The sequence below is a fragment of the Oncorhynchus mykiss genome, chromosome 3, assembly GCF_013265735.2.
Source record: "Oncorhynchus mykiss isolate Arlee chromosome 3, USDA_OmykA_1.1, whole genome shotgun sequence".
Taxonomy (NCBI): domain Eukaryota; kingdom Metazoa; phylum Chordata; class Actinopteri; order Salmoniformes; family Salmonidae; genus Oncorhynchus; species Oncorhynchus mykiss.
In genome coordinates, this window is record NC_048567.1 from 74,667,795 (window position 1) to 74,811,973 (window position 144,179).

At 43.9% G+C, this 144,179-nt stretch overlaps 2 protein-coding genes and 1 long non-coding RNA gene across 11 annotated transcripts; 2 read left to right on the plus strand and 1 right to left on the minus strand.

Annotated features, from left to right (window-relative positions):
- Positions 1 to 3,488: 3,488 nt before the first annotated feature.
- On the plus strand, positions 3,489 to 7,874 carry LOC110520586. The gene is made up of 3 exons (XR_002473007.2): positions 3,489 to 3,839; positions 7,420 to 7,521; positions 7,694 to 7,874. It is a non-coding gene; the product is annotated as an uncharacterized LOC110520586 (long non-coding RNA).
- Positions 7,875 to 9,856: 1,982 nt separating this feature from the next.
- LOC110520587 (FUN14 domain-containing protein 1) lies at positions 9,857 to 12,989 on the minus strand. Of its 2 annotated transcripts, XR_005051380.1 has the most exons (6): positions 12,917 to 12,989; positions 12,243 to 12,399; positions 11,939 to 12,014; positions 11,633 to 11,761; positions 11,151 to 11,380; positions 9,857 to 10,314 (listed from the first exon to the last, which is right to left on the minus strand). XR_005051380.1 is itself a non-coding variant. In XM_021597979.2 (5 exons), exons 1-5 carry the CDS (start codon positions 12,933 to 12,935, stop codon positions 11,303 to 11,305), a joined length of 459 nt encoding a protein of 152 aa, XP_021453654.1. In that variant the 5' UTR covers positions 12,936 to 12,989; the 3' UTR covers positions 9,857 to 11,302. The 2 variants fall into 2 exon arrangements, 1 of the variants encoding a protein (XP_021453654.1); XM_021597979.2 differs by having other exon boundaries at positions 9,857 to 11,380.
- A 2,218-nt stretch (positions 12,990 to 15,207) lies between these two features.
- Positions 15,208 to 111,141, plus strand: LOC110504760 (lysine-specific demethylase 6A). 8 transcript variants are annotated; one of them, XM_036975180.1, is made up of 31 exons: positions 15,208 to 15,697; positions 15,832 to 15,895; positions 21,380 to 21,488; positions 22,053 to 22,102; positions 25,613 to 25,671; positions 29,491 to 29,535; positions 34,109 to 34,229; positions 51,989 to 52,043; positions 53,247 to 53,281; positions 62,164 to 62,257; positions 64,159 to 64,285; positions 70,420 to 70,518; positions 71,157 to 71,376; positions 71,876 to 72,022; positions 73,297 to 73,419; positions 73,696 to 73,773; positions 75,692 to 75,799; positions 76,020 to 76,499; positions 77,271 to 78,196; positions 84,326 to 84,455; positions 85,575 to 85,680; positions 88,000 to 88,205; positions 88,465 to 88,511; positions 88,634 to 88,708; positions 89,012 to 89,160; positions 98,861 to 98,975; positions 99,909 to 100,096; positions 100,423 to 100,564; positions 100,718 to 100,844; positions 104,492 to 104,662; positions 109,670 to 111,141. In XM_036975180.1, the coding sequence occupies exons 1-31, from the start codon at positions 15,537 to 15,539 to the stop codon at positions 109,694 to 109,696; spliced, it is 4,584 nt and encodes a 1,527-aa protein (XP_036831075.1). In that variant the 5' UTR covers positions 15,208 to 15,536; the 3' UTR covers positions 109,697 to 111,141. The 8 variants fall into 8 exon arrangements, with proteins under 8 accessions (XP_036831075.1, XP_036831077.1, XP_036831076.1 ...); XM_036975185.1 differs by lacking the exons at positions 15,208 to 15,697; positions 15,832 to 15,895 and adding exons at positions 20,303 to 20,758; positions 20,983 to 21,092; XM_036975182.1 differs by lacking the exon at positions 71,876 to 72,022.
- Positions 111,142 to 144,179: the final 33,038 nt, after the last annotated feature.

A 144,179-nucleotide genomic window follows, 5' to 3' on the forward strand; every position in this document is an offset into this window, starting at 1 on the left:
TCAGGATCCAAACACACCAAGACAGCTGTGAAGAGGGCACGACAATGCCTATTCCCCCTACCCTAACCCAGACAACACTGGGACAATTGTGTGCCACCCTATGGGACTCCAGATCACGGCCGGTTATGATACAGCCCGGGATCAAACCCAGGCCTGTAGTGACACCACTAGCACTACGATGCAGTGCCTTAGAGCGCTGCGCCACCAGGGAGGCCATAATCCATGTCTTTTATTGAAAGAGGATAATATATACAGCGAGCAGTGAGGTGATTGATTTCATAGGCTGATGATCTATCTGGCGGTTTTCTTCTCCATATCTTTGTCTCCGTGTTGCCTGTGTTGGGTCGGTTAGAGTGCTGGGTCGATGTTGGTCTGGACACTGCCAAACATATCTTCCAGGAGGACAGAGTAGTTAATGTTCTTCACCTACAGTCCACGTCAAACTTTGGACAATCAATTAAGTTGATTCAATTCAACAATAGCAGAACAAAGGGCTCAAGGCAACACACAATATAGGACTGGACAAGTCCCTCATTGAGGATGACAGTTGACTTGTTTGGTTAAATAAAGGTTCCCACTGGGCACAGATGTCAATTCAACATCTATTCTACATTGGTTCAATGTAATTTCATTGAAATGGCGTGGAAACAACTTTGATTCAACTAGTGTGTGCCCAGTGGGTTAGAAGTCCTAAATTAAATAATTGTCACACTAGTAACATCCCTGAATTTAAATAGATGCAGATTAAATGCAAGCTTTTGCTTTAAAAAGTGCAATGTTAGTGGTAACAAAACTAAATCAAAACTGAAAAAATATGTTAAAACAGGAGTCCCAGGAAGACATAGGTACTGTAGATGCCAGGCATCAGCAGAAGCGGACAATCAGGAAAATAACAGAGCCTGGATGATGGGGCAAACAACCCAAAGCAAGTCCACAAGCAGAATCAAGCAACTCTTCTGATGTCATCACTGTGAGACAGAGACGTGAGGACGTGATGATGCAAAGTCACGGCAGCCATTGTTACTCTCTGGTGGGTCCGTGTAGCTGGTTTAGAAAGGCAGAGTAGCGCCAGCAGAGCGTAAAAATCGCCTGTCCTCGGTTGCAACACTCACTAGAGCGTTCCAAACTGCCTCTGGAAGCAACGTCAGCACAATAACTGTTCGTCGGGAGCTTCATGAAATGGGTTTCCATGGCCGAGCAGCCAAGCGTCGGCTGGAGTGGTGTAAAGCTCGCCGCCATTGGACTCTGGAGCAGTGAAAACGTGTTCTCTGGAGTGATGAATCACGCTTCACCATCTGGCAGTCTGACGAACAAATCTGGATTTGGCGGATGCCAGGAGAACGCTACCTGCCCCAATGCATAATGCCAATTGTAAAGTTTGGTAGAGGATGAATCATGGTCTGGGGCTGTTTTTCATGGTTCGGACTAGGCCCCTTAGTTCCAGTGAAGGGAAATCTTAACGCTACAGCATATAATGACATTCTAGACCATTCTGTGTTTCCAACTTTGTGGTAGTAGTTTGTGGAAGGCCCTTTACTGTTTCAGCATTACAGCATGTTTGTTGAGATTGTTGTGGAAGAACATGAGTGGCTTGCACACTCAACCCCATCGAACACCTTTGGAATTAATTGGAATACTGACTGCGAGCCAGGCCTAATCGCCCGACCTCACGAATGCTCTTGTGGCTGAATGAAAGCAAGGCCCCGCAGCATTATTCCAACATCTAGTGGAAAGCCTTTCCAGAGGATTTGAGGCTGTTAAAGCAGCAAAGGAGGGACCAACACCATATTAATGCCCATAATTTTGTAATGAGATGTTCGACCAGCAGGTGTCCACATACCTTTGGTCATGTAGTGTACGCGTCTCTATGGTCATACATTTGGCAAGAGGTTAGAAAGTGCAGCTTGGATTCCACCTCATTTTGTGAGTTGTGGGCACATAGCCTGAGAGTCTTGCTCATTGAGTCTGTACATAGTCAAAACTTTTCTTAAGTTTGGGTCAGTCACCGTGGTTAGGTATTCTGCCACTGTGTTCTCTCTGTTGATGCTTTCCAATGCTGCCCCGGGGCTCTACAGGCTCTGTTTGTGAACAGAGTATCTCTCTCTCCCCTTTCCCTCCCCCCTCGCCCTCCACCCCTCTCTCAGTTCCCTTCCCTATCTCTCTCCCCTCTCCATTCCCTCTTTTTCTCTCTCCATTCCCTCCCCCTATCTCTCTCCCCCCTTTCACTCGCTCTTTCTCTCCATCCCACTTTCCCTATCCACCTTTCCCTCCTCCCTCACTCTCCCCCTTTCCCTCCATCTCTCTCCCGGCCAGACGAGCGCAGAGATTAGACAAGGGAGACCAGACGAGCACAGATGAGAAATCATAATTGATGCCAAGCTTGAAAGAGGAGATGCAAGACTTGCGTGCACGTTTTTGTGTGAGGACACAGCTGTTTTCTGTGTGTTGTTGAGGAGTCTGGAGCCAGTCCTTGACATTATGACATACCATCTTCATTACAGCAGCATTGGATAAGGAGGAGGAGGAGGAGGACATTTGAGACAAATCTGAAACGAACCCAGGGTAACTACATGGCCACATAAACAAGCTGATTTACCCTGTGGCGTGGCTAGACATTTCCTACATGCTACAATCTACTGTGTGTGTGTGTGTGTGTGTGTGTGTGTGTGTGTGTGTGTGTGTGTGTGTGTGTGTGTGTGTGTGTGGCTCCTGACATGCTGGTCTGTGGGGATCTTCTGGTTCCAATGCTTCACTCACACTGCTGGAACTAATGGCTGCTACTCAAACCCCAAACCCAAACAGACAGAACCACACACACAGGCAGCGACACGGTCTGCCAACAATCAGCTGGACAAAGGCCCCAGATCCCCAGCCATTAGTTCCAGCAGTGTGAGTGAAGCATTGGAACCACAGACCAGCATGTCAGGAGCCACACACACGCACACACACACACACACACACTCACACGCACTCACACTCACTCACGCATTTCCTACCTGAATGTTTTCTTAGGGAATCAGTCCAGCATTTCCTACCTGAATGTCAGCAGGCCCTGGCAGGAGCACAGAGAGTCCTACTCAGAGACAAAACCATTGTAGGAAGGTACAGGCCAGGAGGGCTCAGGGGCAGAGGAGCCTTGTACTTTACTTGACTGAAGTCCTCTGAGAGAGGGGCAGAGAGATATAACAGAAAGAAATACAGAGAGATCGATAGGTAGAATGATAGGGAGAGAGAGAGACAAAACATTTGAAGGAAGAGAGAGGAGAAAGTAGTAGAGATGGAGAGAGAAGGCAACAGTGGGTTAGGTGATCCATCCCTAACAGACCTGAGCCTCAGACAATAACCTACACAACATTTGACCCCCTGATGTCCCCATCAGGCCTCTCCATCATTGGGGGGCCCCTGGGATAGTCTGTGACTAATAAAGGGACCCCCCCCCCCCCCCCCCCCCCCCATAGTCAGTTTAACCTTGCCAAGACACCTAGGAGGGGAAGCAGAATGGGGTGGAGTGACCAACACACACCCACAGACAAGAGTTAGATTACTGCAGACTGGTCAAACCCAACCTCTCCTAAACCCTCCCGTCTACAGAAATGTGAGCCCCATTTGGATGGTGCAATACGGCGGACATGTTACCGGAAAAAACAAGCGCATGAATCATGATGATAGCGGATTACTTTCAAAGCTTCTCGCTCACAGTGGCGAATCATCAGGTGGAGGTGGGGTATCTACTGTCAGTCAGGGACAGGAGACTGACAGGCCTGGAGCTGCTGCTTTGGTGTTGGAAAATGTTGTAAATGACATCTGGAATTCCACAGCCTCCAGGACTCCAACTACGGGTAAGACTATGTTCACACAGTGGGCTTGAACTGCTGATATCACCATGAGAGTCAAAGCTTTGTTTACTATGATGTCAGTGCTGGAAACGCTGCACTATCACCCAAGGTTCCAGGCCTGGTTACTGTAACGCTAATCTATCACCCAAGGTTCCAGGCCTGGTTACTGTAAACTCCGCTCTATCACCCAAGGTTCCAGGCCTAGTTACTGTAAACGCTGCTCTATCACCCAAGGTTCCAGGCCTGGTTACTGTAAACGTCACTCTATCACCCAAGGTTCCAGGCCTGGTTACTGTAAACGTCTCTCTATCACCCAAGGTTCCAGGCCTGGTTACTGTAAACGTCGCTCTATCACCTAAGGTTCCAGGCCTGGTTACTGTAACGCTAATCTATCACCCAAGGTTCCAGGCCTGGTTACTGTAAATGCCGCTCTATCACCCAAGGTTCCAGGCCTGGTTACTGTAAACGCTGCTCTATCACCCAAGGTTCCAGGCCTGGTTACTGTAAACGCTGCTCTATCACCCAAGGTTCCAGGCCTGGTTACTGTAAACGCTGCTCTATCACCCAAGGTTCCAGGCCTAGTTACTGTAAACGCTGCTCTATCACCCAAGGTTCCAGGCCTGGTTACTGTAAACGTCACTCTATCACCCAAGGTTCCAGGCCTGGTTACTGTAAACGTCTCTCTATCACCCAAGGTTCCAGGCCTGGTTACTGTAAACGTCGCTCTATCACCTAAGGTTCCAGGCCTGGTTACTGTAACGCTAATCTATCACCCAAGGTTCCAGGCCTGGTTACTGTAAATGCCGCTCTATCACCCAAGGTTCCAGGCCTGGTTACTGTAAACGCTGCTCTATCACCCAAGGTTCCAGACCTGGTTACTGTAAACACCGCTCTATCACCCAAGGTTCCAGGCCTGGTTACTGTAAACACTGCTCTATCACACAAGGTTCCAGGCCTGGTTACTGTAAACGCCGCTCTATCACCCAAGGTTCCAGACCTGGTTACTGTAAATGCTGCTCTATCACCCAAGGATCCAGGCTTGGTTACTGTAAACACCGCTCTATCATCCAAGGTTCCAGACCTGGTTACTGTAAACTCTGCTCTATCACCCAAGGTTCCAGGCCTGGTTACTGTAAACGCTGCTCTATCACCCAAGGTTCCAGGCCTGGTTACTGTAAAAGGTCGCTCTATCACCTAAGGTTCCAGGCCTGGTTACTGTAACGCTAATCTATCATCCAAGGTTCCAGGCCTGGTTACTGTAAATGCCGCTCTATCACCCAAGGTTCCAGGCCTGGTTACTGTAAACGCTGCTCTATCACCCAAGGTTCCAGGCCTTATTACTGCAAACGCCGCTCTATCACCCAAGGTTCCAGGCCTGGTTACTGTAAACGCTGCTCAATCACCCAAGGTTCCAGACCTGGTTACTGTAAACGCTGCTCTATCACCCAAGGTTCCAGGCTTGGTTACTGTAAAACATTTTGTGACATATGGTGTTGTTATATACAGTATATAAACACATTTTGATTTATTGACAGTGCTTATTCTAAGAGTTGCATGGTTTTGATGCAATGGAGAGATTTCCATAAAAAATTATTATCACATTGATGGTAAAAATTATTATAATTATGTTATTCTAATCTCCAGCCGGTCCCAAATCGAACCTTCACTAAATATGAATGACAAAATCTAAATTCAGATGTGGAGAGCATCTTGGGGTCAATCTAAGATTATGGAAATACTTGACATTGAAAACAACAAACATGGGTGCACTTGAGTTTGCCAGAGCCATGCAGTGAAGTTTTTATTATACTTATGCTGACATCAAGTGGTGATACACCAGAACTGCAGGCGATGGGCTGAGGTATGGGATAAAACAGATTAACAAAGTTGGCGTGTGTGTGTGTGTGTGTATTGTGTGTGTGTGTATTGTGTGACTCACCAACGCCGTATTTGGAGCAGTAGAATGCTTTGCTGAAGTTGTCACAGTCACAGATGACCACCCTGCACCCCCACACATTGACCACACCTCCCAGTGTCCCCCTTCTTATAGAACTTCTCATGGACCTCACCCATCTGACAGAGGAGAGGAGAGGAGAGGAGAGGAGAGGAGAGGAGAGGAGAGGAGAGGAGAGGAGAGGAGAGGAGAGAAAGCTAGCGAGAGAGCAGCGAGGGGGAGCTAGAGAAAGAGAGAGAGAAAGTGAAAGAGATACAGAGAGACAGAGGAATACAACAGTAAAATATGATGGATCAAACTGACCCTGTACACTCTAAAGAACAGTGTGTTTCTACAACATCCCTTACAGGTCACCAAATTATAGGCTTCTTTTCTATTTCACATTCAAAATGTTACTGTGTAAAATCTCCCTAGCAACACCTAACTTTGAGGGGGTCCAGGATGTAGCACCCTGCCTGGCCCATAGGACCAAACATGTTGAGCACCCTTCGGTCTGTGATCTCTCCGGGCTGACGCTTGGGAATGGGAGCATGCTGCAGGAGAGAACAGAGAAGAAAACCCACAGATGGAGAAGAGTCAGAATTAAAAACACACACACACACACACACACGTGCCAAGCTAAAAAACCCACACACAAACCACACCACCTCCACACCACAAGTGGCTGGTTCTTGCCCCCTAGTCCTTGGGAATGGAAGCAACATAACAGGGAGAAAGAAGACAAACAGACCAAATCATTATCATTTGTCTTGAGGGACAGGCTTACTTTTCTATCTGGGGAAAATCCTTTTGTGCCACTGGCTAGGAGGTTCAGATGCAACCTTTCAGGATGACATTTAGAGAGAGGCAACCGAAACAAACAGCATGACAATCTCTGGAGAAAAAATATGGAAAACAAACAGCAGTGGCCATTTTGTATGTTGAGTTAGTGTCTGAAGAGTGACAGCTAAATGTTGTTGTTTTTTTACCTTTATTTAACTAGGCAAGTCAGTTAATAACAAATTCTTATTGACAATGACAGCCTATGAACAGTGAGTTAATTGCCAGGGGTAGAAAGACAGATTTGTACCTTGTCAGTTCGGGGAATTGATCTTGCAACCTTTCAGGTACTAATCCAACACTCTAAACACTAGGCTACCTGCCACCCCCATTACTGCACACCTGTCAGGTTGGATGAGAGCTATGTGAGGGAAGGGAGGGCGGTAAGGAGAGATTGAGGGAGGGAGAGAGAAAGAGAGAGAGAGTGATAGAGAGAGAGAGACCTGTCAGAGTGGATGAGAGACCTGTCAGGGAAGGAGTGAGGGAGAAGACATCCAAGCAAAGAGAAAGAGGCACTTTTCCTCTTGACTACACTTCTGTCATGATATGACGAAATCAAATGAAAATGTTGTGCATTCTACCAGGAAATGGCTTGCTCTTACTCTTTTTTTACATGTGTATTGTATGATTTCACTAAGTGGATTCACTGGAGCATTGCCTATATTCACTGGAGATTAACAACGGGAGGAAAGCAGAGGAACTCATGGACCTGTTGGCACACCAATCCCCTTGCGAGAATGCAGATACAATCATTCAGATGTATTCCCATTGGTTCACTGCATATTGTAGCCTGTATTTAAACCCTTGCAGAAGCAGCATGGAGGCAAAACGTCTCAGGGCGCCGATGAGGAAGGATCACAAATGAACAGGAGAAACTGGAAAGGGGGTGGAGCTCTGGCGGCATCATTGATGGTAAACACGGACTGGGGAGTCCACTGTTTTTTTTATTTCCACTGGACAGGAATCACGTTATTTTAAAGAACGGATTTTGGTTTTTAAGGAATAGACTGTGGTTTATTGTAAATATATATACTCAAAGACAATTGTGTGGCATTGTGCTGCTCAACATTTCTTTGTTCCTCAGGTCTAACCCAGAGGAGGTGGAGAGGACAGAGCAGAAGGAAAACCATGATCCCCACCCCTTATACCCCTTATACTGGACGAAGATCTTTTCTATTTTTGTGGAACGAAATTCCACTTTAGCCCTTTAGTAGGTGGCTTACATTTTTACCTATTTATTTGTGTTCAAAATAAATGCCCATACTTTTTGCTGAAATCACGCCTCCTTGTGTTTTATGATTAGTGTGGTTCCCAACTGCTCACGACAACCTTATACGCCCCAGGGACGCACCAACTGTCTCAGTCAGAAAGAAGAACGGAGACGGAGAACTTTGAATTTGTGTTGATTATCAGAAAATGAAAAATGTCAACTCATAAAAGATGCCCATCCGTTGCCCAGAATTGAGGAAGCACCGAACACACTCACAAAAGCCAGTTACTAATCCACCCTAGATTTGGCCAGGTGGAAGTGACAGACCAATACCGTGAGAAAATGTCTTCATGAACCCCGCTTGGCCTTTAGGAGTTTGAACGCATGCCCTTTTGGGTCGTGCAATGCCCCCGCATCTTCCAAAGACTAATGCAAAGCTGTTTGGGTAACTCCGTAGCAGAGTCCCCTTTGGTCTACCATGACAGCTTCATTGTGTATTTAGCAGACTTTGAAACACTTGACCTGGATATAGTGTTTGAAAGGCTGAAGAAATTTGGCTTGAAACTGCACCCTGACAAATGCACTTTGTTTCACAAACAGGTCAAGATCCTGGGATACATTTTCAGTGGAGATTGGGTTGCCCCCGATCCAGAGAAGATTGCCACCGTCCAGAGCTGGCTGAGCCGTCTCTCAGACAGTAAAACAAGTGCAGTCTTTCCTCTGATTTGCTGGTTATTACAGTAGGCCCATACCTGGTTTTGCAAGCTTGGTCCGGACATTCAATTGTCTCCTAGTCCCACTGTTCTTGAATTCTGGATCTACCACCTGGATGGCATTGTCCTCCAGATAGAAACAGATCTTACACTCAGTCGGTAGAGCATGAGACTCTTAATCTCAGGGTCGTGGGTTCGCGCCCCACATTGGGTCCTCTTGTTTTTTGGGGGGGCGGCAGGTAACTTAGTGCTTAGAGCGTTGGGCCAGTAACTGAAATGTTGCTGGATCGAATCCCGAGCTGACAAGGTAAAAATATGTCTTTCTGCCCCATGAACAAGGCAGTTAACCCACTGTTCCCCGGTAGGCCGTCAACAATTAACCACAATGTGTATGCACTTTCCAAGATTCTTTGGAAAGCCCATAACAGACCTGTCAAAAGCCACCCATGACAGAGTGTCACTGCCCTCTCCTTTGGGGAAGACAAGAGTAGTTTGGTTGTGCCTTCTGGCCCAGCAGCAACTCCCCTTCAATGCCTGGCTTCCCTGAACCCACCATCATAGGGACCCCCTTTGGAACAGTCAAAATACTAGGACTTGTGGAATTTGTCTTTCCCCAACTGTAGGATAAGGAAGTCACAAATGAGTCAAGAAAAGACAACAGAGCCAATTGCAGGGGAATATTATGGTTTGTGGTAAGAGGATAAAGTCAGACAAGCAGGAATTCATAACATGCAAATTGCTGCCCTAATTTCCTCGCAGCAAACAGGAATGCACTATATAAGGCAAAGTACTTGCACAATCTGTGGACGCAGCTAGTCGATATATAACTTTAGCGTGAGCTGTTTTTTTTCCGTTCGCTTCAATTCGCCAAGCATAGAGTATATATATGGTCATTCAATAAACAAAATAAAGTCAAATATATCCACTAGAAAACCTTACGTTTTTGATAAGAGAATTGCCAGGCAGCATCGGCTGCGCAATAGAGGCAGTATTTGGAATATAAATGTACTTTATACTTCGTCCACCTCGTGAGAACGTCTTCCGTTCTTCACCAGTTTTAGGTTGCCATGGAGCGTGCCGGTTATCGTCCGTTGCCCGGCAACGGTAAAGCGACAGAGTCTAGGGTTTCAGTTGGATTTTTTTTTTGCAACATTCTTCTCTGAAAATGGTAACACCGCACAGGAACATTTTGCAATATTGCAACAACATTTGGAAATAATATACAATTTCAATGACATAGTAACGATGAATTGAAAGATAAATGCTTGCTCATTCAAGTAATTTAAGTCAAATTGGAGGGCAGGAAATGATCTGCGCCCTAAACTCAAAGTACTGAAGGAAGTTTAGTTTATTGGGATCCCTATTAGCTACTGCACTCTTCCTGTAGTCCACATAAAACATTAAAATACATGACAAAGTACAGAACAGTAATAGACAAGAACAATATAAGATTTTAAATTAAATACAATACACTAAATAAAAAATAAGTTATATATAGGAGACACCAAGAGACAACAAAAATAGAATTTACACACTATACATACATATTCATATTATTATATACAGTACAGGTAAATGAGATCTTTAGAAATAGTAGAGGCACTGTGATACAATGTTTTTTTAATCTGTTTTTTAAAGCTAAACTTGACACAGACATAGGCCTATTCTTTCATTTGAAATAAAGAAAGCCATGATTGTTGGTTGCATTTGGTCTTTTATATTAAGAATATATACACAAACTACAACAGCATTGTAATTCAATAACAAAGGTAAATTGCTTTCCTGTGAAGGAGAAAACACAAAAGAGGCTAAATTACCTCCAAGCAAATATTGCACCGCTCGTAAAGGCAAAAGAAAGATAGTCATGGTAATCCTAAATCAATAAATATAAAATGATTGAAGTATTAACTCATTTGAATGAATGAAAAGGGCATATATTGTGCAAACATGGTGCACTGCATGACTTGGGTATACTTGCGGAGTAGGACTATATTGACCAGAAAACACTCGAAAGAACTAGACCCAAATGTAATCAATAAGTTCCCGCATTGCAGCCCAATTAGGTGTGTATGTGTAACAAGTGCAACAGTACACTGTACATATACTGTACACATGCATGAAGTTCTGCTGAAGACCACACAGTCGATCTGAATAAATACAGCATCAATCGCAGTGTTTTGCATCTTCCTATTCTTTTTTTTTTTTTTTACATATGTACATACGTCCATCTCCAGCAGCAGCTCAAAGCCATTGGAAGTGAGTATGTTTCTATCGTTCATATGATGAATATATGAATCAGAGTGAGCCAGGAACACTGGATCCCATTTACAGGGTCGCACCACCTGTGTGCTCTTATCGCATTTTAATTAATAACTGTTTTGTAGACCAGCGTTTCCCACAGGACCCACTGGCTTTTGGGTTGTACCCAATAGCCTTGAGTTGGGGGCTAAAGCCTAGCTAGAAACACAGTTTTGTTTATATGGTGGAGCAGCAGGATATCTTGATTCCAGTTTCTATCAGGTGGTGCTAAAACCATGCAATTACATGGTAGATAGACAGGTAGGTATTGTGAAACAGCATAGTAAGTACACATTACAGAGTATTTACAACTACATTACCTTTTTTGCGGGTTGTGTAATTGGCTCAATTTGATATATTGTGCTGTGCATCTGTTCTTGTTGTTCCCACCACGTTTTTAAAAGGGCATTTCACTTCACAGCCAGACCTCTCAAGTGATTCTTATATAAAACTGCAGGCCCCTGTTGTGTTCTTAGGATGCCAGCCCAAGCAAGAAGCCTCCAAAGAATCCACTGGTGACGATAATGTTTGTCTTCACAAACTCTGTGGACTGGGAGGGATTGAGATAAATAACAGTATTAAAATGTAAGAAAAGTGCAATATCCTTTTAAGACAAATAACAAATCTGAATGCATATGGATAATTGATCCCTTGACTTAGCAGCATAGTCTGTACAAGTAGGCAGCATTTGTATTATGTCAGTATGAATGTAGTTCAATTCACACTGCTTTTGTCATGCACAAATCAAATCAAATCAAATGCTATTTGTCACATGTGCCGAATACAACAGGTGTAGGGCTACCTGGTCGATAAAAGAGTTGAGCTCTGGTACAGCCCTGTCGGCTTTCTTCTTCAGGTGCCTCTTGGCTTTGTTGACATCCTTCTCCACTCTCTTCCAGTCCACCTGCACATAGCCACTGTGGTTGGCTATCTGGAGAATAGAATAGACATTTTTTATTTTAGGGACTATTAAAAAAACTAAGCAAAAATGCTATGTAAAATAAGTATAGCTAAAGAGCAAGCTTCTCTTCGCAGTGGGTGACCAGCATGTGAAATAACTAATTTAGACTTTTATACTGTACATTAAAAACTTGTGTTGAGTTCCCACCTGTAACAACAGGAATCCTCCACCCACAGCGGTGGCTGCGATCTTCCCCACCTTCTGGAAAAGATATCCCGCACACCTGGCAGCGAGAGACAATGCAAAACTCAAATTAAACCCTATCCTGCATGTAGTACACTAAACAGGGCAATAGACTCCTCTACAGAGGAAGCCTGTATTTTGATCATACCATGCATTAAAGTACAGTAGCATTGACCACCATGAGAGAGACACATCAAATGATAAAGAACAGTCCTGAGGATGCTCCGTTGTATAATCAACATAGGCTACCTTGGCCTGCAGGACTTACCAGCCACTCACACCACCCAGTGCTATTTGTGTGGCTACCGAATACTTCTCAGCCATAGGACCCGAATTGTTCCCACCAAATAGGCAGCCCCACCATTGTTGACGCCTAGCATATTGTGTCAGGTCGACCACCTCATATGTGTCCTCATTCTCTGGGTCTTGGGGCGGGAGACACAAAGTAGAGCACTTTATGTACAAGAGGCGAACAATTGGCAGTTTCACAAGTATTAATATCCCCGTCAGACGTGTTGGATGATTGTGCCATATTCCATTGGCAACAGTACAAATGAAGTAACGTCAAACCATGTTGGAAGGAGAGGATTATGAGTCTAATTTCTTACAGGCACATCTTGGCATAATAATCCATTCGCGTATGTGGGGAAATAGCAGTCTAAAACGTCAAATTGCATGGTGTTATAACGTGGTAACAATGTTGCAACTGTAGCCATTCCTATTTATCTTGATATAATCTATGACGTTGATACATTGAAACATACCGAGTGAGTGCGATCAGAGACCGAAAGAGTAGACCTAATCGTTTTTTTAGCGAGTAGGTTGCCACATATTTGACATATATGGATATGATTTAATGCTCTATAGCGTACATCTAAGATGGAAATATGGTACCAAATATGGAAACATAAAGGTCGTTTTTGGTTTGAGAGCGACACTTACCCTCTTCACGATCCGCCATTTTGGAGTGTCTTGATTTGAATGTTGTTGACAAATGCTGTCACAGGCGTGATGGGATACATGGTTTGCATAGTTTGTCAGACAGTCAAACAGAATTTCATGCATTTAAAAAAAAATATCACTCGAATTATTTATCTTATTAGAATGTCTCAATACAGTTTATAATTGAATGCAGCTTTCATAAATGTAGGTTGCCTCACAAATAAACAAAACTGACTAAATGTTTTACCCCCCCCAAAAAATGTATAGCTTGCAAAATATATAACTGTACACAGTAAATGTAACAGCACAGAATAGGCTACTTCAGTCTGTTATTTTGGAGCAGGATTATAGCTATAAGAGAGTCGAGTCTGTAGCCTTTGCAATAAATGACTGATTCATGTTTTTTGTGTATTTCATATTAACATTCATCAGAGTGATTTATGGATAATATACCCTGTGGTACTATTGTATGGTATGTGATATGACAACTGTACAGTATGACAAGTGACCTGGTATTCTGGGGGATGTTTTAGGATTACACATAACCTAACTCAATGTCTCCAATATCTAAGCGCTCTTGAGCTTTATGTAACTAAGCCTATTCTATGACTTCATGGTCGGTTATTATTTCCTTTATATTGAAAAGACACAATCTGGAGTCTGTGTTTCATCCCTTTGGCAGCCCACACATTTCATGGACAGATTTTATTAGATAAACTCCAGCAAAAGTTGTGTTTCTACATGATGTAGAATGTTATGTGTTTCTACAATGATGTTCTGTTGAATCTTGGGTAAAATAATTAGCAGATTTGGTGGGCCTATGCATATTGGGCTTGCTGCCTATGTGTTTGATAACCATTATGCTTCATTGATTTAATTGAAACCAGGAGATTAATTTGATCCCTTTCTTTTCCCCTCAAACTACACTGCTTCCTGTTACAAGACGGCGACAGGTGGCCATCTATCTCTGTCACCATGACAGTGATGGCAGATTTACAGCCCAGCATATATTTTGGCCGGGTGGGGGGGCATTCCAATCGAACTGGAAAGCGACCTCTGCTCTGAGTTATCAAGTCTGATGGACGAAGCCACACCGTCTGCAGGAGACGACAACAACAACAGCCAGTAGGATCAAGGCTCCCATATACTTCATCCAATATCCAAATCTTCACCTTGTGTCATTATGAGTTGAACATTGGTAACAACCCCAACTCCCCAAAGCCTGTTGTGTTGTGATGGACATGTTTAGTCAGCTCCAATATGAGTACTCCAGCATCAGACCATTTAGAGAAGCTTCAAGTTTCAAGTTTCACTGTTACGTGCACAAGTACAGTGAAATGCCTTTCTGGCAAGATCTAGTTTGGCATATGTCTGAAGATACAGCATCTTGTCTACAATGTCATTGGCATCTTGCAAAAATAAACACATTTGTCTATGCTAACACTAGTAACACTTAGCACTTATATACAGTACAAGTCAAACGTTTTGACTCACCTACTCATTCAAGGGTTTTTCTTTATTTGTATTATTTTCTATATTATAGAATAATAGTGAAGACATCAAACTATGAAATAATACATATGGAATCATGTAGCAACCAAAAAAGTGTTAAACAAATCAAAATATATTTTAGATTCTTCAAAGTAGCCACCCTTTGCCTTGATGACAGCTTTGCAAACTCTTGGCATTCTCTGAAGTATTATACACTATAATTTTGTAAATCACACACTACATTGTTATAGCAAACAGTGATAAAAAAGCAATCACATCAGATAAAATAGTAATAGCAACACTGCAGCATTCATGTATAATCCTTGGCAACCAACTGACCTGTACCCCCTCCCATCCGTGCTCTCCAGAATCCTTGGGACGTCCATACCCCCATGTAGTTTAGGTTTCAAATGGTCAAGGTAAGGGTTAACATTAGGGTTAGGTAACTATACTTTCCTAGTTAAAAAAAAATAAAAAATAAGGGTTATGTTAAAAGTTTATAGTAAAGGTTAGGATTAGGGTTTAGTGTATGGACGCCCCAAGGATCCCAAATTATCACTAACCATACTGGCAACCCTTGAAAAGGACAGTGACCTTAACCAATAAGATACCTCAAAGTAGACCGAGAAAAACGTAATTGCTTATCACAATACAACATGGGAAACCAATCGAAAGAAGCTGTGGAACTGCGTAAAGTTGAGCGGTTGTTATTCGTGTGTGTGTGGAACGACACCCAAGAAAAATGAAGTCACATGATTACACACAGATAACATTCGTTGGTCACAGTGAGGAGAGGGCGTTCCTACTGTGGCGGCGTGCATTCGCCTATGTGACACAATTACAACAACTTTGAGCTGATGTGGGGGGAAGTTTACTATATTACCAAATAACGCCCTATCGTAAAAACCGGCATCAACTCTACTCCTTGCATTATTTGGCAAATACATACATGTAGTATTTTGTGTACAATCATGCGATAAGGCTGTTTTTGGACGGGTCTTGTTTTCCTTCAGGATTTGGCAATCATTCGGCTGAGCTAGCAACGTTTTCAGTCCTCCATACGGTGGTGTACTTTCGTTCTTATTATATTTTGGTGGAGTTTTGTCGCCCGTTTCCCTGTTCCTTTTCTATGAAATCGTGCGGAGTGTCGCTCGACGCGGCTGCTGCTCGAAGTCTCGGCGCTGCTGGTGATGAGGAAAAGAAAATGGCGGCGGGAAAAGCGAATGAAATCGAATTGGACTTTCTGAAGCTAACAGCGCAGGAGAGAGACAGCTTGGTCGAAATGAACAGGTTAGCGAATGAGCAATGCATTTGCTTTATTTGTCTACCTTTTTGTGTATTGAGTTTTCGTACATTAAAGTATTTTAAAACGACCTATATGCCCCAAGTAATACGGAACCGCCTGTGTTGTCCTCTGCTTGCAGTTCACTATTTGGATTTCAGAGGCTTCATGAAGATGGCGCCAGAACGAAGGCCTTGCTGTTAAAGGTATGTCACAGATAGGACCAGAGTCGCCCCTCCGCTGTCACTCCTGATTCGTGCATATCTGGAATAAGTGTCAGGGACCTGCTGGACGTTTAACCACAAACCCCTTCCATTAGCTAGAAGCCAGGCGCACAAGTGGGTGGATATTACGTTAATGAATTCCCTTTCCAGTCAGTGTGAATTATAGTTGTATCTTGACAAAATGTGGAAAAGTGACACCGGCAGCATTTTAATTTAACTAATGTTACAGGACATTTGAGAAATGCATTGGGTGCGTAACCTGATTATGGCGTCCACCCACGGTGCTCATAATGACACAAGTCACATTTCGATGATCGTAATTCATTTTAACAGAACATGCAACTGTAGGATGCAACTGCGTGCGTTCATTACCAAATTTCCGATGCGCTGTTAGAGTAACTGACACATTTACTTCTCCTCAGCCAACAAGACCAGTAATGCACAGCAAAATCACTAGCCTATGTCAATCTACTATCCCCGTAAGTAGACAAGTTTACACTCTATTGGTCAGTTTTTCGTTATGTGCGAGAAAGAAATATGCTATTCCAAACCGACTCAGGGACAGTTGTGGGAAGATGGATCCTAAATTCATATGACCAGTAAGCCTAGGCTACATCTGGCAAAAATGTGACAGCAATGATGCTGATGCAACAGAACAGAACGTTTAGCTTAAAATGTTGATAAAACTATTATTTCATCTCATTATAAGCGCAGCAATGTGTACAAGTCAGTAGGCTACATACTAATGTTCGTTCCTTAAAGTGGAACTGACGGCGTTTGAACTACTTTGCAGATATGAAACAGACAATCATATCAGTCAAACATATAAATTTCCCAGTTTATGCTACAAAACCAACTTTATAAGAGGTTTTAATAATAGGTTATGTTTTCCTCAACATTCCATGACATACACTAAGGTATTGTTGGCAGAATAGATGGATGTATTTCAATGTTTGATTAATATAATTCACCTATACATTTAATTCACCAACACTCTATCACTCCAGTGTTTAATTGCTAAATTGTAATTACTTCGCCACCATGGCCTATTTATTGCCTTACCTCTCTAATCTTACCTCATTTGCACACACTGTATGTAGACTTTTTCTATTGTGTTATTGACTGTACGTTTGTTTATTCCATGTGTAACTCTGTGTTGTTGTTTGTGTCGCACTGCTTTGCTTTATCTTGGCCAGGTCGCAGTTGTAAATGAGAACTTGTTCTCAACTAGCCTACCTGGTTAAATAAAGGTGAATTAAAAAAATTAAATAAAATTTCTTGGTGGTCCAAAATATTGCTATCAGGTTGTAAATCACAGATGGCCTGATACATTGTTTGCTGCCTCCATTGGGATGCACTGTTTGAGTTTTAATAATGGCTCAATAATAAAAAATAAAAAATGGAATAATGTACAGTGGGGCAAAAAAGTATTTAGTCAGCCACCAACTGTGCAAGTTCTCCCACTTAAAAAGATGAGGCCTGTAATTTTAATCATAGGTACTCTTCAACTATGACAGACAAAATGAGAAAAGAAAATCCAGAAAATCACATTGTAGGATTTTTTATTAATTTATTTGCAAATTATGGTGGAAAATAAGTATTTGGTCACCTACAAACGAGCAAGATTTCGGGCTCTCACAGACCTGTAACTTCTTTAAGATGCTCCTCTGTCCTCCACTCGTTACCTGTATTAACGGCACCTGTTTGAACTTGTTATCAGTATAAAAGACACCTGTCCACAACCTCAAACAGTCACACTCCAAACTCCACTATGGCCAAGACCAAAGAGCTGTCAAATAATGACCATCATTATGTTTGGAGGCATGCAAGCTGAAGAACACCATTGCAGCATCAATTTGTAGGGGTGCTTTTCTGCAGGAGGGACAGGTGCACTTCACAAAATAGATGGCATCAAGAGGGAGGACAATTATATGGATATATTGAATATTGATATATTGAAGACCTCAGTCAGTATATACTGTACTCTATACCATCTACTGCATCTTGCCATCTTGATGTAATGTATCACTAGCCACTTTAACAATGCCGCTTTATGTGTTTTCATACCCTACATTACTCATCTCATATGTATATACTGTACTCTACACCATCTACTGCATCTTGCCTATGCCGTTCAGCCATTGCTCATATATTTGTATGTACATATTCGTATTCATTCCTTTACACTTGTGTGTATAAGGTAGTTAGTTGTTGTGAAATTGTTAGGTTATATTACTTGTTCGATATTACCGCATGGTCGGAACTAGAGGCACAAGCATTTCGCTACACTTGCATTAACACCTGCTAACCATGTGTATGTGACAAACACATTTGATTTGATTTAGGAAGTTAAGGCTTGGTTGCAAATCGGTCTTCCAAATGGACAATGACCCCAAGCATACTTCCACTTCTTGTGGCAAAATGGCTTAAGGACAACAAAGTCAAGGTATTGGAGTGACCATCACAAAGTCCTGACCTCAATCCCATAGAAAATGTGTAGGCAGAACTGAAAAGCGTGTGCGAGCAAGGAGGCCTACAAACCTGACTCGGTTACACCAGCTCTGTCAGGAGGAATGGGCCAAAATTGACCCAACTTATTGTGGGAAGCTTGTGTAAGGTTACCCAAAACGTTTGACCCAAGTTAAACAATTTTAAGGCAATGATACCAAATACTAATTGAGTTTATGTAAACTTCTGACCCACTAGGAATGTGATAAAAGAAATAAAAGCTGAAATAAATCATTCTCTCTACTTATATTCTGAAATGTCACATTCTTAAAATATTGCCGGGATGCTGGCCTTCTAGGCAGAGTTCCTCTGTCCCGTGTCTGTGTTCTTTTGTCCCTCTTAATCTTTTATTTTTATTGACTGGTCTGAGAGATGGCTTTTTCTCTGCAACTCTGCCTAGAAGGCAAGCATCCTGTAGTCACCTTTTCTCGGTTGACATTGAGACTGTGTTTTTGCGGGCAAGAATCAGAATGTCCACAAATGGGCTTAACTACAGACAGAACTACTTCTCAGCTCAGTGGCCTTCTATTGTGCCTCCCCCCACTTTAGTGGCCTTCTATTGTGCCTCCCCCCACTTTAGTGGCCTTCTATTGTGCCCCCCCATTTTAGTGGCCTTCTATTGCGCCTCCCCATTTTAGTGGCCTTTAAGAAGCTTTTTGTGCATATGAAACATTTCTGGGATCTTTTATTTCAGCCCATGAGACATGGGACCAACACTTTACATGTTATGTTTATATTTTTGTTACCTGAGTTTGTGCCTGTGAGATTGAGTCCGACTAGTGGAAGCGTCGTCTTCTCTTCCCTTGCAGTTGAAACTCAAACAGAAAATCTACGGAAGTTGTGATCAAAACATTGTAAATAGCCAAGAAACACAAGGACAAAGTTTCACTTCAGTAGACTTTCGTTTCAAGTCAATTAGACTAACTTTTATGCCTGTTCACAGGGCTTATATAAAGGAATCGTTCACTCAGCTCTTTACGTATGCACAGATCCCCAGGCAGTTGCAGCGCCAGGGGGAATAGGCTATATAGGATTCGTAGTTTGACTTTCATTTACCAGCTATAAAATTAAACGGCTACTGCAGCATTTATTTGACTATAAATGTGATCATACTTGACTTTGTTTTTTATTCAAGAAATGATCCCACTGTGGAGCCCTGAACACCCTCCAACGTGGCTGGTGAATAGATATCTTACCATGCCAATGCCAAAACCAACCCGCATGCTGTTAATTTTATACCCTGCCAATGCACATCGACTACTGGTTCCCAAGTTATCTCACACTGTATTTTATGCGTTTTTATTATTACTGTACGTGTTTCACTGTTCTATTAAATAAATGTTTTTTTATATATCATTTTCTCTTTTCTTTCTCTCTGCATTGTTGGGAAGGGCCTGTGAGTAAGCGTTTCGCTGTTAGTCCACACCTGTTTTATGAAGTATGTAAAATTGGTTTTGATATACCTTTGCCTGAAAGTATATATATATATATATAATTTTTAAAAATTTTTTGTATTTTTTTTTACCCTGCAATAGAATTGAATCATGTCGAGGAAATTTGAAAATTTATGTGGGACCGTACTTCATGCCGTCCTATTGTTTCCAAATCCCTGTTCTTCATTAGGCTGGCTTCTCATGCTATGGAGCCTAGGTGCAGTGCCTGATTGGACAGCTGGCTCTCTTCATCTGGCAACTTGGGACAGAGCACTGTACCCAGGGGTAGTTGGGAAATATAGCCCACATAGGGTGGTCAAATAGTGCTCTGGAGTGGTGTGTTATTTGGGGGGGGTGACCTGCAATGGCATGTTATTTGGGGGGGGAAGGGGTGACTACAATGGTGTGTTGTTTGGGGGGAGGGGTGACCTGGAATGGTGTGTTATTTGGGGGCGTGACCTGAAATGGTTTGGGGGGGAAGGGGTGACCTGGTGTGATGTTTGGATGGGGAATGGGGTGACTGGAATGGCGTGGTGTTTGGGGGGTGACATTTGTCTGGTTCATATCAGCCACTGTCTGCTCCAGTCAGGTCTTGAGTGATCCTGTAGCACAGTGTCTGGGATGTCTGTCTGGCTGGCTAGATCTGAATGGATGAGACAGGGCTGTGGTGTGACGATTGAGACTACGCTGTCTGTGTGTCTCTGTCTCCCCTCAGGACTGCACTGACCTCTCTCCTCTCTTTCTCCTTTATTTTTCTCACTCACTCACTCACTCTGTCTGACACCTTTGGTTGCCGGACTGACTCTGAGATCCCCCTCCTAGTCAATACAGCTCTAAAGTGTCACCTGCTCTACATTGTGCGTCAAATGAGGAACACATGACTACCGCTTCACCCTGGTTCCTGGTATGCCATTGCTCCTGCACTGTAATAACATTCCTAACAAATGCAAATGTCGTTTTGATATCAAGTTGGCGGATTTGAAATGGCTCGACCGAACTGCTCCCTTTTCTCTCTCTGAGTGGCTAGGCTATATCCCGGCCACTGGTCCTAGTGATATACATCTGGGGTGCACATACTTTTTATTCAGCCAGTGACTCTCCATCCTCCAGCTCACTGCCTGTTTCTAGGTGCTGCTCTCTCATTTGGCCCTCAGCCAAATGAGCCCACTGAAAGGTGGGAGGGGACACCTGTGTGTCTGGGGCGACCTGCCAGAAACCTGTATCTATTTTTATGAGAGGTACAGCAATTATGGTTCAGTGATGATCAAGTTATTTTAGGGACTTGTAGTTGCTGTTTTGTAACACGTTAGATGGCTGTTATTGTTTTCATATGTTGCTCATCAGGATTTTTTGCTATTAGACAGACCGTAACCAACGTGTTTAGTGTTTAGGAAACTTAGGCATATAAGCTCAAACTGATTTAGTGTGGACTTCTAAAAGTTGGGGCATTCTTTAGGCCACCATTTTTAATACAGGGTGTTGAAATGATTTCCCCCTCCCTCTTCCCTCCTCCCTCTCCCCATAGGCTGTAAGCTGCTATGACTCTGCCATCCTGAAGTCAGAAGGGAAAGTAGAGCCAGAGATGTTCTGCCAGCTGGGCCACTTCAATCTTCTCCTGGAGGACTATCCAAAAGGTGATCAAACGTACACACACACACACACAGTCTACACCAGATCACATCCTTAATTTAGTAATAACAATGCTTTTGAAATGGTATGTTTGGCAGAATGTAGGATTTCGGTGTTGGAATTTGTCCTTTAAAAGTAGCAGCAGCTGCCAGACAGACTACACGCCCTCCCTCTTATTCTTCCCAAACCCTGTAAAAGGTGTCTGGAAATGACAAATAATAGTAGGCAGTTGTGTTGGTGTGTGGCATGCTCTGCTGTCCCACACAGAGTCCTTCACTTCTCTGCCGTTATGTAATTCCACTGCCGTTGTTTGCGGATGTCTCTGGGCTTTATATGACTACAAGTCTGGGGCAGTTTCTTGAGGAAATGTAGGTCGTGTGCGTTTTCATGCTTGAGTGTTTTAAGTTTGAAGAGCTGTTTATTGTTAAGCTTTGGGTTTTATTTGGCCTGTATTGCTGATGAGGTAGTGGCACCACAAGATTGTGTGTTGAGTGGATGAAGATGATGTAATGTTGGCTAATTGTTACAGTATTGTTTTGATCTGTTCACTAACTGGTCTCTCCTCTCAGCATTATCTGCATATCAGAGGTACTACAGTTTACAGTCGGACTACTGGAAGGTGAGTGGCTACTTTGTATCCAAGTAGATCTAGCTGTAGACTGCTACTTTCTGAAACACCATGTATCCAAGTAGATATATCTGTAGACTGCTACTTTCTGAAACACCATGTACCCAAGTATATCTAGCTGTAGACTGCTACTTTCTGAAACACCATGTATCCAAGTATATCTAGCTGTAGACTGCTACTTTCTGAAACACCATGTATCCAAGTAGGTCTAAATGTTGACTGCTACTTTCTGAAACACCATGTATCCAAGTAGGTCTAAATGTTGACTGCTACTTTCTGAAACACCATGTATCCAAGTAGGTCTAAATGTTGACTGCTACTTTCTGAAACACCATGTATCCAAGTAGGTCTAAATGTTGACTGCTGACCCCTTGTTTTCTTGGCATTCAACTGCATACCTTGACGATGACAGTCTGTTCATAAAGGAATGGTGTTAGACTAGGTGTAACAGTATAATTTTAAACCGTCCCCTCGCCCATACCCGGGCGCGAACTAGGGACCTTCTGCACACATCAACAGTCACCCTCGAAGCATCGTTACCCATCGCGCCACAAAAGCCGCGGCCCTTGCAGAGCAAGGGGAACTACTACTTCAAGGTCTCAGAGCAAGTGACGTCACTGATTGAAACGCTATTTAGCGCCCACGCTAACTAAGCTAGCCGTTTCACATCTGTTACATAGGGAAGCTGTTCTCCAGTGTCTAGGTCATATTCAGTTGAGCGTTTGACCCGGCCAGGCCAGCCACCAGCTCTTATGTTGCGGTGTGTCCTCTCCCTGCCCAGTGTGGGTGGATAAGGGAGGATGGATGTTAGTTCCAGTCTGCCGTGGTGCCCATTGGCGTGTGAGTGGAGATGAGGTGTTTGGGACGTGACCGTGTTTGGGACGTGACCGTGATGGGGACAGACAGCGTTGTGTTTCTGACCCTGTTCACCTGGTTCTGGGACTGTGACTGGGCCTGCCTGGGAGAAAGGGCTATGGCTTTAGACTGGAGTAAGGAAAGGCTACCTGGGACTGGGCAGAGGGCTGAAGCTGGGGTGTAGGGTTGGAGCTTGATCGAGGCTTTCTGGACTGAGCATCAGGTTGGGCTTTGGACTAGGGGCTGGGTGTAGGGTTGGAGCTTGATCGAGGCTTTCTGGACTGAGCATCAGGTTGGGTGTAGGGTTGGAGCTTGATCGAGGCTTTCTGGACTGAGCATCAGGTTGGGTGTAGGGTTGGAGCTTGATCGAGGCTTTCTGGACTGAGCATCAGGTTGGGTGTAGGGTTGGAGCTTGATCGAGGCTTTCTGGATTGAGCATCAGGTTGGGCTTTGGACTAGGGGCTGGGTGTAGGGTTGGAGCTTGAGTCTCACGACTGTTGGCTAGGAGCCAGGTCTCGGGTAGAGGACTTGACTGAGCTATGCTGAGACTGGGAGGAGCAGGGAGGTAGGCTATACTCCCTGAGTCTGTGGAAGAAATGGTCAAAACATTGACTGAACTTGACTGAGTCGGTCTGTCTCATGGGAGGTGAATGTGAAGGGTAGGCTGCCAGGCTGTCAGAAACATTCTTACTCAGACTCTCGCATCCTCTCTCACTTTCTCAACTCTCACATCGTCTTACTCTGGGGACCGATGCATATCGATTAATTATTACTGGTGTTGCATGGTATACTGAAACTTCTGTACTTTTTCCGATATTAGAACCTGAAAAACGGTTTGATACTAAAATGTTTGTTGCTTTCGGTACTTCTGTCAAATGTGTCTCACGTCGTCTACTGATTTGAGAGAGGATCAAGTCTGTCAGTGCATTCGATGTCCCCTTATCGTCTGCTCCACTTACTCATTGCTAGTTCTAGCAGCTAGAGTCTGTCTGTTCTGAGGAACCACGGCACTCACTGGGAGTCTGGGCTGCATCAGTTATGCTGCACACAAGTTCAACTCTAATAATGCATGTAGAAAATGTTGAAAATATTTAATTACTGTTCGCAAAACAATGTCCATTATATAACTTTATTCATTCACTTCATCTCCCCCGCCTCACCTCTTTCCCAGTCAAGATCATCTTAGTTTGAGCCTCACTGTCTGTCTGTCTGAGATGTCATGGGTCTTAAAGAGACAGTGCAGACTTTTATAAAATAACAGATTGCTTCTTCTATGCAGATGTTGTTGATCAATAAAATAAGTCCCAAATGGAAAGGAAACACTTTTTCAAATTGACTGTGTGATTTATATAATTGATTCATTAATGCATACATTCAAATCTAAAAAGTCAAATGTAATGATATTGACCTCGTGTGGAAACCCTCAGGTATGCTGTCTGTCTGATCCTCTCTCCTCCTAACTCCTCAGCCATGCTGTCTGTCTGATCCTCTCTCCTCCTAACTCCTCAGCCATGCTGTCTGTCTGATCCTCTCTCCTCCTAACTCCTCAGCCATACTGTCTGTCTGATCCTCTCTCCTCCTAACTCCTCAGCCATGCTGTCTGTCTGATCCTCTCCTCTCTCCTAAACTCCTCAGCCATACTGTCTGTCTGATCCTCTCTCCTCCTAACTCCTCAGCCATACTGTCTGTCTGATCCTCTCTCCTAACTCCTCAGTCATGCTGTCTGTCTGATCTTCTCTGTTTGTCTGATCCTCCTAACTCCTCAGCCATACTGTCTGTCTGATCCTCTCCTCCTAACTCCTCAGCCATGCTGTCTGTCTGATCCTCTCTCCTCCTAACTCCTCAGCCATGCTGTCTGTCTGTTCCTCTCTGTCTGTCGGATCCTCTCTCCTCCTAACTCCTCAGCCATGCTGTTGGTCTGATCTGCTCTCTTGTTTTCTGGTTGATTGGTATGTCTGTATGAGTAGGAGGTTCTGTGCTTAGAGGCTTTCGGTTGTGACTGATACCGGTACTACAGTGTCATGTGAAACTATGGCACAATGGTAACCTCAAAGGTGAATTACTGAGACACAATGGTAACCTCTGAAAGGTGAATTACTGGGACACAATGGTAACCTCTGAATTTAGGCCTCTACTCTGCCATTGACCTTATGGGCATAGAATGCACTTTAATCCTGAGAGGGATGAGGACTAGGCCAACTGAACACTTTCCATTTAGATGAGTCAGTCAGGACTGTATGTTAGTGATATCAATCCCTCCAGGATTGCGTTATCATTTTTTGTGGGAAAAATCAACAATTCCCTTCATATTAGGCTATGCGAGGGCCTGCAAACTTGACTAGTCACGGCACTATTTCCTCATAAAACAGTAAAACCATAATTTTTATTGCAATGCAGAAAATGTCAATTTGCACTGCAAAATTAAGTGTCCCCTTCTCTGCAAAAATCACAACAAAATCCCAGCTAAATCCTATAGGGACTGTGAAGTGTCCTTTATTTTTTTGTTGAAACTTGACTGAGCAATCAGTGTTGTTCAGACAGTATCTTTAAAAAAAAAAAAAATTACAATTTTATTTTTTTACCAATGCCGTTTGAGAAATAGACTAAATGTTCCTGCCACTAATGTTTTTTTCTCCCTCTCTCAAGAATGCGGGCTTTTTATATGGCCTTGGTTTGGTCTACTTCCATTACAACACATTTCACTGGTAAGTACGCATCCACACTATTTTCCTTTGGACTGTAGTGTGTTTTTATTAGCTTGGCCTCGTGGATCTGTGTAGTGATACACAGGCTATATAGTACATTACATTTGTGTAGCCATTGTATGTTCCTTACTGTGTGTATGTTTTCATTGAACCCTGGTGGGATTGACTGTTGAACAGTCAATTATGCTTCTTTCATTCTATAAACTCATAGTTTAAAGTCCAATAACATTTTATTGGTCACATACACATGGTTAGCAGATGTTTAGCAAAATGCTTGTGCTTCTAGTTCTGACAGTGCAGTAATATCTAACAAGTAATATAACAATTCCCCAACAACTACCTAATACACACAAATCTAAATGGGTGAATGAGAATATGTACATGTAAGTATATGGATGAGCAATGGCTGTGCCGCATAGACAAGGTGCAGTAGATGGTATAAAATACAGTATATAGATGTGATATGAGTAATGTAAACATTATTACAGTGGTATTATTTAAATTGGCATTGTTTAAAGTGACTAGTGATCCATTTATTAAGTGTCCAGTGATTGGGTCTCAAAGTAGGCAACAGCCTCTCTGTGTTAGTGATGGCTGTTTAGCAGTCTGATGGCCTTAGCCTGTTTTTCATTCTCTCTGTAAATTCTGTTTATCAGTGCTGCCATTCCTTTGTACGACACTTGTTTTTCTAAGAATGTTGCTATTTACTGCCTCTGTCAATTGTAGGTCAGACATAGCCCAGAATACTACTTACAGTAGATATAGAAGATTTGATATGCAGTGAGACTAGAGCCTGTTTGAGAGGGGGGGGGGGGGGGGGGGGGGGGGGGGGGGAGAATGAGGAAGTTAGGTAGCTGACAGTTCAGGGAAAGGAAATCCTTTTACGTTCATACACTCAAGAGCTTAAGTTACAATCATGAAAAGGTTAAAGCGTGGGGAGAGGGTGTAGTGTGAAATGGGGGTGCGACCAGTCTCAACGTCAACAGTGAAGAGGCGATTCCGGGATGCAGGCCTTCTAGGCAGAGTTCCTCTGTCTAGTGTCTTATTTTGGCCATCTTAATATTTTCTTTTTATTGGCCAGTCTGAGATATAGCTTTTCTTTGCAACTCTGCCTAAGAGGCCAGCATCCTGGAGTCGCCTCTTCACTGTTGACGTCGAGACTGGTGTTTTACGGGTACTATTTAATAAAGCCACCAGTTGAAGACTTGTGAGGCATCTGTTTCTCAAACTAGACACTCTAATGTACTTGTCCTCTTGCTCAGTTGTACACCGGGGCCTCTTCTCTTTCTATTCTGGTTAGAGCCAGTTTGTGCTATTGTGAAGTTAGTAGTACACAGCATTGTACAAGAGCTTCAGTTTCTTGCCAATTTCTCACATGAAATAGTCTTCATCTCCCAGAACAAGAATAGACTGACAGGTTTCAGAAGAAACTAGCTTTTCTTTCATGAACAAGGCTATTTCTGAGTGACCACAAACTTTTGAACGGTAGTGTATATAAGACTCATGAGAAGTGGGAGAAGAATAGAATATGACGTTCATCTAAACTGGGAGGGGGAAATTATTGTCTAAACACCCAGCAATGATGGTGAATATGCACAGTGCTCACTCACCGGGAATATGGTCGATGCTTTCCACTGGTGCCAATAAGATGGGCTATAGGCCTACTGTTGTTCGATCAATTAAGTTGATGTGTTTTTTTAAATTGTGTTCTCTTTACAGCAAGAGCCATTTGCTTTCCAAACGTATGTTTTTTCACGATTACATTTTTTAAATATTGCAATATGCCTGGCTGGGCCTCTACTTTTCGCTGACAGTTGCAACTCAACAATCGTCTATTTGGTATAACTCACGCACGTTGCCCAAATTACATGCGCTGCCTGCCTTCCAACTGTAGGCAATGCGGTTTAAAACAAGCTAATGATCCTCTGTGTTCAAATCATGCTTTAGTAGTCTATGTTGAATGATTGTATTTATGTATAGACAGAAGTAGGCTATATAATTACTTGGGGAAAGCTTCCCCTAACTTTATGGACGCGGCGCCTATGATCCTATGTCAAGCTACTATTCCCCCATAGTAGAAAAGTTGACCTATTCAATTGGTCAACTTGTCGAGAAAGAAATAACCCAAACAGACTCTAAGACAGTTGTGGGACGATAGATCCCAAATTCATACAACCAGTAGGTCTAGACTACATTAAAAAAAAAAATACTTAAAAAGCAATGAATCTGATCAGAACATTTAGCTTAAAATGTTGATAAACTATCATTTATTAAAATGATTAGCGCACAAGGAAGTAGGCTACGCTCAAGTGTGCATTTGGCTACTGGACAATGAAAGCAAGTTGAAAACCAATAGAAACTGGCTACTGGACAATGAAAGCTAGTTGAAAACCAATAGAAACTGGCTACTGGACAATGAAAGCAAGTTGAAAACCAATAGAAACTGGCTACTGGACAATGAAAGCTAGTTGAAAACCAATAGAAACTGGCTACTGGACAATGAAAGCAAGTTGAAAACCAATAGAAACTGGCTACTGGACAATGAAAGCTAGTTGAAAACCAATAGAAACTGGCTACTGGACAATGAAAGCTAGTTGAAAACCAATAGAAACTGGCTACTGGACAATGAAAGCAAGTTGAAAACCAATAGAAACTGGCTACTGGACAATGAAAGCTAGTTGAAAACCAATAGAAACTGGCTACTGGACAATGAAAGCTAGTTGAAAACCAATAGAAACTGGCTACTGGACAATGAAAGCTAGTTGAAAACCAATAGAAACTGGCTACTGGACAATGAAAGCTAGTTGAAAACCAATAGAAACTGGCTACTGGACAATGAAAGCTAGTTGAAAACCAATAGAAATAGCCTACTGGTTTCAAAGGCTTTTGGAAGTCTTTATAAAACTATTGCCTCCCACGGATATGGTCGCGTTTTGCCTAGGCTACTTTGAAACGAGGTTAAACATGCCTCATATGTAGTGAATCGTTCAAGTAAAAAAATGAAGTAGCTATATGTTTTAAAAATGCCTGCAGCCTCCAGCTCGTTGCCTACGCATTTGAATGGCGAATGAGAAGCACACTTTGTAATCATGGCCCCCAAAAACTTTTTTTTAACACACGATTGCATCTAGAAATGTTGTGCTATGATTGGGCTTATAAAAGTGTTGTCTGATGGGCTTTTGCCTTCTGTCTGTCTGTATGCTGTGTGCATGTGATACATAACGAAGATGCATCATGAATACACACCAATTTAGTTCCTTTAAATTATGCAAATTAACTCGTAGACAGATTTACATCAACTGGTATTTCCATCGATGAATAGGCTAAAAAGCATTATTTTGCAATGGGATGTTATTTTTCTCCTGGGCAATTTAATTTGTCTGCTCACACTTTGCTTCTGCAGTGTGGTGCTCTGTGTGTGGAATCCAGTGTCCAGTCTTCGTTATCTGTCTCAGCCAGGTAACCAGTTACCAGACCCTGCTGTGTTGTTAACAGTACTGTGTCTCGCTCTCTTCACATGCTTACCTCACTGTTTTCTACCCCTTTCCAAGCCTGTAAAGTGTATGGGACGAGCGACTACCACAGATGCCACTATAACCGAAATAAGCCTAACTAAATCACAAAATAAAAAATACCCCAGATGCTTTTTACCAAAATACTCTCCCTCCCCATATACCTATTATAGGGAATATATTACTATACTTTAGAGTTGAAGTTGGGATCTTGTTGAGTAAGTACTTTGCTGTGTAGTGGTGTTAGGCATCTGTGGCATTGCCTGATATTTATTGACTACTGTAGGTGCCCTTTCTCCCTGTCTAGGTCAGTGCAGCCCTCCTCCTCAGAGGCCCAGGCAGGACAGAGAAGGTAGGCCCGCTATGTTGGTTTCCATTTGGAGAAATTCTGCTAGAATGTGTCTTTGACGCAACTTGATGCCATCTTGAATCTACATGTTGTCTAGGTAGTCATTATGCATCTACATTTGAGTAATTCCATAGAGAATAATGCAGCTAGGAAGGTCATATTGCCCTGACTAGGAGCCGTCTTGAATCTACATGCTGTAAAGCCAAGTCGGACCATCACGGTAGAGAACTCCAGTGTCGCCCTCCCAGAGTGCAAAGAAACTTGCCGTGTCCCTGGAGAAACACCCTGTCGTTCTCTGCAAACATCGAAGCAGTGACCTGCTCCTGCAGTTTTATGCTCTACAACATCCGTAGAGTAAGACCCTACCTCACACAGGAAGTAGCACAGGTCCTAATCCAGTCTGGACTACTGCAACTCACTGTTGGCTGGGCCATCAAACCCATGCAACTTATCCAGAACACTGGAGTTCGCCTGGTCTTTAACCTTCCTAAGTTCTCTGATGTCACCCTGCTCCTCCGTACACTCCACTGGCTTCCAGTCGAAGGTCGCATCCACTACAAGACCATGGTACTTACTTACGGAAGAGGAACTGCCCCCCCCCACCTTCAGGCTATGCTCAAACCCTACACCCCAATCCGAACACTGTTCTGCCACCTCAGGTCTCTTGGTCCTCCCACCCCTACGGGAGGGCAGCTCCCGCTCAGCTAGGACAGCAGAGCCCTGGCCATCATCCGAAAACATCTGACACCCTAACCTTCAAACAATATCTTAAATAATTCTCACCTCGACCTGGATTATATATCTATTGTTCTATTGCTAGGTCTTACTGCCCTGATGGGGCTAGAAACACAAACATTTCTGCAAATCTGTGTACGCAAACAAACTTTGATTAGGGGGCTACAGGGAAGCATGTAATCTGGGTTCCCTCTATGTACTACAACTTACTTTAAACAGCTAGAGGCTACAGAGGAATGCAGCACTATCAAATGTAATGTTAACAGATGTCTCCAACCAACCCTGGTCCGAGAGAGTTACAGGGCTAGAGCTGTGGTCTCCAACCAACCCTGGTCTGAGAGAGTTACAGGACTAGAGCTATGGTCTCCAACCAACCCTGGTCCTAGAGAGCTACAGGGCTAGAGCTGTGGTCTCCAACCAACCCTGGTCCTAGAGAGCTACAGGGCTAGAGCTGTGGTCTCCAACCAACCCTGGTCCTAGAGAGCTACAGGGCTAGAGCTGTGGTCTTCAACCAACACTGGTCTGAGAGAGTTACAGGGCTAGAGCTGTGGTCTCCAACCAACCCTGGTCCTAGAGAGCTACAGGGCTAGAGCTGTGGTCTCCAACCAACCCTGGTCCTAGAGAGCTACAGGGCTAGAGCTGTGGTCTCCAACCAACCCTGGTCCGAGAGAGCTACAGGGCTGGACTAGTAGAGCAGTAGTCTGGTTCTAGAGAGCTACAGGGCTGGACTAGTAGAGCAGTAGTCTGGTTCTAGAGAGCTACAGGGCTGGACTAGTAGAGCAGTAGTCTGGATCTAGAGAGCTACAGGGCTGGACTAGTAGAGCAGTAGTCTGGTCCTAGAGAGCTACAGGGCTGGACTAGTAGAGCAGTAGTCTGGTTCTAGAGAGCTACAGGGCTGGACTAGTAGAGCAGTAGTCTGGTCCTAGAGAGCTACAGGGCTGGACTAGTAGAGCAGTAGTCTGGTTCTAGAGAGCTACAGGGCTGGACTAGTAGAGCAGTAGTCTGGTCCTAGAGAGCTACAGGGCTGGACTAGTAGAGCAGTAGTCTGGTTCTAGAGAGCTACAGGGCTGGACTAGTAGAGCAGTAGTCTGGTCCTAGAGAGCTACAGGGCTGGACTAGTAGAGCAGTAGTCTGGTTCTAGAGAGCTACAGGGCTGGACTAGTAGAGCAGTAGTGTGGTCCTAGAGAGCTACAGGGCTGGACTAGTAGAGCAGTAGTCTGGTTCTAGAGAGCTACAGGGCTGGACTAGTAGAGCAGTAGTCTGGTCCTAGAGAGCTACAGGGCTGGACTAGTAGAGCAGTAGTCTGGTTCTAGAGAGCTACAGGGCTGGACTAGTAGAGCAGTAGTCTGGTCCTAGAGAGCTACAGGGCTGGACTAGTAGAGCAGTAGTCTGGTTCTAGAGAGCTACAGGGCTGGACTAGTAGAGCAGTAGTCTGGTCCTAGAGAGCTACAGGGCTAGACTAGTAGAGTGGTGGGACATATTCCCTACATTAGATAATACAACAGGATTTTGTCAGTAATAGCATAATTCTAGTATTATTGGGGTTCAGTCAGAGAACACTTTGCATTGTTTAATGTTCTCCCTCTATCTCTACCTGTCTGTCTGGCCTGGGGACTGTTTAATGTTATGCCTCTGTCTCTACCAGTCTGTCTGGCCTGGGGACTGTTTAATGTTCTCCCTCTGTCTCTACCAGTCTGTCTGGTCTGGGGACTGTTTAATGTTATGCCTCTGTCTCTACCAGTCTGTCTGGCCTGGGGACTGTTTAATGTTCTCCCTCTGTCTCTACCAGTCTGTCTGGCCTGGGGACTGTTTAATGTTATGCCTCCTGTCTCTACCAGTCTGTCTGGCCTGGGGACTGTTTAATGTTATGCCCCTGTCTCTACCAGTCTGTCTGGCCTGGGGACTGCTTAATGTTCTCCCTCTATCTCTACCAGTCTGTCTGGCCTGGGGACTGTTTAATGTTATGCCTCTGTCTCTACCAGTCTGTCTGGCCTGGGGACTGTTTAATGTTATGCCTCTGTCTCTACCAGTCTGTCTGGCCTGGGGACTGTTTAATGTTCTCCCTCTGTCTCTACCAGTCTGTCTGGCCTGGGGACTGTTTAATGTTATGCCTCCTGTCTCTACCAGTCTGTCTGACCTGGGGACTGTTTAATGTTATGCCTCCTGTCTCTACCAGTCTGTCTGGCCTGGGGACTGTTTAATGTTATGCCTCCTGTCTCTATCAGTCTGTCTGGCCTGGGGACTGTTTAATGTTATGCCTCTTGTCTCTACCAGTCTGTCTGGCCTGGGGACTGTTTAATGTTATGCCCCTGTCTCTATCAGTCTGTCTGGCCTGGGGACTGTTTAATGTTATGCCTCTGTCTCTACCAGTCTGTCTGGCCTGGGGACTGTTTAATGTTATGCCTCCTGTCTCTACCAGTCTGTCTGGCCTGGGGACTGTTTAATGTTATGCCTCCTGTCTCTATCAGTCTGTCTGGCCTGGGGACTGTTTAATGTTATGCCTCCTGTCTCTACCAGTCTGTCTGGCCTGGGGACTGTTTAATGTTATGCCTCCTGTCTCTACCAGTCTGTCTGGCCTGGGGACTGTTTAATGTTATGCCCCTGTCTCTATCAGTCTGTCTGGCCTGGGGACTGTTTAATGTTATGCCCCTGTCTCTATCAGTCTGTCTGGCCTGGGGACTGTTTAATGTTATGCCTCCTGTCTCTACCAGTCTGTCTGGCCTGGGGACTGTTTAATGTTATGCCTCCTGTCTCTACCAGTCTGTCTGGCCTGGGGACTGTTTAATGTTCTCCCTCTGTCTCTACCAGTCTGTCTGGCCTGGGGACTGTTTAATGTTATGCCTCCTGTCTCTACCAGTCTGTCTGGCCTGGGGACTGTTTAATGTTATGCCTCCTGTCTCTACCAGTCTGTCTGGCCTGGGGACTGTTTAATGTTATGCCTCCTGTCTCTATCAGTCTGTCTGGCCTGGGGACTGTTTAATGTTATGCCCCTGTCTCTACCAGTCTGTCTGGCCTGGGGACTGATTAATGTTATGCCTCTGTCTCTACCAGTCTGGTTTTCTGTTAGCTTGTCTGCTGTGCACTCATTTTCACTGCCAATCTGTTCCAGCCTAGAGAAGCTAATGTGCCTACCACTCTGGAAGGAAGGAATGAATAAGAGAGAGGGAGGGAGGGATGAAGGATTGGAACAGGGAAAGGAGGGGGAGGGGGAGTGAGGCCAATGGGTTCAGAATGCTTATCCTGTGAGTTTGTGTGTAGTGAGATCAGTGTTTCTACTGTCGTCTCTCGTGCTGTGGCCCTGACATGCGATAGCCTTTGTTTTCACAACTGCACTGTGAGCGGATTGTTTTTGTTTGTGTAGGTTCTTGTAATTGTTTGTTTATGTGTTGAATATGGGTGTTTGTATATCAGAGGGGTGAAGCAGTAGAGTGGGTCAGGTTTATTTTGCAGCCTATATAGTTTGTTTATGTTGTTTACATCAGTGTTGTTATGGATGGGGGTTATGTTGCCAAGGTAACAGCTCTGCTTGCTCTCTTGCTTCTGTTCATTCTCTCTCATTCTCTGTGGCTCAATCCAGAGATGCTCTAGCAAGGCAAAGAGCTGCAGGACTCTTCTACGCCTCTGAATGTAAAATACAAATGTATTGTACAATAGTAGGAGCATGTCAAGGTTTTTGTTCCTCGATTTTTATCCCAGAAAAAAAGCAGCCTCATTTAACATATCGTTATTTCTACACATTTTTGCTTTTGTGAATTCGTTTTTTTTTTTTTGTGTGTGTGTGTGTGTGTGTTTTGTTCCATCCTATGTTTAATGCTCTCGTCCTGTTTCTCTCTGTATGCAGGGCGATAAAAGCATTTCAGGATGGGCTCTATATTGACCCCAGTTTCTCCCGAGCCACAGAGATCCACATGAGACTGGGCCTCATGTTTAAAGGCAACACCAATTACGAGTCCAGTCTGAAGGTATGTACTATTAAAGGGCTGATCCCAGTTAGTCGACTGCATTTGATTTTTAGTCTCTATCACTTCCCCATTACATGTAACCAGTAGTACGTTTACCGTAATTCCTATCATTTCTAATCTACGTTTGTTTAGATTATGGTAATTTATGTTAATGCGTTCAATTTATTATTATTTTAATTATTCCAGTCTTACCGTTCACATTGTTGGAGTGGACACAGTGTTTTCAGAGTGCACAACCCATGCTACGCTTGCAAGAAACACGTTTTTGTTTATTTTCATGCCATTTACAAGTTTTGTCAATTCAATTTAGTCACTATGTTTAGTTTGGAGCGATTCTGTCAATGTTGAGTAAGGACGCGTACCTGATTATGCATAGAAGTATATAGGCTACCTGGGCTGCGAGCAAATGTATATGGGGATGTGATGGTGTTTCTGATTTGCTTCACCTACCACCACTAATGACCTGTGGAGCTTCTCAGAGTAATGTTTTCTTCACCTCAAACATCAAGCAAACAAAGTCTGTTTTTACATCCATTGAGAATGACAACCAATTCCTCAATGTATTTGAAAAGTCTTTCCAGCGCTCTCCTTTTCAAAAACCTCTCAGCGTGAAAGAGAAAAATGTCATGTTCTGATCCAGTGGAAACATCATAGAACAGGCCTACCTGATTACTTCTTATCAGTGCTTGACTTGGACTGAAATAGGTTCCGGTACTCATTTTGGGTAGTGATGCACCGATATGACATTTTTAGCCGATACCGATATCTGATATTTTCCTTGCCAACAAAAAGATACCGATAACTTATATTTAAAATTTTAGCTGCCTTTGAAGCATTCTAGTACAGTTAAATAGTTAACACACACACATGGACACAGCGGTCTAAGGCACTGCATCTCAGTGCTAGAGGCGTCACTACAGTCCCTGGTTTGAATCCAGGCTTTATCACATCCGGCTGTGATTGGGAGTCCCATAGGGTGCCGCACAATTGGCCCACCATCGTCCGGGTTTGGCTGGGGTAGGTTGTCATTGTAAACAAGAATTTATTCTTAATTGTCTTGCCTAGTTAAATAAAGGTTACACACACACACTGACCAAAAAGTTATTTTGTTGCCATTTACGTATGTCCCCATTACCAGTAATACATCATCAAAACCTATTTCTTTCACTTTACTTCCTGTGCTGTTTCGTTGTTCATTTGTTCAGTTGTTTCATTCTCAACCAGGATTTCTATGGGAACGCTGTTTGGGTCTTTGCGTGTCAAAAAATATACATGTTAAATAACACTATTTGACGTGTCAGATAAGCTTGTTGACCAATCAGGACCTGAATATGGCTGCACGTCACATAACAATTTAACGCATTCATACATTTCTTACGTAGTTATTACACATTGATTACACTATCACTCGTATTTCACGTCACAATGATTCATTGATACATATGCCTTGATGATGGTAAAGTTGTCTCGCGCACGTACAGTGCTGGTCATAAAAAAAAGAAGCTAGCTCATTGACGCAAACAATGTTCTTCCCCAGAAACAGCAAAACGGCAATCTAGGTGTCATCATCTAAAAAAAAAACGAATTTAGAAGACAGTTCTTATTTGATTAATGGTGGTTGGACCCATCTATGTGAAGCTAGACACAATACGGATTAGTCACAATAGTGGAGTTTGCAGTTAGCCATCAAAATAAAAGTATGACATAATTCTACCTTTTGTATTAATTTGTATCACTGTCTATGTCATACTTTTATTTTGAAGGCAAACCACAAATTCCTCTATTGTGCCTAATCCTTATTGTGAGCAAATCAAGTGCACTATAAATCTACCGCTGGCATAAAAGAAAGCCACAGCAAAGTTGATCACTTTCAACACTTATTATTTTTTTTTACAAGACATGAAATGTTCTTCCTATTTCCACTCAGTGCTACATCACTCACTGCAGCAGTAATGAATGATCGGAGAAGTGTATCATTAGGCATGTGTTATTATTATTATTGGCTTGGGTCTTTTTTTTTAGAATATCAACAATATCGCGAATGTCAACATATCTAGATCTCTGCCTCTCTCTTGAGTCATTTTGTCTTATTTCATCAAACCGTAAGCTTAAAGAATCAGACCAGCTTAATGCATATCGTTGATTCTATTAAAAACACATAGGGTGTGTCTATATATGTAAAAATACACTTTTAAAAATGTAAACCAATCGATTGGTTGAAAGAACAGACAACTTTTGGTCGACCAAGATTTTCTTTAGTCAGGGACAGCCTGCTGCTGTATAAGCCTAGGTATGTATCAGTGCTCTCCTTTATGACAGTCAATGTCTCCTATTTCACAGAACGATCTTCCCTACAGGAGTATGTGTAGAAAAGAATAGCCTGTTTGGTGGGTGTGTAGGCCTGTCTGGTGCCATTGACATTGACACTATAAGCTAGGGTGGATCTCTGTGTCTTTTCTCCTCTGTGACAGTGATACGTCTGAATGTATACTTTGTTCTGCTTTGTTTTGTCCAGACCAGACACACGCACCTGAGGGCTTCTGAACCAGACAGGGTTAGAGCTGCCATGCATTGGATAGGGCTAGGGGTTGAATGGTGCTATTATTACCAGCAGAGCTCAGAGAGGAGGAGCATGTAGTAGACTGTATGAGTCTAACATGGAATATGGAACGGTGGGTTTTCATGGAATGTGGAACAATGGGTTTACATGGAGTGTGGAACAATGGATTTACATGGAATGTGGGACGGTGGGTTTACATGGAATGTGGGACGGTGGGTTTACATGGAATGTGGGATGGTGGGTTTACATGGAGTGTGGAACAATGGGTTTACATGGAATGTGGAACAATGGGTTTACATGGAATGTGGAACGGTGGGTTTACATGGAGTGTGGGACGGTGGGTTTACATGGAATGTGGAACGGTGGGTTTACATGGAATGTGGAACAATGGGTTTACATGGAATGTGGAACAATGGGTTTACATGGAATGTGGAACGGTGGGTTTACATGGAGTGTGGGACGATGGGTTTACATGGAATGTGGAACAATGGGTTTACATGGAATGTGGAACAATGGGTTTACATGGAATGTGGAACAATGGGTTTACATGGAATGTGGAACAATGGGTTTACATGGAATGTGGAACAATGGGTTTACATGGAATGTGGAACAATGGGTTTACATGGAATGTGGAGCGGTGGGTTTACATGGAATGTGGAACGGTGGGTTTACATGGAGTGTGGGACGGTGGGTTTACATGGAATGTGGAACGGTGGGTTTACGTGGAATGTGGGACGGTGGGTTTACGTGGGACGGTGGGTTTACATGGGACGGTGAGTTTACATGGAATGTGGAACGGTGGGTTTACATGGATTGTGGAACGGTGTGTTTACGTGGAGTGTGGAACGGTGGGTTTACATGGAATGTGCAGCGGTGGGTTTACATGGAATGTGGAACGGTGGGTTTACGTGGGACGGTGGGTTTACATGGAATGGGGGACGGTGGGTTTACATGGAATGTGGAACGGTGGGTTTACGTGGGACGGTTGGTTTACATGGAATGTGGGACGGTGGGTTTACGTGGGACGGTGGGTTTACATGGAATGGGGGACGGTGGGTTTACATGGAATGTGGAACGGTGGGTTTACGTGGGACGGTTGGTTTACATGGAATGTGGGACGGTGGGTTTACATGGGACGGTGAGTTTACATGGAATGTGGAACGGTGGGTTTACATGGAATGTGGAACGGTGGGTTTACGTGGAGTGTGGAACGGTGGGTTTACATGGAGTGTGGGACAGTGGGTTTACATGGAATGTGCAGCGGTGGGTTTACATGGAATGTGGAACGGTGGGTTTACGTGGGACGGTGGGTTTACATGGAATGGGGGACGGTGGGTTTACATGGAATGTGGAACGGTGGGTTTACGTGGGACGGTTGGTTTACATGGAATGTGGGACGGTGGGTTTACGTGGGACGGTGGGTTTACATGGAATTTGGGACGGGGGGTTTACAAGGAATTTGGGACGGTGGGTTTACATGGAATGTGTAACGGTGGGTTTACATGGAATGTGGAACGGTGGGTTTACGTGGGACGGTGGGTTTACATGGAATGTGGGACTGTGGGTTTACATGGAATGTGGGACGGTGGGTTTACATGGAATGTGGAACGGTGGGTTTACATGGAATGTGGAACGGTGGGCTTACATGGAATGTGGGACGGTGGGTTTACGTGGGACGGTTGGTTTACATGGAATGTGGGACGGTGGGTTTACGTGGGACGGTGGGTTTACATGGAATTTGGGACGGGGGGTTTACAAGGAATTTGGGACAGTGGGTTTACATGGAATGTGGAACGGTGGGTTTACATGGAATGTGGAACGGTGGGTTTACGTGGGACGGTGGGTTTACATGGAATGTGGGACGGTGGGTTTACATGGAATGTGGGACGGTGGGTTTACATGGAATGTGGGACGGTGGGTTTACATGGAATGTGGAACGGTGGGTTTACATGGAATGTGGGACGGTGGTTTTACATGGGACGGTGGGTGTACATGGAGTGTGGAACGGGGGGTTTTGCATGCTATGTGGAACTAAGTATAAACTCTGACAGTCTATTAGCTAGAAAGGTATCATGGCGGTGGAGAGAACATCTTGCTGTTGTAAAGCACATTTTCTGCAATTCTATAAATGTTCCCATTGAGCTAAGAGAAAATGAGGCGTTTTTAAGCACATTTTTGGAAATTCTACCCATTTTGGCATGGAGACGAGGGACCATTTTGCAGTTAAAGCTAATTTCCCCCAATTCAATGCATTTTGCCATGGCTAATGTTGTTCCTCTGAACTAAATCAATGTGCATGTTCCCTGAATGTTCTATTCTCCCTGACTGTCCAGATTGTATTTGATTGTTAGTTCTCAAAAATGGTATTATAAAAATATATATATGTAGTTCAGTGTACTTTTTATCTGGTTTTGGTTGTTTAAGTTGACAAACTGTTTGTACATTCTGAAAATTACCAGTAAGTCGGCCCACCTAAGAATTATCTATACAGAAAAAACCCTGTAATTAACTCCATATTAAAGGGATAGTTTGAGATTTTGTCAATGAATCCCTTTATCTGCTTCCCCAGAGTTGGATGAACAGGAATAGCTAGCATGATAACTTCCTTCATTCTGGACGCAGAGACATATAAGTGGTATCCACGATGGTATTCTGTTGCAGCTAGCGGTATTTATAAAATAATGGTTTTTACATGGACAAATCCCTACAAATATTTTTTCAATAGTGGACACAGTTTGAAAACCCCTGCGCTAGGCTACTTACCATGTAACTATGGATTTGCATGCTATATGGAACTATGGATTGGCATGCAGTATATTGGATTAGGGGAATAGTCCTCAGGGATCTGTCCAATAGAGGTAGACCGATTTTATGATTTTTCAGCGCCGATAACGATTATTGGAGGACCAAAAAAGCCGATACCAATTAATAGGATGATTTTTTAAATGTTTTATTTATTTGTAATAATGACAATTACAACAATACTGAATGAACACTTATTTTAACTTAATATAATACATCAATAAAATCAATTTAGCCTCAAATAAACAATTAAACATGTTCAATTTGATTTAAATAATGCAAATCAAAGTGTTGGAGAAGAAAGTGAAAGCGCAATATGTAAGAAAGATGACGTTTCAGTTCCTTGCTCAGAACATGAGAACATATGAAAGCTGGTGGTTCCTTTTAACATGAGTCTTCAATATTCCCAGGTAAGAAGTTTTCGGTTGTAGTTATTATAGGAATTATAGGACTATTTCCCTCTATACCATTTGTATTTCATTAACCTTTGACTATTGGATGTTCTTATAGGCACTTTAGTATTACCAGTGTAACAGTATAGCATCCGTCCCTCTCCTCGCTCCTCCCTGGGCTCGAACCAGCAACACAACGGCAACAGCCACCATCGAAGCAGCGTTACCCATGCAGAGCAAGGGGATCAACTACTAGAAGGCTCAGAGCGAGTAGCTCCGCTAACTAGCCAGCCATTTCACTTCGGTTACACCAGCCTCATCTAGGGAGTTGATAGGCTTGAAGTCATAAACAGCGCAATGCTTGACGCACAATGAAGAGCTGCTGGCAAAACGCACGAAAGTGCTGTTCGAATGAATGTTTACACGCCTGCTTCTGCCTACCACCGCTCAGTCAGATACTTCTATGCTCAGTCTGATTATATGCAACGCAGGACACGCTAGATAATATCTAGTAATATCATCAACCATGTGTAGTTAACTAGTGATTATGATTGATTGATTGTTTTTATAAGATAAGTTTGATGTTAGCTAGCAACTTACCTTGGCTTACTGCATTCGCGTAACAGGCAGTCTCTTTGTGGAGGGCACAAGGACTAGTTAACTGTAAGGTTGCAAGATTATATCCCCCGAGCTGACAAGGTGAAAATCTGTCATTCTGCCCCTGAACGAGGCAGTTAACCCACCGTTCCTAGACCGTCATTGAAAATAACAATGTGTTCTTAACTGACTTGCCTAGTTGATTAAATAAAGGTGTCATTTTTTTAAACTTGAAATCGGCCTTAATTAATCGGCCATTCCGATTAATCGGTCGACCTCGACTGTCCAAATAAGGCTGCTTCAGCTACCACTCTCCCTCTCAGCATGTTGTATTCCATCACTCTAGGCCTAGACAGTGACCTAATCTAAATTACTGGCTGTGTTAGCTGTGGATGGATACACATGTTGTTATGGAGACTCTGGGTTTTCTCAGGACTGGGGAGATGGCCAGCGAGGGACATCCTACCCTGGGAGAGGAGAGGAACAGGCCAGTTGTCTGTCTCTGGTTCTGCACTGGCTTCCCGTTGATTGGCTGCTGATGGCCTATCAGCTCTGTGGAACACTTGTGTGTGTTTGTGCAGCACTGGATTCATGAGGCTACCGTGTGTGTGTGCAAACAGTATTATTGAGCTGCTACACACATGCTGCACGTCCTCTCTCTTCCTCAGTCACACACACACTGGCCCAGTTATCTACACAGAGAGAGCAGGAGGAGGTGTGAGCATATAGAAAATAGTAGGAGGGGAGGAGAGATGGAGAGGGTACGAGCAGACAATGGAAGGGAGGCTGAGTGGTGAGAGGGTACGAGCAGACAATGGAAGGGAGGCTGAGTGGTGAGGGGGTACGAGCAGACAATGGAAGGGAGGCTGAGTGGTGAGAGGGTAAAGGAGGGGAGAGGGTAAAGGAGGGGTGGTGCATACGGCCTAGTGGAAGTGGTTTCCCTCCCTCCTGAAAGAGGGAGGGGGGAGAGGCAAGTTGGCTGGATAGAGAAAAGGCATAGAGACGGTTTGTATTTTCATGTAAATGAAATCAATGAGCCAACCTATGGAAATATCCAGTCATTTAGCATAAATGGATGTGCTTTTGACACCACATGCTACTGTATCTACAACAAACACACCCACTCAGTCACTCTCTCAGCAGGTGCTAATGTAGGCAGTGAGGGAGACCGAAGGAGAGGGTTAGGGATCACTAGAGGAATTGATTAGTACATATTAGTCAGCTGATGAGGATCCATCTTCCTGGGGAGTGAGGGAAAGGGAGATCCTCTACTGCAGCCATCTGCTGAATAGTAATCAGTGACACCGAGAGGGGGAGATCCTCTACTGCAGCAGTCTGGAGAGCTGTAGAGAGGGAGGGAGAGAAGGGGAAAGGAAGTGCTGTAGAGGGAGAGAAGGGGCAAGGATGAGCTCTAGTGAGCTGTAGAGGGAGAGAAGGGGCAAGGAGGAGCTGTAGAAGGAGAGAAGGGGCAAGGAGGAGCTGTAGAGAGCTGCTGGAAGATATTATGATGTTTCAGGGAGGTCCTGCATCGTACAGAAGGTTTGGCATGCATGGTAAGAGTATTGTTTTGGTCTAGTGATACATTTTCCATGTTGAGTGTGTGTGACTTTGAAGATGTGTTTGTTTGTTCCAGGTATATCTCCTCAGTGTGTGTGAGATTAGCTGAACTGTGACTTACACTCTGCCAGCTCTGACTGAGGTGTGGGGGAAGGAGGTTGGCTGAGGGAGCCTGATTTTTATCTGCCTAACATTGACAAGTGACTCTGTGTGAGACACCGTTAAGTATGTTTATTTTAGACAGGTGCCTCTGTTGTTATTTTTGATGAGGTGTTATGCCTTATCTCTTTGATTTGGGTGACAGTCCTTTGTTTCCAGTGTTGCATTACCAGTACAGTGTGTGCATATGTTACAGTATGTATTTTATTATAAACTGGGTGGTTTGAGCCCTGAATGCTGATTGGCTGACAGCCATGGTATATCAGACTGTATACCACGGGTATGACAAACATGCATTTTTACTGCTCTAATTATGTTGGTAGCCAGTTTATAACAGCAATAAGGCACCTCGGGAGTTTGTGTCGCGCCTAACAGCCCTTAGCCGTGATATATTGGCCATATACCACACCCCCTCGTGCCTTACTGCTTAATTATACAATGTTCTGTTGGTGTGTCACAGGCTGGTGATGGCAATAAGATGTTGTCTAAGACAGAGTAATAAGGCGTGCTGCAGAACCTGTGATATGTTTTTTTTTCATCTTGGAGCTTAAGCATTATTGTCATGGTGTATTTGTGTAGGGGTCAGAGTATCTGAGCTGAGCGGTCGGAAATCAAACTCCAAGCTCATGGAGTGGTGCTTGCGCACAACCTTTCCAACCGCTCTGCTAAAAACCGCTCCTCCGAAGGGGAAAAAAAAAAACTGACGCTCCGAATTTGCTCCATTCATTAAAATCACTAATTTCAAATAGAGACTACCCTCTCAGCGCTCGGAGAGCAGGCCCGCCAGCAGTAGAGACCACCCTCTCAGCGCTCGGAGAGCAGGCCCGCCAGCAGTAGAGACTACCCTCTCAGCGCTCGGAGAGCAGGCCCGCCAGCAGTAGAGACTACCCTCTCAGCGCTCAGAGAGCAGGCCCGCCAGCAGTAGAGACTACCCTCTCAGCGCTCGGAGAGCAGGCCGGCCAGCAGTAGAGACTACCCTCTCAGCGCTCGGAGAGCAGGCCCGCCAGCAGGAGAGACTACCCTCTCAGCGCTCGGAGAGCAGGCCCGCCAGCAGTAGAGACTACCCTCTCAGCGCTCGGAGAGCAGGCCGGCCAGCAGTAGAGACTGCCCTCTCAGCGCTCGGAGAGCAGGCCGGCCAGCAGTAGAGACTGCCCTCTCAGCGCTCGGAGAGCAGGCCGGCCAGCAGTAGAGACTACCCTCTCAGCGCTCGGAGAGCAGGCCCGCCAGCAGTAGAGACTACCCTCTCAGCGCTCGGAGAGCAGGCCGGCCAGCAGTAGAGACTGCCCTCTCAGCGCTCGGAGAGCAGGCCAGCAGTAGAGACTACCCTCTCAGCGCTCGGAGAGCAGGCCAGCAGTAGAGACTACCCTCTCAGCGCTCGGAGAGCCACTGGGGATGCTAAACAACCTTCGGGCCACTCTTACCAAGCTGGGCAGGGATGTGTTTTCTTATTATTTTTCTCTCTTGGTAGACCTAAGGGTTATTTTACCTAATGTCCTTATCAAAACAGAAAATCTCCTTGAAAGAGGTAATATGCCAGGCACATTTGGCCGAAATCAATGGTGGCCTATTGTATAGATAATAGAACAAATGAACAAAACTTTTAGGAGATCTGATTTTTAGTTTAGAAATTCTTTGCTACAATGACACACTAGCTACCCACCTGGTTACTTTATGTTATAGCATGTGCACGTACTAAGTACACCATCATGCTTTTGGGATACTTATCTTTTCAGATTTCACAATGATTCTTTAGTTGTGGACACTACATTTCCTCCTCATCTTTGACTACCAACGCATGCTGGGCCATGCATGCCCTGAGCTCGTGAAGTGAAAGTTACTGGAGCGTAATTGGACCGGGCAAGAAGGCCAACACTCAAGCCTTTGGGGAAATTGGCGCCACGCTCCAGTCAAAATTGGGCACGCTCCATTGCTCGCTCCACTCCAGCTTCGCTCTGCTAGTAATACTCTGATAGGGGTGTAGCATGTGCAGGCTTTCGCTCCAGCCCAACACTAACACTTGGTGCCTAAATGTAGGTTGTGGTATCAGGTGTGGTATAGCTCGGCTGGAACAAAAGCTTGTAGCTCTCCAGGATTACTGGGTCATGACCAGAACATGACACTGAAACCAGTAGAGGCCTGAACTACATGTTGAGACTGGGGCCTGTCGCCTACCTCGGGTACACTCACTTCACGAGCTCAGGGCATACCCAGCCCAGCATGCATTTGTGGTCTACTTGTGTTCCGCTAAAGATTAGGAGGACCAAGAGCAAGAGAGGGAGTGTGGTGATGTAGTGTCCACAATTAAAGAATCATTGTGAAATCTGAAAAGACAAGTATCCCAAAAGCATGATGGTGTACTTAGTACGTGCACATGCTATAACATAAAGTAACGAGGTGGGTAGCTAGCGAAGTGTGTCATTGTAGCAAAACAAAAAAATCAGATCTCTTAAAAGTTTCATTCATTTTCGTTATATTATCTATACAATAGGCCGCCATTGATTTTGGCCCAATAGGCCTGGCAAGTTACCTCTGAAGAAGCTTTCTGTTTTGATAGGGTTATTTTACCTATAATACTTAATGCCTACCTACAGGGAAAAAAAAACAACTATACATCCCTGCCCAGCCTGGAAAGAGTGGCCAGAATGGTGTTTAGCATTCCCAGTGGCTCTGCAAGCTCTGATATTCTCCCCTGTTGGTCTGTCGCATGAGCCTGAAGCCTCAGACTCTGGCCACACGTTTTTTTTTTTTTAATTATTCAAAGGCACTGTAGATGGAGCCTAATAAGGCATTATTAATTTCATTCTAAGTCACAGTTTAGACTCTAATGATTTAATACAACAAAATGTTGAAATAGTGTAGCCTTGAGAATGTTGATCTTCCCATCTGGAAGGTTCTCCCATCTCCACAGAGCAACTCTGGAGGTCTGTCAGTGACCATCTTGGTCACCTCCCTGACCAAGGCCCTTCTCCCGTGATTGCTCAGTTTGGCCGGGCGACCAGCTCAAGGAAGAGTCTTGGTGGTTCAAAACTTCTTCCATTTAAGAATGATGGAGGCCACTGTGTTCTTGGGGACCTTCCTTCAATGCTGTCTGTTTCTCGACACAATCCTGTCTCTGAGCTCCATAGACAATTCCTTCGACCACATGGCTTGGTTTTTGCTCTGACATGCACTGTCAGCTGTGGGAACTTATATAGACAGGTGTGCCTTTCCAAATCATGTCCAATCAATTGCATATACCACAGGTGGACTCCAATCAAGTTGTAGGAACATCTCTCGAATGATCAATGGAAACAGGATGCACCTGAGCTCAAGTTCGAGTCTCATTGCAAAGGGTCTGAATACTTATGTAAATACGCTATTTGTTTCTGATTTTAAATACATTTACAAAAGTCTAAACCCTGTTTTTGCTTTGTCACGATGGTGTATTGTGTGTAAATTAATGAGGAAAACAGTTAATTTAATACATTTTAGAACAAGGCTGGAACTTAACAAAAGGGGGGAAAAAGTCAAGTGGTCTGAATACTTTCGAATGCGTTCTATGTAGGGCAGACAATTGACTCATATTCCACATCAATCTGACCATGCAATATTGGGTTACATTACTTTATGTTAAAATATCTATAGATTTAACCGCTTTTGCAGTAAAATAGTTTAACACAAGCATCATTTTGATATATGGGAGACCTTGGTGGAGTTTTGTTATACCTCGGGTAGAGGTATCACATTTTTTGTTGGGTGAGGGGGGGGGGACTTATAGATCGAGCCATCTCCATATCTCCATATCAAATCATATTTTGCACATGTTATTGTGGTTGTAGGGAAAATGCTTGAGCTCCTAGCTCCAACAGTGCAGTAATATATATAACAATACACATCTAAAAGTGAAAGAATGGAACAAAGAAATATATAAATATTAGGACGAGCAATGTCGGAGTGGCTTTGGCTAAAATACAGTAGAATAGAATACAGTATATACACATGAGATGAGTAAAGCAGCATGTAAACATTATTAAAGTGACCAGTGTTCCATTATTAAAGTGACCAGTGATTCCATGTCTATGTAAATAGGGCAGCAGCCTCTAAGGTGCAGGGTTGAATAACCGGGTGGATGCCGGCTAGTGATGGCTATTTAACAGTCTGCTGGCCTTGAGAAAGAAGCTGTTTTTCAGTCCCTCGGTCCCAGCTTTGATGCACCTGTGCTGACCTCATTTTCTGGATGATAGTGGGGTGAACAGGCTGTGGCTTGGGTGGTTGATGATCTTTTTAGCATTCCTGTGACATCGGGTGCTGTAGGTGTCCCGGAGGGCAGGCAGTGTGCCCCCAGTGATGCGTTGTGCAGACCTTACCAGCCTCTGGAGAGCCCTGCGGTTATGGGTGGTGCAGACCGTACCAACCTCTGGAGAGCCCTGCGGTTATGGGTGGTGCAGAACGTACCAGCCTCTGGAGAGCCCTGCGGTTATGGGTGGTGCAGAACGTACCAACCTCTGGAGAGCCCTGCGGTTATGGGTGGTGCAGAACGTACCAACCTCTGGAGAGCCCTGCGGTTATGGGTGGTGCAGACCGTACCAGCCTCTGGAGAGCCGTGCGGTTATGGGTGGTGCAGACCGTACCAACCTCTGGAGAGCCCTGCGGTTATGGGTGGTGCAGAACGTACCAGCCTCTGGAGAGCCCTGTGGTTATGGGTGGTGCAGACCGTACCAACCTCTGGAGAGCCCTGCGGTTATGGGTGGTGCACACCGTACCAACCTCTGGAGAGCCCTGCGGTTATGGGTGGTGCAGAACGTACCAACCTCTGGAGAGCCCTGCGGTTATGGGTGGTGCACACCGTACCAACCTCTGGAGAGCCCTGCGGTTATGGGTGGTGCAGACCGTACCAGCCTCTGGAGAGCCCTGCGGTTATGGGTGGTGCAGAACGTACCAGCCTCTGGAGAGCCCTGCGGTTATGGGTGGTGCAGAACGTACCAGCCTCTGGAGAGCCCTGCGGTTATGGGTGGTGCACACCGTACCAACCTCTGGAGAGCCCTGCGGTTATGGGTGGTGCAGAACGTACCAGCCTCTGGAGAGCCCTGCGGTTATGGGTGGTGCAGAACGTACCAGCCTCTGGAGAGCCCTGCGGTTATGGGTGGTGCAGACCGTACCAACCTCTGGAGAGCCCTGCGGTTATGGGTGGTGCAGACCGTACCAGCCTCTGGAGAGCCGTGCGGTTATGGGTGGTGCAGACCGTACCAACCTCTGGAGAGCCCTGCGGTTATGGGTGGTGCACACCGTACCAACCTCTGGAGAGCCCTGCGGTTATGGGTGGTGCACACCGTACCAACCTCTGGAGAGCCCTGCGGTTATGGGTGGTGCAGAACGTACCAGCCTCTGGAGAGCCCTGCGGTTATGGGTGGTGCAGAACGTACCAGCCTCTGGAGAGCCCTGCGGTTATGGGTGGTGCAGACCGTACCAACCTCTGGAGAGCCCTGCGGTTATGGGTGGTGCAGAACGTACCAACCTCTGGAGAGCCCTGTGGTTATGGGTGGTGCAGAACGTACCAGCCTCTGGAGAGCCCTGCGGTTATGGGTGGTGCAGAACGTACCAGCCTCTGGAGAGCCCTGCGGTTATGGGTGGTGCAGAACGTACCAGCCTCTGGAGAGCCCTGCGGTTATGGGTGGTGCACACCGTACCAACCTCTGGAGAGCCCTGTGGTTATGGGTGGTGCAGAACGTACCAACCTCTGGAGAGCCCTGCGGTTATGGGTGGTGCACACCGTACCAACCTCTGGAGAGCCCTGCGGTTATGGGTGGTGCACACCGTACCAGCCTCTGGAGAGCCCTGTGGTTATGGGTGGTGCAGACCGTACCAGCCTCTGGAGAGCCCTGTGGTTATGGGTGGTGCAGAACGTACCAGCCTCTGGAGAGCCCTGCGGTTATGGGTGGTGCACACCGTACCAACCTCTGGAGAGCCCTGTGGTTATGGGTGGTGCAGAACGTACCAACCTCTGGAGAGCCCTGCGGTTATGGGTGGTGCACACCGTACCAACCTCTGGAGAGCCCTGCGGTTATGGGTGGTGCACACCGTACCAGCCTCTGGAGAGCCCTGTGGTTATGGGTGGTGCAGACCGTACCAGCCTCTGGAGAGCCCTGTGGTTATGGGTGGTGCAGAACGTACCAACCTCTGGAGAGCCCTGCGGTTATGGGTGGTGCACACCGTACCAACCTCTGGAGAGCCCTGCGGTTATGGGTGGTGCAGAACGTACCAGCCTCTGGAGAGCCCTGCGGTTATGGGTGGTGCACACCGTACCAACCTCTGGAGAGCCCTGCGGTTATGGGTGGTGCAGACTGTACCAGCCTCTGGAGAGCCCTGTGGTTATGGGTGGTGCAGACTGTACCAGCCTCTGGAGAGCCCTGCGGTTATGGGTGGTGCACACCGTACCAGCCTCTGGAGAGCCCTGCGGTTATGGGTGGTGCACACCGTACCAACCTCTGGAGAGCCCTGTGGTTATGGGTGGTGCACACCGTACCAGCCTCTGGAGAGCCCTGTGGTTATGGGTGGTGCAGACTGTACCAGCCTCTGGAGAGCCCTGCGGTTATGGGTGGTGCAGACTGTACCAGCCTCTGGAGAGCCCTGTGGTTATGGGTGGTGCAGACTGTACCTGCCTCTGGAGAGCCCTGCGGTTATGGGTGGTGCACACCGTACCAACCTCTGGAGAGCCCTGTGGTTATGGGTGGTGCAGAACGTACCAACCTCTGGAGAGCCCTGTGGTTATGGGTGGTGCAGACCGTACCAGCCTCTGGAGAGCCCTGCGGTTATGGGTGGTGCAGAACGTACCAACCTCTGGAGAGCCCTGCGGTTATGGGTGGTGCAGACCGTACCAACCTCTGGAGAGCCCTGTGGTTATGGGTGGTGCAGACCGTACCAGCCTCTGGAGAGCCCTGCGGTTATGGGTGATGCAGACCGTACCAACCTCTGGAGAGCCCTGCGGTTATGGGTGGTGCACACCGTACCAACCTCTGGAGAGCCCTGCGGTTATGGGTGGTGCAGACTGTACCAGCCTCTGGAGAGCCCTGCGGTTATGGGTGGTGCAGACTGTACCAGCCTCTGGAGAGCCCTGCGGTTATGGGTGGTGCAGAACGTACCAGGCGGTGATAGAATGCTCTCAATTGTGCATCTGTAAAGTTTCTGAGGGTCTTAGGGGCAAAGCAGAATTGCTTTGGTCCCCTGAAGTTGAAGAGGCGCTGTCACGCCTTCTTCACCACACTGTCTCTGTAGGTGGACCATTTCAGATCGTCAGTGATGTGTACGCCGAGGAACTTGAAGCTTTCCACCTTCTTCGCTGCTGTCCCGTCAATATGGATAGAGGCATGCTCCCTCTGCTGTTTCCTGAAGTCCACAATCAGCTCCTTTGTTTTGTTGACGTCTAGAGAGGTTCTTTTCCTGGCCCCACTCTGTCAAGGCCCTCACCACCTCCTTGTAGGCTGTCTTGTCATTGTTGGTAATCAGGCCTACTAATGTTGTCTCATTTGCAAATTTGATGGTTGAGTTGGAGCAGTGCGCGGCCACACAGTCATGGGTGAACAGGGAGTACAGGAGGGGGCTGAGCACGTAACATTGTGGGTCCCCAGTGTTGAGGATCAGCCAAGTGGAGGTGTTGTTTCCTACCTTCACCACCTGGGGGCGGCCCGTCAGGAAGTCCAGGACTCCGTTGCACATGGCGGAGTTCAGACCCATGGGCCTCGAGCTTAATGATGAGCTTGGATGGTACTATGGTGTTGAAGGCTGAGCTGTAGTCAATGAACAGCATTCTGACATAGGTATTCCTCTGGTCCATGCGGGATCGGACAGTCAGCAGTGCGATGGCATCGTCTGTAGATCTATTGGGACGTTAAGCAAGTTGAAGTGGGTCTATTGTGTCAGGTAAGGTAGACGTGATATGATCCTTAACCAGCCTCTCAAATCAAAACACTGCATGATGACAGAAGTGAGTGCTACAGGGTGATAGTTCAGTTACCTTTGATTTCTTGGGTAGGAACAATGGTGGACATCTTGAAGCAAGTGGGGGACAGCAGACTGGGACAGGGAGAGATTGAGTATGTCCGTAAACACTCCAGCCAGCTGGTCTGCGCATGCTCTGAGGATTCTAGGTTTTGTGTAGGTTTTAATGGTCACCATGGGAACAACATACCCTATACACATATCCAGTCCCAATCAGGTCTACACACACAGGACTAGGGGAGTTGGGAAAATGATATGTTCTAAGGCCGGGCTTTCCAACCCTTTCCCTGGAGAGCTACCCTCCTGTATATTTTCACTCTAACCCTGTCCCCTACCCTCCTGTATATTATCACTCTAACCCTGTCCCCTACCCTCCTGTATATTTTCACTTCAACCCTGTCCCCTACCCTCCTGTATATTTTCACTCTAACCCTGTCCCCTACCCTCCTGTATATTTTCACTCTAACCCTGTCCCCTACCCTCCTGTATATTTTCGCTCCAACCCTGTCCCCTACCCTCCTGTATATTTTCACTCCAACCCTGTCCTCTACCCTCCTGTATATTTTCACTCTAACCCTGTCCTCTACCCTCCTGTATATTTTCACTCCAACCCTCTTCTCTACCCTCCTGTATATTTTCACTACAACCCTCTTCTCTACCCTCCTGTATATTTTCACTCCAACCCTGTCCCCTACCCTCCTGTATATTTTCACTCTAACCCTGTCCTCTACCCTCCTGTATATTTTCACTTCAACCCTGTCCCCTACCCTCCTGTATATTTTCACTCTAACCCTGTCCTCTACCCTCCTGTATATTTTCACTCCAACCCTGTCCCCTACCCTCCTGTATATTTTCACTCCAACCCTGTCCTCTACCCTCCTGTATATTTTCACTCTAACCCTGTCCTCTACCCTCCTGTATATTTTCACTTCAACCCTGTCCCCTAACCTCCTGTATATTTTCACTCTAACCCTGTCCTCTACCCTCCTGTATATTTTCACTCCAACCCTGTGCCCTACCCTCCTGTATATTTTCACTACAACCCTGTCCTCTACCCTCCTGTATATTTGCACTCCAACCCTGTCCTCTACCCTCCTGTATATTTTCACTACAACCCTGTCCTCTACCCTGCTGTATATTTTCACTACAACCCTGTCCTCTACCCTGCTGTATATTTTCACTCCAACCCTGTCCCCTACCCTCCTGAATATTTTCACTACAACCCTCTTCTCTACCCTCCTGTATATTTTCACTTCAACCATGTCCTCTACCCTCCTGTATATTTTCACTCCAACCCTGTCCTCTACCCTCCTGTATATTTTCACTCTAACCCTGTCCTCTACCCTCCTGTATATTTTCACTCCAACCCAGGTGTAACTAACCTGATTCAGCTTATCAACCAGCTAATTATTAGATTTGGATGTTGGAAAAACCCCCCACAGGACTGTAGCTCTCCAGGAACAGGTTTGGAGAGGCTGGTTGTCAGGCCGCGTGCGTCCGCGGAGAGTTGGGTCTGCTGTTGAGGAGACACTGCAGCAGGGTTGTGCAGGCTAGTCACATGGTCAACCCGGTCTTTGAACGTCCTCTCTGTCCGTTGCGCTGTCATACTTTAGCTGTTGGCATGTTTTGTCTACTTCATGTGAAATGCTAACCTTTTGTCATAATGGACCAACGCTGCATAGAATCCCTCCTTAATGACATGCATTCTCTCTCTGCAGCATTTTCAGCTGGCTTTGATTGACTCCAACCCCTGCACTTTGTCCAAAGCTGAAAGTAAGAACCATTACATCCCCATTTCTCTCTTCTACACTCACACTCAAGCACACCATTCCTCTCGTGTTTGGTACCGTCACTGAAACCCCAATGAATTCCCCTTCCTGTTTTTTTCCCCAGTATGTGGAGTTATGTACTCACTGTTTATGTGAGATGATGCATTATCCATAATGACAGTGTCAGGTTGACTTGGTCATTTGTCAGTGTTAACCCACGTAAAGGAAAGGGCACAGAACGCTGTCTGGGTATTTTTATAATTTCATTATATACTCCCGGTTGCCGTGCCATTTCCCCATGGTCTGTATGCCTGACCCTGGGGTTTTCAAGGCGACACACACACACGCTCATTCCGACCACCTGCCTGAGATTGAGTTACCTAGGAGACCACATTAGAAGGGATCGGCTGCTCGCTAGAGCTCAGACTCTGCCACACGTACATGTGAGCAATTTTATATACACACACACATTGGGGACCTAACACCTCTCCCATCTGTAGTCACACACCATGCAGACTCCTTACGTCTGCACCCAGGGACTCAGAAGCAGTACCACGGGGGGGAGTCAGAAGCAGTACCACAGGGAGAGTCAGAAGCAGTACCACAGGGGGAGTCAGAAGCAGTACCACAGGTGGGAGTCAGAAGCAGTACCACAGGTGGGAGTCAGAAGCAGTACCACAGGTGGGAGTCAGAAGCAGTACCACAGGGGGAGTCAGAAGCAGTACCACAGGTGGGAGTCAGAAGCAGTACCACAGGTGGGAGTCAGAAGCAGTACCACAGGTGGGAGTCAGAAGCAGTACCACAGGTGGGAGTCAGAAGCAGTACCACAGGGGGAGTCAGAAGCAGTACCACAGGGAGAGTCAGAAGCAGTACCACAGGGGGGAGTCAGAAGCAGTACCACAGGGGGAGTCAGAAGCAGTACCACAGGGGGGAGTCAGAAGCAGTACCACAGGGGGGAGTCAGAAGCAGTACCACAGGGGGGAGTCAGAAGCAGTACCACAGTGGGGAGTCAGAAGCAGTACCACAGGGGGAGTCCGATTTGGATTTATTTGCCATAGCTCTCTCTGTAAAAAAAAAAACGTTTTTCTCCATTTCATGAATTTCTACCAGCTAGAGCTTCTGTTTGGTTTCATCACTAAGGGGAAATGTGAGAGAGCACAGTCCTCCAGTCCTTTGTATCAGTTTAACTCTCTCTTTCTATTTACAGTTCAGTTCCACATCGCTCATTTATATGAGATTCAGGTAAGAAATCCTTCCTTATTTCCCCTTTTTCTCTGGTGCTGGTAGTGAAGGCTGCTGAGAAGTCTGCTGTACATTTTGGTGGTGGATAGGTTGAGTTGACCTCGAGTGACCTAGTATCACTATAGGCCATATTATAAAGGTATATCTTCTAATCCCTTATCAGTTGTTGTCATTACTCCTAAAAGGGAAGGTAGCTGTGGTCTGTTTACCTTGTGGTCTGTTTACCTTGTGGTCTGTTTACCTTGTGGTCTGCACAAACCATATTTCTTTGTCCACTGTGACAGCAGGAAGTAGGCATATGCAAACTGAAACAAGGCAACAGTCAACATGTCGTCCGCCTCGAATGGGCCTGTTAGTGACAACTAGAAACATTAACAACATTTATTGTCAGCTGTATCTGGATGGAATTAAAGTACCAACACATAGTCTACACACACTTATAAAATGTTAACTTTTTGTGAATGCGCTTATCGAGTCAGTCAAAAGTTTGGACCTACTCAGTCAAGGGTTTTTCTTTATTTTTTATATTTTCTATAATGTGGAATAATAGTGAAGACATCTATGAAATAACACATATGGAGTCATGTACTAACAAAAAAAGTGTTAAACAAATCTAAGTAGATTTTTGATTCTTCAAAGTAGCCACCCTTTGCCGTGATGACAGCTTTGCACACTCCTGGCATTCTCTCAACCAGCTTTACTGGGAATGCTTTTCCAACAGTATTGAAGGAGTTCCTATATATGCTGGCTTGTTGGCTGCTTTTCCTTCACGCAAGTCTCTTCTTATTTGTGTCCTTTAGAAGTGGTTTCTTTGCAGCAATTTGACCTATAAAAGGCCTGATTCACACAGTCTCCTCTGAATAGTTGTTGAGATGTCTGTTACTTGAACTCTGATTTCTGGATTGACTGACCTTCATGTCTTAAAGTAATGATGGACTGTCGTTTCTCTTTGCTTATTAGAGCTGTTCTTGCCATAATATAGATTTGGTATTTTACCAAATAGGGCTATCGTCTGTATACCACCCCTACCTTGTCACAGCACAACTGATTAGCTCATGCATTAAGAAGGAAAGATATTCCATAAATTAACTGAAATGCATTCCAGGTGACTACCTCATGAAGCTGGTTGAGAGAATGCCCCCCCCCCCAAGTAAGGAGCAAAAACCCGCAGACACTTGGCTCTCCAAGGAATGACTTTGACGTGTTCGATTTTGGTGAAAAACAAAACTGACCTTAGATCAGTGTCCAGTGACAACGTGAACTAGGAGAACTCTACAGCTCCAGTCGCAGTGCTCTTCTAACCTGCTATAGTCTGCCTCAACCCCCCCCCCCCCCCCACTCACTCCTCATCCAATCAGCTCTTCTCTGCCATGCCTAGAGCTGTGGTGATGCCAGGGAAACAACAAATAGTTTCAAATGTCCATGGATAATGAGGTGTTTTAGGGGCGAACATGGTTATTTGCTGGATAGTAGACATGTTCAGTTGGTAAGACAGCTACTGCTTGGTAACACCTTGCTGTTGGTCCCTGAAACACACTGTGGCGACATCAAGCCAGAGGACGGCTACCTGCCCTGCTGCTTTTAGGCGTTCGCGGTGTGTCCAAACAAAAGAATTAGCGTAGCCGGCGCTACACAAAACACAGAAATAAAATATAAAACATTCATTACCTTTGACGAGCTTCTTTGTTGGCACTCCTATATGTCCCATAAACATCACTATTGGGTCTTTTTCCCGATTAAATCCGTCAAAGTATACCCAAAATGTCCATTTATGAAGCCCGTCTGATCCAGGAAAAAGCACCTTTACAAAACGCAACGTCATTGTTTAAAATTACAAAAAGTTGCCTATAAACTTTTACAAAACACTTCAAACTACTTTTGTAAACCAACTTTAAGTATTAATAATCGATAAAATTGATCACGGGGCGATCTGTATTCGATAGCAGCAAGTCTTGAAATCATCATCCATATTTTCCCTTTCATAACTTCCTTCGGTGGACCCCAAGACAGGAAGTGCCTATTCGTCATCACACCAAGGATAAACTGTACTGACTGTACCAATAAAATGCCAGTACTGGCGACATCGTTTGGAAGCTGTAGGCATTGTAAACGGGTCTCTATCTATTTTCCCTTGCCATAGACAATACATAGACTGGTGGATGGATATTTTTTTTGTGTTTTTTGTGAACAGTTTTCCTCTGGATTTTTACTCCTAAACACGTTCTGTTAGACATGATTTAACCAGTTTTAGAGACTTCAGAGTGTTTTCTATCCACACATACTAATCATATGCATATACTATATTCCTGCCATGAGTAGCAGGATGTTGAAATTTTGCGCGATTTTTAACAAAAAGCTGCAAAAATTCGCAGCATCCTAAACAGGTTTTTTAATGAACATGTACCCGTGGAACGGTCGTTAAGACAAGAACAGCTTATAGACAGACGGTAGGCAATTAAGGTCACAGTTATGAAAACTTAGGACACTAAAGAGGCCTTTCTACTGACGCTGGAAAAACACCACAAGAAAAATGCCCAGGGTCCTTGCTCATCTGTGTGAACGTGCCTTAGGCATGCTGCAAGGAGGCATGAGTACTGCTGATGTGGCCAGGACAATAAATTGCAATGCTCGTACTGTGAGATGCCTAAGACAGCGCTACAGGGAGACAGGGCGGACAGCACTGAAGGTGGGATAATACACACACTTTTTCCCACAATCACATGGAGTAGCTAGCCAAATAGAAAAAGTAGCCAGCCAGGTCCCCCGACCAAGCTGTATTTTGGTGGCCTCTGGTGCATTCTAATGCACCAGAGGCCACTATCAGGAAATAACACTGAATTTTAAATAATGTCACACTTTTACAGTGTTAGTTTCATTAACTGTTGTACATTATGATATAAAACCCCAGACAAACATTATTTCTACTGCTGACTTCCACAGGCTTCACGCTTCCTTTTTAAGAGGCACTTTCTCAGCTTTCTGCAATACAGGTATGAAGCAGGTGTTCACTTTAAAAACAATTCAATCTATATCATATTTCAAATCAAAATCAATAACATTTTTTGTCACATGCTTTGTAAACAACGGTGAAATGCTTACGAGCACTTCCCAACAAAGAAACATACATTATAGAAACATTTTAACACAAGAAATAAATAGAAAAATTATAACAAGAATTAAATGAGTAATGATAACTTGGCTATATACACGGGGTACCAAGTCGATGTGCAGGTGTACAAGGTAATTGAGGTACATAGACAGTGCCTTCAGAAAGTATTCTCTCCCCTTGACTCTGTCTGTTACAACAAAAGTGTCCTTGGGTTTTCGCTCCTCCCTTGTTCTTGATTGATGAAATGAGGTCACTAATTAGTAAGGAACTCCTCTCACCTGGTTGTCTGTCTTAATTGAAAGGAAAAAAACAAAAACCCGCAGACACTAGACCCTCCATGGAATGAGTTTAACATCTCTTGTGTTTTACAGCCTGAATTTAAAATATATTCAATTGATGTTGCGGTAGAGGTTGTTGTCCTGGCACCACACTGCCAGGTCTCTGACTTCCCTGTATGCTCTCTCATCGTCTTCAGACCTACTACCGTTGTGTCGTCTCCAAACTTAATGATGGTGTTGGAGTCGTGCGTGCCCATGCAGTTGTGGGTGTACAGGAGGGGACTAAGCACGCACCCCTGAGGGGCCCCCTTGTTAAGGGTCAGCGTGGCGGATGTGTTGTTGCCTACCGTCACCAACCTGGGGGGAGGGGGCTTTAGGAAGTTCAGGATTCAGTTGCAGAGAGGTGTTTTTTCCTCCCCCAGGGTCCTTAGCTTAGTAATGAGCTTGGAGGGCACAATGGAGTTGAACACTGAGCTGCAGCCAATGAACAGCATTCTCACATAGGTGTTCCTTTCGTCCAGTTGAGAAAGGGTATAGAAAGGGTATTGTTGGGGCAGTAAGCAAGTTGTTGTGTGTCTGGGATGATGGTGTAGTAGATGTGAGCCATTATCAGCCTTTCAAAGCATGTCATGGCTACAGATGTTACAGTGCTACAGGGCGATAGTCATTTCGACAGGTTACCTTGGCATTCTTGAAGACAGGGACTATGGTGGTGTGCTTTAAAGTATGTAGATATATCAGACTGGGTCAAGGAGAGGTTGAAAATGTCATTGTAGATACTTGCCAGCTGGTCAGCGAATGCTCCGAGTACGAGTCCTGGTAACCCCTGCGGCCTTGTGAATGTTAAACTGTTTAAAGGTCTTCGGCTACAGAGCGTTTGATCACACAGTCATCCGGAACAGCTGGTGCTGTCATGCATGTTTCAGTGTTATTTGCCTCGAAGCGAGCATAGAAGGTATTTAGCTCGTCTTGTAGGCTCGCATCACCGGACAACTTGTGGCTGTGTTTCCCTTTGTAATCCATGATAGTTTGCAAGCCCTGCCACATCAGTGTCCCGCTTATTGAAAGCAGCAGCTCTAGCCTTTAGGACTTCCGAGTGGCACAGCGGTTTAAGGCACTGCATCTCAATGCAAGAGGTGTCACTACAGTCCCTGGTTTGAATCTAGGCTGTATCACATCCGGCCGTGATTGGGAGTCCCATAGGGCGGCACACAATTGGCCCAGCGTCGTCCGGGGTAGGCCGTCATTTTAAATAAGAATTTGTTCTTAACTGACTTGCCTAGTTAAATAAAGGTTACTTATATATATATATATATATATATATATATATAAGTAACCTTTATTTAACTAGGCAAGTCAGTTAAGAACAAATTCTTATTTAAAATGACGGCCTACCCCGGACGACGCTGGGCCAATTGTGTGATATATATATATATATATGTCAAAAATTATGTTTAGCTCAGTGTGGATGTTGCCTGTAATCACTGTGGGGACAACGTCATTAATGCACTTATTAATGAAGCCGGTGACTGATGTGATAAACTCCTCAATGTCATCGAATCAATCCCAGAACATATTTCAGTCTGCTTCTTCCTGTTTGAGTTTTTGCTTGTAAGCAGGAATCAGGAGGATAGAGTTATGGTCAGATTTGCCAAATGGAGGGTGAGGGAGAGCTTTGAATGCGTCTGATTGATTGTGCCAGTAAAGGTGATCTAGAGTTTTTTTCGCATCTAGTTGGACAGGTGACATGTTGGTAGAAATTGGGATTTCAGTTTTCCTGCATTAAAATCACCGGCCACTAGGGGCGCCTCCTCTGGGTGAGCATTTTCTTGTTTTCTTATGGCCCTATACATCTCATTGAGTGTCGCCTTAGTGCCAGCATCAGTTTTTGGTGGTAAACCAGCTACAAACAATATAGATAAACTCTCTTTCTAGATAGTGAGGTCTACAGCTTATCATGAGGTATTCTACCTCAGGCGAGCAGAACCTCGATACTTCCTCAATATTATAGATGGTGCACCAGCTGTTGTTAACAAAGAGACACACCCCCTCTGAGCTTCCCCGATGCAGCCGTTCTGTTCTGCTGATGTATAGAAAACCAGCTAGATTTTTATTTAACTTGTCCTTGTTCAGCCACGACCCAGCGAAACCTAGGATATTACAGCTCTTCAGATCACGTTGATAGGATGGACTCGAATGGAGCTGATCCAGTTTACTCTCCAGTGATTGCATGTTCGCCAATAGAACTGTATAGGCGTTTTATCCACGCTCCGACATTGTCTCGTTAGTTATCCCGCTCAGGGTCTCTGTAGCGACGTCTTCTCCTTTGAGTGTCAGTGTTTTGGGCCTGGTCTGCGATAATCAATGTCCTTCTCCTCCAACTCATTGAAGTAAAAGTTATTGTCCAAATGGAGGTTAGTGATAACTGTTCTGATGTCCAGGAGCCAAATGAACAGCTCTCTTACCGAGACAATTCGGTAGGCTACTGACAAGTCACTCACTTCAATGTCACTTTCTTGCAAGTCTGGATGGACTTCATATCGAAAAATGCAAACAAGATCTTTAGAGTACTTGTCTGGATGCGATTCCATGGACATATAACTAGGTTGTATGATTTATGGTATGAGAGAGACTTTATTCAGTCAGTCCGACAACTTTTAGAAACAAGTCAAGCTTGCTGTTTGTCAATCAGAGTACAGTAAATAGTATGGGTTTGCCCACATGGCCTTACTCGTATCCATAAATTGACAGTTGATAATGGGATGGAATAATACTTGTGAATGAAAACAACAAAAGTGTTTTAATATGCTTAAGTAGATGTTGGCAAAATAACTACGTGCCCATTTTAACAGCTGCAGATTTTAGGCAGGGTGCGGGTGCGTGTGTCCTCCAACTTGCAGCCGGCAGCCAAGTTTGCTGTCACTCAGTCAGAATCCGCATCACCTTTTCATATGTTTCCCTACTCATGCCTCGCTTGTTATATGTTATGCAAAATGATAGCTTGATAGCAAATGTTCTTCGGGCATGTGATCTACCATAGTAACAGGCAGCGACAATCTAAATGATCAGACTGAAAACATGCAAGGGAATGCAAGGGAATAGTGATTGGGTGAAATTATGAAGCGAGCGGATGGAGAAATACAACTTCACACTATGCAATCAGAGCAGCAGGATCAACATACAGCCCGTCCTTCTCTTTACAATCAAAGCAGCAGGATCAACATACAGCCCGTCCTTCTCTTTACAATCAGAGCAGCAGGATCAACATACAGCCCGTCCTTCTCTTTACAATCAGAGCAGCAGGATCAACATACAGCCCGTCCTTCTCTTTACAATCAGAGCAGCAGGATCAACATACAGCCCGTCCTTCTCTTTACAATCAGAGCAGCAGGATCAACACACAGCCCGTCCTTCTCTTTACAATCAGAGCAGCAGGATCAACACACAGCCCGTCCTTCTCTTTACAATCAGAGCAGCAGGATCAACACACAGCCCGTCCTTCTCTTTACAATCAGAGCAGCAGGATCAACATACAGCCCGTCCTTCTCTTTACAATCAGAGCAGCAGGATCAACACACAGCCCGTCCTTCTCTTTACAATCAGAGCAGCAGGATCAACACACAGCCCGTCCTTCTCTTTACAATCAGAGCAGCAGGATCAACACACAGCCCGTCCTTCTCTTTACAATCAGAGCAGCAGGATCAACATACAGCCTGTCCTTCTCTTTACAATCAGAGCAGCAGGATCAACACACAGCCCGTCCTTCTCTTTACAATCAGAGCAGCAGGATCAACACACAGCCCGTCCTTCTCTTTACAATCAGAGCAGCAGGATCAACATACAGCCCGTCCTTCTCTTTACAATCAGAGCAGCAGGATCAACACACAGCCCGTCCTTCTCTTTACAATCAGAGCAGCAGGATCAACATACAGCCTGTCCTTCTCTTTACAATCAGAGCAGCAGGATCAACACACTTCTCTTTACAGACGGCCACATGACTGATTGACATGAGAAAGATGTGTGCTGGCACCCGAAGATGTATTAGTTTCAGATGATTCTTACAAAAAAAAACGAATAACATCATAGTCGTACACAGTAAATTGCCAGTTTTGTCCGACTATTTGGCATACCATTAGTAAATAACCTTTACACCACCGCGTGGCATTCGGAAAGTATTCAGATCCCTCAACTTTTTTGTTTACAGCCTTATTCTAAAATGGATGAAATAGTTTGATTTCCCTCCTCAATCTGCACAAAATAACTCATGGCAAAGCAAAAACAGGTTTTTAGACATTCTTGATGTCTATTCTTTTTTTATTTTTTATTTTTTAAACTAAATCACATTTACATAAGTATTCAGACCCTTTACTCAGTACTTTGTTGAAGCACCTTTGGCATCGATTACAGCCTGGAGTCTTCTTGGGTATGACGCTACAAGCTTGGCACACCTGAATTTGAGGAGTTTCTCCCATTCCTCTCTGCAGATCCTGTCAAGCTGTCAGGTTGGATGGGTAGAATCGCTACACAGTTATTTTCAGGTCTCCAGAGATGTTAGATCGGGTTCAAGTCCGGCCTATGGCTATTATGTACCCTACTCAGGGGGTGTGGTCAAGTTAAACCCTGCCTCACTGTGTATCAATGCTACAGTAGGTATCTTTCTAGTGTTCTTTTTACAGACTTATCAACCGTAGCATATCTTATGTTCACTATTAAAGGTTTACTTTTGTAAATTACTTTTTCTAAAATAAGCTCAGCAAGTAGATTGATGGGGACTTGATTTTGCTCTGAACAGCTGACGTGTGCTGTGTGAAGGGTTATAAACTCATGTACTGCTCCAGAAGTTGTGACTAGCGACAGCGTGGTGGCGCTTGGATGAACGGCCAGTCATATTTCTCAAATTCAAATGGCATGACATTTACACGTGTAGTCTTCGATGTTTCTTCAATGTTTTTAATGATTAGACTGTGACAGAGCAGGTAAATGTTCAACTGGAATGCAAAAACACTTCTGTACTCGGCGGTCCCGTTCTGTGGGCTTGTATGGCCTACCAGTTAGTGGCTGAGCCGTTGTTGCTCCTAGACGTTCCCACTTCACAATAACAGTACTTACAGTTGACCGGGGCAGCTCTAGCAGGGCAGAAATTTGACGAACTGACTTGTTGGAAAGGTGGTATCCTATGTTGCTCCATTGAAAGTCACTGAGCTCTTGGGTAAGGCTATTCTACTGCCACTGTTTGTCTATGGAGATGGCATGGCCGTGTGCTCGATTTCATAAACCTGTCAGCAACGGGTGTGGCTGAAATAGCCGAATCCACTCATTTGAAGGGGTGTCCACATACTTTTAGCCTGTAGTGTATCTGGGGGTGGTCTGAGGTGTCCAAACTTCTGTGTCTGACCAGTGAGACCATACAACACACTGACTCTTTGATCTGGCTTAAACAGTCCTTCCTCTCTCTCTTTTCCTCCCCCTCTCTCTCCCCCACTGTCATTCTGCAGAAGAAATTCAGAGCAGCAAAAGAAGCGTATGAGAATTTACTCCAGACAGAGAATCTTCCTGCACAGGTGAAGGCTGCTACACTGCAGCAACTAGGTAAGTCCTCTTTCCTCTCTCCTATGTACTACGGCATCGAAGACGATGCATTTGGGCCCACTTGTTACAAGCAATATGTCACTTGTCCTTTTGATAACATGAACCTATATTTTTCTTTTGAGTCTTGTTGAATATGTATCCTAGTTTGTTCTTGAAGGTTCTATTTAAAAAGTGCAGTCTTTTACATGTTATGTACAAAGTGTTTAACTTTCTAGAGCAGTGTCTGTAGGACGAGTGTGTGGTGTTTTTAGTCGTCAAGTTACTTTACCACATTTATGCCTCTCTAGTACTTTGTATTTTATTTTTTATAAACAATACAAAACATACAAACATTACTGCATCACACCTGCCCATCTCCACTAGCCCCATCTCCACTAGCCCCATCTCCACTAGCCCCATCTCCACTAGCCCCATCTCCACTAGCCCCTTCTCCAGCACCCTAATACATTTCTTCCACATGTCCTCAAACCGCACCATTTGTTGCTGAAGGTACTACTATGTACCAGGTGTATAAGGCTGATGACACAGGATTGCATTGTGGGAGAAGTTGTGCTCCTTGTTGTTTACCATATTCCCAACTGGACAGTATTCTCAGATCCCCACCTCTTCCCTGCTCCCATCACACGTTTCCCAAGTCTCTCCCAAACCTCCAGTCTCTCTCTGCCCTGGCCGGACTCATGCAACTGCTCATTATGGCGGTGTTAGTGTCTGTACCCCAACCCCCACGCTATACACACATACCTTCCCCGACGTAGTCCTCTCTGAACACAGACAGCTCTTGTCTTGTTTCTTGCCGTCTTCCCCCAGTTTGGGATGTTCCCTCGGGTCTGAAAAACAGTCTCTTTTTCTGCCCTGCCAGCCACCTTACTAGGGAACACAAGCGTTTCGCTACACCAGCAATAACATCTGATAAATATGTGTGTGACCGATAAAATGTTATTTGGTGGTGGCCTTCCAGCAAGGCTCGCCACAGCTGTTGTGTGGAGCGATGGGGAGATGTGTTTGTGTCTGTGTGTGTGCCCATCCTCCGGGAGGTGTGTGTAGAGAGAGAGAGCGAGAGAGGTGGGAGCGACCCCAGGGGTGAGTTGTTTAGACCTTTGAAGACACGGCTGATGTGTGTATGGACGACGAATCCCCCGCTCTCCTTCCCTCCCTCCCTCTTTCTCCTCCCTCTTCTTCAGAAAGCTCTAGATAGATGAGCCTTTTGGTCCTTTTTATGAGACTGGTGCTTTTACACACCAGGCAGACAGCAGTGTTCCCCTCTGTGACTGACAGTCTAGTGTAGTTTTAATATGTTGTGTATATTAGTGTAGTACTAGACCTGGTAATGGACTAGCAGAAGTACCTGCAGGATCAGTTGTGTTGACTTACTATTAGAGACAGTAAAGTGTAGTGGTTCTGTTGACCAGCTAGCAGAAGGCTAGCCCTGGACCCAGACTAGCAGTGGTTCTGTTGACCAGCTAGCAGAAGGCTAGCCCTGGACCCAGACTAGCAGTGGTTCTGTTGACCAGCTAGCAGAAGGCTAGCCCTGGACCCAGACTAGCAGTGGTTCTGTTGACCAGCTAGCAGAAGGCTAGCCCTGGACCCAGACTAGCAGTGGTTCTGTTGACCAGCTAGCAGAAGGCTAGCCCTGGACCCAGACTGGCAGTGGTTCTGTTGACCAGCTAGCAGAAGGCTAGCCCTGGACCCAGACTAGCAGTGGTTCTGTTGACCAGCTAGCAGAAGGCTAGCCCTGGACCCAGACTAGCAGTGGTTCTGTTGACCAGCTAGCAGAAGGCTAGCCCGGGACCCAGACGAGCAGTGGTTCTGTTGACCAGCTAGCAGAGGGCTAGCCCTGGACCCAGACGAGCAGTGGTGGTTGTTGGATCCTTCACCCTGCTAACTCCCCTGGTCTCCTCCAGGCTGGATGCATCACACAGTGGAGCTGTTAGGGGACCCAGGCTCCAAGGACAGCTATGCCATCCAGTGTCTGCAGAAGTCACTAGAAGCAGACCCCAACTCTGGACAGTCCTGGTACTTCCTCGGCAGGTAAAAGCATTTTATTTCATAGTGAATTCCTGCGGGCTCTTGTTTTCCTTTTAGCACGTGTGTAAAAAACGTTAAACCTCTGTGTGTTGAATAAGACTCTGCCCTGAAGGTCTTTTCTCTCTGCAGCTCCTGTCTCAGCTGTTTCTCTACATTCTATAGGCCTAGAAACTGGAGCTGTTTCAGAGCTGCTCCTCCGATCACGCTGATTATTATTGATCCAAGTCTGTACTCTCTGGGAAGACGGCGTGTTACACAGAGACCTATTGATTACTAGCTCTGTAAATCTGAGCTATTAATTAGATGGAATTGTTCCTTTCTGTTATTCCATACGCTTTTATATAGTGCTTACTTATTGAAACCACTTGTTTTAGTATAGATCATTAGACCACAGTTGACCTGGTTTGGGAGACAGTGTTGCAGTGGATAGATGGCCTCCTGTCTGTGAATCCTGTAGTACAACTAAGGGCTGCAGCAGTATGTCGTTGTGTTAACGGCTCTGAGAGAAGTTAATGGCTAGCAAGTATGGTTTGGTGGGTTACTTTATCAATGTAATAAGTTAGTTACTAGTTACCTGTCCAAAATTGTAATCGGTAACTAACTTTTGGATTACCCAAACGCAGTAATGTAATCTGATTACATTCAGTTACTTTTAGATTACATTCCCCTTAAGAGGCATTAGAAGAAGACAAAAATGTATGTTTACCAATTGAATGACATCTATTGCAGGATAAATCAGGGTTAAAGTTCACATGGCTGGCCATATATGGATGTTATATTTTCATTTATGGGTTGGTTATGTAGGCCTCTTCTAACCCATCGCTGTCTACTACATATAATAATACAATTAAATTATATCTTCACATTAAAAACCAAAGTCTATCAGAATGCCAGTCATTCCAATAAATGTTATACCCCTAGATCTTCAAGAATAGGACTTGGAAATATGGAAGTATAGATTAGTTAAATTGTTTTACCTGAGAATAACCCCAAAACTAAGGATTTATTAGCCAGCCCTACTCTGTTGTTTATGATTTTGTTGTCATGGAGGACTGATTGGGCTCATTGGTTCGAGTTGATAAATAAATGCTGCGCTCATGGAATGGCATGCTTTGAGCACTACTGAAAAGTGCTATTTACATGTGAAAAAATGTATGCCATATGCTGCATTTGCTATAGGCCTGTTTACCTTTTTGTTGGGGACGCTGATATCTTGATAATATACAGCTGTTTAAAGGGCAAGTCAACAAATCTGTTTTGGTAAAACGCTGAGGGATGGGCCTGGAGAAATGTGACCACTCGGATTAATAGACAGAGCTATTAATGCAAGGACTGACCATCCATGATATGAAGATTATTGTTTTAACCATGTTATGAGGCTATACAGCATTTATTTACACTACCGGTCCAAAGTTTTAGAACACCTACTCATTCAAGGGTTTTTCTTGATTTTATACTATTTTCTACATTGTAGAATAATAGTTAAGACATCAAAACTATGAAATAACTCATGGAATCGTGTGTTAAATAGGGGTAAGTGTTAAACAAATCAAAATATATTTTATATTTGAGATTCTTCAAATAGCCAAATTTGCCTTCACGACAGCTTTGCACACTCTTGGCATTCTCTCAACCAGCTTCTCCTGGAATGCTTTTCCAACAGTCTTGAAGGAGTTCCCACATATGCTGAGCACTTGTTGGCTGCTTTTCCTACACTCTGCGGTCCAACTCACCCCAAACCATGTTATATTTGTGGTTCTGATGGAGTTTGACAGTTGAAGTAAGCTTATGAAGCGCTTGTAGGTTATATTATTCAAGAATCAGTGGGTATATATCCAGTGCCTTCAGCAGGGTTGCACATTTTGGGGAGTATTTAGGGGTGGAAACTTTCCATGGGAATTAACGGGAATATATGGGAATTAACGGAAATAGATGCAAATTAATATTAATACCATTTAAATGTAGATGTTTTTTGCATTGGATATATTTACCATATCATATGGAGACAAAGACATAAACCTTTTACCTTATCATAAGTAGACATACTTGCAAATGATTCAATCCTTCCTGTAGCAATAAATAAAAAAACAGTTTAGTTACGATTTTAACTTTAATTAAATGAGTTGACTCTTCACATGGGATGATTTCACTGAACAACAAAAGGGAATATTGAATGATCCCCAATGATCCAGGAGTTTCAGGCTGCTTACCACTCTCTCCCAAAATACATAATCCAGGAGGATCCTCTCGATGGGGCTGTCCATATCGGCAGACTGTGATATGGCCATTTCTCGGAGAGACTCCTTCCCCTCCAGGAGACTGTCAAACATGATGACAACACCACCCCCAACGGGTGTTGCTGGGCAGCTTCAATGTGGTGCTCTTATTCTTCTCACTTTGCTTGGTGAGGTAGATTGCTGCTATAACTTGATTATCCTTCACATACCTAACCAACTCCTTGGCTGTTTTGTAGAGTGTATCCATTGTTTTCAGTGCCATGATGTCCTTGAGGAGCAGATTCAATGCATGAGCAGCACAGCCAATGGGTGTGATGTGAGGGTAGGACTCCTCCACTTTAGACCAAGCAGCCTTCATGTTCGCAGCATTGTCTGTCACCAGTGCAAATACCTTCTGCGGTCCAAGGTCATTGATGACTGCTTTCAGCTCATCTGCAATGTAGAGACGGGTGTGTCTGTCTCTTGTGTCTGTGCTCTTGTAGAATACTGGTTGAGGGGTGGATATGATGTAGTTCATTCTTCCTTGCCCACGAACATTCAACGACCCATCAGAGATGATTGCAATAGTCTGCTTTCTCTATGATTTGCTTGACCTTCACTTGAACTATGTTGAACTGCATCCAGCAAATAAGTAGATAAAGCATGTCTGGTTGGAGGGGTGTATGCTGGGCAAAGAACATTCAGAAATCTCTTCCAATACACATTGCCTGTGAGCATCAGAGGTGAACGAGTTGCATACACAGCTCGAGCAAGATATTCATCAGCATTTCTCTGTTTCTCCATTGTGTCAAAAACCTTCTGATTCCAGGAGGACCATGAGCTGTTGCTATCGATAAGGTGTCTGATTCATCATTTTCACCTCGAATAGAAGTAGAGGGACTTTTGTCAGAGGTTGCTTGTTGTGAGCGCCGAGGGAACTTCATGCACTTGGCCAGATGATTCTGCATCTTTGTTGCATTCTTCACAAATGATTTGGAATAGTATTTGCAAATGTACACAGCTTTTCCTTCTATATTAGCTGCAGTGAAACGTCTCCACACATCAGATAGTGCCCGTGGCATTTTCCTGTAAAAATGAGAAAAACCCCAAATACAATTCCATGTACAGATAAATAGTTAAGCAGTTAGATTAAACAACTCCTTTGTAAGATCATGTTTTAAAATGAATCATGTTTTGAAACAGGCTCAAGCAATCTAAAACTAACTAGCAGAAATTGTTTTGATTTTTTAATTATTTAGAAATTATTTAAACACACTTTGCTGTATGCTACTATTTACTAATTAACAAAAAAAATCATGTATGTCATATAAAATATATATATATATATATATATATATATATATATATATACAATTATCTGTAAGGTCCCTCAGTCGAGCAGTGAATTTCAAGCACAGATTAAACTACAAAGAACAGGAAGGTTTTCCAATGCCTCACAAAGATGGGCACCTATTGGTAGATTGGTAAAAATAAGAAAAGCAGACATTGAATATCCCTTTGAGCATAGTGAAGTTATTAATTACACTTTGGATGGTGTAATAATATACCCAGTCACTACAACGATAAAGGCGTCCTTCCTAACTCAGTTGCCGGAGAGGAAGAAAACCGCTCAGGGATTTACCATGAGGCCAATGGTGTCTTGAAAACAGTTACGCAGTTGAATGGCTGTGATAGGAGAAAACTGAAGAGGGATCAACAACATTGTAGTTACTACACAATACTAACCTAATAGACAGTGAAAGGAAGGCAGCCTGTACAGAATAAAAATATTCCAACACATGCATCCCTGTATCAACAAGGCACTAAAGTAATACTGCAAAAAATGTGACAAAGCAATTCACTTTTTGTCCTGACTGCAAAGTGTTATGTTTGGGGCAAATCCAATACAACACTGAGTACCACCCTCATCATGTCATGGGTATATTTGTAATTGTTAAGGACTAAGTCGTTTTTTCAGGATAAAAAGGAATAGAATGAAGCAAAGCACAGGCAAAATCTTAGAGGAAAACCTGGTCGTCTGCTTTCCACCAGACACTGGGAGATGAATTCACACTTCAGCAGAACAATAACCTAAAGCACAGGCAAAATCTACACTGGAGTTCCTTACCAAGATTACTGTGAATGTTTCTGAGTGGCTGAGTTACAGTTTTGACTTAAATCAACTTGAAAATCTATTGCAAGACCTGAAAATGGTTGTCTAGCAACAATCAACAACCAATTTGACAGAGCTTGAAGAATGTTGAAAAGACCAATGGGCACATGTTGCACAATCCAGGTGTGGAAAGCTCTTAGAGACTTACCCAGAAACACTCACAGCTGTAATCGCTGCCAAAGTTGCTATTACAAAGTTTTGACTCGGGGGTGTGAATACAGATATTTCTGTATTTCATTTTCAATAAATCTGCAAAAATTTCTAAAATCATGGTTTCACTTTATCATTATGGGGTATTTCATATAGATGGGTTCAGGTTGTACCAACAAAATCCCCTTTTTCTTGTTTTTATTTTATTTAACATTTAACTAGGCAAGTCAGTTAAGAACAAATTCTTATTTACAATGACGGCCTACCCCGGACAAACCCTAACCCGGACTACGTCGGGCCAATTCTGCGCCGCCCTATGGGACTCCCAATCACTGCTGGATGTGATTTAGCCTGGATTCCAACCAGGGTCTGTATTGACTCCTCTTGCACAGAGATGCAGTTCCTTAGACCGCTGCGCCACTCGGGAGCCTGAGCTAGGTGAGATCGCGAGGTGAGACGACCACATCACAGTCGTAGCAAGTACATTTTCTCTCAATATAGTAGTTATCATCATCAAGTTGGTGCAAGTAGGAAAAGTCAAGTGCAGGCCATGGGATTTTTGCTATTGGTTTTTGTAGTGGTAGAGCCACTGAATGCAACGGCTAATGGTTCTGCATGAGCTGTAGTCACCCTTTTGAGCTTGTAGATGTGCAGTTGCACAACTGTGTGTAGAGTGTTAGCTTTAGGGCTGACCCCATTTAGTCAACCGGTCAATTGTTTTGTTGATAGGCTGTTGGTCGACCAAGATTTCTTTAATGGAGCGCTAGCAACAACAACAAAAATATGGTATACAAGACACCTGTCTGATTGGCTCCTGTTTGAGTGGACTGATCCATTGTAAATTAGCTTTTTTGACATGGAATATGTTCACATTGCTAAAGCAAGTGGAATAGATGATAAACAAAAGTGAAGAGAAAATTTTACAAAAGTTCCAAAGGAATAGAGACATTTAAAATGTCATGTCAATACACAGTGTTGTAACAATGTGCAAATAGTTAAAGTTAAAAAGGGAACATAAGTAAATATGAATGTGGTTTGTATTTACAATGCTGTTTGTTCTTCACTGGTGGCCCTTGTTGCAACAGGTCACACATCTTGCTGCTGTATTTCACCCAGTGGCTATGGGAGTTTATCAAAATTGGATTTGTTTTGTAATTCTTTGAGGGTCTGTGAGGGAAGTATGTCTCTAAAATATGGTCATAGATTTGGCAGGAGGTTAGGAAATGCAGTTCAGTTTCCACCTCATTTTGTGGGCAGTGTGCACATAGCCCGTCTTCTCTTGAGAGGCAGGTCTGCCTACCTATGCTCACTGAGTCTGTACATAGTCAAAGCTGTCTTTCATTTTGAGTCATTCACATTCACATCTCGCTCCCTCTCGGTCTCTCACCTCTCGCTCCCTCTCGGTCTCTCACCTCTCGCTCCCTCTCGGTCTCTCACCTCTCGCTCCCTCTCGGTCTCTCACCTCTCGCTCCCTCTCGGTCTCTCACCTCTCGCTCCCTCTCGGTCTCTCACCTCTCGCTCCCTCTCGGTCTCTCACCTCTCGCTCCCTCTCGGTCTCTCATATTGATAGTACTAAGCATAATGTGTGTTCTCTCCAGGTGCTACTCCAGTATTGGGAAAGTCCAGGATGCCTTCATCTCCTACAGACAGTCCATTGACAAGTCTGAGGCCAGCGCTGACACCTGGTGCTCCATAGGGTAAGACCTGACACACTGCAGCCAGCGTGTAGTCACCTATCATCTGTCTGTAGGATCCTTGGAGAAGTCTTAAAGGATTACTCAATCTGAAGGCTTGTAGGTGTTGGCCATGGCAACAGGAGGGAGGTAGTGGTCCCTAGAGTTAATTATGGATAGACTTGGCGTGTGGCCACTCGAGGGAGAGAGGACACTAAAAACTCCATGCACTCTCTCCTCTCCCACCCCCTCTCTCTCCCACCCCCTCCCTCTCCCACCCCCTCTCTCTCCCACCCCCTCTCTCTCCCACCCCCTCTCTTTCCCACCCCCTCTTTCCCACCCTTCCTTCCTTCCCCTCTCTCTCCCCCCCTCTCTCTCTTCCCTTCCTTCCCCTCTCCCTCTCCCTCCCTCCCCCCTCTCCCTCCCTCCCCCCTCCCCCCTCTCCCTCCCTCCCCCCTCTCCCTCCCTCTCCCTCCCTCCCCCCTCTCCCTCCCTCCCCTCTCTCCCTCCCTCCCCTCTCTCCCTCCCTCCTCTCTCTCCCACCCCCTCTCTCTCCCACCCCCTCTCTCTCCCACCCCCTCTCTTTCCCACCCTTCCTTCCTCCCCCCCCCCCCCTCTCCCTCCCTCCCCTCTCTCCCGCCTTCCCCCCCCCCCTCCCCCAGTGTTCTGTACCAGCAGCAGAACCAGCCTATGGATGCTCTGCAGGCGTACATCTGTGCAGTGCAGCTGGACCACAGTCATGCGGCTGCCTGGATGGACCTGGGCACGCTCTACGAGTCCTGCGGGCAGCCGCACGACGCAATCAAGTGTTACATCAACGCCACGCGCAGCAAGGCCTGCACCAACACCGCTGCCCTCACACACCGCATTAAGCTGCTCCAGGTAGGCAGAGAGGGAGGGATACATACACACACACATGCAGAGATATGTAAACACACACATACCAAGCAGAAACAAATGATTTGACTGGCTGTTTTCTGTATGTATGTGTTTTAAAGCCAATGACATGATTCACTCTTTGAAAGAGTATTTTATACATGTGTGTGTCCCTGTTTATTGTACAGGCTGTGATTTATTCTGTTTTTTTATTAGAATCATTGAGATATGATCACTGATTCATATTGATGCCATACTACACATTCTCACCAGTAATCGTAAGACATAATGTCATGGCATTGACCATTCTTTGAGTGATTATTTTTCATTTGACCTCATCTCATCTCTGGAGAGGCTGTTTTTAATGTGCAATTACCTAATAGTGTAACAAGGTGCTCGGTCAGCAGTGTCAGTGGGTTGTCCTACCATAACGTAGAGCAGTACTGAAATACTGAAATGTGTCTTTATGCCCCCCCCCCCCATCCTCCTATATGCTCACCCTCAGACAGGTAGTGTTGCGGGGGGGAAGGGTGGTAAAATGCTTCCTAGTATTGAGGAGGCGTGGAGCCTGCCCATCCCCGCTGAGCTCACCTCCAGACAGGGGGGCCTGAACACTGCAGCAGGCAGCCCAGGGCCACAGGCACAGCAGCAGGTGAGACCTCTAGAACCCCCCCCCCCCCCCCCCCCCAGATAACAAACCCCTGCTACTACTACGACCTAAACTAACCTGTCCTGGTGCATCTTAATAACCTTCATCTTTCCTCGTCTTCCTCCCCTCATTGGCACTGATCTGCAAATTCAGGACAGTTGAGTAGAGTGGATGCCCTGTAGCCTTATCTGCATTCACCTGACCATCTAGAAACGTTTTGTATCAGTGCAGACAAACCAAAGGAGTTGAGAGAATCCCCCTCACAAACACTAAGCTCACATACGGTACATTTACTAGGTGTAATTCTCTGTGTGGTTCATAATACAGTAGATTTACTAGGTGTAATTCTCTGTGTGGTTCATAATACAGTAGATTTACTAGGTGTAATTCATTATACAGCAGTACAGGTCATAAGTCAAGTCACTTTTCTCACCCCATCTCCTCACCCTGACGAGCTGTTGGACATGACATGTACAGAATGAATGTGAACTACTGATATGCTGTTTATCTGTTAGTGACTATGAATATTTAATTCATTGTCAACTTGAATGTCTTGTCTTTTTTTTTCCTTGGATGACTGTTTGAAATTAAAACTACCTTGGCACCAACGGTTTGATGGTAAACGGTGGTAACCCAGATATTTTTGTTCCTTATGTTCCATCGCATTCCTCTTGTCAAGACAAAAAGATTTCACACAGTTTGTTGGCTCTGAGATTCCTGATTAGAAGTATCACTTAGGTTGTTGTCAGGATTGTGGCATCTGCTCTGACCCCCCTCCTCTCTTCCCACCCCCCATAACCATCCCACTCCTCTCCTGCCTCCCCCTATACCCTCCTCTCCTTCCTGCCACCCTATCCCCCCCATTCCTCGCCTGCCTCCCCCCTATACCCTCCTCTCCTTCCTGCCACCCTATCGCCCCCCACTCCTCGCCTGCCTCCCCCCTATAACCCACCCACTCCTCGCCGGTCTCTCCTGCCCCCATACCCCTCATCTCCTGCCCCCTCTATAACCCTCCACTCCTGCCTTCCCCCTCCTCTCCTGCCTCCCCCCTATAACCTGCCTCTCCTGCCTTCCCCCTCCTCTCCTGCCTCCCCCCTATAACCTGCCTCTCCTGCCTTCCCCCTCCACTCCTGCCTCCCCCCTATAACCTTCCTCTCCTCTCCTGCTTTCCCCCTCCACTCCTGCCTCCCCACTCCTCTCCTGCCTCCCCACTCCTCTCCTGCCTCCCCCCTATAACCTGCCTCCCCCCTCCTCTCCTGACCCCTCCCCCCCTCCAGGCATGTAAGCCCCACCAGGGAGGTGAGGGAGGCCAGGTACAGACACAGGTCTCTCCCCATCCCAGCCACACTGACAGTCAGGCCAGCCCTGCCAAGAGGAAACGCACCACCAGCCCAGCTAAGGTAGGGCTCAGTCTTTTACCCACCCAACTGACCCTATTCATTAAGGCATTCATTCAAATGTGTTTCAACGGATAACTAAAGTGAGTGTTTCTTATTGGACATGTCCAGGTAGTCCTGCCCCTTTTTCAGTAAGTTTTCATCCATGTGGTGCCTTTACAATCCAGCTCTGGTACTAAAGCCTGGGAACTGTCCACTCCGTCACACAACTGGTGAACGACGCTGAATGAAACATATACACGGTATATTGACGAGCATCTCTCTTTTCTCTGAGCACAGAGTGGTGTCGACTTGTGGACAAACGACCCGGTACAACAGCAGATCCCCAGCTGGTACCTAACGCCACAGAGACTACAGGTGGGTATTTGTTAACCCCTATAGGTCTACGCCCATAAATTGCAATATCTACTAAGTTAACATATGGAATTGTTTTAAGATGATGATGAAGCCATTTGATTGTGACCCTGTAGGTATATATATATAATTTTTAATTTTTAATTTGTAATAATGACAATTACAACAATACTGAATGAACACTTATTTTAACTTAATATAATACATCAATAAAATCAATTTAGCCTCAAGTAAATAATGAAACATGTTCAATTTGCTTTAAATAATGCAAAAACAAAGTGTTGGAGAAGAAAGTATTTAGTCAGCCACCAATTGTGCAAGTTCTCCCACTTAAAAAGATGAGGCCTATAATTTTCAGCATAGGTACACTTCAACTATGACAGGCAAAATGAGAAGAAAAAATCCAGAAAATCACATTGTAGGATTTTTAATGAATTTATTTGCAAATGATGGTGGAAAATAAGTATTTGGTCAATAACAAAAGTTTATCTGTTATATACCCTTTGTTGGCAATGACAGAGGTCAAACGTTTTCTGTAAGTCTTCACAAGGTTTTCACACACTTGCTGGTATTTTGGCCCATTCCTCCATGTAGATCTCCTCTACACACACAGAGGGAGCTGCAGCTCAACGGCTTGTCTCTAGTATAAACACACAGGGGGAGCTGCAGCTCAACGGCATGTCTCTAGTATAAACACACAGGGGGAGCTGCAGCTCTACGGTAGGTCTCTAGTATAAACACACAGGGGGAGCTGCAGCTCTACGGTAGGTCTCTAGTATAAACACACAGGGGGAGCTGCAGCTCAACGGTAGGTCTCTAATATAAACACACAGGGGGAGCTCCAGCTCTACGGTAGGTCTCTAGTATAAACACACAGGGGGAGCTGCAGCTCAACGGTAGGTCTCTAGTATAAACACACAGGGGGAGCTGCAGCTCAACGGTAGGTCTCTAGTATAAACACACAGGGGGAGCTGCAGCTCAACAGTAGGTCTCTAATATAAACACACAGGGGGAGCTGCAGCTCAACGGCATGTCTCTAGTATAAACACACAGGGGGAGCTGCAGCTCTACGGTAGGTCTCTAGTATAAACACACAGGGGGAGCTGCAGCTCAACGGTAGGTCTCTAGTATAAACACACAGGGGGAGCTGCAGCTCAACGGTAGGTCTCTAATATAAACACACAGGGGGAGCTCCAGCTCTACGGTAGGTCTCTAGTATAAACACACAGGGGGAGCTGCAGCTCAACGGTAGGTCTCTAGTATAAACACACAGGGGGAGCTGCAGCTCAACAGTAGGTCTCTAGTATAAACACACAGGGGGAGCTGCAGCTCAACGGTAGGTCTCTAGTATAAACACACAGGGGGAGCTGCAGCTCAACGGTAGGTCTCTAATATAAACACACAGGGGGAGCTGCAGCTCTACGGTATGTCTCTAGTATAAACACACAGGGGGAGCTGCAGCTCAACGGTAGGTCTCTAGTATAAACACACAGGGGGAGCTGCAGCTCAACGGTAGGTCTCTAGTATAAACACACAGGGGGAGCTGCAGCTCAACGGTAGGTCTCTAGTATAAACACACAGGGGGAGCTGCAGCTCAACAGTATGTCTCTAGTGTAAACACACAGGGGGAGCTGCGGCTCAACGGTAGGCCTCTAATATAAACACACAGGGGGAGCTGCAGCTCAACAGTATGTCTCTAGTGTATACACACGGGGAGATTCAGGATTCAAAATGACGTCAGTGTTTGACGCTGTGGAGCATCAATCAGCTTTGCTGGGTTTTAATGCGAGTAATTTCAGATTCTATGGCACTTTTCCAAAGCAACTTGAGGACTGAATAATAAGAATAAAAGTCTTAAGCGAAACAGTTCAGAATGTAAATAGTTAAGGATGGTTCTAAATATCTTTCCCTCCACCTCTAGCTCCTGGATCAGCTCCGGACCAACCGGACCAGTCTCAAACCACCACAGGTACAGATGCTGGATCAGCTGGAAAACCAGTTCTCCCTCATGCAGCAGCATCAACAGCAGGTACATACACACACTCAAACAAACCTGTGGCTTTATGTATGAATAACTTAAGCCGTCGTTCCATTTCACTGTTTAAAGACATTTGGAGTGCTATATATAAGAAAAAGACGTGCTAGTATAGTTTAGTCTAGTACAGTTTAAAAAAAAAAAATAATAATTAAACATTTATTTCCAGTAACTATGCTTTTCTGTCTCCCATCTCTCCATTTTTATTTTCTAGGTGAAACAGCAGGCAGCAGGCCAGTTGTGGCCCACACTACCCAACGGCCCCTCGCTATCCCCAAACTCCCTCCCCTCACCTCACCCCCTCTCTCGGACTTCACCTGTCAGTCACATCACAGCCCACCCTCCCTGCACTCCTCAGCCAATGGCCAACGGACATTTATCTTTAAGTCACCTGGGACAGCTAGGTAATCAGGAGGCGGGGACCATGGGCAATAATCACACTCCCGGTTTACCGGGTGCAGGGACTTTACCGGGGGGTCTAACGGGAAGTGGCAGGAGTAACAGAAACGTGCCTTACCTGCAGCAGAACTGTCTACCTCACAACTGCACAGCCGCTAGTGATACCAGTACCCCTACCAGCAACAACACTAGTAGTACCAATACCCCCACCAGCAACACCACCAGTCACCGCAGTAACAGTACCAGTAATGCAGAGGAGGCCTGGAAGAGCCAGCAACAGACCAACTCCCCTGAGGTACATATTGATGGTACTGTCTCAGTTGAGCTGCTCATATTGTCTGTCTAATCTCCTTCGTTCTAGCTCTCTTTTGCTCAGACTTGGTCTCACTCACTCTTTCTTGTTTTGTCTCACTCTCTAATGTTCGTTGCTGTTTTGTCTCACTCTCTAATGTTCGTTGCTGTTTTGTCTCACTCTCTAATGTTTGTTGCTGTTTTGTCTCACTCTCTAATGTTTGTTGCTGTTTTGTCTCACTCTCTGTTTGTTGCTGTTTTGTCTCACTCTCTAATGTTTGTTGCTGTTATGTCTCACTCTCTAATGTTTGTTGCTGTTATGTCTCACTCTCTAATGTTTGTTGCTGTTATGTCTCACTCTCTAATGTTTGTTGCTGTTTTGTCTCACTCTCTAATGTTTGTTGCTGTTATGTCTCACTCTCTGTTTGTTGCTGTTATGTCTCACTCTCTAATGTTTGTTGCTGTTATGTCTCACTCTCTAATGTTTGTTGCTGTTATGTCTCACTCTCTAATGTTTGTTGCTGTTATGTCTCACTCTCTAATGTTTGTTGCTGTTATGTCTCACTCTCTAATGTTTGTTGCTGTTATGTCTCACTCTCTAATGTTTGTTGCTGTTATGTCTCACTCTCTAATGTTTGTTGCTGTTTTGTCTCACTCTCTAATGTTTGTTGCTGTTATGTCTCACTCTCTGTTTGTTGCTGTTATGTCTCACTCTCTAATGTTTGTTGCTGTTTTGTCTCACCCTCTGTTCGTTGCTGTTTTGTTTCTCCGTCAGGGGCTTCACAAAGGTCCAGGTTCATATTCGGCAGGTCCCAATGGAGAACACCCTTCCTCCCCCTCCCATCCCACCCAGGCAGCTGGCCCTGGTGCTCAAAGTCTAAATCAGGTTGGACATTCCACCGGGCCCTGCCCTGCCTCCTCTTCCTCCTCCTGTTCCTCCCTCTCCTCCTTCTCCTCTTCGCCACAGAGGGGCGGTGCCCCCAACTATCTCCCCTCCTCTCCCCTCCCCTCCACCACCACTACCTCAGAGGCCCAAACCAAAGAGACCACGCCTTTAGGAATCAGCAGCGGATTGGCTACCCCTGCAGGGACACTGCTCAGTCCCAGTCCCAGTCTCACCGCCCTTACACATGGATTGGCTAATCACATCCAGCAGGGGGCGGTGACCACCACGTACAGCTCGGGGAGCCAATCCCAGCCCGGCTCTCCTCCTCCGGGCGCGTTCAGTTCAGACGACCCTCAGCTCTCAGCCTTGCTCAGAGGAAAGGACAATAATAAGGATGATGATAACCACGATAGTAATAATAATCATCATCGTGGTGTTAATCAAGGAGCCACCACGGACGATAACATCAAGGTCAACAACATCCACCCGGGTGTCCACCATGGAGGTCCCAAACCCCTGTCGGAACACTCTGTGGCTTCCTCGGCCCTCTCAGCCATGTCCGTCACCACCCCCTCCCCCCACCGCTCCACTAACCCCCCCACAGCCACCAACCTCGCCAGCCTTAACAGCAGCACGTCCCACAGCGGAACCACCGGTACCACCACTACCCCACAGGTCAATGGTAAGGGGCTAGAGGACTCTCGCAGCCCAGTCAAGGTGGATCCCACTGAGCTGTCTCACAGAAGGCCAGCCCTGGCCTCATGGTCCTCAGTATCCATCTACCCAAGTTCAAACCAGGTGCTCAAAGCATGCAGGTAGGACATCATATCCTTCTGTCACATCACACTTCAATTGTAGCCAATTTGCGTTTTGATCGGAGTGTATGTATGGATGTGGTAAAGTCTGTGTGTTATGCAGTGTTTCATTGTAAATGTCATACTAACTAGAGTTCACTGTCTGAGTCACATGGAGCTGACTGGTGTGGCTGGCTGACTGGTGTGGCTGGCTGACTGGTGTGGCTGGCTGACTGGTGTGGCTGGCTGACTGGTGTGGCTGGCTGACTGGTGTGGCTGGCTGACTGGTGTGGCTGACTGACTGGTGTGGCTGACTGACTGACTAACTGACTGGTGTGGCTGGCTGACTGACTGACTGGTGTGGCTGGCTGACTGACTGACTGATGTGGCTGGCTGACTGGTGTGGCTGGCTGACTGGTGTGGCTGGCTGACTGGTGTAACTGGCTGACTGGTGTAACTGGCTGACTGGTGTGGCTGGCTGACTGACTGGTGTGGCTGGCTGACTGACTGGTGTGGCTGGCTGACTGACTGGTGTGGCTGGCTGACTGACTGGTGTGGCTGGCTGACTGACTGGTGTGGCTGGCTGACTGACTGGTGTGGCTGGCTGACTGACTGACTGGTGTGGCTGGCTGACTGACTGACTGGTGTGGCTGGCTGACTGACTGACTGGTGTGGCTGACTGATTGACTGGTGTGGCTGGCTGACTGACTGACTGACTGACTGGTGTGGCTGGCTGACTGACTGGTGTGGCTGGCTGGCTGACTGACTGGTGTGGCTGACTGACTGACTGGTGTGGCAGGCTGGCTGGCTGGCTGACTGACTGACTGACTGACTGACTGACTGACTGGTGTGGCTGGCTGGCTGACTGACTGGTGTGGCTGGCTGACTGACTGGTGTGGCTGGCTGACTGACTGGTGTGGCTGGCTGACTGACTGGTGTGGCTGACTGACTGACTGGTGTGGCTGACTGACTGACTGGTGGTTGGCTGAGTTGCTGATGACTTATTTATTTTGGTGAGAAAGACGACTGTCGTTTGAGTTGCCTCTTGAAGGTCTTTGTGCTGTAGCCAGCCAGCCTGTGCTTAAGGGCCTGTGACCCTTAGTTAGCCTTTAGTTGGTGGCAGGTAGCCTAGTGGTTAGAGCGTTGGACTTGTAACCCGAAAGGTTGCTGGATTGAATCCCCGAGCTGACAAGGTAAAAATCTGTCCTTCTGCCCCTGAACAAAGATTCAGAGGGGTTGGGTTGAATGCATTCAGTTGTACAACTGACTAGGTATCCCCCTTTCATTAGTTAGCCTTCTAGTTAACCCTTAGTTAGCCTTCTAGTTAACCCTTAGTTAGCCTTCTAGTTAACCCTTAGGTAGCCTTTTAGTTAACCCTTAGTTAGCCTTTTAGTTAACCCTTAGTTAGCCTTTTAGTTAAGCCTTTTAGTTAACCCTTAGTTAGCCTTTTAGTTAACCCTTAGTTAGCCTTTTAGTTAACCCTTAGTTAGCCTTTTAGTTAGCCCTTAGTTAGCCTTTTCGTTAACCCTTAGTTAGCCTTTTAGTTAACCCTTAGTTAGCCTTTTAGTTAAGCCTTTTAGTTAACCCTTAGTTAGCCTTTTAGTTAGCCCTTAGTTAGCCTTTTAGTTAACCCTTAGTTAGCCTTTTAGTTAACCCTTAGTTAGCCTTTTAGTTAACCCTTAGTTAGCCTTTTAGTTAACCCTTAGTTAGCCTTTTAGTTAGCCTTTTAGTTAAGCCTTTTAGTTAACCCTTAGTTAGCCTTTTAGTTAAGCCTTAACCCTTTAGTTAGCATTTTAGTTAGCCCTTAGTTAGCCTTTTAGTTAACCCTTAGTTAGCCTTTTAGTTAACCCTTTAGTTAACCCTTAGTTAGCCTTTTAGTTAACCCTTAGTTAGCCTTTTAGTTAGCCCTTAGTTTGTCTTTTAGTTAACCCTTTAGTTAGCCTTTTAGTTAACCCTTAGTTAGCCTTTTAGTTAACCCTTAGTTAGCCTTTTAGTTAGCATTTTAGTTAAGCCTTTTAGTTAACCCTTAGTTAGCCTTTTAGTTAACCCTTAGTTCGCCTTTTAGTTAACCCTTAGTTCGCCTTTTAGTTAACCCTTTAGTTAGCCTTCTAGTTAACCCTTAGTTAGCCTTTTAGTTAACCCTTAGTTAGCCTTTTAGTTAAGCCTTTTAGTTAACCCTTAGTTAGCCTTCTAGTTAACCCTTAGTTAGCCTTTTAGTTAACCCTTAGTTAGCCTTTTAGTTAAGCCTTTTAGTTAACCCTTAGTTAGCCTTCTAGTTAACCCTTAGTTAGCCTTTTAGTTAGCCCTTAGTTCGCCTTTTAGTTAACCCTTTAGTTAACCCTTTAGTTAGCCTTTTAGTTAACCCTTAGTTAGCCTTTTAGATAGCCCTTAGTTAGCCTTTTATTTAACCCTTAGTTAGCATTTTAGATAGCCCTTAGTTAGCCCTTTAGTTAACCCTTTAGTTAGCATTTTAGTTAACCCTTAGTTACCCTTTTAGTTAGCCTTTTAGTTAAGCCTTTTAGTTAACCCTTAGTTAGCTTTTTAGTTAACCCTTAGTTCGCCTTTTAGTTAACCCTTTAGTTAGCCTTCTAGTTAACCCTTAGTTAGCCTTTTAGTTAACCCTTAGTTAGCCTTTTAGTTAACCCTTAGTTAGCCTTTTAGTTAACCCTTTTAGTTAACCCTTAGTTAGCCTTTTAGTTAACCCTTAGTTAGCCTTCTAGTTAACCCTTAGTTAGCCTTTTAGTTAACCCTTAGTTAGCCTTTTAGTTAAGCCTTAACCCTTTAGTTAGCCTTTTAGTTAGCCCTTAGTTCGCCTTTTAGTTAACCCTTTAGTTAACCCTTTAGTTAGCCTTTTAGTTAACCCTTTAGTTAGCCTTTTAGTTAAGCCTTTTAGTTAACCCTTTAGTTAACCTTTTAGTTAAGCCTTAACCCTTTAGTTAGCCTTTTAGTTAAGCCTGTTAGTTAACCCTTTAGTTAACCTTTTAGTTAAGCCTTAACCCTTTAGTTAGCCTTTTAGTTAAGCCTTAACCCTTTAGTTAGCATTTTAGTTAAGCCTTAACCCTTTAGTTAGCCCTTAGTTCGCCTTTTAGTTAACCCTTTAGTTAGCCTTTTAGTTTACCCTTTAGTTAGCCTTTTAGATAGCCCTTAGTTCGCCTTTTAGTTAACCCTTTAGTTAGCCTTTTAGTTAACCCTTAGTTAGCCTTTTAGTTAACCCTTAGTTAGCCTTTTAGTTAGCCTTTTAGTTAGCCTTTTAGTTAAGCCTTAGTTAGCATTTTAGTTAACCCTTAGTTCGCCTTTTAGTTAACCCTTTAGTTAGCCTTCTAGTTAACCCTTAGTTAGCCTTTTAGTTAACCCTTAGTTAGCCTTTTAGTTAACCCTTAGTTAGCCTTTTAGTTAACCCTTAGTTAGCCTTTCAGTTAAGCCTTTTAGTTAACCCTTAGTTAACCTTTTAGTTAACCCTTAGTTAACCTTTTAGTTAACCCTTAGTTAACCTTTTAGTTAACCCTTAGTTAGCATTCTAGTTAACCCTTAGTTAGCCTTTTAGTTAGCCCTTAGTTCGCCTTTTAGTTAACCCTTTAGTTAACCCTTTAGTTAGCCTTTTAGTTAACCCTTTAGTTAGCCTTTTAGTTAACCCTTTAGTTAACCTTTCAGTTAAGCCTTTTAGTTAACCCTTTAGTTAACATTTTAGTTAAGCTTTAACCCTTTAGTTAGCCTTTTAGTTAAGCCTTAACCCTTTAGTTAGCATTTTAGTTAAGCCTTAACCCTTTAGTTAGCCTTTTAGTTAGCCCTTAGTTCGCCTTTTAGTTAACCCTTTAGTTAGCCTTTTAGTTAACCCTTAGTTAGCCTTTTAGTTAACCCTTAGTTAGCCTTTTAGTTAACCCTTAGTTAGCCTTTTAGTTAACCCTTAGTTAGCCTTTTAGTTAACCCTTAGTTAGCCTTTTAGTTAAGCCTTAACCCTTTAGTTAGCCTTTTAGTTAGCCCTTAGTTAGCCTTTTAGTTAACCCTTAGTTAGCCTTTTAGTTAACCCTTAGTTAGCCTTTTAGTTAACCCTTAGTTAGCCTTTTAGTTAACCCGTTAGTTAGCCTTTTAGTTAAGCCTTAACCCTTTAGTTAGCCTTTTAGTTAGCCTTTTAGTTAAGCCTTTTAGTTAACCCTTAGTTAGCCTTTTAGTTAACCCTTAGTTAGCCTTTTAGTTAAGCCTTTTAGTTAACCCTTAGTTAGCCTTTTAGTTAACCCTTAGTTAGCCTTCTAGTTAACCCTTAGTTAGCCTTTTAGTTAACCCTTAGTTAGCCGTTTAGTTAAGCCTTAACCGTTTAGTTAGCCTTTTAGTTAAGCCTTAACCGTTTAGTTAGCCTTTTAGTTAAGCCTTAACCCTTTAGTTAGCCTTTTAGTTAACCCTTTAGTTAACCTTTTAGTTAAGCCTTAACCCTTTAGTTAGCCTTTTAGTTAAGCCTTAACCCTTTAGTTAGCCTTTTAGTTAGCCCTTAGTTCGCCTTTTAGTTAACCCTTTAGTTAGCCTTTTAGTTAACCCTTAGTTAGCCTTTTAGTTAACCCTTTAGTTAGCCTTTTAGTTAACCCTTAGTTAGCATTTTAGTTAACCCTTAGTTAGCCTTTTAGTTAAGCCTTAACCCTTTAGTTAGCCTTTTAGTTAGCCCTTAGTTAGCCTTTTAGTTAACCCTTAGTTAACCCTTTAGTTAACCCTTTAGTTAGCCTTTTAGTTAACCCTTAGTTAGCCTTTTAGTTAACCCTTTAGTTAGCCTTTTAGTTAACCCTTAACCCTTTAGTTAGCCTTTTAGTTAGCCTTTTAGTTAGCCTTTTAGTTAGCCTTTTAGTTAAGCCTTTTAGTTAACCCTTAGTTAGCCTTTTAGTTAAGCCTTAACCCTTTAGTTAGCCTTTTAGTGAGCCTTTTAGTTAGCCTTTTAGTTAACCCTTAGTTAGCCTTTTAGTTAACCTTTAGTTAGCCTTTTAGTTAACCCTTTTAGTTAGCCTTTTAATTAGCCCTTAGTTAACCCTTAGTTAACCTTTTAGTTAAGCCTTTTAGTTAGCCTTTTAGTTAGCCTTTTAGTTAGCCTTTTAGTTAGCCTTTTAGTTAGCCTTTTAGTTAGCCTTTTAGTTAAGCCTTTTAGTTAAGCCATTTAGGTAACCTTACCTGTTGCGTTCCGCTCTGGGTTACCAAATAGTTGTATCAGTTTTGTGCTCATTAGGGGACGGCAGGTAGCCTAGTGGTTAGAGTGTTGGACTAGTAACTGAAAGGTTGCTAGATCGAATCCCTGAGCTGACAAGGCAGTTAACCCACTGTCATTGTAAATAAGAATTTGTTCTTAACTGACTTGCCTAGTTAAATACAATCAATAAAAAGTGTAGATCTGAAGGACCTGGACATGATGAACATGGCAGATCTCCACTAGCTTTCCTCTCTGATAGGCTAGGGGGATGTCCTCGGGTGGACACCAGTGACTAGGCTGGGCCCTAGGGGATGTTTCTGGATGGATTTGTTTTTAGCACATCTGTTTAGTGTCTACAGGAAGTGGCCAGGAACTGACAGGGCTGTAGAGTTCCTGAGCAGTAAGCCCTGTGTGTACACAACCTAAGCCATAGCTGTTATTCTACTGTACATCTACAGCTCTGTATATGACTGGAGCTTTGGTTAACTGCTTCTCTAGGCTTCTTTCTCTTACTGAAGCACTTCAATAGGCTGTTTACACAAGATTATAATCTTTTTTTTCCCCCCACTATTTGGTCTTTAGACCAAATTTTCACATCAGATTTATTTTTTCCCCAAAGCACAGGGGGAGCTTTTTCCCCAAAGCTGATCTGATTTGTCAAAAGTCAAATAAAAACTGTTTATCTGAATTGGACTGCCTGTGTAAACATAGCCATAGTACCAGTTCATCTGGAATCTGTTTTAACGGTGATCTGTTTTAAGTGTTTTCCGCTCCACAATGCATGTCTAGACTCCAGATTCATCGTGTTGGTTTGTGCTGCTGCTCTTAGCTGAAAAGTGATCTGTGCTGTCTCACCTAGCCAATTAAAGAGGAGAGATACAACAAAAAGCATTGTTATTGGAACAGTTTAAAAATACTGTTTCTGAGACCTGGTGTTTTCTCTATATCACCCCCCCCCCCCCCTCCCCCCCCCCCCGTGTCTTTAGGAACCTGGGGAAGAATGGCCTGTCCAGCAGCAGTATCCTCCTTGATCAGTGTCCTCCGCCCAGGCCCCCCCTGCCCCCCTCACCCTCGCTGCCGAAGGACAAACTCAACCCCTCCACACCCAGTATCTACGTGAGTATATAGCTGTGAGGGATTTTTACTCATGTCTGTATGTTGGGACTAGGGTTTCCGTTAGCCTGTAACAGTCGGCTTTTGGACTATTTTTATTTTTAGAAAAGCAGATGAATGAAATCGGCGCTGGCCAATTGTCCGGGAGTAGAAGAAAAGATCCCACTGTGAAATGAGGCTTTTTAGCCTCTTGAATTTACATAATTTAGTGGAATTAAATTGGCGTGTGTAGGCTACAGTATATTCATTATATATCTTATTTATCACACGCATACAACATACAGATACAGAGGAGCAGTAAATCTGTCAGACAGCGTGAGAGCTGCTGCTGCAGCATCTCAAACAACCATCAGAAGGCAGGTTTCATCAGCGTCAGAGCTGCTGCTGCAGCATCTCAAACAACCATCAGAAGGCAGGTTTCATCAGCGTGTCACCCGCCACTTTGCAATGAGCTGACGGCAGCAGGCTGTGCCTACTTAAGTGTTTGAAACCTGAACATTTTAAAAGATATGAGGCGTGTCTTCAAAGTAGCCTATTAGATCTCCTCTCTTCCTACATTTCTAACCGTTTGTGTGACAGGCGCCCTTTTGACACTGTGGTTTCCTGCCATTTGCATTCTGGAACAAACATTCACCTGTAGCCTACTACTGTCTTGTGCGCATTGCTGCGCTTGTAATGTGAATAAATAATAGCTTATTAATATTTTAAGATAAACGTTCTGATCTGTTGCGTCAGACTCATTACTTTTTGAAGTTGCATCCTCGACCTGCATGTTCTGTTAATATGAATTACCATATTCTAAGTGTGATGTCACTCTGAGCGCTGTGGGTGGACGCCCTAATAATGGGGGGGCTGGTGGTTAGAGGTAAGAGCGTTTGGCCAGTAACTGAACGGTTGCTGGTTCGAATGCCCGGGCTGACGAGGCTCTGTCGACGTGCCCTTGAGCAATGCACTTAACCCTAATTGCTCCTGTATGTTGCTCTGGATAAGAGCATCTGCTAAATGACTTAAATGTAAATAATTTGGTAGTCAGTTGGTTACAGTTTGGTAGTGTGGTTTGGCTATACTCGACATTAGAGTGTGTGTGGTCTCTGATCTGTCTGTTTCTCCCATGGTGTGTAGCTGGAGAATAAGAGAGATGCCTTCTTCCCTCCGCTTCATCAGTTCTGCACCAACCCCTGCAACCCTGTCACTGTCATCAGAGGGCTGGCCGGGGCGCTCAAACTGGGTGAGTTACACACACGGCTGGCAGTCATATACCGCCATTACACACAGTACTGCTGCTGGTGGCATTCCAGTCCAGCAGAATAAATACAAGTCAACTGTCTAGTCCTTCTGTCTCATTTTTGTTTAACGTAGTGTGTGTGTGTGTGTGTGTGTGTGTGTGTGTGTGTGTGTGTGTGTGTGTGTGTGTGTGTGTGTGTGTTTGCATTCATTCACTAGCTTGGGGGGTGTGTGTATGTGTGTCTGTTGAACAACTTTACATGTTTGAGAACAGCACCACCTGCCGGCAGAGAGTGTCATTACATTCAATGTAGCATGTGGAGTAAAGTATTTGCTGCATAAAAAATATATTGGCTCCCTCACTCCATCAGTTCTCTACTGTTGCCTGCCACATCAACACACACTGGATAGGTGCAGTGTAATGTGTTGTTTTACAGGGTCAGTCATAGTAGTATGATAGGTGTTGTTTTACAGGGTCAGTCATAGTAGTATGATAGGTGTTGTTTTACAGGGTCAGTCATAGTAGTATGATAGGTGTTGTTTTACAGGGTCAGTCATAGTAGTATGATAGGTGTTGTTTTACAGGGTCAGTCATAGTAGTATGATAGGTGTTGTTTTACAGGGTCAGTCATAGTAGTATGATAGGTGTTGTTTTATAGGGTCAGTCATAGTAGTATGATAGGTGTTGTTTTATAGGGTCAGTCATAGTAGTATGATAGGTGTTGTTTTACAGGGTCAGACATAGTAGTATGATAGGTGTTGTTTTACAGGGTCAGACATAGTAGTATGATAGGTGTTGTTTTACAGGGTCAGTCATAGTAGTATGATAGGTGTTGTTTTACAGGGTCAGTCATAGTAGTATGATAGGTGTTGTTTTATAGGGTCAGTCATAGTAGTATGATAGGTGTTGTTTTATAGGGTCAGTCATAGTAGTATGATAGGTGTTGTTTTACAGGGTCAGACATAGTAGTATGATAGGTGTTGTTTTACAGGGTCAGACATAGTAGTATGATAGGTGTTGTTTTACAGGGTCAGTCATAGTAGTATGATAGGTGTTGTTTTACAGGGTCAGTCATAGTAGTATGATAGGTGTTGTTTTATAGGGTCAGTCATAGTAGTATGATAGGTGTTGTTTTATAGGGTCAGTCATAGTAGTATGATAGGTGTTGTTTTACAGGGTCAGTCATAGTAGTATGATAGGTGTTGTTTTACAGGGTCAGTCATAGTAGTATGATAGGTGTTGTTTTATAGGGTCAGTCATAGTAGTATGATAGGTGTTGTTTTATAGGGTCAGTCATAGTAGTATGATAGGTGTTGTTTTACAGGGTCAGACATAGTAGTATGATAGGTGTTGTTGTACAGGGTCAGACATAGTAGTATGATAGGTGTTGTTTTACAGGGTCAGTCATAGTAGTATGATAGGTGTTGTTTTATAGGGTCAGTCATAGTAGTATGATAGGTGTTGTTTTATAGGGTCAGTCATAGTAGTATGATAGGTGTTGTTTTACAGGGTCAGTCATAGTAGTATGATATGTGTTGTTTTACAGGGTCAGTCATAGTAGTATGATAGGTGTTGTTTTACAGGGTCAGTCATAGTATGATAGGTGTTGTTTTACAGGGTCAGTCATAGTAGTATGATAGGTGTTGTTTTACAGGGTCAGTCATAGTAGTATGATAGGTGTTGTTTTACAGGGTCAGTCATAGTAGTACGGTGCCCCTAGTGCACCTGCTTGAAACTCACTCAAAATATCTGGATGGATAAATAGTTTGTATTTCATTAAGCTAGAGTGCTTCTGAACTCTTTGTTTTACTGCACTGGGAAATACTTTTCAGCCAGAGAAGGGTGGAGGGAGAGAGATGCAAGTTGTGAGTTTACTAAACATCACCTTTCTCTAATATCTCTCCACTTTTCCTCATTTCCCATCCCTTTCTCTGTCTCCCACTTCTTTCCTCTCCCTCGCTGTTTTCCATCCCTCCACCCTTCTCTCTCTGTCTCTCTCTCCCTCCACACGTCTCTCTCTCCCTCCACCCTTCTCTCGCTCTCTGTCTCTCTCTGTCTCCACCCTTCTCTCGCTCTCTGTCTCTCTCTCCCTCCACCCTTCTCTCGCTCTCTGTCTCTCTCTCCTTCCACCCTTCTCTCGCTCTGTCTCTCTCTCCCTCCACCCTTCTCTCTCTGTCTCTCTCTCCCTCCACCCGTCTCTCTCGCTCTGTCTCTCTCTCCCTCCACCCGTCTCTCTCTGTCTCTCTCTCCCTCCACCCGTCTCTCTCTCCCTCTTTCTCTCTCTCCCTCCACCCTTCTCCCCCACCCTGTCCACTCTGTCAGACCTGGGTCTGTTCTCTACTAAGACCCTGGTGGAGGCTAACCCAGACCACCTGGTGGAGGTGCGGACTCAGCTGTCTCAGCCCACCGATGAGAACTGGGACCTGAGCGGCACCAGGAAGATGTGGCGCTGCCAGAGCAGCCAGTCACACACCACCATCGCCAAGTACGCCCAATACCAGGCGTCGTCCTTCCAGGATTCACTACGGGTTAGTAGAGGGAGCGGCTGAAGGATACAGGCACACAGACAGACCGACACAGAGAACCATCACTATTGCAAATGCTCTCAATACAAGGCCTTGTTGATTAGAGACTCAAGGAGTTTTGATCTGGGTCCTGTTCTCTGAAAGGCCGTGTGCTCACTGTGCTGAGAACCAACCCCTGTCAGACACTGAATATTCACATGTTCTCTCCTCACTCTGTCACTTAAACTAGACAACGTAAATCTATATTGAATGTATTTCCCAGGAGGAGAAGAAGATGGAGCTGGAAGCAGAGGCAGCCAGCGCAGAGAGGTAAGATGCCCTCTGTCTGTCTCTGTCCCTCCCTCCCTCCCTGGCCGTCTGTCTCTCTCTCTCTCGGTCTGTGTGTCATATCGCTCTGCTCTGTCTAAACTACATCTCCCATGATCCTGCAGTGTGGCGTGCCGGAAGAAAGGGCCCTTCAAACACATCAAGTTTGGCACCAACATCGACCTGTCTGACGATAGGAAGTAAGTGTTCCACACAACTCTCACTGACAACATTATGTAGTTCTGTTAACGAGAGACTTTAGTTTGACCTTTTCATGTAAACCAGATTATATCATATGGTCCAAAAACAGACTGGTTAGGGTCTACAGGTGGAGCTGTCTCCAGACCGTTTGGTTGTAGAAAAAGACACGAGGTATGGCTTAGGGAGAAGGGCTGGTTTTGGATTAGGCATTGTTATCATGATGAGGATCTCTGAGGTTGGGTGCGGTGTGTGTCTGTGCAGTAGAGTTTAGTGCTGACCCTTGCCCTCTGACCTCATCCAAGGTGGAAACTGCATCTGCAGGAGCTCAGTAAGCTGCCAGCCTTTGCCAGGGTGGTGTCTGCTGGAAACCTGCTCAGCCACGTAGGACACACCATCCTGGGCATGAACACTGTCCAGCTTTACATGAAGGTCCCTGGGAGCAGGACGCCAGGTACACACAGACACAGATGCACTCATACACACTGTACACACACACTGTACACACACACACACACACCTAAATGCAACACAAACACCAGACCTGGGTTCAGATACTATTTCAAATATCTACGTTACTTTCACATTTCCAAGTAAATATTGAAATGTTTTTTGTTTTTTTAAGACGAGGAGTTGAATATTGGAATGTATTTAGAAATACTCAAATCCACTGACTCAAATTAAGTCCCATGATACCCCAGGTATTTGAGCATTGGGCCAGTAACCGAAAGGTCGCTGGTTTGAATACCTGAGCCGAAAAGGTGAAAAACCTGTCAACGTGCACTTGAGCAAGGCACTTAACCCTAATTTGCTCTAGGGACGCCATACTACTATGGCTGACCCTGTAAAACAACACCTATCATACTACTATGGCTGACCCTGTAAAACAACACCTATCATACTACTATGACTGACCCTGTAAAACAGCACATTACACTGTACCTATCATACTACTATGACTGACCCTGTAAAACAACACCTATCATACTACTATGACTGACCCTGTAAAACAACACCTATCATACTAGTATGACTGACCCTGTAAAACAACACCTATCATACTACTATGGCTGACCCTGTAAAACAACACCTATCATACTACTATGGCTGACCCTGTAAAACAACACCTATCATACTACTATGACTGACCCTGTAAAACAGCACATTACACTGTACCTATCATACTACTATGACTGACCCTGTAAAACAACACCTATCATACTACTATGACTGACCCTGTAAAACAACACCTATCATACTACTATGGCTGACCCTGTAAAACAACACCTATCATACTACTATGACTGACCCTATAAAACAACACCTATCACACTACTATGTCTGACCCTGTAAAACAACACCTATCATACTACTATGGCTGACCCTGTAAAACAACACCTATCATACTACTATGACTGACCCTGTAAAACAACACATTACACTGTACCTATCATACTACTATGGCTGACCCTGTAAAACAACACCTATCATACTACTATGACTGACCCTGTAAAACAACACCTATCATACTACTATGACTGACCCTGTAAAACAACACATTACACTGCACCTATCATACTACTATGACTGACCCTGTAAAACAGCACATTACACTGTACCTATCATACTACTATGACTGACCCTGTAAAACAACACCTATCATACTACTATGACTGACCCAGTAAAACAACACCTATCATACTACTATGGCTGACCCTGTAAAACAACACCTATCATACTACTATGACTGACCCTGTAAAACAACACATTACACTGCACCTATCATACTACTATGACTGACCCTGTAAAACAACACATTACACTGCACCTATCATACTACTATGACTGACCCTGTAAAACAGCACATTACACTGTACCTATCATACTACTATGACTGACCCTGTAAAACAACACCTATCACACTACTATGTCTGACCCTGTAAAACAACACATTACACTGCACCTATCATACTACTATGACTGACCCTGTAAAACAGCACATTACACTGTACCTATCATACTACTATGACTGACCCTGTAAAACAACACATTACACTGCATCTATCATACTACTATGACTGACCCTGTAAAACAACACCTATCACACTACTATGTCTGACCCTGTAAAACAACACATTACACTGTACCTATCATACTACTATGGCTGACCCTGTAAAACAACACCTATCATACTACTATGACTGACCCTGTAAAACAACACCTATCACACTACTATGACTGACCCTGTAAAACACATATGTCAGAGTCAAGGCCCGCGGGCCACATCCGGCCCGCAAGAAGGTTTTTTACGGCCCCTGGGATGATCTTGATTTATTATTAGAACCGGCCCGCAGCAAGCCGGCAGCCCGCAGATCTTTTACACGCACCAATACTACATTTCCCACAATGCAAAGGTGACGCACCGAGCAGTAGGCTGCTTCATTTCAATATTTATTGGCACAGCAGTCGTCAGCATCACAGTAAAATTAACTTTCAGATACCCATCAAAAATGGCAAAACGGAAGGTGGATACTGAGAACCGGGGGTTTCAAACAAGGTGGGAGTCGGAGTATATGTTCACGAAGGTAGCTGGAAAACCTGTGTGTCTTCTGTGTGGAGAAAGTGTGGCGGTACTGAAAGAGTATAATCTGAGACGACATTATGAAACGAAACACGCGGACAAAAACAAGAATATGGACATGGAACAAAGGCTACAAAAGGCAGAGGAATTAAAACGAGGCCTCAAAGGCCAGGCTGCTGTCAAGGCCAGTTTTATTTTGGCAGAAGAGATCGCTAAATCAGCCCGGCCATTTACGGAGGGGGATTTCATCAAAAACTGCATGATTAAAGTTTGTGACGAAGTTTGCCCAGAAAAAAGGCAACTCTTTTTAAATGTGAGTCTGAGCAGAAACACCATTGCCGAGAGAGTAGACCAGTTGTCCATCAATCTAAAAGAGCAGCTTGTGAAAAAGGGAAAAGATTTTATTGCATATTCCTTGGCTGTGGATGAGAGCACCGACATTTCTGACATTGCCCAGTTGTCAATTTTCATCCGCGGAGTGGACTCCAACCTAAGCGTGACAGAGGAGTTTTTGGCTTTACGTCCTATGCATGGCACAACTACGGGGCATGATTTGTATGAAGAGGTGTCAAGATGTGTAAATGAGATGGAGCTGCCTTGGGAAAAACTCGTGGGTTTGACAACCGACGGAGCACCTGCGATGTGTGGACACAGGAGCGGACTGGTGGCGAAGATACGGGAAAAGATGCAAGAGGAAAACGCGACAGGTGAGCTGACAGCTTATCATTGTATCATACACCAGGAAGCGTTGTGCGGTAAAGCCTTGAAAATGGAGCATGTAATGAGCATCATCACGCGCACAGTTAACTTTATCAGAGCCAAAGGTTTGAATCACCGCCAGTTCAAGGCATTTCTGACGGAGTTAGAAACGGAGCATGGTGATTTGCCTTATCACACAGAGGTGCGATGGCTAAGCCAGGGAAAGGTGCTTCAAAGATGTTTCGAGCTTCGTGAGGAGATTTGTCTGTTCTTGGACAGCAAAGGGAAAGACACAACACAACTCCGAGACGAAATGTTTCTGTGTGAAATGGCTTTTCTGTGTGACATTACGAGTCATCTGAATGCAATAAACTTGCAGCTGCAGGGTCGGGATCGTGTCATCTCTGATATGTACAGTACAGTGAAGGCATTTAAAACCAAACTGACTCTGTGGGAGACGCAGATGCGGAAAGAAAATTTGAGCCACTTTCCCAGCTGCCAGACCATGAAAGAGAAGCTCTCTACCAGTGCGTTCCCGAGCACACAGTTGGCTGATAAAATAGGTATGCTTGCCGCTGACTTTCGACGCCGATTTGCTGACTTTGAAGCACAAAAAAGCAGGTTGGAACTGCTCGGTAACCCATTTGCTGTTGACGTGGAAAGCTCACCACCAAACCTCCAAATGGAGTTGATTGACCTCCAATGCAATGATGCACTGAGGGCAAAATATGCGGCAGTGGGTGCTGCGGAGTTCGCCCGTTTCCTCCCCGGCACAATGCCCCAGCTGCGCATCCAGGCTGCTCAAACGTTGTCTATGTTTGGCAGCACATACCTGTGTGAACAACTGTTTTCTTTGATGAACCTGAACAAAACATCACACAGAAGTCGACTTACTGCTGAACACCTCCACTCAATTCTGAGGATTTCTTCAGCTCAGAGCCTTACCCCGAACATTGATGAACTTGTGGAAAAGATGGGACACCACCAAGTATCACCCTCAACCTCAAACAAGTGAACATTACTGTGCAATCACATATTTAGAGTTTTTACTCAGTTCAAGTTTAAAAGTTAAAATTTAATATTTGTTTTCACTGCATGTTACTTCTCCTTAAACAAAGTGTTGTTTTTGATTAATAGATTTTTGCACTTTATTTTTTTGTATTTCAATCCAATTATATTTTTAAAATATTTCAGTTGAGTGGATGATAGAAAATTGCTATTATTGTTTTTTCTTTGAAGTAAATTTAGCCCACTTTTGCTAAAATAGAAAATATAGTCTACTGATGGTGCCTTGAATACCGGTTTCTTTCATTTAATGTTCATGTTATGGGGATATTTATATAAAGGAAATTTGTCTTTTGTGTCTGTTGAAAATTAAAGATTACTGACAGAGCCATAAGAAAATATTGCTTTATTTATCTGATCATATTGTAATATATTTGTTAGGTTTTCAGTAGGTTCAATTAGGTTCACTAGACTATATGCGTCATTTAAAAATTTTTCAATGAACATTCGAACAGTCCGGCCCTCGTCTTGTAGCTGATTTTTTTATTTGGCCCTCCGTCCATTTGACTTTGACACCCCTGCTGTAAAACAACACCTATCGCACTACTATGACTGACCCTGTAAAACAACACCTATCATACTACTATGTCTGACCCTGTAAAACAACACCTATCATACTACTATGTCTGACCCTGTAAAACAGCACATTACACTGTACCAATCATACTACTATGACTGACCCTGTAAAACAACACCTATCACACTACTATGTCTGACCCTATAAAACAACACCTATCATACTACTATGACTGACCCTGTAAAACAACACCTATCATACTACTATGACTGACCCTGTAAAACAACACCTATCATACTACTATGACTGACCCTGTAAAACAACACCTATCATACTACTATGACTGACCCTGTAAAACAACACCTATCATACTACTATGACTGACCCTATAAAACAACACCTATCATACTACTATGTCTGACCCTGTAAAACAACACATTACACTGTACCTATCATACTACTATGGCTGACCCTGTAAAACAACACCTATCATACTACTATGTCTGACCCTGTAAAACAACACCTATCATACTACTATGGCTGACCCTGTAAAACAACACCTATCATACTACTATGACTGACCCTGTAAAACAACACATTACACGGCACCTATCATACTACTATGGCTGACCCTGTAAAACAACACCTATCATACTACTATGACTGACCCTGTAAAACAACACCTATCATACTACTATGACTGACCCTGTAAAACAACACCTATCATACTACTATGACTGACCCTGTAAAACAACACCTATCATACTACTATGACTGACCCTATAAAACAACACCTATCATACTACTATGTCTGACCCTGTAAAACAACACATTACACTGTACCTATCATACTACTATGGCTGACCCTGTAAAACAACACCTATCATACTACTATGTCTGACCCTGTAAAACAACACCTATCATACTACTATGGCTGACCCTGTAAAACAACACCTATCATACTACTATGACTGACCCTGTAAAACAACACATTACACGGCACCTATCATACTACTATGGCTGACCCTGTAAAACAACACCTATCATACTACTATGTCTGACCCTGTAAAACAACACCTATCATACTACTATGTCTGACCCTGTAAAACAACACCTATCATACTACTATGGCTGACCCTGTAAAACAACACCTATCATACTACTATGGCTGACCCTGTAAAACAACACCTATCATACTACTATGTCTGACCCTGTAAAACAACACCTAGCATTCTACTATGTCTGACCCTGTAAAACAACACCTATCATACTACTATGTCTGACCCTGTAAAACAACACCTATCATACTACTATGGCTGACCCTGTAAAACAACACCTATCATACTACTATGGCTGACCCTGTAAAACAACACCTATCATACTACTATGACTGACCCTGTAAAACAACACCTATCATACTACTATGACTGACCCTGTAAAACAACACCTATCATACTACTATGGCTGACCCTGTAAAACAACACCTATCATACTACTATGGCTGACCCTGTAAAACAACACCTATCACACTACTATGGCTGACCCTGTAAAACAACACCTATCATACTACTATGTCTGACCCTGTAAAACAACACATTACACTGTACCTATCATGCTACTATGACTGACCCTGTAAAACAACACCTATCATACTACTATGGCTGACCCTGTAAAACAACACCTATCATACTACTATGGCTGACCCTGTAAAACAACACCTATCACACTACTATGGCTGACCCTGTAAAACAACACCTATCATACTACTATGTCTGACCCTGTAAAACAACACATTACACTGCATCTATCATGCTACTATGACTGACCCTGTAAAACAACACCTATCATACTACTATGACTGACCCTGTAAAACAACACCTATCATACTACTATGTCTGACCCTGTAAAACAACACATTACACTGTACCTATCATACTACTATGACTGACCCTGTAAAACAACACCTATCATACTACTATGACTGACCCTGTAAAACAACACCTATCATACTACTATGTCTGACCCTGTAAAACATCACATTACACTGTACCTATCATACTACTATGACTGACCCTGTAAAACAACACCTATCACACTACTATGGCTGACCCTGTAAAACAACACCTATCACACTACTATGACTGACCCTGTAAAACAACACATTACACTGTACCTATCATACTACTATGACTGACCCTGTAAAACAACACCTATCATACTACTATGACTGACCCTTTAAAACAACACCTATCACACTACTATGACTGACCCTGTAAAACAACACCTATCATACTACTATGACTGACCCTGTAAAACAACACCTATCATACTACTATGTCTGACCCTGTAAAACAACACCTATCATACTACTATGGCTGACCCTGTAAAACAACACCTATCATACTACTATGACTGACCCTGTAAAACAACACATTACACGGCACCTATCATACTACTATGGCTGACCCTGTAAAACAACACCTATCATACTACTATGACTGACCCTGTAAAACAACACCTATCATACTACTATGACTGACCCTGTAAAACAACACCTATCATACTACTATGACTGACCCTGTAAAACAACACCTATCATACTACTATGACTGACCCTATAAAACAACACCTATCATACTACTATGTCTGACCCTGTAAAACAACACATTACACTGTACCTATCATACTACTATGGCTGACCCTGTAAAACAACACCTATCATACTACTATGTCTGACCCTGTAAAACAACACCTATCATACTACTATGGCTGACCCTGTAAAACAACACCTATCATACTACTATGACTGACCCTGTAAAACAACACATTACACGGCACCTATCATACTACTATGGCTGACCCTGTAAAACAACACCTATCATACTACTATGTCTGACCCTGTAAAACAACACCTATCATACTACTATGTCTGACCCTGTAAAACAACACCTATCATACTACTATGGCTGACCCTGTAAAACAACACCTATCATACTACTATGGCTGACCCTGTAAAACAACACCTATCATACTACTATGTCTGACCCTGTAAAACAACACCTAGCATTCTACTATGTCTGACCCTGTAAAACAACACCTATCATACTACTATGTCTGACCCTGTAAAACAACACCTATCATACTACTATGGCTGACCCTGTAAAACAACACCTATCATACTACTATGGCTGACCCTGTAAAACAACACCTATCATACTACTATGACTGACCCTGTAAAACAACACCTATCATACTACTATGACTGACCCTGTAAAACAACACCTATCATACTACTATGGCTGACCCTGTAAAACAACACCTATCATACTACTATGGCTGACCCTGTAAAACAACACCTATCACACTACTATGGCTGACCCTGTAAAACAACACCTATCATACTACTATGTCTGACCCTGTAAAACAACACATTACACTGTACCTATCATGCTACTATGACTGACCCTGTAAAACAACACCTATCATACTACTATGGCTGACCCTGTAAAACAACACCTATCATACTACTATGGCTGACCCTGTAAAACAACACCTATCACACTACTATGGCTGACCCTGTAAAACAACACCTATCATACTACTATGTCTGACCCTGTAAAACAACACATTACACTGCATCTATCATGCTACTATGACTGACCCTGTAAAACAACACCTATCATACTACTATGACTGACCCTGTAAAACAACACCTATCATACTACTATGTCTGACCCTGTAAAACAACACATTACACTGTACCTATCATACTACTATGACTGACCCTGTAAAACAACACCTATCATACTACTATGACTGACCCTGTAAAACAACACCTATCATACTACTATGTCTGACCCTGTAAAACATCACATTACACTGTACCTATCATACTACTATGACTGACCCTGTAAAACAACACCTATCACACTACTATGGCTGACCCTGTAAAACAACACCTATCACACTACTATGACTGACCCTGTAAAACAACACATTACACTGTACCTATCATACTACTATGACTGACCCTGTAAAACAACACCTATCATACTACTATGACTGACCCTTTAAAACAACACCTATCACACTACTATGACTGACCCTGTAAAACATCACCTATCATACTACTATGACTGACCCTGTAAAACAACACCTATCATACTACTATGTCTGACCCTGTAAAACAACACATTACACTGTACCTATCATACTACTATGACTGACCCTGTAAAACAACACCTATCACACTACTATGGCTGACCCTGTAAAACAACACCTATCACACCACTATGACTGACCCTGTAAAACAACACATTACACTGTACCTATCATACTACTATGACTGACCCTGTAAAACAACACCTATCATACTACTATGACTGACCCTGTAAAACAACACCTATCACACTACTATGACTGACCCTGTAAAACAACACCTATCATACTACTATGACTGACCCTGTAAAACAACACATTACACTGTACCTATCATACTACTATGACTGACCCTGTAAAACAACACCTATCATACTACTATGACTGACCCTGTAAAACAACACCTATCATACTACTATGTCTGACCCTGTAAAACAACACATTACACTGTACCTATCATACTACTATGACTGACCCTGTAAAACAACACCTATCACACTACTATGGCTGACCCTGTAAAACAACACCTATCACACTACTATGACTGACCCTGTAAAACAACACATTACACTGTACCTATCATACTACTATGACTGACCCTGTAAAACAACACCTATCATACTACTATGACTGACCCTGTAAAACAACACCTATCACACTACTATGACTGACCCTGTAAAACAACACCTATCATACTACTATGACTGACCCTGTAAAACAACACATTACACTGCATCTATCATACTACTATGACTGACCCTGTAAAACAACACCTATCACACTACTATGGCTGACCCTGTAAAACAACACATTACACTGCACCTATCATACTACTATGACTGACCCTGTAAAACAACACCTATCATACTACTATGACTGACCCTGTAAAACAACACCTATCACACTACTATGGCTGACCCTGTAAAACAACACATTACACTGCACCCATCTGTTGTATGTGACAATAAAACATAATATAATACTTAGTGGTTGATTCACATTATTTGAAAGTCCTCAAATACACAGAAAATATGCATTTAAATAACAAATAATCATATATTTATTTCCAGGTCTGACACACAATTTGTTTTTTGTAGTCATTTTGTTTTATGAGGTATTTGTCTTGTCTTTTAGGTCACCAAGAGAACAACAACTTCTGTTCAGTGAACATCAACATCGGCCCGGGGGACTGTGAGTGGTTCTCTGTGCCCCAGCCTTACTGGGGAATCATTAACGACTTCTGTGAAAAGTACGTCAACAAAAATCTCCTGCTTCTAACTCAACACAAAGTGCATCTCCTACCTCTGTCTGTTTACAGCCAATACAATCTGAAGTCACAGACACGTCTAACTCTGCTTTGACTGTAGTGGACCTAATGCTAATAAAAGTATAATCATTTTTTCATATTTTCATTCATTGATGATGTACCAATCATTCATTGATGATGTAACAATCATTCATTGATGATGTAACAATCATTCATTGATGATGTAACAATCATTCATTGATGATGTAACAAGCATTCATTGATGATGTAACAAGCATTCATTGATGATGTAACAAGCATTCATTGATGATGTAACAATCATTCATTGATGTAACAATCGTTCATTGATGACGTAACAATCGTTCATTGATGACGTAACAATCGTTCATTGATGATGTAACAATCGTTCATTGATGATGTAACAATCGTTCATTGATGATGTAACAATCGTTCATTGATGATGTAACAATCGTTCATTGATGATGTAACAATCGTTCATTGATGTAACAATCGTTCAGTGATGACGTAACAATCGTTCAGTGATGACGTAACAATCGTTCATTGATGACGTAACAATCGTTCATTGATGACGTAACAATCGTTCATTGATGACGTAACAATCGTTCATTGATGACGTAACAATCGTTCATTGATGACGTAACAATCGTTCATTGATGACGTAACAATCGTTCATTGATGACGTAACAATCGTTCATTGATGATGTAACAATCATTCATTGAGGACGTAACAATCATTCATTGATGACGTAACAATCATTCATTGAGGACGTAACAATCATTCATTGATGATGTAACAATCATTCATTGATGATGTAACAATCTATTTGATTTGATGAACTGCAAGGAATCGGCAGTAATTGTATTTCTAACATCCTGTGTGTCTCTCTCCTCCAGGAACAACATCAACTTCCTGATGGGTTCATGGTGGCCCAACCTGGAGGACCTGTACGAGGCAGATGTGCCTGTCTACCGCTTCATCCAGCGCCCCGGAGACCTGGTGTGGCTCAACACGGGCACCGTCCACTGGGTCCAGGCCATCGGCTGGTGCAACAACATCGCCTGGAACGTAGGACCCCTCACTGGTAAGACGGGGAGAACAAGGGGGTATACTTAATATGAACATGCACTGCTGTTTTATGGGTTTTAATGCTGAATTCGTTGGAGCATCATTTAAATATGATAGATGGATTCTGACAAGTCTTGACATTGTGAAATTGAAATGATATTGTCATTAATACCCCCCTTCTACCTTCTTCCTCTCCCCCTCTGTCTCCCTCACTTTCACTTTATCTTCCTCCCCCTCTCTCTTGCGCTCTCTTTCTGTCTCCCCCGCTCTCTCTTTCTCTCTTCCTCCCCCTCTCTCCCCCGCTCTCTCTCTCTCTCTCTCTCTCCCTCCCTCCCTCCTCAGCGTACCAGTATAAGCTGGCAGCAGAGCGATATGAATGGAATAAGCTGCAGAGCGTCAAGTCCATTGTCCCCATGATACACCTCTCCTGGAACATGGCCAGGAATATCAAAGTCTCCGACAGCAAGCTCTTCCAGATGATCAAGTGAGTCTCACACACACACACACACACACAATTCCCTTTCGCTCGACCTCTCACACACACACAATTTTCTTTCGCTCGGCCTCTCACTCATACACACCTGCGCTCGTGCACGCACACACACACTTAACCCCTGTGTGTCTCGGTCTCTGCTAGGTACTGTCTGCTGCGGACATTGAAGCAGTGTCAGATGCTGCGAGAGCTACTGCAGGCGTCAGGCAAGGAGCTGGTGTGGCACGGCAGGACCAGGGACGAACCCGCACATTACTGCAGCATCTGTGAGGTACACACACACACTGTCCTTGTGGGGCCCAAACAATTGATTCCAATTCAAAAATCCTATTTTCCCTAAGTGGGGTTTCCGTTAGCCGGTGATGATTTTAAAAAAGGAGGTATAGCCGATTATGTAAAACTGTTGCCGACCAAAACGACCGGGAGAAACAATTATCCCTTTGCAAAATAATGCTTTTTATGAATTGATGGTAATACCACTTCATAGAAATACAGTTGACCGTCATGCTTATCAGTCTATTGGTTCATTTGCCTAATTTACTAGAAATAAATTGGCCAGTTTTTTTTTTTTCTTCGTTAGTCACCATCTTATTTGTCCAACACAACTATCACATGCACACCGCATACAGAGTCTATTCTGAGTGGGATTTCTCCTGCTGCTCCTCAGCTGGTTGCTGCTTGAGTAAAATGTGGTTCTCCTGCTGCTCCTCAGCTGGTTGCTGCTGGAGTAAAACATGTGGTTCTCCTGCTGCTCCTCAGCTGGTTGCTGCTGGAGTAAAACATGTGGTTCTCCTGCTGCTCCTCAGCTGGTTGTTGCTGGAGTAAAACATGTGGTTCTCCTGCTGCTCCTCAGCTGGTTGCTGCTGGAGTAAAACATGTGGTTCTCCTGCTGCTCCTCAGCTGGTTGCTGCTGGAGTAAAACATGTGGTTCTCCTGCTGCTCCTCAGCTGGTTGCTGCTGGAGTAAAACATGTGGTTCTCCTGCTGCTCCTCAGCTGGTTGTTGCTGGAGTAAAACATGTGGTTCTCCTGCTGCTCCTCAGCTGGTTGTTGCTGGAGTAAAACATGTGGTTCTCCTGCTGCTCCTCAGCTGGTTGCTGCTGGAGTAAAACATGTGGTTCTCCTGCTGCTCCTCAGCTGGTTGTTGCTGGAGTAAAACATGTGGTTCTCCTGCTGCTCCTCAGCTGGTTGCTGCTGGAGTAAAACATGTGGTTCTCCTGCTGCTCCTCAGCTGGTTGTTGCTGGAGTAAAACATGTGGTTCTCCTGCTGCTCCTCAGCTGGTTGTTGCTGGAGTAAAACATGTGGTTCTCCTGCTGCTCCTTGTTGCTGGAGTAAAACATGTGGTTCTCCTGCTGCTCCTCAGCTGGTTGCTGCTGGAGTAAAACATGTGGTTCTCCTGCTGCTCCTCAGCTGGTTGCTGCTGGAGTAAAACATGTGGTTCTCCTGCTGCTCCTCAGCTGGTTGCTGCTGGAGTAAAACATGTGGTTCTCCTGCTGCTCCTCAGCTGGTTGCTGCTGGAGTAAAACATGTGGTTCTCCTGCTGCTCCTCAGCTGGTTGCTGCTGGAGTAAAACATGTGGTTCTCCTGCTGCTCCTCAGCTGGTTGCTGCTGGAGTAAAACATGTGGTTCTCCTGCTGCTCCTCAGCTGGTTGCTGCTGGAGTAAAACATGTGGTTCTCCTGCTGCTCCTCAGCTGGTTGCTGCTGGAGTAAAACATGTGGTTCTCCTGCTGCTCCTCAGCTGGTTGTTGCTGGAGTAAAACATGTGGTTCTCCTGCTGCTCCTCAGCTGGTTGCTGCTGGAGTAAAACATGTGGTTCTCCTGCTGCTCCTCAGCTGGTTGCTGCTGGAGTAAAACATGTGGTTCTCCTGCTGCTCCTCAGCTGGTTGCTGCTGGAGTAAAACATGTGGTTCTCCTGCTGCTCCTCAGCTGGTTGTTGCTGGAGTAAAACATGTGGTTCTCCTGCTGCTCCTCAGCTGGTTGCTGCTGGAGTAAAACATGTGGTTCTCCTGCTGCTCCTCAGCTGGTTGCTGCTGGAGTAAAACATGTGGTTCTCCTGCTGCTCCTCAGCTGGTTGCTGCTGGAGTAAAACATGTGGTTCTCCTGCTGCTCCTCAGCTGGTTGTTGCTGGAGTAAAACATGGTTCTCCTGCTGCTCCTCAGCTGGTTGCTGCTGGAGTAAAACATGTGGTTCTCCTGCTGCTCCTCAGCTGGTTGCTGCTGGAGTAAAACATGTGGTTCTCCTGCTGCTCCTCAGCTGGTTGTTGCTGGAGTAAAACATGTGGTTCTCCTGCTGCTCCTCAGCTGGTTGTTGCTGGAGTAAAACATGTGGTTCTCCTGCTGCTCCTCAGCTGGTTGCTGCTGGAGTAAAACATGTGGTTCTCCTGCTGCTCCTCAGCTGGTTGTTGCTGGAGTAAAACATGTGGTTCTCCTGCTGCTCCTCAGCTGGTTGTTGCTGGAGTAAAACATGTGGTTCTCCTGCTGCTCCTCAGCTGGTTGTTGCTGGAGTAAAACATGTGGTTCTCCTGCTGCTCCTCAGCTGGTTGTTGCTGGAGTAAAACATGTGGTTCTCCTGCTGCTCCTCAGCTGGTTGTTGCTGGAGTAAAACACGTGGTTCTCCTGCTGCTCCTCAGCTGGTTGTTGCTGGAGTAAAACATGTGGTTCTCCTGCTGCTCCTCAGCTGGTTGTTGCTGGAGTAAAACATGTGGTTCTCCTGCTGCTCCTCAGCTGGTTGCTGCTGGAGTAAAACATGTGGTTCTCCTGCTGCTCCTTGTTGCTGGAGTAAAACATGTGGTTCTCCTGCTGCTCCTCAGCTGGTTGTTGCTGGAGTAAAACATGTAGTGCACAATTTAACCAGATCTGTTTTTATTTCTCAACTGGTAGTTGAAGCACGCCTCCCATTCACCATTCAGGTGCAGGCAACAGGATATCAGCGTTTCACCCACCATTTAACAATGTGAGCTGGAGGCAGTATGCATTTTAAAACATACTTTATTGTTGGTATCCTGACTGTTTTACTTAATGTTATGAGGCATGTCTTACCTTGCTTCAAATCCGACCATGGAAACGAGGCATTTCTTTTATAAAGAGTTATAGGAGGTGCGTGACTTTCAAGTTTGGGGACGCTTACCATTGGTTTTCATGTAAACTTTATTTCGTTGTCCAGAAGCCAAAGGCACAATCCTGTTCGTATCAGCAACCCATCCTAGTTGTTACATCATCAGATTACCACTCTTTCTAAGTTTCTATCTGTTCAGATATGGAACCACTATCAGCTGTTCAGAAGAGTGTTTTTTTTTTCTTTTTTTCCGCAAATTACATTTTGGCAAATGTTTTAACGTTTTCTTGGCTGCTTCATTACACATGGTGCATGTTCTGTTAAGATGCATTATCATATTGTAAATGTGATTTCTGTCATTCCGAGCACTATGGGTGGACACCGTAATGGGCTTATGCACCCAATGCATATGGTTCAGTAGAATTTCTCAAATGGACAGTAAAATTAAAATCTTCCCGGTCGCATTGTCTGGCGTCACCTTTCCCAAATGGGAACTCTGTCCCTAATTAGCGTTAGCGTAATGAATGGAAGCCTGTGGGTATCTGCTAGAATGCTTGTCAATGCTAGCAGATACCATAGACTTTCAGTTATTCCGCTAACACTAGACAGAGAGGCATGCAAATTGTGGGGATGACTCTGGGGAAGTAACTAAAGGGCCTCGTTGCCACAATCCCGAAGTATCCATTTAACCCCTAAACCTAAAATAGCCTTTTTCCTTGTGGGGGCTGGCGAAATGTCCCCTCTTGTCTGAATTCCTTCCTTGTTTTACTCTCCTTGTGAGGATTTCTGGTCCCCACAAGGATAGTAAAAGCAAAACATACACATGTACCTCTCCTCACACACTCACTCTCGCCCTATTTCCAGGTGGAGGTGTTTGCCCTACTGTTTGTAACCAGTGAGAGTAACAGCAGGAAGACATACGTGGTGCACTGTCAGGACTGTGCCCGTAGGGGGAGCTCTAACCTGGACAACTTTGTGGTGCTGGAGCAGTACAAGATGGACGACCTCACACAGGTCTACGACCAGTTCACACTCGTAAGTCAACAAGGACACGAGTGACTATATGATGACCAGTAGGTTAACACTAGACCAGCTAAAGCAACCATTTTGACTGCTCGTGAATTTAAAACCATTTATTACTCTGCCATGACCCCCGTCTTTGACTTTTCCTATAATCCACACTGTCATTGTTAGAATCTTAATGTCACAAACAGAACTGGAGTTCTAACCAGCATGCCATTTTATGAATGGTTTTCCTCCTCCTTCCTGACAGTAGGGCATGCTCTGCTCCTTCTCACAACAGTGGAAGGTACGGTGCCCAGTTGATACCCTGGGCTCCTGAGTGGCGCAGTGGTCTAAGGCACTGCATCTCCGTGCTACAGCCGTCACTACAGACCCTGATTCGATTCCAGGCTCTATCACAACCTGCCGTGATTGGCAGTCCCAAAGGGCGAACCTAAATTGTACCGAAACTAATTTCACACATATAACAGATTAAATAAATGAAGAAACAAGTATGATGGATGAGAACGGGGGAGAATGGATGAGCGAGGAGACACAAACAATGCATTATTGTGTAATCACCAATTGTGACCAACCGTCTCGATTCGTTCGGTCTTATGTAGCAAAATTTTAAATTGTGTTTTTTACAATCGATAAAAGTAGAGACTCGGAGCTCTAAAATTGTATTTCATACACTACAGTTGAGGAACGATGGGAAAGTAATTCTGCTTTGAAAGTTGATACATTTGTAAAATCACTTTTGAGAAAATGGCCTTTGAATGTTTTGGTACTACTACTGGAGAGCTCTTCTTTGTCTACAACCATTCAGTACCGTTCACACCATCTTAAGCTTTAACCCCACCCATCTCTTTAAGAATTCACATGTGAGGCTGTGTACTAAACAACCAAAGATTAAAAGACTAAAGGTTGATTTATACTACGGGTGTGTTCGTAAATTTCATCTGGTATGCCAGAGTGTTTTCTGGGAGTTTGTAAAACTGAGTGTTCTAACAGAGCTGGGTAGGCTGTTTTTATGTTATCCAGAGCTTTGGTGACTGCAACTGTGCTGTTGGCAACAATTTAATTATGCTTTTTTGCCAACGTTCACTGACACAGGCCATATTCAACGGGTGTTGAGCGTTCGTAAATGTGTCAGTTATTCTGTGCTCTAACTAGCTAGCTAGGTAAACAATGAACCATAATCCCAACTCAAAACATTACTAACCTGAATGAATCTGCAGGTAGCTAACCAACCAGGTTCAATGTTAGCTAGCTATAATTAGCAATGCAAATGGCTTTGAATATGTAATCCGGAGACGGCTGTGTGTTCACTTTTCGTCTGCATATTTGCAATCAAACAGGCAGATTTTTTTGCATTTCCTTAGCTGTCATACTTTAATTCCACTGATTTCAAAACTTGATTCACCAGACAGTGGAGCGCAACACTTATGTAGTTCTACTTTGTGATATATTTTTTTTAAGCCCCATTAGAAAGGATAACCTACACATACTGACCAGCTAATATTATAGACAGAAGCGCGCTACATGGCAGACCAATCCGAACTCATCTCTCGGCATGTCCAGCCCACTCATTATCTCAGCCAATCATGGCTAGCGGGAAGGTTGCCGACTTTTTACATGGCTAAACCAACAATTTTATTTGTATTTACAGATGGCATACAAGTTTGTTGTATGCCATCTAGCGCGCAGAACCCCTCGACAACATTCCGCTGAAAAGCGCGAAATTCAAAAATATTTTTTTGAAATATGTAACTTTCACACATTAACAAGTCCAATACAGCAAATGAAAGATAAACATCTTGTTAATCTACCCATCGTGTCCGATTTCAAAAATGCTTTACAGCTAAAGTACAACATATGATTATGTTAGATCACCGCCAAGTCAAAAAAACACAGCCATTTTTCCAGCCAAAGATAGGAGTCACAAAAAGCTGAAATATAGATAAAATGTATCACTAACCTTTGATGATCTTCATCAGATGACACTCATAGGACATCATGTTACACAATACATGTATGTTTTGTTCGATAATGTGCATATTTATATCCAAAAATCTGTTTACATTGGTGCCTTACATGCAGTAATGTTTTGATTCCAAAACATCTGTTGATTTTGCAGAAATACTCATAATAAGCATTGATAAAAGATACTAGTGTTATTCTCAGAATTAAAGATAGACTTCTCCTTAATGCAACCTCTGTGTCAGATTTCAAAAAAACTTTACGGAAAAAGCATAATCTGAGAACGGCGCTCAGAACCCAAAACAGCCAGAGGAATATCCGCCATTTTGGAATCAACAAAGTTAGAAACAACACCATAAATATTCACTTACCTTTGATGATCTTCATCAGAAGGCACTCCCAGGAATCCCAGTTCGACAATAAATGACTGATTTGTTCCATAAAGTTCCATCATTTATGTCCAAATAGCCACTTGTTGTTAGCGTGTTCAGCCCAGTAATCCATCTTCATGAGGCACAGGCACTTCATCCAGACAAAAACAGTCCTTCAGAAACATGTCAAACGATGTATGGAATCAATCGTTAGGATGTTTTTAACATAAAACATCAATAATGTTCCAACCGGAGAATTCCTTTGTCTTCAGACGCGCCCTGGAACGAGAGGTAACTCTGTCAGGAGCGCGCGTCATGAGACCAAGGCTCTCTGCTCAGAGGTCTCATGAGCCCCTCCTTTATAGTAGAATCCTCATTCAAGTTTCTTAAGACGGTTGACATCTAGTGGATGCCCTAGGAAGTGCAACCTCATCCATATCTCAATGTGTATTCGGTAGGCCAAGCTTTGAAAAACTACAAACCTCAGATGTGCCACTTCTTGGTTGGATTTTTCTCAGGTTTTCGCCTGCCATATGAGTTCTGTTATACTCAGACATCGTTCAAACAGTTTTAGAAAATTTAGAAACTTTTTAGAAACTGTTTTCTATCCAATACTAATAATAACATGCATATATTAGCTTCTGGGACAGAGTAGGAGGCAGTTCACTCTGGGCACGCTATTCATCCAAAAGTGAAAATGCTGCCCCCTATCCCCAAAAGGTTATCTTCTTGCGGATCATTGGGACGCTACCGTCCCACTTGGCCAACATCCAGTGAAATTGCAGAATGCCAAATTCAAATGACAGAAATCGGAACATTAAACATTCATGAAAATACAAGTATCATACATAATTTAAAAGCATAACTTCTTGTTAATCCAGCCGCTTTGTCAGATTTTTAAAAGGCTTTACGGCGAAAGCACACCATGCGATTATCTGAGGACAGCGCCCCACACACAAAAGCCTTATTTATTTATTTTACCTTTATTTACCTAGGCAAGTCAGTTAAGAAGAAATTCTTATTTTCAATGACGTCCTAGGAACAGTGGGTTAACTGTACATACATTTCCCAACCAAGCAGTCACAAATAGCGATAAAATAAATTGCTTACCTTTTGAAGATCTTCATCTGGTTGCAATCACAAGTGTCCCAGCTACATAACGGTGGTAATGGTAATTTTGTTTGATAAAGTCCTTTATATCCCAAAAACGTAAGTTTCAATGGCGCGCTTGACTCCGTAATCCACCGGTTTCCCTCGTTCAAAATGCATACAAAATTAATCCTGTAAACTTCTTCTAAACAAGTCAAACAACGTTCCTAATCAATCCTCAGGTACCCTATTATGTAAATAAATGATCAAATTTAAGACGGAGAATACCGGAGACCATTACCGGAGATAAATAATGAAGTACGCGCACTCACCGGAATGCGCTACAAACACTACAACTAAAATGGGAGCCACAAAATTCTAGATAATTTTTCAAAAAACAAGCCTGAAACTCTTTCTAAAGACTGTTGACATCTAGTGGAAGCCCTAGGAACTGCAATCTGGGAGGACTTCCTTTTATATTCCCATTCCAACCATTGTATTTAAAAAATTCTGGATGGATTGTCCTCCGGGTTTTCGCCAGTTCTGTTATACTCACAGATATTATTTTAACAGTTTTGGAAACTTTAGAGTTTTCAATCCAATACTACCAGTTATATGCATATCCTAGCTTCTGGGCCTGAGTAACAGGCAGTTTACTTTGGGCACCTCATTAATCCAAACTTCCGAATACTGCCCCCTAGCACTAAGAAGTTAATGCTGCTGGTGGCCAGATACTGACTGTTACTTTTGATTTTGCCCCCCCCCCCCCCTTTGTTCAGGGACACATTATTAAATTTCTGTGGAACTTGTTCAATTTATGTTGAATCTTGTTATGTTCATACAAATATTTACACATGTTAAGTTTGCTGAAAATAAACGCAGTTGACAGTGAGAGAATGTTTCTTTTTTAGTTACTGTCCCAAGGATGGAAGTTTAAACAAGTGGAAAAATGGACACTGAAGCAGGATATTGACAAGCCAGATGCAGAAGGAAATGTGCATTATGCAAGGAGCCAACTTTCACTAAGCAATCATTCTTCCTTGCATAATTACTGCAGTCACTTCCACATGGTGTCAATAAGTGGGCACCCCTTAAAAAGCATTACCCTACACATGGTTTCAATAAGTGGGCACCCCTTAAAAAGCATTACCCTACATATGGTTTCAATACGTGGGCACCCCTTAAAAAGCATTACCCTACACATGGTGTCAATACTTGGGCACCCCTTAAATTAAAGCATTACCCTACATATGTCAATACGTGGACACCCCTTAAAAAGCATTACCCTACACATGGTGTCAATACTTAGGCACCCCATAAAAAGCATTACCCTACATATGATGTCAGTACGTGGGCACCCCATAAAAAGCATTACCCTACATATGTCAGTACGTGGACACCCCTTAAAAAGCATTACCCTACACATGGTGGCATTCACAGTAGTAAGTCTACACACTAGTGAGGCAAAATTCATATTAGTTATTTTTTCGAAAAAAGGTACTAGCTTGTTCATTAGTAAGTCTTCAACCAGTTTACATGAATCTCATCTCTCTCTCTCATCCCTCTCTCTCATCCCTATCTCGTTCTCCCTCCACAGGCTCCTTCTTTGCCATCATCCTCTTGACGGTAACATTCTGTTGTTCTGAGGACAATAAGAATCCATGCTGTACTCCCAGAACCCACCGGAAGCCCCTTTTCTGATATTCAGGAAGTGAGCCAGCAGTCCTCTTCTGCTTTCTGTAGCTATTCCACAGGGCAGCTGGGTGAAAAGCTGTGTGTCTATGCAACCTGCCCAGAGTGGAGGTGAGGTGTCTCCTCCTAGAGGACTGGAGGGGGAGGGCATTGCTCCTGCCTTCTCCACCAGCCGTGGTGGAAAAAGTACCCCATTGTCATACTTGAGTAGAGGTAAAGATACCTTGATAGAAAATGACTCAAGTAAAAGTGAAAGTCAGCAGTAAAATACTACTTGAGTAAAAGTCTACTATATGGTTTTAAACTATATGGTTTTAAATATACTTCAGTATCAAAAGTAAATGTAATTGCTAAAATATACTTAATCAAAAGTAAAAGTATAAATAATTACACATTTCTTATATTAGGCAAAGCAGATGGACATATTATTATTTTTTTTTTAATTTACAGATAGCAAGGGGCACACTCCAACACTCAGATATCATTAACAAATGAGTCTAGTGATTAGTGAGTCTGCCAGATCAGAGGCAGTAGGGATGTTCTCTTGATAAGTGTGTGAATTAGACCATTTTCCTGTCCTGCTAAGCATTTCAAGTGTAACGAGTACTTTTGGGTGTCAGGGAAAATGTATGGAGTAAAAATTTCTTTTTTTTTAGAAATGTAGCGAAATAAAAGTTGTTAAAAATATAAATAGTAAAGTACAGATACCCTCCAAAAAACTACTTAATTGCTGTTTGGCACAATAGCTGACAAAAATGATGACTGCATTTCTTTTGTATATATTTTGTTAAAACTGGCAACAACATCACACAAAGACTACTGACTTGATACACATTTCCCTTTTTTAATTATGTTTGTGGGCTGATACAAACGTGCTCTGAGTTGGTGTCCCCCGCTTGAGCCTACGTCCTAGAATCGCTGGTCTTTTGTATGTTAGTAAATAGAAGTCGTCTTTGGGCAAGAAAATAAATTTTAAAACATTTTGTAAAGTAATATATATATTTTTTACTGTTTTAGTTATTTTGGAACCATATGGTTTGGTTCTGTAGGTAAAATACTATTCAAATGAGAGAGAAATTAACAGCCAAGTCACCAAGAGACTTTTATGGAATAAACTTTTTTTTCCTAACCTTTGTTGTAAATTTACACTATTTATAAAATGTATATTTATTGCTTGAAAATATTTGCTGATCGAATGCTGTAATTCCCACAGATGACCTGCCATTTAAAGGAGTTTTATACACAACCCTTCCTACGTTTTCTATACGAATAAAACTGCTTTAGCAAAGCATTTTTCCAGAGACTCCTTGAAATGGTTTTATTGTTTGAAGGATGTTTGAGTCATTAAACAGAAGTTGTATTCATTTACATCTGGAACTTCGCTCGTGTTTCTTCTCTAGTTTCATCTCTCCTCTGATGCACAGATGCTGACCGCTTCACTATACTAGCTAGCCAAGGTCAGCTGCTGACCGCTTCACTACCTGATACTGACTAGCCAAGGTCAGCTGCTGACCGCTTCACTATACTAGCTAGCCAAGGTCAGCTGCTGACCGCTTCACTATACTAGCTAGCCAAGGTCAGCTGCTGACCGCTTCACTACCTGATACTGACTAGCCAAGGTCAGCTGCTGACCGCTTCACTACCTGATACTGACTAGCCAAGGTCAGCTGCTGACCGCTTCACTACCTGATACTGGCTAGCCACGGTCAGCTGCTGACTGCTTCACTACCTGATACTGGCTAGCCAAAGTCAGCTGCTGACCGCTTCACTACCTGATACTGGCTAGCCAAGGTCAGCTGCTGACCGCTTCACTGCCTGATACTGGCTAGCCAAGGTCAGCTGCTGACTGCTTCACTACCTGATACTGGCTAGCCACAGTCAGCTGCTGACCGCTTCACTACCTGATACTGGCTAGCCAAGGTCAGCTGCTGACTGCTTCACTACCGGATAGTAGCTAGCCAAGGTCAGCTGCTGACTGCTTCACTACCTGATAGTAGCTAGCCAATGTCCAGTTGTGTAGTGGTGGGTATACCCACTTCGTTTTGTTGGCATTGAGTATACTCCTTAATCCCCACGATGTCAAAGTAGTGTAGTGGAGGTATATGCCATGTAAATGAAGGCTGATGGAACAGATCAGAACGTTTAGCTTATAGTGTTGATAAACTACTTCACATTTTAAGCACAGCAATGTGCACACGGTGGTAGGCCTACTCACAAATGTTTCAAAATGCAATTTGCGGGAAGACACTTCTAAAATGCACACCACACATGTGAGCAGTTTCATGGACAGAGATGGAAATATCCCATTAGAAATTTAGAAAGAGGGGAGATCCAAAGATGCAAAAACTACATTTGGGTTGATAATATAACTAGGATAATGCATTTGGCTATGAAAGAAAGTTGATTATGAAAACCGAAAGAACAGGAGAGCGCATATGAGGAAGTATTTTATTAAATAATTGCCTCTATGTTTCTATGGTGGGATTTTGGCTATAGGCTGCTTTGAAACAAGGTAAGACATAGCGATGCTAATGAATATAGCGATGCTAATGAATATAGCGATGCTAATGATAGGCCTTAACACTCTTCTGGTAGATGGAATGGCTTTCCCGAAATCCTCCATTCAACATTAACTTCTGTATCTCCCAAAGTAGCATATACTTACCTGGCACACTGATATGGTGATTGTTTGCGTCAGTAATCCATCTCGTGTGCACTACAGAAACCAAACAACAGTGCTAGGTGCCTGCACAGTTGAAATAAAGGGTAACTACACTCAAATCTACATTTCTAACATTTTCCCGATGTGGTTTAAGGATTGTTGTGGATTTAAAACATCTTATGTTGTTTTTCTCGAAAAAGAAGTGGAACTTTGAGAGAGAGAGAACCTGAAGAAACTGAAACCTCTGAAGCCTGTGAATTTCTGACTCAGTTAACAGCCTCATGTTTCAATAGTAGGTCTACTATTAGCCTACTTGTACAGTTTGGGATGGCCTGACTGTGAAAAACCAATTATGGGATTGATAATTTTAGGTCATTCAGCGTGTATGTCACGTTTTGTGAGATTTTGGGGGAAATGAAAAGTATACCCACTTCTCCGATACACCACTGCTGAGGTCTGAAGAAGGCAAGCATTACTACTAGGGCTATCAAATGGTTAAAAAAATGTCATCGAGTTAATCGCTGGATTCACATACTGACACCACACCATACTTTCCCACTCATAAACGCTGCTGCTACTGTTCCTTTTGTTACTCATAGCCATACTCTGCCTACAGTGCCATTTTAGAAAGTATTTACACCCCTCGACATTTGTTGGTGGTTTTCCAATGCCTCGCAAAGAAGGGCGTCTATTGGTAGACGGGTATAGAAAAAAAAGCAGACGTTGAATATACATTTGAGCATGGTGAAGTTATTATTTACACTTTGGATGGTGTATCAATATACCCAGTCAATACAAAGATACAGGAGTCCTTCCTAATTGTTTCTGTAGAGGAAGGAAAACCTCTCAGGGATTTCATTTTAGTATTGCGGAGTAACTACCATGTTGTTGATCCATCCTCTGACTCCTATCACAGCCATTAAACTCTGTAACGGTTTTTAAGTCACCATTGGCCTCGTAAACGACATAGTGAACAGAAGGAAGCCTTTCCATTCCAAAACAACAAGGCACTAAAGTAAAACTGCAAAAAAATGTGGCAAAGAAATAAACTTTGTCCTGAATACAAAGCATTTTGTTGGGAGCAAATCCAACACATCACCACACTTCATACACTGAACAAAAATATAAATGCAACATGTAAAGTGTTGGTCCCATGTTTCATGAGCTGAAATAAAAGATCCCAGAAATGTTCCATATGTACAAAAAGCGTATTTCTCTCAAAAGAAACTTACATCCCTGTTAGTGAGCATTTCTCCTTTGCCAAGATAATCCATCCACCTGACAGGTGTGGCATATCAAGAAGTTGATTAAACAGCATGATCAGTACACAGGTGCACCTTGTGCTGGGAACAATAAAAGGCTACTCTAAAATGTCACATATCTCAAGTTTTGAGAAAGTGTGCCAATGATATGCTGACTGCAGGAATGTCCGCCAGAGCTTTTGCCAGATAATGTATTGTTCATTTCTCTACCATAAGCTGCCTCCAAATGTCGTTTTAGAGAATTTGGCAATACGTTCAACCAGCCACAGACCACGTGTAACCACACCAGCCCAGAACTCCACGTTTCTTCACCTGTGGGATCGTCTGAAACCAGCCCCCCCCCGGACAGCTGATGAAACTGTGGGTTTGCACAACCAAATAATTTCTGTACAAACTGTCTGAAACAGTCTCGGGGAAGCTCGTCGTCCTCACCAGGGTCTTGACCTGACTGCAGTTTGGCGTCGTAACCAACTTCAGAGACGTGTGCTCTTCATGGGCAGATGGCAAACAGTGTGTATGGCGTTGCGTGGGAGAGCGGTTTGCTGTTGTCAATGTTTTGAACATAGTGCCCCATGGTGGAATAATGGTATGGGCAGGCATAAGCTACGGACAACAAACACATACTTTTTTTGATGGCAATTTCAATGCACAGAGATACAGTGACGAGATCTTGAGGCCCATTGTCGTGCCATTCATCTGCTGCCATCACCTCATGTTTCAGCATGATAATGCACGGCCCCATGTCAAAAGGTCTGTACACAATTCTTCAAAGCTGAACATTTCCCAGTTTTTCCATTGCTTGCATACTCATCAGACATGTCACCCATTGAGCCTGTTTGGGATGCTCTGGATCGACGTGTATGACAGCGTGTTCCAGTTCCCGCCAATATCCAGCATCTTCACACAGCCATTAAAGAGGAGTTGGACAACATTCCACAGGCCACAGTCAACAAATTGAAAATCTCTGGCAAGACTTAAAAATGACTTTCTACCAATGATCAACAACCAACTTGACAGAGCTTGAAGAATTTTAAAAGAATAATGTGCAAATATTGTACAATACAGGTGTGCAACGCTATTAGAGACTAACCCAGAAAGGTAATTCTAACATGTATTGACTCAGGGGTGTGGATACTTATGTAAATGAGATATTTCTGTATCTCATTTTCAATAAATTTGCAAACATTTATTAACATGTTTTCACTTTGTCATTGTGGAGGGCAGCCTGCCTGCAGAGGGCTCTAAATTACCATAATATTACATCTTAATCCTATAAGGTGCCACGTTACAGCTGCTTCTTTTTAGACATATAGCCAGTAGTAGGGTGGATTGGCCATCTGGCAATATGCATCCAACACATTTGTAGAGTCACCAAGCTTGATGTAGTCATTGCGTGCTATGAATATATGAGACCAAATACTTTAATGCATATATGTGAATTTGTATACTTTTTGTCCCCTAAAAATGAGTTGGGCTATGTATAAGAAGTGTGTTCATTTCTAAACAGTTCACCTGATATGAATGAAAATAACCTCAAATTAAAGCTGCCAGTCTGCACTTTAACCTTAAAGTCATTGTATCATTTCAAATCCAAAGTGCTGGAGCACAGAGCCAAAACAAACAAAATATATCACTGTTCCAATACTCCTGGACCTCACTGTAGTTAATGTGTTGAGTTTCCACTTCCTTAAGTGTTAAACCCAAAATTCCTGTGATATTACTTAGTGCACATAAATATGTATGTAATTAATCTCTATTGAACAAAAATAAATCTGGAAAGGAGTTCTATTTTGACAGTAAAATAAGAGTAACTATAGTCTAATTGTCAACCCCAAATTCTTGACAATCACTGGATTAGGTTGCAGAAAATATCTTGAGTCATGCGTTCCTGCTTGGACGCGTTAGACACTATTTCTTGAATAGCTCAGTATATTTATAAAGTTCTTAATGAAGCACTATGAACTACTTTGTAAGATGACGACTCATGATTTGGTCAGGGGCCAGGGGAAAATGTTAGTTTGGAGCCCTGTAATAATAATAATTAACACATAGGGTAGGTGTTGATTCACGGGAACACATATGACAGGCACTCATTTGCAACATAACGTATAAGGCTTAAGCAGGCAGACAGACGGAGAACAAGAAGAAGTACAGATTGACAGCAGAGAAGATGCTGAGACAGCACAACAGGGAGGCAAACCAAATGGCTAAAGGACAGGAACAGTTCTAGTGGTGAGTTGTATCTCCAGACAGAGGAACAGTTATAGTGGTGAGTTGTATCTGCTGTGTCTCCAGGGCGCTGGGAGGTATGCACCAGATCTCCAGTGCTCACCCACAGCCCGTTTCAACCTGTGCCTGCACTCTGGAGGGTCTGGGCTAAGGTGGTCACCCAGCTTGGAGGAGTGGTGCCAAGGCTGCGCTCCAGTGCTCCCCCACAGCCCGGTCCACCCGGTGCCTCCTCCACACACCCCAGGCCTCCTGTAGGTCTCCCCAGCCTGGTGGGTCCTGTGGCTGCTCCACGCACCAGGCTGTCTCTCCGTCTCCTCCCTCCAGGTTCTCCCGTCTGTCAGGAGCTGCCAGAGCCGCCCGTCTGTCAGGAGCTGCCAGAGCCGCACGTCTGTCAGGAGCTTCCCGCGCCCGGCATATTTCTGTTTGGACCCCAGGAAGAGTAGCCGATGCCTTGGCAGCATCTAATTGGGGATCCTAATAAAATACTAAATTCAAAAATACTGTCAGAAATCAGCTTCTCTCCCCTAGTCTGTGTGTGGGTTTATTTCCCCCGCAATTCCAACCCAATCTTCCATATGATGCCACTATACACAAAGACAGCAGACATCATTACATATCCCCACTGAGCTTCTGTAGATCTGATAGAACAGTGGAACATATAGTTTTTTTGTTTCATAAGGAAAATTAACTTTGCAGTTACTTCAGACAACTACTGTTTGACCTTAGGACTCTTATTAGAACTATTTATCTGATTGTTTTTAGATGTTCTGTTTGTACACTCACAGCTCGCAGGGTAGCATTTTCATCTCTTTGTAGACAATTACATCATCTCAGTAAATTGTCCCTCTAATACGGAGTTACAGTCACGCTTAAAGGAACACAATAGCCTCTGAATTACGAGCAAAAGAAACCTGGGTTGTGTTCAATAGGGAAATAAGCACTGAACAAAAATAGAAACGCAACATGTAAAGTGTTAGTCCCATGTTTAATGAGCTAAAATAAATATTCCCAGAAATTATTATTTATATTTTTGTTCAGTGTAATTTCAGGTTGCACCTCCCTGTTTCAAAATGCTATTTCCCTTTCGTACCCAACCCAGGTCTATTTTGTGTGCTCGTAGTTCAGAGGCTATTGTGTTCCTTTAATGCACATTAAAAATGTTGTGCACAAATTTGTTTACAACCCTGTTAGTGAGCCTCCTTTGCCAAGATAATCCATCCACCTGACAGGTGTGTCATATCAAGAAGCTGATTAAACAGCAGTGCTGTGGACAATAAAAGGCCACTTTAATGAAGGATACAGGACACGCACACTTAGTTTGCTTACACACACTCACACCTTACCATCTACATGCTTTTATTTTGGTTTCTATGCAAAGTATATTATTTAATGGTTCTTTAAGCCTGCTACTAATTACTTGAAATGAGACATACACTCCCTGGCCAGTTTATTAGGTACACCACCTAATAAAGCGTGTAACCTAAGCGACTTTGAGCATGGTATGATCGTCGGTGCCAGGCGCGCCGATTCCAGTATCTCAGAAACGGCTGGCATCCTGGGCTTCTCACGCATGACGGTGTCTAGGTTTTATAGAGAATGGTGCGACAAACAAAAAACATTGAGTCAGTGGCAGTCCTGTGGGTGAAAACAGCTTGTTGGTGAGAGAATGGGAAGAATCTTGCAAGCGAACAGGCAGGCCTCAAGCGGACCAATAACGGCGCAGCACAACAGTGTTGTGCATTCCGAGACGCTATTCTGCACAACTCATCGGTCTGTGTCACGGATGGGCTACTGCAGCACACGACCACAGCGGGTTCCACTCCTATCAGCCAAGAACAAGAAGAAGCGACTCCAGCGGAAGCGACTCCAACGATCACCAACACTGGACAATTGAGGAGTGGAAAAACATTGCCTGGTCAGGATTTGGCGATAGCAGCATGAGTCCATGGCCCCATCCTGCCTGGTGTCAACGGTACAGGCTGGTGGCGGTGGTGTAATGATGTTTTTCCAGGCACACGTTAGGTCCCTTGATACCAATTGAGCAATGTTTCCATACCCCAAAGAAGTCTGGCTGTTCTGGAGGGAAAGGGGGGGACTGGCTCTACTAGATGGGTGTGCCTAATAAACTGGCCACTGAGTGTATAATCATGCCAAAACATGATTCAAAAATTGAATTCACTGACAGAGAGGTAATGAAACACAAATAGACATTTACAGTAGCTGGCTAGGCTAGTCAAATTATCAGTAGCTTTCAATGAACTGGTTAAACTGGTTAAATTAACAGTAGCTTTCAGACTAGCTTTCAATAAATTGGTTAAATGGTCAATGAAAACAGATATTTAAATCCACTCAAACAGATATTTATCTTATTTCAGTCTTTGGGAGCTAGCTACACCACATGACCAAAAGTATGTGAACACCTGTTCGTCGAACATCTCATTCCAAAATCATGGGCATTAAAATGGAGTTGGTCCCCTCTTTTCTGCCTCAACTCTTCTGGGAATGCTTTCCACTAATGGCAGTTAGTGCAGTTAACCCACTGTTCCTAGGCCGTCATTGAAAATAAGAATTTGTTCTTAACTGACTTGCCTAGTTAAATAAAGGTAAAAAAAATGAATAGAAATTGTTGGAACATTGCTGCGAGAAATTGCTTCCATTCAGCCATAAGAACATCAGTGAGGTCGGGCACTGCCTTTGGGCGATTAGGTCTGGCTTGCAGTTGGCGTTTGAAACCATCCCAAAGGTTTTCGATGGAATTGAGGTCAGGGCTCTGTGCAGGCCAGTCAAGTTCTTCCACACCGATCCCGACAAAACATTTCTGTATGGACCTCGCTTTGTGCACAGGGGAATTGTCATGCTCAAACAGGAAAGGGCCTTCCCCAGACTGTTGCCACAAAGGTGGAAGCACAGAATCGTCTAGAATGTCATTGTATGCTGTAGCGTTAAGATTTCCCTTCACTGGAACTAAGGGGCCTGGCACGGATAATGTAAAACACCCCCAGACTATTATTCCTCCTACACCAAACTTTACAGTTGGCACTATGTATTGGGGCAGGTAGCGTTCTCCTGGAATCTGCCAAACCCAGATTTGTCTGTTGGACTGCCAGATGATGTAGTGTGATTCATCACTCCAGAGAATGCGTTTCCACTGCATAAGAGTCCAATGGCAGCGAGCTTTACACCACTCCAGCTGACGCTTGGCATTGTGCTCGGCCATGAAAACCTATTTTATGAAGCTCCCGACTAACAATTCTTGTGCTTACTTGCTTCCAGAGGCAGTTTGGAACTCGGTAGTAAGTGTTGCATCTGAGTACAGATGATTTTTACTTACTACGCTCTTCAGCACTCAGCGGTCCTGTTCTGTGAGCTTGTGTGGCCTACCTAGATGTTTCCACGTCACAATAACAGCACTTACAGTTGACCAGGGCAGCTGTAGCAGGGCAGAAAATGTATGTAGTGAATTGTTGGAAAGGTGGCATCTTATGGCAGTGCCATGTTGAAAGTCACTGAGCTCTCCAGTAATGCCATTTTACTGCCAATGTTCGTCTATGGAGATTTCATGGCTGTGTGCTCGATTTTATACATACTTTTGTATATATAGTGAATGAGCCATATGTGTTTGCCTGTTTATGAGCATGTTGGAGAAAGTGTGTGTGTGTGTGTGTGTGTATGTGTGTGTGTGTGTGTGTGTTCCTCTTCATTAGACAGCAGCTCACGTTTCCACGAGGCTTTGCTTACATCATAGATAGAAGCAGGCCATAGGCTGCCTTCATTACGAAGGGAATGTACAGGAGTTCTGATTGGTTCTACATTTAGCAGTTCAGCAAATTTGCCCGAGCAGACATTGTTGAAATATTCTTTATGAGAAAATGGCCAAGAATTGAAGGTGTCAACTAATTTTATAGTCATCATAAGAATGTTTTAATGATTTAAAACAACAATTCTGCTCCTTCCTCGAAGGGGATGGATCAACTTCACATTTTTTGGCTTCGGCCCACCACATGTAATATAGCTTTGAGTACTTTGGGAAAGTGCAACCCCTTATCATCATCATCATCATCGGTCTCCCCATACTCCGGTAACATCAGCGCTGGTAGCCATTCATTCCACTCACCCTGCTCCAGGTCGATGACTCCTATGCTGCTGGCATCTGTGATGAACATTCTGGTTATCTAGCAAGCTGAACATGTCCTCCCCTATCCGGGTATAGTAGAGCAGGAAGCCCAGGCTGTTGTGGCGCAGGTCCTGGGTGATCTGGAGCAGCTGGTAGGCCTAATCATTCCTCTAGAGGAACTCCCTGGAGGAACTAGAAAAGGCCCCACAGAGGTCTGGAGCTCGCCCACACCATCAGCCTGCCACACGAGCCCTGGTGGCGGTGGAACGGCCAGCCCTCTGTGCCCGGGAACATCTGGGAATGGGGAGTGGAGGAGGTGAGAGAAGACAAGAGGAGAAGAACATTTTTAAAAAGAGAGAAGGAAACAGGATACAGAGAAGAGCAGCGGAGGAGAGGAGGAGGGTAAGATGGTGAACAAACATCAGAGGGCTTGCCACTGGGTTGTTCCAGGACTCTGTCTCCACAGTAGGAACCCCTTTAAACTACGTACAGGGGGGATGAAGGCAGCAGCTGCATCAAAGGGGTTCCTTCTGTTCTGGACAGAAAGTCACCTGATTTCTCTGCTGCTTTTATTGTGATCTCCATGGTCAGTGTATTTATTTCCTAAAATATTGAATTTGGCCTTTAATACTATAGCCCATAGAAACTAAATGAATAACACATTCATGAAAGGACGAAAAGACAGTCAAAAAATAAATCACAAGGATTAAAGTTTTGAAGTGTCTGTCCTCTATCTAGGAGATTTAATATACATTTGAAGTCGAAAGTTTACTTACACCTAAGCCAAATACATTTAAACTCAGTTTTTCACAATTCCTGACATTTAATCCTAGTAAAAATTCCCTGTCTTGCCTAGTTAAATATAAAATATCTCTATATGTAGCCATAGCAGATAATGTTAACATTTTTGGTGACTTTAATATTCACATGGAAAAGTCCACAAACCCACTCCAAAAGTGGACTCAGTGGGTTTTGTCCAACATGTCTCTGGACCTACTCACTGCCACAGTCATACTCTGGACCTAGTTTTGTCCCATGGAATAAATGTTGTAGATTGTAATGTTTTTCCTCATAATCCTGGACTATCGGACCACCATTTTATTATGGTTGCAATCACAACAAATAATCTGCTCAGACCCCAACCAAGGAGCATCAAAAGTTGTGCTATGACAACCCAAAGATACCTTGATGCCCTTCCAGACTGCCTCTGCCTACCCAAGGACGTCAGAGGACAAAAATCAGTTAACCACCTAACTGAGGAACTCAATTTAACCTTGCGCAATACCCTAGATGCAGTAGCACCCCTAAAAAATAAAAACATTTGTCCTAAGAAACTAGCTCCCTGGTATACAGAAAATACCCGAGCTCTGAGACAAGCTTCCTGAAAATTGGAACGGAAATGGTGCCACACCAAACTGGAAGTCTTCCGACTAGCTTGGAAAGACAGTACCGTGCAGTATCGAAGAGCCCTCACTGCTGCTCGATCCTCCTATTTTTCCAACTTAATTAAGGAAAATAAGAACAATCTGAAATTTATTTTTGATACTGTCGCAAAGCTAACTAAAAAGCAGCCTTCCCCAAGTGAGGATGGCTTTCACTTCAGCAGTAATAAATTCATGAACTTCTTTGAGGAAAAGATCATGATCATTAGAAAGCAAATTACGGACTCCTTCTTTAAATCTGTGTATTCCTCCAAAGCTCAGTTGTCCTGAGTCTGCACAACTCTGTTACGACTTCTAGGAGTAGTGGGTGCGGAGTCACCGTATTTATTCAAACCCAAACAAGAAACAGGTGTAACCAATAAGACAAAACCAACAGAAAAGGAATAGGGGATCGGTGGCAGCTAGACCGGTGATGACGACCGCCGAGCGCCGCCCGAACAGGAAGAGGAGCAATCTTCGGTGGAAGTCGTGACAAAGTGTTTTAGTACTAAATCTCTTAACACAATGATGAAAAAATCATGGCCTCTAAACCTTCAAGCTGCATACTGAACCCTATTCCAACTAAACTACTGAAAGAGCTGCTTCCTGTGCTTGCCCCTCCTATGTTGAACATAATAAACGGCTCTCTCTCCACCGGATGTGAACCAAACTCACTAAATGTGGCAGTAATAAAGCCTCTCTTGAAAAAGCCATACCTTGACCCTGAAAATACAGTATAAAAAACTATCGGCCTATATCGAATCTTCCATTCCTCTCAAAACTTTTAGAAAAAGCTGTTGCGCAGCAACTCACTGCCTTCCTGAAGACAAACAATGTATACGAAATGCTGCAGTCTGGTTTTAGACCCCATCATAGCAATGAGACTGCACTTGTGAAGGTGGTACATTACCTTTTAATGGCGTCAGACCAAGGCTCTGCATCTGTCCTCGTGTTCCTAGACCTTAGTGCTGCCTTTGATACCATCGATCACCACATTCTTTTGGAGAGATTAGAAACCCAAATTGGTCTACACGGACAAGTTCTGGCCTGGTTTAGATATTATCTGCTGGAAAGATATCAGTTTGTCTCTGTGAATGGTTTGTCCTCTGACAAATTAACTGTACATTTCGGTGTTCCTCAAGGTTCCGTTTTAGGACCACTATTGTTTTCGCTATATATTTTAACTCTTGGGGATGTCATTCAAAAACATAATGTTAACTTTCACAGCTATGCGGATGACACACAGCTGTACATTTCAATGAAACATGTTGAAGCCCCATTGCTCTCACTAGAAGCCTGTGTTTCAGACATAACGAAGTGGATGGCTGCAAACTTTCTACTTTTAAACTCGAACAAAACAGAGATGCTTGTTCTCGGTCCCAAGAAAGAAAGAGATCTTCTGTTGAATCTGACAATTAATCTTGATGGTTGTACAGTAATCTCAAATAAAACTGTGAAGGACCTCGGCATTACTCTGGATCCAGATCTCTCTTTTGACGAACATATCAAGACTGTTTCAAGGACAGCTTTTTTCCATCTATGTAACATTGCAAAAATCAGAAACTTTCTGTCCAAAACTGATGCAGAAAAATGAATCCATGCTTTTGTTACTTCTAGGTTAGACTACTGCAATGCTCTACTTTCCGGCTACCCGGATAAAGCACTAAATAAACTGTAGTTGGTGCTAAACACAGCTGATATTATCGCATTTTTTGGTTCTAGTCAGGATTCTATTACTTCCTGTCAAGGCAGGGGCTGATTTCAAGGTTTTACTGCTAACCTACAAAGCATTACATTGGCTTGCTCCTACCTTTCTTTCCGATTTGGTCCTGCCGTACATACCTACACGTACGCTACGGTCACAAGACACATGCCTCCTAGAATTTCTAAGCAAACAGCTGGAGGCAGGGCCTTCTACTATTGAGCTCCATTTTCATGGAATGGTCTGCCTACCCATGTGAGAGACGCAGACTCGGTCTCAACCTTTAAGTCTTTACTGAAGACTCATCTCTTCACTAGGTCATATGATTGAGTGTAGTCTGGCCCAGGAGTGTGAAGGTGAATGGAAAGGCTCTGGAGCAACGGACTGCCCTTGCTGTTCCCCTCTTTCCACTGGGATTCTCTGACTCTAACCCTATTACAGGGGCTGAGTTACTGGCTTACTGGTGCTCTTCCTTGCCATCCCTAGAAGGGGTGGGTTGAGTCACTGACGTGGCCTTCCTGTCTGGGTTGGCGCCCCCCTTGGGTTCGTGCCGTGGCTGAGATCTTGTGGGCTGTACTCGGCCTCGTCTCAGGATGGTAAGTTGGTGGTTGAAGATATCCCTCTAGTGGTGTCGGGGTTGTGCTTTGGCAAAGTGGGTGGGATTATATCCTGCCTGTTTGGCCCTGTCCAGGGGTATCATCAGATGGGGACACAGTCTCATGACCCTTCCTGTCTCAGCCTCCAGTATTTATGCTGCAGTAGTTTGTGTCGGGTGGCTAGGGTCAGTCTGTTATATCTGGAGTATTTCTCCTGTCTTATCCGGTTTCCTGTGTGAATTTAAGTGTGCTTTCTCTAATTATCTCTTTCTTTCTCTCTTTCGGAGGACTTGAGCCCTAAGACCATGCCTCGGGACTACCTGGCATGATGACTCCTTGCTGTCCCCAGTCCACCTGGCCGTGCTGCTGCGCCAGTTTCAACTGTTTAGCCTGCGGCTATGGAACCCTGACCTATTCACCGGACGTGCTACCTGTCCCAGACCTGCTGTTTTCAACTCTCTAGAGACAGCAGGAGGGGTAGAGATACTTTTTAATGATCGGCTATGTAAAGCCAACTGACATTTACTCCTGAGGTGCTGACCTGTTGCACTCTTGACAACTACTGTGATTATTATTATTTGACTTTGCTGGTCATTTATGAACATTTGATCTTGGCCATGTTCTATTATAATCTCCACCCGGCACAGCCAGAAGAGGACTGGCCACCCCACATAGCCTGGTTCCTCTCTAGGTTTCTTCCTAGGTTTTGGCCTTTCTAGGGAGTTTTTCCTAGCCACCGTGCTTCCACACCTGCATTGCTTGCTGTTTGGGGTTTTAGACTTGGTTTCTGTACAGCACTTTGTGACGTCTGCTGATGTAAAAAATGTTTTATAAATACATTTGATTGATTGATTGATTAATTGAACTAAGTGAATAAACAATCTTGTGTTGCCTTACTTAGCTAAAGGCCCAGTGCAGTCAAAAATGTGATTTCTCTGTGTTTTATATATATTTCCACACTATGAGGTTGGAATAATAATGTGAAATTGTGAAAATTATAATAATGCCCTTTTAGTGTAAAAACTGTTTGAAATCACAGCAGAAAATGTCAGCCTGTTTTGGTTGGATGGAGATTTGTCGGGGGTTTAATTAGTTAATAGACCAATTAGAGTTCCAAACCTCTCTGCCAATAACAGCTCGTTTTCAGTTTTCCCTCCACACTCAGACCACTCCCAGCCAGTCCTAGCTAAATTCTTGTTTGAGAAATGTGTATTTTTTTACATTTATTTTTTACAATTTTAATTGAAAACAGTCACAGTAAGGTACTTCATAATTTGATATTGAGATAAAAATGGCTGCGTTGGGCCTTTTATGTATGAACATTCTGGTCTTATAATTGTAGTGTGCAGAACTAATGCATAACCAGTAGGTGTCCCTCTAGCTAAACTTGAGAGACGTCGTCCAGTGGCAAGTCTGACGTAGTGACACCAGTAATAATACAGTACCTTCAGAAAGTACTCACAACCCCTCAACCTTTTCCACATGTTGTTGTGTTCGAGCCAGAACTTAACATTCATTACATAAAGATCTCATGTGACTGGCTTACACACAATATCCCATAATATTCCAAGTGGAATTATGTTTTTAGAAATGTTCGCAAATTAATTACAATTGAAAAGCTGAAGTGTCTTAAGTCAATAAGTATTCAACCACTTTTGCTGTGGCAAGCCTAAATACATTCAGGGATAATGATGTGCCCATAGACACCTGTACCCATACACACCTGTACCCATAGACACCTGTACCCGTCACACAAGTGTGCATAAAATTGTGCTTCACAAATCATATAATATTTTGCATGTGTTTAACATGATTTTTTAATGACTACTTAATCTCTATACCCCACACATACAATTATCTGTCAGGTCCCTCAGTCAGGCAGTGAATTTCAAACACTGATTTTACCATAAAGACCAGGGAGGTTTTCAAATGCCTTGCAAAGAAGGGCACCTATTGTCAGATAAAAAAATAAAAAAACAGACATTGAATATCCATTTGAGCATGTTTATTAATTATTTATTAATTACACTTTGGATGGTGTATCAATACACCCAGTCACTACAAAGATACGGGCGTCCTTCCTAACTCAGTTGCCGTAGAGGAAGGAAACCCCTCGGGGATTTCACCATGAGGCCAATGGTGACTTTAAAACAGCTACAGATTTGAATGGCTGTGGTTGGAGAAAACTGAGGACGGATCAACAACATTGTAATTACTCCACACATCAGACATATTCAAATGGAACGCAGTCAAACATGTGTTTGATACCGTTCCATTCATTCCATTCCAGCCAATACAATGAGCCTGTCCTCCTATAGTGCCTCCCACCAGCCTCCTCTGACACCCACCCATACAAGAAAGAACAGATTCTTAGTTCAAAGCAGTTGTTAAATGATGAAGGTGTATTTTAAGTGGGTGACTCACAGAGTGACTCAGCTGGAGTGCGTTCCATTCCAGTTTGTTTTTACTCTTATATCCCGTGAGTCACACACACTTCAGCACATAACACACATGTCAATGTTTTGGGGGAGGAAACTGGATGAACAGTAGGGTAGAATAATATTTCACCTGCCCAGAGGGAAGCACAGTCAGTTGTGGAAGTGGTGGGCTGTTGAAAAAATGTGACGGACAAGGTTCACTGGGTTAGAAGCATGTTCATGGGATAGGGAGAGGGAGATAAAGGATTGGAAATATTCTGTTTCTCAACCAGAATATGCTAATACATGGAATTTATATTTTATGATTTTAAATACAGTTTATGCAGTTACATTTGAAGGTGCCTTTTACGAAGCATCACTTCTGAAACATCAGGACCATCACAGTGCAATCTGATCATGATGTAGTTTATTCCCTTTCTGGTCCTGCTTAGAAAACATGTCTATAACTTGTTTATTCATGTTTCCCACATTTGAAGGACTCCCTATTAGTTTAATGAAATATTTAGCTATGCTTTTTTCCCCATTTTAATTCCTGGCAGCTTTCTTAATTGCGTTATCCAACTTTCACTAGGACTACAGGGCAAACATATTGTATCTTAGTCCCATAGTAAAGGTATTACAATGACACAATCTCATATTGCCATTCAGTTGTTCAACAGTCAACAGGAATAAACAAGGACAGTGCAATGAAGAGCACGCACATGAAAACAACCCTGTGTTCCAGAATCTGAGCACACTGCTCTGTCTGTCCTTCAGATTCAGTCTCTTGTCTCCTGTCTGTCCTTCAGATTCAGTCTCTTGTCTCCTGTCTGTCCTTCAGATTCAGTCTCTTGTCTCCTGTCTGTCCTTCAGATTCAGTCTCTTGTCTCCTGTCTGTCCTTCAGATTCAGTCTCTTGTCTCCTGTCTGTCCTTCAGATTCAGTCTCTTGTATCCTGTCTGTCCTTCAGATTCAGTCTCTTGTCTCCTGTCTGTCCTTCAGATTCAGTCTCTTGTCTCCTGTCTGTCCTTCAGATTCAGTCTCTTGTCTCCTGTCTGTCCTTCAGATTCAGTCTCTTGTCTCCTGTCTGTCCTTCAGATTCAGTCTCTTGTCTCCTGTCTGTCCTTCAGATTCAGTCTCTTGTCTCCTGTCTGTCCTTCAGATTGAGTCTCTTGTCTCCTGTCTGTCCTTCAGATTGAGTCTCTTGTCTTCTGTCTGACCTTCAGATTCAGTCTCTTGTCTCCTGTCTGTCAACTACTGTAGTAGAACTTTGTCTCCACATGTGAGCATGGCTCTATAAATACGTCCCAGAATAGGTTCCTCGCTCGCCCTGTGAGTCACCAAGCGCACATGCCCTTTGCGGTTGCGGTCCTGTGTCCCTCCGGATGTGAAGAGAACTGGGTAGCTGCAGCTGAGGGGGTGTCCAAATGAAAGTAGTAGGCGTGTGGACAGGAGTGGGTGTGTCTAAATGAAAGTAGGAGGCGTGTGGACAGGAGTGGGTGTGTCCAAATGAAAGTAGTAGAGGTGTGGGCAGAAGTGGGTGTGTCTAAAGGAAAGTAGTAGGGTGTAGACAGGAGTGGGTGTGTCCAAAGGAAAGTAGTAGAGGTGTAGACAGGAGTGGGTGTGTCCAAAGGAAAGTAGTAGAGGTGTGGACAGGAGTGGGTGTGTCCAAAGGAAAGTAGTAGAGGTGTGGACAGGAGTGGGTGTGTCTAAAGGAAAGTAGTAGGCGTGTGGACAGGAGTGGGTGTGTCCAAAGGAAAGTAGTAGGCGTGTGGACAGGAGTAGGTGTGTCTAAAGGAAAGTAGGAGGCATGTGGACAGGAGTGGGTGTGTCCAAAGGAAAGTAGGAGACGTGTGGACAGGAGTGGGTGTGTCTAAAGGAAAGTAGTAGAGGTGTGGACAGGAGTGGGTGTGTCCAAAGGAAAGTAGTAGAGGTGTGGACAGGAGTGGGTGTGTCCAAAGGAAAGTAGGAGACGTGTGGTCAGGGCATTCATACTTCTTGCACTTCCCGAGCAGTGGTAGAGCTGTTGTGAAGGAAGTTGTCAAGGAAGTGAGTTTGTGTTTATACAGTACCTCTTGCCCTCACCTACCCTCAACCAATCATGTCAATGCAGAGCTATACGAAGCCCTCCCAAATTGTTTAACAATTTGAGAGGTGCACAGGACGCGGTACGGAGCTCAATTTGGCCTCTGTGTGCCTCCAGAGGCGCCGCAATTGCGTCACACCCTCCATACGGCGCCTCCAACCCCTAAACCTGTCCGCCCTACAGATATAACCACCGGGACTGCGGGTTATGAGTCAACCAGCGCATCGCTAATGCATGTAAAGCCACATTCTGGTAGAATTCCCCTGGATTCCTGTCAGGTTACAGGCTGCTCTCTGCCATGACTCATCGGATGTGCCGAGTGTTGTTTCTAGAGGTTTGCATCGTAACGTACCGAGTCACAGGATTTATATAATAATGCCAGGTGTAAAATAATAAACTACTTCACTTTGCTTTCATCCACTGAGCCGTACCCCATGTTTTGCGGACTGGAGGAGGACTCAGTGGGAAGCTCTGTCTACTCGCGCTATATTTGTCAACAACACCACTCCTGTGCATTCCTATATGACCTATGACTAATTCAGGAGTGAAAGCAGATCTGGGGATTAGGACCTTGAGGTCGCTCTGCAGTGAGACATTGATGTTAAATTGGTTTGGGCACAATGGTCTAGTTATAGCGTGTTTCAATATTTTATTTTTTTATTAATGGGGGGTTGGTTTATTTCCCATTGTGAGTAACACACGTTGGGTACTTTTAAGTTTGCGTTACAGGACATTCTTGTCAGAGACTTGTGCTCTCCAAAGGAATATGATAGGACATTCCACATGCCTTAGTTATACCAAACATGATACATCTTATTGGTAGAAGGATTGCATTGGGTAAAGATTTAGTTTATCTTGGTTTCCATAGTTTTTCCATTAAAAAGACATTCATCAATGTAGTCTCTCCTACTTGATGCATGTGGTCAATATTGACAAAGAAAAAAGCCATGTGGTGGCACTGTTCACAACAAATCTGTATTATCAGCCTTTGGAAAAAATATTTCAGTCAAAGTGCAGTATACTGCGATACTCTGTCCAAAAATAAATAACAAATATTTTTATTGCAGTAATTTTGTGGTTAGATTGCAGTATGCAATCTTTTTCTGTAAGGGCAAAACATGAGATGGGACTTTTTGTTGTTGTCAGAGATTGATATCACTGGAGGAGATCTTTACTCTACAGGTGAGTTTTTTTTTACAAACCCGCCTTTATTTTTGTCAGTTGAATGTTGTAACAATTTTTTTTATTTTTTAAATAAGACAATTTTTTTTAACCTTTATTTAACTAGGCAAGTCAGTTAAGAACAAATTCTTATATTCAATGACGGCCTAGGAACAGTGGGTTAACTGCCTGTTCAGGGGCAGAACGACAGAGTTGTTTGTACCTTGTCAGCTCGGGGATATGAACTTGCAACCTTCCGGTTACTAGTCCAACGCTCTAACCACTAGACTACCCTGCTGCAACGTGCCTGTAGCACATTGCTCATTTGAAACAGTGGGCACATGTTAATCCATTGTGGCTAAGGTTAGGTTTAGTCATATTCAGACACATTACAATCATACAGAGTAAAGTAGGTGAAGGGTCAACGCTCCCTCAATATCTCTAATAACTTCATTACTAATGTAGCAGTTAAGAAGGAACAGCGAGATGGAAGCTTGAACCAGTGACTCTGTGGTTATCATGTGCTATAATAGTCCAGACCTCTTGGCAGATCCAGCGGTAATTGCCTACATACAGGATTCTATTTTTCTACCATGGAATGAATGCATTTAGGACATTTCTTCAGCATTTTAATAAGAAAAGGGTTTTATTTCCCTGAGTAATGGTCTTCTGAGCAGGTGATACAGTAGGGCAGACTGGTTGATTGTTACAAGCAGAAGAGAGTTTGTTTTTTAAATTTGAACACCTGCCCCTGAAAGGTCTGTGTACAGCCCTGTGTGTGTGTGTGTGTGTGTGTGTGTGTGTGTGTGTGTGTGTGTGTGTGTGTGTGTGTGTGTGTGTGTGTGTGTGTGTGTGTGTGTGTGTGTGTGTGTGTGTGTGTGTGTGTGTGTGTGTGTGTAGGAGAGGGAAGTAAGGGGGTTTTGGACTGAGTGAGTCCCTTGGCTCCAGCCCAACAGTCTTGGAGCAGGACTTCAGTGAGTGAATCATACAATGAGATCCAAAAGTATTGGGACAGTGATACATGTTGTTGTTGTTCTGTCTCTGTACTCCATCACTTTGGATTTTAAATGATACAATGACCATGAGGTTAAAGAGCAGACTGTCAGCTTTAATTTGAGGGCATTTTCAACTGTTAAGAAATTACAGTCCTGAGTGAATTATGGATCGTTCTGACTGAGAAAGATGCAGACGCACAAATATCATACCCCCATTATTTTTTTAATTTTTGTGGCAGGTATGATATTTGTTTGTCTGTAAACTTTCTCACTCATCATAATTGACGATTAATTCAGGATTATCCGTAACCATGGTATCATCCACATGAATGTAGAAGTGTTTACAAACATTCTATTTTTACTTATAGTAAAAGTGACTCCAAAACGACAATACATTATTTGTCGTTCATTACTATTGGTCACAGAAAGTACAACCAAATCAAAAAAGCAAATGCATCCAACAATTTGGTCTCAAGACTGATTTAATCACTGCATCCTAGTTATATGGGACAAAATGCTAAACTTTTTATTACTTTAATACACATATAAGTGCATTTTTCCCAACACCTTTGTGGGCCTAAAATGGGAGGACTATGTGCAAAAAGTGCAGTAATTTCGGTTGACCCGATATGGATGAAAATGCCCTCAAATTAAAGCTGACAGTCTGCACGTTAACCTCATAGTCATTGTATCATTTCAAATCCAAAGTACAGAGTACAGAGCCAAAACAACAACAACATTGTCACTGTCCCAATACTTTTGGAGCTCACTTCAGTTCTCATTGTAATTATCACAGTGATAAAGTGGATCAGATTGTTCAAACACCACACAAATAACCATTGTTTAATAATAAAAGTGTATCCCACAGTCTTTTCTATATTTGACCAGGCTAAGAATGGGACCCTAACCTTAAACCTAACCTGACCTTTAACCCTAGATAGATAACATAATGGGAGCTTAGTTTAAAAACGAAGGATAGGGATGACTTAGTAAGGTTGCGCTTCATTCCATTTCAACTCACTCAATTGATGCATCAATCGATGAATTTAAACTTTCCCATACAGGATAGAAAGAAAATGTCAATTCAACGAATGACTGAATGACAGCTGTTTGTAGTCGTGTGCTAAGCTAGAGAGGCGTACTGTACAGGTGCCTCAGAAATCCATTGATTGTGGCTGTTGCTAATGTCCCCTTAAAACCTTTAACTTTAAGAGGAAGCAGATTGGGCGGGGGTGAGGGGAAGAGAGGGTTAAGGGAGGAGGAGTGAGGGAAGCAGAGAGAGGGTGGGGTTACATCAGTAGCGTGGAAGACAGGAAGTGCTGTCATATTCAGGAGGAAGTGATGTCATATCCAGGAGGAAGTGTGACTCAGCTCTAGCACATTCCTTGAGGCTGAATTAGCCCAGATCAGTAAGTGAGGGAACAATTTAACAGTTCAGCAAGTACCGTCTGTGTGCGACACTGAATGTGGTCCCCCTTTGTGGTTTCCGGTCCAGTCCTGCCTTGTCAGACCAAAGACGGCACTAACGGAGGAGGAAGGGATGGAAAGAGACAGAGCGAGAGAGCGGGGGAGAGAGAGAGTGGGTTGTGTCAGTCAGAATAGCAGAAGGACAGCCCTCAAAGCAAGGGAGGGATTCTTCCTCTTCTCTTCAATACCCAGAAGTCACCAGTCCCCATTTCCTCTCTCTCTTTCTGTTTCCTCTGTCAGTTCTCAGATTTCAGTCTCTGCTTTGTGAGGTTAACCCTTAAGTTTACAGAGGAGTCAGCCGTTTTGGTTCCTTTTACAACAACTGACAATCAAGACTCGAATTGAATTGAATATACTGAACAAAAATATGAAATCAACATGCAACAATTTCAAAGATGTTGCTGAGTTACAGTTCATATAAGGAAATCAGTTAATAAAAAAAAATCATTAGGCCCTAATCGATTGATTTCACAAGACTGGGCAGGGGCGCAGCCATTGGGTGGGCAGGGGCGCAGCCATTGGGTGGGCAGGGGCGCAGCCATTGGGTGGGCAGGGGCGCAGCCATTGGGTGGGCAGGGGCGCAGCCATTGGATGGGCAGGGGCGCAGCCATTGGGTGGGCAGGGGCGCAGCCATTGGGTGGGCAGGGGCGCAGCCATTGGGCGGGCAGGGGCGCAGCCATTGGGCGGGCAGGGTGGGCATACAGTGCCTTCGGAAAGTATTCAGACCCCTTGACTTTTCCACATTTTGTTACGTTACAACCACGAGGTGCTTTGGGGCGGCAGATAGCCTAGTTAGAGGTTAGAGCATTGGGCCAGTAACCAAAAGGTTGCTGGATCGAATCCCAGACCTGACAAGGTAAAAATCTGTCACTCTGCCCCTGAACAAGGCAGTTCCCCAGTAGACTGTCATTGTAAATAAGAATTTGTTATTAACTGACTTGACTGGTTAAATAAAGGTACAAATGTATTCTAAAGTTGATTTTTTCCCTCCTCAATATACACACAATACCCCAAAATGAGAAAGCAAAAACAGGTTTTTAGACATTTTTGCAAATGTATTAAAAACGCAAAATATGACATTTACATAAGCATTCAGATCCTTTACTCAGTACTTTGTTGAAGCACCTTTGGCAGCGATTACAGCCTTAAGTTTGTCTTGGGTATGACCCTATAAGCTTGGCACACCTGTATGTTGGGAGTTTCTCTCATTCTTTTCAGTCTCTCCAGAAATGTTTGATTGGGTTCATGTCCGGGCTCTGGCTGGGCCACTCAAGGACATTCAGAGACTTGTCCCAAGCCACTCCTGCGTTGTCTTACCCCCGTTGTCTTACCCCTCAGCCTTTCACCATCTTACCCTTCTCAGCCTTTCACCATCTTACCCTTCTCAGCCTTTCACCATCTTACCCCTCTCAGCCTTTCACCCACTGACTGAATGTTTCTCCCAGGGCTGTGTGTCAGTCTCAGGGTCTTTGACTGTGTCCCCTATGATAAAACACACAGCAGATCATCACAATTTTCCACTCACTCTCAGGTCAACTCTACTCTCGAAGGAAGTACTGTCTGCTGTGAATGGGGGAAAGTGTGTGTATAGAGTGTATATGTGACAGAGAGAATCACGTGGTGTGGAACAGGTTTGTCTTCCCCAGTGGAAAAAGGGTACTCAGCTGATTAATACACACAGACACACATGCGGACGTGCACGCAATCGCAGCTCCACACACACACACACACACACACACACACACACACACACACACACACACACACACACACACACACACACACACACACACACACACACACACACACACACACACACACACACACACACACACACACACACACACACAAAATCTACACTGCTTCTACTCTGTTTATCACATATCATTATGCCTAGTCACCTTTCTCCTATATATATATATATACCTTTCTCATTCCAGTATCCCTGCACATTGTAAATATGGTATTGGAACTTACCTTGTATATACAGAGCCTTCAGAAAGTATTCTTACCCCTCAACTTATTTCACATTTTGTGTTACAGCCTGACTAAAACATGGATTAAATAGATGTTTCTCTCTCACCCATCTACACACAATAATACCACACAATGACAAAGTGAAAACATGTTTTAGAAATGTTAGCAAATTTATTGAAAATGAATTACAGAAATATCTCATTTACATAAGTATTCACACTCCTGAGTCAATAAATGGTAGAAAACCCCTTTGGCAGTGATTAAAGCTGTGAGTCTTTATGGATAAGTATCTAAAAGCTTTGGATAGCTGGATTGTACAGAATTCTTCAAGCTCTGTCAAATTGGTTGTTGATTGTTGCTAGACAACCATTTACAGGTCTTGCCATAGATTTTCATGTAGATTTAGGTCAAAACGGTAACTCGGCCAGTCAGAAAATATTCACAGTCTTCTTGGTAAGCAACTCCAGTGTAGATTTGGCCTTGTGTTTCAGGTTATTGTCCTGCTGAAAGGTGAACTCATCTCCCAGTGTCTGGTGGAAAGAAGACTGAACCAGGTTTTCCTCTAGGATTTTGCCTGTGCTTTAGGTTATTGTCCTGCTGAAAGGTGAATTCATCTCCCAGTGTCTGGTGGAAAGCAGACTGAACCAGGTTTTCCTCTAGGATTTTGCCTGCGCTTAGATCCGTTTCTTTTTTATCCTGAAAAACGATTATAAACATACCCATAACATGATGCAGCCACCACCATGCTTGAAAATATGGATTGTGATATTCAATAATGTGTTATGTTTGGGGCAAATCCAATACAACACTTTGCAGTCAGGACAAAAAGTGAATCGCCTTACCACATTTTTTTGCAGTATTACTTTAGTGCCTTGTTGATACAGGGATGCATGTTTTGGAATATTTTTTATTCTGTACAGGCTGCCTTCCTTTCACTGTCTATTAGGTTAGTATTGTGGAGTAACTACAATGTTGTTGATCCATCCTCAGTTTTCTCCTATCAAATACAGTTGAAGTTGGAAGTTTACACACACCTTAGCCAAATACCTTTAAACTCAGTGTTTCACAATTCCTGACATTTAATCCTAGTTTAAAATGCCCTGTCTTAGGTCAGTTAGGATCACCACTTTATTTTAAGAATGTGAAATGTCAGAATAATAGTAGAGAATGATTTATTTCAGCTATCATTTCTTCCATTACTAAATAGGTCAGAATTTTACATACACTCAAAAATATTTTGTAGCATTGCCTTTAAATTGTTTAACTTGTGTCAAACGTTTTGGGTAGCCTTCCACAAGCTTCCCACAATACGTTGGATTAATTTTTGCCCATTCCTCCTGACAGAGCTATTGTAACTGCGTCAGGTTTGTAGGCCTCCTTGCTCGCACATGCTTTTTCAGTTGTACCCACACATTTTCTACATGATTTGAGGTCAGGGCTTTGTGATGGCCACTCCAATATCTTGACTTTTTTGTCCTTAGGCCATTTTGCCACACATTTAGAAGTATGCTTTGGGTCATTGTCCATTTGGAAGACCCATTTGCGACCAAGCTTTAACTTCCTGACTGATGTCTTGAGATGTTGCTTTAATTTATCCACATAATTGTCCCGCCTCATGATGCCATCTATTTTGTGAAGTGCACCAGTCCCTCCTACAGCAAAGCACCCCACAACATGATGCTGCCACCTCCGTGCTTCACAGTTGGGATGGTGTTCTTCGGCTTGCAAGCGTCTCCATTTTTCCTCCAAACATAACGATGGTCATTATGGTCAAACAGTTCTATTTTTGTTTCATCAGACCAGAGGACATTTCTCCAGAAAGTACGATCTTTGTCCCCATGTGCAGATGCAAACCGTAGTCTGGCTTTTTTATGGCGGTTTTGCAGCAGTGGCTTCTTCCTTGCTGAGCAGCCTTTCAGGTTATGTTGATATAGGACTCGTTTTACTGTGGATATAGATCCTTTTGTACCTGTTTCCTCCAGCATCTTCACAAGGTCTTTTGCTGTTGTTCTGGTATTGATTTGCACTTTTCGCACCAAAGTACATTCATTTCTAGGAGACAAAACACATCTTCTTCCTGAGTGGTAAGACGGCTGTGTGGTCCCATGGTGTTTATACTTGCGTAGTTTTGTTTGTACAGATGAACGTGGTACCTTCAGGCGTTTGGAAATTGCTCCCAATGATGAACCAGACTTGTGGAGGTCTTGGCTTATTTCTTTTGATTTTCCCATGATGTCAAGCAAAGAGGCACTGAGTTTGAAGGTAGGCCTTGAAATACATCCACAGGTACACCTCCATTTGACTCAAATGATGTCAATTAGCAGAAGAATTATCAGAAGCCTCTAAAGCCATGACATACTTTTCTGGATTTTTCCAAGCTGTTTAAAGGCACAGTCTACTTAATGTATCTTCTGACCCACTGGAATTGTGATACACTGAATTATAAGTGAAATAATATGTCTGTAAACTATTGTTTGAAAAATAACTTGTGTCATGCACAAAGTAGATGTCTTAACCGACTTGCAAAACTATAGTTTGTTAACAAGAAATGTGTGGAGTGGTTGAAAAACGAGTTTTAATGACTCCAACATAAGTGTATGTAAACTTCCCACTTCAAATCAAATGTATTTATATAGCCCTTCGTACATCAGCTGATATCTCAAAGTGCTGTACAGAAACCCATCCTAAAATCCCAAACAGCAAGCAATGCAGGTGTAGAAGCACGGTGGCTAGGAAAAACTCCCTAGAAAGGCCAAAACCTAGGAAGAAACCTAGAGAGGAACCAGGCTATGTGGGGTGGCCAGTCCTCTTCTGGCTGTGCCGGGTGGAGATTATAACAGAACATGGCCAAGATGTTCAAATGTTCATAAATGACCAGCATGGTCGAATAATAATAATCACAGGCAGAACATCAAGGAGTCATCATGTCAAGTAGTCCTGAGGCATGGTCCTAGGGCTCAGGTCCTCCGAGAGAGAGAAAGAGAGAATTAGAGAGGGCATACTTAAATTCACACAGGACAACGGATAGGACAGGAGAAGTACTCCAGATATAACAAACTGACCCTAGCCCCCCGACACATAAACTACTGCAGCATAAATACTGGAGGCTGAGACAGGAGGGGTCAGGAGACACTGTGGTCCCATCCGAGGACACCCCCGGACAGGGCCAAACAGGAAGGATATAACCCCACCCACTTTGCCAAAGCACAGCCCCCACACCACTAGAGGGATATCTTCAACCACCAACTTACCATCCTGAGACAAGGCCGAGTATAGCCCACAAAGATCTCCGCCACGGCATAACCCAAGGGGGGGGCGCCAACCCAAACAGGAAGATCACATCAGTGACTCAACCCACTCAAGTGACGCACCCCTCCTAGGGACACTTCAATTGTAAATGTTTTAAAGTCACCATTGGCCTCATGGTGAAATCCCTGAGCGTTTCCTTCCTCTTCGGCAACTGAGTTAGACCGGAAGCCTGTATCTTTGTAGCGGCTGGGTGTATTGAAACAAAGTGTAATTAATAACTTGCTGCAAGGGATATTCAATGACCACTTTAAAAATGTTTTACCCGTCTTCTTTGCGAGACACTGGAAAACGTCCCTGGTCTTTGTGGTTGAATCCATGTCTGCTGTACTTGTGCACGTGAAATTCTAACTTGAAACTTGAAAAGGGCTACCCGGACTACCTGCATTGACTCTCTTGCACTGACTTAATGCACACACACTGTTCTCTATCCACAAACTTAAACTGACACCCCCCACCCCCCCCCCCCACACACACACACTGTTCTCTATCCACAAACTTAAACTTCCACCCCCCCCCCCCCCCCCCCCCCACACACACACACACTGTTCTCTATCCACAAACATAAACTGACGCCCCCCCCCACACACACACTACATACGCTGCTACTACATTCTATCATCTATCTATTGCCTAGTCACTTTAGCCCTACCTAAATGTACATTGTTACCTCAATTACCTCGTACCTGCGCATCACTGGTACTCCCTATATATCACCATGTTATTACCTCGTTCCCCTGCACATCGACTTGGTAACGGTACTCCCTATATATCACCATGTTATTACCTCGTTCCCCTGCACATCGACTTGGTAACGGTACTCCCTATATAAAACCATGTTATTACCTCGTTCCCCTGCACATCGACTTGGTAACGGTACTCCCTATATAAAACCATGTTATTACCTCGTTCCCCTGCACATCGACTTGGTAACGGTACTCCCTATATAAAACCATGTTATTACCTCGTTCCCCTGCACATCGACTTGGTAACGGTACTCCCTATATAAAACCATTTTATTACCTCGTTCCCCTGCACATCGACTTGGTAACGGTACTCCCTATATATCACCATGTTATTACCTCGTTCCCCTGCACATTGACTTGGTAACGGTACTCCCTATATATCACCATGTTATTACCTCGTTCCCCTGCACATCGACTTGGTAACGGTACTCCCTATATATCACCATGTTATTACCTCGTTCCCCTGCATATCGACTTGGTAACGGTACTCCCTATATATCACCATGTTATTACCTCGTTCCCCTGCACATCGACTTGGTAACGGTACTCCCTATATATCACCATGTTATTACCTCGTTCCCCTGCACATCGACTTGGTAACGGTACTCCCTATATATCACCATGTTATTACCTCGTTCCCCTGCACATCGACTTGGTAACGGTACTCCCTATATATCACCATGTTATTACCTCGTTCCCCTGCACATCGACTTGGTAACGGTACTCCCTATATATCACCATGTTATTACCTCGTTCCCCTGCACATCGACTTGGTAACGGTACTCCCTATATATCACCATGTTATTACCTCGTTCCCCTGCACATCGACTTGGTAACGGTACTCCCTATATATCACCATGTTATTACCTCGTTCCCCTGCACATCGACTTGGTAACGGTACTCCCTATATAAAACCATGTTATTACCTCGTTCCCCTACATATCGACTTGGTAACGGTACTCCCTATATATCACCATGTTATTACCTCGTTCCCCTGCACATCGACTTGGTAACGGTACTCCCTATATAAAACCATGTTATTACCTCGTTCCCCTACACATCGACTTGGTAACGGTACTCCCTATATATCACCATGTTATTACCTCGTTCCCCTGCACATCGACTTGGTAACGGTACTCCCTATATAAAACCATGTTATTACCTCGTTCCCCTACATATCGACTTGGTAACGGTACTCCCTATATAAAACCATGTTATTACCTCGTTCCCCTGCACATCGACTTGGTAACGGTACTCCCTATATAAAACCATGTTATTACCTCGTTCCCCTACACATCGACTTGGTAACGGTACTCCCTATATATCACCATGTTATTACCTCGTTCCCCTGCACATCGACTTGGTAACGGTACTCCCTATATATCACCATGTTATTACCTCGTTCCCCTGCACATCGACTTGGTAACGGTACTCCCTATATATCACCATGTTATTACCTCGTTCCCCTGCACATCGACTTGGTAACGGTACTCCCTATATAAAACCATGTTATTACCTCGTTCCCCTGCACATCGACTTGGTAACGGTACTCCCTATATATCACCATGTTATTACCTTGTTCCCCTGCACATCGACTTGGTAACGGTACTCCCTATATATCACCATGTTATTACCTCGTTCCCCTGCACATCGACTTGGTAACGGTACTCCCTATATATCACCATGTTATTACCTCGTTCCCCTGCACATCGACTTGGTAACGGTACTCCCTATATAAAACCATGTTATTACCTCGTTCCCCTGCACATCGACTTGGTAACGGTACTCCCTATATATCACCATGTTATTACCTCGTTCCCCTTCACATCGACTTGGTAACGGTACTCCCTATATAAAACCATGTTATTACCTCGTTCCCCTGCACATCGACTTGGTAACGGTACTCCCTATATAAAACCATGTTATTACCTCGTTCCCCTGCACATCGACTTGGTAACGGTACTCCCTATATATCACCATGTTATTACCTCGTTCCCCTGCACATCGACTTGGTAACGGTACTCCCTATATAAAACCATGTTATTACCTCGTTCCCCTGCACATCGACTTGTAACGGTACTCCCTATATATCACCATGTTATTACCTTGTTCCCCTGCACATCGACTTGGTAACGGTACTCCCTATATATCACCATGTTATTACCTCGTTCCCCTGCACATCGACTTGGTAACGGTACTCCCTATATATCACCATGTTATTACCTCGTTCCCCTGCACATCGACTTGGTAACGGTACTCCCTATATAAAACCATGTTATTACCTCGTTCCCCTGCACATCGACTTGGTAACGGTACTCCCTATATATCACCATGTTATTACCTCGTTCCCCTTCACATCGACTTGGTAACGGTACTCCCTATATAAAACCATGTTATTACCTCGTTCCCCTGCACATCGACTTGGTAACGGTACTCCCTATATAAAACCATGTTATTACCTCGTTCCCCTGCACATCGACTTGGTAACGGTACTCCCTATATATCACCATGTTATTACCTCGTTCCCCTGCACATCGACTTGGTAACGGTACTCCCTATATATCACCATGTTATTACCTCGTTCCCCTGCACATCGACTTGGTCATGGTACTCCCTATATATCACCATGTTATTACCTCGTTCCCCTGCACATCGACTTGGTAACGGTACTCCCTATATATCACCATGTTATTACCTCGTTCCCCTGCACATCGACTTGGTAACGGTACTCCCTATATAAAACCATGTTATTACCTCGTTCCCCTGCATATCGACTTGGTAACGGTACTCCCTATATATCACCATGTTATTACCTCGTTCCCCTGCACATCGACTTGGTAACGGTACTCCCTATATAAAACCATGTTATTACCTCGTTCCCCTGCATATCGACTTGGTAACGGTACTCCCTATATATCACCATGTTATTACCTCGTTCCCCTGCACATCGACTTGGTAACGGTACTCCCTATATAAAACCATGTTATTACCTCGTTCCCCTGCACATCGACTTGGTAACGGTACTCCCTATATAAAACCATGTTATTACCTCGTTCCCCTGCACATCGACTTGGTAACGGTACTCCCTATATATCACCATGTTATTACCTCGTTCCCCTGCACATCGACTTGGTAACGGTACTCCCTATATATCACCATGTTATTACCTCGTTCCCCTACACATCGACTTGGTAACGGTACTCCCTATATATCACCATGTTATTACCTCGTTCCCCTGCACATCGACTTGGTAACGGTACTCCCTATATAAAACCATGTTATTACCTCGTTCCCCTACACATCGACTTGGTAACGGTACTCCCTATATATCACCATGTTATTACCTCGTTCCCCTGCACATCGACTTGGTAACGGTACTCCCTATATAAAACCATGTTATTACCTCGTTCCCCTGCACATCGACTTGGTAACGGTACTCCCTATATATCACCATGTTATTACCTTGTTCCCCTGCACATCGACTTGGTAACGGTACTCCCTATATATCACCATGTTATTACCTCGTTCCCCTGCACATCGACTTGGTAACGGTACTCCCTATATATCACCATGTTATTACCTCGTTCCCCTGCACATCGACTTGGTAACGGTACTCCCTATATAAAACCATGTTATTACCTCGTTCCCCTGCACATCGACTTGGTAACGGTACTCCCTATATAAAACCATGTTATTACCTCGTTCCCCTGCACATCGACTTGGTAACGGTACTCCCTATATATCACCATGTTATTACCTCGTTCCCCTTCACATCGACTTGGTAACGGTACTCCCTATATAAAACCATGTTATTACCTCGTTCCCCTGCACATCGACTTGGTAACGGTACTCCCTATATAAAACCATGTTATTACCTCGTTCCCCTGCACATCGACTTGGTAACGGTAATCCCTATATATCACCATGTTATTACCTCGTTCCCCTGCACATCGACTTGGTAACGGTACTCCCTATATATCACCATGTTATTACCTCGTTCCCCTGCACATCGACTTGGTAATGGTACTCCCTATATATCACCATGTTATTACCTCGTTCCCCTGCACATCGACTTGGTAACGGTACTCCCTATATATCACCATGTTATTACCTCGTTCCCCTGCACATCGACTTGGTAACGGTACTCCCTATATAAAACCATGTTATTACCTCGTTCCCCTGCATATCGACTTGGTAACGGTACTCCCTATATATCACCATGTTATTACCTCGTTCCCCTGCACATCGACTTGGTAACGGTACTCCCTATATAAAACCATGTTATTACCTCGTTCCCCTGCATATCGACTTGGTAACGGTACTCCCTATATATCACCATGTTATTACCTCGTTCCCCTGCACATCGACTTGGTAACGGTACTCCCTATATAAAACCATGTTATTACCTCGTTCCCCTGCACATCGACTTGGTAACGGTACTCCCTATATAAAACCATGTTATTACCTCGTTCCCCTGCACATCGACTTGGTAACGGTACTCCCTATATAAAACCATGTTATTACCTCGTTCCCCTGCACATCGACTTGGTAACGGTACTCCCTATATAAAACCATGTTATTACCTCGTTCCCCTGCACATCGACTTGGTAACGGTACTCCCTATATATCACCATGTTATTACCTCGTTCCCCTGCACATCGACTTGGTAACGGTACTCCCTATATAAAACCATGTTATTACCTCGTTCCCCTGCACATCGACTTGGTAACGGTACTCCCTATATATCACCATGTTATTACCTCGTTCCCCTGCACATCGACTTGGTAACGGTACTCCCTATATATCACCATGTTATTACCTCGTTCCCCTGCACATCGACTTGGTAACGGTACTCCCTATATATCACCATGTTATTACCTCGTTCCCCTGCACATCGACTTGGTAACGGTACTCCCTATATAAAACCATGTTATTACCTCGTTCCCCTGCACATCGACTTGGTAACGGTACTCCCTATATAAAACCATGTTATTACCTCGTTCCCCTGCACATCGACTTGGTAACGGTACTCCCTATATATCACCATGTTATTACCTCGTTCCCCTGCACATCGACTTGGTAACGGTACTCCCTATATATCACCATGTTATTACCTCGTTCCCCTGCACATCGACTTGGTAACGGTACTCCCTATATATCACCATGTTATTACCTCGTTCCCCTGCACATCGACTTGGTAACGGTACTCCCTATATAAAACCATGTTATTACCTCGTTCCACTGCATATCGACTTGGTAACGGTACTCCCTATATAAAACCATGTTATTACCTCGTTCCCCTGCACATCGACTTGGTAACGGTACTCCCTATATAAAACCATGTTATTACCTCATTCCCCTACACATCGACTTGGTAACGGTACTCCCTATATAAAACCATGTTATTACCTCGTTCCCCTGCACATCGACTTGGTAACGGTACTCCCTATATATCACCATGTTATTACCTCGTTCCCCTGCACATCGACTTGGTAACGGTACTCCCTATATATCACCATGTTATTACCTCGTTCCCCTGCACATCGACTTGGTAACGGTACTCCCTATATAAAACCATGTTATTACCTCGTTCCCCTACATATCGACTTGGTAACGGTACTCCCTATATATCACCATGTTATTACCTCGTTCCCCTGCACATCGACTTGGTAACGGTACTCCCTATATATCACCATGTTATTACCTCGTTCCCCTGCATATCGACTTGGTAACGGTACTCCCTATATATCACCATGTTATTACCTCGTTCCCCTGCACATCGACTTGGTAACGGTACTCCCTATATAAAACCATGTTATTACCTCGTTCCCCTGCACATCGACTTGGTAACGGTACTCCCTATATAAAACCATGTTATTACCTCGTTCCCCTGCACATCGACTTGGTAATGGTACTCCCTATATAAAACCATGTTATTACCTCGTTCCCCTGCACATCGACTTGGTAACGGTACTCCCTATATAAAACCGTGTTATTACCTCGTTCCCCTGCACATCGACTTGGTAATGGTACTCCCTATATATCACCATGTTATTACCTCGTTCCCCTGCACATCGACTTGGTAACGGTACTCCCTATATAAAACCATGTTATTACCTCGTTCCCCTGCACATCGACTTGGTAACGGTACTCCCTATATATCACCATGTTATTACCTCGTTCCCCTGCACATCGACTTGGTAACGGTACTCCCTATATATCACCATGTTATTACCTCGTTCCCCTACACATCGACTTGGTAACGGTACTCCCTA

What these genes read in the sequence shown, in the direction of transcription:
- LOC110520587 (XM_021597979.2), bottom strand. An exon ending in GAGGATTCCTGTTGTTACAG is followed by an intron (nt 11,762 to 11,938) that starts GTGGGAACTCAA and finishes TCTATTCTCCAG; the next exon opens with ATAGCCAACCACAGTGGCTA. An exon ending in TCAACTCTTTTATCGACCAG is followed by an intron (nt 11,381 to 11,632) that starts GTAGCCCTACAC and finishes AATCCCTCCCAG; the next exon opens with TCCACAGAGTTTGTGAAGAC.
- LOC110504760 (XM_036975180.1), top strand. Translation starts at nt 15,537, where the DNA reads ATGAAATCGTGCGGAGTGTCGCTCGACGCGGCTGCTGCTCGAAGTCTC. An exon ending in TCCTGGTACTTCCTCGGCAG is followed by an intron (nt 64,286 to 70,419) that starts GTAAAAGCATTT and finishes TGTTCTCTCCAG; the next exon opens with GTGCTACTCCAGTATTGGGA. An exon ending in CCTCCACACCCAGTATCTAC is followed by an intron (nt 84,456 to 85,574) that starts GTGAGTATATAG and finishes CATGGTGTGTAG; the next exon opens with CTGGAGAATAAGAGAGATGC.